This window comes from Epinephelus fuscoguttatus, linkage group LG4 (assembly GCF_011397635.1).
Source record: "Epinephelus fuscoguttatus linkage group LG4, E.fuscoguttatus.final_Chr_v1".
NCBI lineage: Eukaryota > Metazoa > Chordata > Actinopteri > Perciformes > Serranidae > Epinephelus > Epinephelus fuscoguttatus.
The window spans coordinates 27,982,061-28,111,788 of record NC_064755.1 but is presented as its reverse complement, the minus strand read 5'-3'; the positions used below and the strand labels follow the sequence as shown (position 1 = coordinate 28,111,788).

The 129,728-nt window shown below is 40.2% G+C and overlaps 6 protein-coding genes across 8 annotated transcripts; all 6 read left to right on the top strand.

Annotated features, from left to right (window-relative positions):
* Positions 1–983: 983 nt before the first annotated feature.
* Positions 984–30,470, top strand: LOC125887309 (mucin-2-like). The gene is made up of 45 exons (XM_049574009.1): positions 984–1,059; positions 1,202–1,457; positions 1,555–1,669; positions 2,026–2,116; positions 2,208–2,335; positions 2,423–2,639; positions 4,840–4,965; positions 5,054–5,168; positions 5,266–5,416; positions 5,529–5,642; positions 5,735–5,804; positions 5,914–6,051; positions 7,419–7,583; positions 7,764–7,858; positions 7,946–8,072; positions 8,182–8,437; positions 11,887–11,939; positions 12,045–12,148; positions 12,329–12,480; positions 12,599–12,737; positions 13,209–13,319; positions 13,472–13,645; positions 14,510–14,749; positions 14,860–15,016; positions 16,737–16,865; positions 20,481–21,716; positions 22,479–25,880; positions 25,983–26,146; positions 26,249–26,423; positions 26,527–26,774; positions 26,950–27,136; positions 27,229–27,439; positions 27,541–27,716; positions 27,891–27,960; positions 28,161–28,261; positions 28,344–28,375; positions 28,467–28,644; positions 28,743–28,847; positions 28,939–28,979; positions 29,079–29,201; positions 29,321–29,419; positions 29,534–29,662; positions 29,767–29,806; positions 29,886–30,009; positions 30,130–30,470. The coding sequence occupies exons 1-45, from the start codon at positions 984–986 to the stop codon at positions 30,338–30,340; spliced, it is 10,551 nt and encodes a 3,516-aa protein (XP_049429966.1). The 3' UTR covers positions 30,341–30,470.
* A 12,230-nt stretch (positions 30,471–42,700) lies between these two features.
* Positions 42,701–69,062, top strand: LOC125887308 (mucin-2-like). Its single transcript, XM_049574007.1, has 32 exons — positions 42,701–42,841; positions 42,925–43,039; positions 43,855–43,945; positions 44,024–44,136; positions 44,225–44,435; positions 44,531–44,656; positions 45,124–45,241; positions 45,331–45,469; positions 45,584–45,688; positions 46,701–46,770; positions 46,888–47,025; positions 47,110–47,274; positions 47,358–47,452; positions 47,566–47,692; positions 47,784–48,039; positions 49,243–49,253; positions 49,403–49,507; positions 49,619–49,719; positions 50,565–50,716; positions 50,811–50,949; positions 51,035–51,142; positions 51,241–51,420; positions 51,505–51,744; positions 51,862–52,018; positions 52,205–52,333; positions 52,550–52,697; positions 56,036–56,079; positions 56,204–56,395; positions 56,535–57,847; positions 64,475–65,721; positions 67,225–68,905; positions 69,021–69,062. Exons 1-32 carry the CDS (start codon positions 42,747–42,749, stop codon positions 69,060–69,062), a joined length of 7,953 nt encoding a protein of 2,650 aa, XP_049429964.1. The 5' UTR covers positions 42,701–42,746.
* On the top strand, positions 68,930–85,494 carry LOC125886851 (intestinal mucin-like protein). Its single transcript, XM_049573195.1, has 19 exons — positions 68,930–69,773; positions 70,665–70,903; positions 74,593–74,764; positions 74,910–75,154; positions 75,259–75,442; positions 75,603–75,798; positions 75,896–76,074; positions 76,180–76,249; positions 77,437–77,576; positions 77,664–77,695; positions 77,784–77,946; positions 81,222–81,326; positions 81,816–81,856; positions 82,050–82,172; positions 82,919–83,020; positions 83,402–83,530; positions 84,022–84,061; positions 84,281–84,407; positions 84,546–85,494. Exons 1-19 carry the CDS (start codon positions 69,752–69,754, stop codon positions 84,712–84,714), a joined length of 2,478 nt encoding a protein of 825 aa, XP_049429152.1. The 5' UTR covers positions 68,930–69,751; the 3' UTR covers positions 84,715–85,494.
* A 4,044-nt stretch (positions 85,495–89,538) lies between these two features.
* Positions 89,539–98,701, top strand: gtf2h1 (general transcription factor IIH, polypeptide 1). Its single transcript, XM_049573215.1, has 15 exons — positions 89,539–89,714; positions 90,175–90,343; positions 90,434–90,626; positions 93,086–93,251; positions 93,376–93,469; positions 94,742–94,891; positions 95,030–95,109; positions 95,235–95,368; positions 95,448–95,535; positions 95,621–95,709; positions 96,426–96,543; positions 97,308–97,398; positions 97,519–97,634; positions 97,775–97,867; positions 97,949–98,701. The coding sequence occupies exons 2-15, from the start codon at positions 90,190–90,192 to the stop codon at positions 98,033–98,035; spliced, it is 1,653 nt and encodes a 550-aa protein (XP_049429172.1). The 5' UTR covers positions 89,539–89,714; positions 90,175–90,189; the 3' UTR covers positions 98,036–98,701.
* Positions 98,702–98,871: 170 nt separating this feature from the next.
* On the top strand, positions 98,872–112,843 carry hps5 (HPS5 biogenesis of lysosomal organelles complex 2 subunit 2). Of its 3 annotated transcripts, none has more exons than XM_049573181.1 (23): positions 98,872–99,028; positions 101,276–101,405; positions 101,561–101,671; positions 101,798–101,862; positions 102,023–102,215; positions 102,360–102,490; positions 103,012–103,230; positions 103,310–103,381; positions 103,550–103,638; positions 103,838–104,016; positions 104,533–104,691; positions 105,017–105,176; positions 106,408–106,525; positions 106,935–107,075; positions 107,266–107,334; positions 108,027–108,604; positions 108,866–108,986; positions 109,077–109,226; positions 109,312–109,431; positions 109,658–109,771; positions 111,046–111,152; positions 111,781–112,072; positions 112,465–112,843. In XM_049573181.1, the coding sequence occupies exons 2-23, from the start codon at positions 101,298–101,300 to the stop codon at positions 112,523–112,525; spliced, it is 3,357 nt and encodes a 1,118-aa protein (XP_049429138.1). In that variant the 5' UTR covers positions 98,872–99,028; positions 101,276–101,297; the 3' UTR covers positions 112,526–112,843. The 3 variants fall into 3 exon arrangements, with proteins under 3 accessions (XP_049429138.1, XP_049429139.1, XP_049429136.1); XM_049573182.1 differs by lacking the exon at positions 98,872–99,028 and adding an exon at positions 99,063–99,168; XM_049573179.1 differs by lacking the exon at positions 98,872–99,028 and adding an exon at positions 99,275–99,885.
* Positions 112,844–114,749: 1,906 nt separating this feature from the next.
* epx (eosinophil peroxidase) lies at positions 114,750–128,576 on the top strand. Its single transcript, XM_049573196.1, has 17 exons — positions 114,750–116,281; positions 116,358–116,445; positions 117,641–117,731; positions 117,835–118,010; positions 118,605–118,737; positions 118,838–118,967; positions 119,053–119,259; positions 119,579–119,945; positions 120,017–120,177; positions 120,257–120,515; positions 120,589–120,759; positions 122,575–122,812; positions 122,884–123,095; positions 123,700–123,864; positions 124,765–124,848; positions 125,068–125,164; positions 127,915–128,576. The coding sequence occupies exons 1-17, from the start codon at positions 116,264–116,266 to the stop codon at positions 127,970–127,972; spliced, it is 2,655 nt and encodes an 884-aa protein (XP_049429153.1). The 5' UTR covers positions 114,750–116,263; the 3' UTR covers positions 127,973–128,576.
* Positions 128,577–129,728: the final 1,152 nt, after the last annotated feature.

Sequence of the window (129,728 nt, the reverse complement as noted above, 5' to 3'; positions counted from 1 at the left end):
TATACCAGGTAATATTTGTTTAACACATCAGTTGTTTTATGTACTCTGCAGCATGTGACAGGTCTGACAGCTCACAAATTTCATTGTAACACCTGCTTCAATGTTTTCTGAGGATCAAGTAGTCTGACTGACGAAGACTGTTGCTCCAAAACCAGTGTAGTAACATGAGATCTGCAAACATGTTAACACTGATAGTGTCTTTAAACTGAACTCACAGGGTCGTGTTTTTTTACTAAACCAATACTATAAAGAGCAGTCCTGCTTATTGATTTCAACCACTGCCTACAATGACAGACAGAAAGAGGGATATCTTTAGCTGTCTTAAGGTAAACTTCGTAGCTAAATCTGTGCAGATAAACACATTTTTATGAGCTCACAATATACAGCATGGCAATATTGTCAAACCGTACTATGAATGTGATTTAAAGGAAAGTGATTTCCCTGAAAATAACAAAATCCTTACTGGAAACACTGATTCCTTGTAATTTTGTGGCATTCATTTAACAATGAGGGACATTTAGATTTGGTTATGACACACCTGCCTATCAAGTGTAAAGCAGATGGCAGATAGGGTGACGCACACTCTGTTCAAAACAAGGAATACTTGCCTCACCCATGGGCCACTGTTATAGGATGACAGGAGGCCAGGGGCCAGTTGCAGCAGCACTACAGAGTTCAGGTGTATGCAGGGGCGTTTCTAGGATTTGACAACACCTGGGACTTAACCCTCTGGCATCTTATTTACATTCAAAGTACAAAAAAATTGATAAAGCCATAAGGAGGATGCAGGAATTATTATATTGGACTTGTCAAAGACGTCAGACATCCATTCAGCATATGTTTGCCACGTCACAGCATTAAATCTTTAGTTGCCACTCAAACAGGAGGCATGAGCAAAACACATTGTAATCTCAATATAAAGAGCTGTCAAGTGCAGTGTGGCCATTACCTGCTTTGGTAACAGCAAGCCCACAGCAGCAACCATGGGGTGGCGAAGGGTTTGGTTCTGTGTCCTTGCATTGTCTGTTGCCAGTGTCATCGATGTTCAAGCCAGACTGGGTAAGACTCAGGTTGTTCTGGATGATGTCTGGATTGATCATTCTTTTTATTTATATATACAAATGAAGCACTGTCTCTGATATCAGTCACTTGGAGCATTTAGTAACTCAAACTGTTTTCTACACTTTAAAATCGTATCTAGTACGCAACCATGTCAGCAGCATCTGCAGCACGTGGGGCAGAGAGCACTTCAAAACGTTTGACGGTGATGTTTACCAGTTCCCTGGTATGTGTGAGTACAACCTGGTCTCCGACTGCCACGAGTCCTACCAAGAGTTCTCTGTGCACCTGAAGAGAAAAGACAATGATGGAAACCCTACAGTCAGCCATGTGGCGGTCACCATCAATGAACTCCTCTTCTACCTCACCAAAGACATGGTCATTGTGAATGACAACCCGTAAGTAAAACATCATATAACACGTGAAAGCAGCTGTACTTCTATTATTTAATAATGTTTGTGCATTATAATGATACAATAATGTATTTTTCCCCAGTGTCAAACTGCCATACTACAGTGCAGGGGTACAAGTGGAAAGAAATGCTGTGTACTTTAAGCTCCAATCTAAAGTCGGCATCACCGTCATGTGGAACGGAGATGATGCAGTCATGGTATGAAACACTTGGCAGAAATCTATCTACGCAGCTCTTCTTAAAGTGACTTGCGTGAGGCACATACAGTACAGTTTAAGGAGGTTTTTGAATCTAAGATAGGAACACATATTTCTGTCTTTAATGTTGAACAGATGAACCTCCCAGAGATGCAGTCATGTTTATATATTTCTTGTTGTTAATGGAAGTACATTAGCTCAAACTATGATGGTATGAAACCACAATTATATATTCATGTCATTAATGAGGCAGTTACAGTTCATTGGTGTTTTGTTTGCTTTTAAACTTTTATTATGAATATATTTATTGAAATTGTGAAAAAACACTCGTCGTAACGTCTTGCTGTCTGATTGTAGGTGGAACTGGATACCGATTATGCAAATCGTACTTGTGGACTTTGTGGAGACTTCAATGGTGTTTCTGTCCAGAATGAGTTCATTCATAAGGGTATATGTGATTTTTCTGTTTATGTATTAGTGCAAGTCTACAGTCATCTGCTGTATCTTTGAATTCACACCACAATTACAATCAAATTCAGGTCGCAAAATCAGCTCAATTGAATTTGGCAACCAACACAAAGTCCATCGTCCAAACGATGATTGTGAGGACCCCTACGAAGAGGAGGAAGAATCACCAGAGGCTGCGCTGGACTCATGCAAGGAGTTTGTGAGTTTATTATCCACCTAGTGTCAGCAGAATATACACAGGTAGCATTTGCAACTGAGTAATCGTGTCTCTTTTTTTCACTTCTAGAAAACCACCTGTAGCAAGATGCTGCGTTCAGAGCCCTGGAACTCCTGCACCGGGCTGATTGACCCTGAACCTTACATCCAGGCCTGTGTGCAGGACATGTGTGGCTGCAGCAACCGTACAAATGACTTCTGTATCTGCAGCACGCTGTCTGAGTTCTCTCGGCAGTGTTCCCATGCAGGAGGGCAGCCTCCCAACTGGAGGACACCTCAGTTCTGTGGTAACGTTCTTTTTTGCTTCATAATCATCTTTTTGTTTTATAAAGTACAGGGTGGAGAGAATACTAAAGCAGTGGACTCATTAAAAGGACATAATTTCAATTGTTCTTTGAAGAAAAGACAAAAATAAAAGACATATAAAGTGGCATACAGAAAAGCCCAATATGTCTATTTTTCTGCCTGACTTAAATCGTAGTTAATATGATTTAAATTGTAACAAAAAATACATTAGTGTAGTTACATAACATAACTCTGCACGCAGAGCTCAGACCATTGCACAGGACCCCAGTCACCCCCTCTAAACACATTTCACACTGCTTCCTTCTGGACACCAGTACAGGACACTCCCCTGGAAAAAAAAAAATCAGATTCAACAACAGCTTCGTCCCCAAGGCCATCACAGAACTAAACAAAACTCTAAAACGGCAGTGACATGTGAATGTGTAAATGTGTCTGTGTTATACTGTATATGTTTGAGAATCCATGTGTGTGTGGCAAATGTATGTTGTATCTGTGGGGTATGTGTATATGTCAGGTTGGCACTCAAGATGTATGGAAGCGTGAAGAAAATTTTCCTAATAGGACAAAAAACTAATATAATCTAATCTAAGTGCAGGTAAAATAAACACAGGCCATAGCACAACAAGTAGAAAACTAGAATTACCGCCTCATGGTTATATGCCTCCGCCAACCAGTCAAGCTGCAGTCAACACCATGTCTGTCCAGACTCATATGTAGCCATGACACTAGACCAGTGATTACCAACTGGTGGGTCAAGGTCCAAAAGTGGGTCCATTCTGAATCAACAGCAAGAAAAGACTTAAAGAAAAGACTATTTTATTACAACCCAAAACTACATTTAAAAACTTAATCAGCAACATTTTCACAGAAACAGTGTCGCTGTTTTTCAGGATAATCCAAAGGACACGCTTTCAACAGTTTTTAGAAAGACTATTTCCAAAGTAAAAGGTAGTTCTAATGGAAACTGAAGCAGCATGTTCTGACACAAATTGTTAAAAGAAAAGTTTTAATGAAATTTTTAATGCAGGGAGCATGACTCACCTCCATTTTATATCAGGGATAGATCTCAAAATCTAACTAGATATCACTAAAGTGATACATTTTTTGTAATATGTGTCTTAACTGACCTTGTTGAGTGGTGGCCTGTGCCGCCTGTCGATGCTCATGTCTCCTCTGTAAATAGGAGAGGACACCTCTGAACGAGCACTGTTCATGTTGTAGGATCGCATCGGAGAGTAGCCACCATACACAGACAGGGAGCCGTGGGAGGGCGAGGGGGGGATGGAGTGGCTCGGTGCGGCGTGCTCCGACAGGTTGATCATGGTCTTGGGACTGGCCATATTGCTGTACAGCCCCTGCGGCCTGCGCCTTTGCTGCCACTCAAATAACTGCCACATGGTGTCGTCGCGCATGGAGCGGCGCTTGTCGACTGACGAGGGACCCAGGGCCTGGTCGTACAATGATGGTGATATGCTGCAGATGCTGTCCCGTTGCGCCATGCTATTCCTGGGCATGCTGCAGTAGCCGTCGCCATAATGAGGCATGTAAGGTACCCGATGGCTTGGCATGTTTCTTGGCAGCGTCTGGTACGATGTAATGCTGGGGAGAAAGAACAAAAAGAACGCAGAGACGCTTTCATTAGTGTTTCATGAAAGTGGAATAATCCTGCAGTAGCATTAATGACACTAGTATCACAGATACTCACGTAGTTTGTGTCCACCTCAACTACCCACTTTCATATCTGTATATTTTTATTAGAGCTTTGCGACCAGCCCTCAAAAGAGGTACAATAATTTAATTATTCCTCAACTACTGTGTAATTTAATTAATTTATCTCCCTAAAATGTGATATAGACTCTATGTGGCAGGATCAAGGTAGAATGGAGAAGTTGTGTTTTTCAATTAGACTTGTATTACTTTGCACTTTTTTAAATAACACCAAACAAAAACACCCAATTATAACTTGCTAGCAATGTCTGTTGTGAAAAAGCAAATTAGGGAAAGTTTCCTGTTTGCCTTTTATAAACTTTGTATAGCTGCAAAACACCTCTAGTAAATCCTTTACTGTTACACTTAAGGTAAAATATCATTTACGTTACTTCCACTCTTAATAAATTATTAAATAAATTACATAAACTCATGTCTGCCTCAGTAAACTTCAGTTTTACCCTGTGTTCACAGCTAAACAGTGCCCATTCAACATGGTTTATGAGGAGAGCGGTTTCCCTTGCATGAATACATGCTCACTTCTGGACACAAGCTCACTGTGTGAGGACCACAAAATGGATGGCTGCTTTTGTCCCACTGGTTAGTGCTGTTCACACATTGCACTTTTTATTTAGGATTCTTACAGATTTCATCTTCCTGGTCTGTGAATGATGTGTGTCTTTTTCAGGAACTGTGTTTGATGATATTTCCATGAGAGGGTGCATTGCTCAATCTGAATGTCAGTGCAAGCACAAGAAAATCTACAACGCCGGAGAGGTTTACCGACAGGACAGAGAGGAATGGTGTGTCAGATGTTTCATGAACGTAATATTTCATCTTGTCTCCTTAATCGTGTTTTTTTTTATTATTTGTTAACTTTATTTATTTGGCTTGTTTCAGTACATGTGTCAAGGGTAGATGGGATTGTAAGAACCTTCAACCCCCTGCTACATGTGCAGTTGAAGAGGGTTCACATGTCACTACCTTTGACGGGAAAACCTACAACTTCCATGGAGACTGTTACTACACCCTGGCCAAAGTGGAAAGCAAGGTGAATGAGACGTAGCTTTGCACAATTAAATGGCAGAAAATATATAATCAGCTGATGTAAAAAGAAATATTATTTGTTATTTATTTAACTGCTCTTACTCTGTTTATTTTAGGATAGTGCAAGTCCGAAGTTTACCATCCTGGCTCAGCTGGTGCCATGTGCAAATCAAGAGTTTGACACTTGTCTGAAGAGCATTAAAATCCTGCTGAACAATGACAGAAACAATGTGAGTTAACGTCTGTCAGTGAAGATGACTGTAGTCATTTATAACTTCACACTGATAGCGACACTCAGATGATTGATTCTGTTTTTATTCAGGTGTTAATGTTCACGTCTGACGGCACAGTGAAGCAGAACATGCAGACCATTGGTTTGCCATACCACTCAGGTGAGTCACACAATTAGAAACATGATGAAACACGTTACTCTCGTCTTTCATTCATGTAATGACATCAGCAAATGATCTGATCTTTTTTTGTATTTGTCTTTATCCAAAGGTGACATCAACATATTCCACGCTTCATCCTTTCACATCATGCTCCAGACTCGTTTCGGTCTGCAAATTCAGATCCAGCATGTTCCCATCATGCAAGTCTACATCAGCCTGGAACACAGCTACAAAGCAAAGACACGTGGTAAGTTATTGTCTTCCTAAGATATTTTTTTGGGCATTTTTTAGTTTTTAATGGATAGGAGAGACAAGTGTGAAGGGGGAGAGAGAGAGAGAGGGAGTGACATGCAGCAAAGGGCCACGGGCTGGAGTCGAACCCGGGCCGCTGTGGCAACAGCCTTGTACACGGGGCACCTGCTCTACCACTAAGCCACTGACGCTCCGGTAAGTTAATGTCTTAACATGAAGCATGTGGCATCAGTGAAATCTATGTCAGATACAGTACAGTTACATAACAAATAAATGAAACACTGACGATACTTGTTGGCCACGTAGTGCTGAACAGGTGGACACACATGTACATGATGATAGGAGCTGTACCAAATATCATTTTATTCATATTTAAAGCTTTTATTAAGGTTTTCAAATGAAGCTTTGAATGTTTGTCATCATATTTTATAACATCATCAACTGAAAAAAAAAAAAGTTCTCAAACAAAACCTTCAATTTGAATTAAGTGATTCATCTGATAAAGTAAGTTTGTCTTTTTTTAGTAAATCATATTTCTTTAATGAATAACTGTAATTCATGGGGCTTTTCCATCGCTTTCTGACGTGCTTTTCTTTTTTGCTGCAGTGAAAATTCTGTTTTTTAAAGTCTTAACACAACACCAGCAAATATTGATCAAAGCAGAAAATTTAATCAGTTAAAGATATGTTGTGAATTTTGGAAATGATTACATCTATTTTTCAATAAATTTTGACTTTACAATACTCTGGAGTTATTGTACATATTTAGATCACATGAGTTGAAAACAGTCCTATGCAGCCACTACTTACATCTAATTCTACAAATAATAAAACACTAATAATTAATATGTAGCTGAATCTGCAGAAATATGGGCGTTTAACAAAATGAATAGACATACAAAAAGAAGCTGTGCAGCATTAGAATGTTGATTTAAAATTTGAATGTCAACATTATCAGTATAGCTTCAAAGCTTTATTTGGTGCTGCCCAAATGATTATTTTTGATAATACTTTTTTTAATTGATATTTTTTATTTATTAAACTAGTCATTTCACAATAAGAAAAATTCAATAGCCTATCTGTAGCAGTTACCCCATCATCTTTGTGCAACCCCCCCCCCCCCCCAAAAAAAAATCATCATAAATAATATAAAAATATGAATAAATGTAATAGGTGGTGGATTTGGCTTCAAATATACATCATCTTCCTCTTCGTACATGAATAAAGCTGGGGAATCTCGTCTATAACACCACACTTAGTACCTTCAATTCAGCTTAGTACACCGTTTCAGCCTATTGTGTGTTATCTGTGTATAAGTGCTGATAACAAACTAATTTAATTCCAAAACATTTGGTTTCTTCAGGCTTATGTGGGAACTACAACATGGTCCTGTGTGATGAATTGAAAACTCCTCAGGGGATCGTGGAGGGAACAGCAGCAACTTTTATTAACTCCTGGAAGGCTAACCTCATGTGCCAAGACAGACCGGAACGACTTGAGGACCCCTGTTCTCTCAGTGTGGAAAATGGTAAAAAGCACTGGCCTATGATTTTACTGTTTATCTTTGTGTGTGTGTATTTCTTAGATTGATTCTTAGCTTGAAACACTTGTTGCTCATCTGTAAGTATGTTATGTTGTTGTATGTTGCTCAATTTGACAGTTAAACAGAACTGTAGACATTAAGAATAATAGATTATTGTTTCTCTAGAGTGGTACGCCAGACACTGGTGCGCCTTGCTGCTGAGTCGAGATGGCAACTTTGCGCAGTGCCATTCAGCGGTGAATCCTGAGCGGTACCACAAGGTACTACAAAACCCTCCTGTTTCTCTTTCATTGATTTACATTTTGATGGGACTGTAATTCTCTAAAAGTGTTTGCTGTGTCCTGCAGCGATGTCTGTATGCTAGCTGTAACTGTGAGAAGAGTGAGGATTGCCTGTGTGCCATCTTCTCCTCCTACGCTCGGGCTTGTGCATCAAAGGGAGTGTTCCTGACAGACTGGAGAGGGAATGTGTGCGGTAAGGTTTTCTCTCATTATGTTGTGATGATTGCTGGAGTTTGATGAACATCATCATCATCAAGTCATAACACTGTTGAGTAACCATCCTCACATTGTTCACAAAACAGATAAATACTCAAGGAGCTGCCCAGCATCTCAGATCTTCTCTTACCAGCATCAGAGATGCCAGCTGACTTGCAGATCACTGGGCACAATGCAGCAAAGTTGCACCTCTGACTTCTTGCCTGTGGATGGCTGCTCCTGCGCTGAGGGTCTCTACCTGAACGAAAAGGGTGACTGCGTCCCCAAGGCAAAATGTCCCTGCTACCATAATGAGGCCTACATCAAGTCTGGAAAGTCCATCAACATTAAAGACGAGCACTGGTGAGTCAGCTGTTTGCAATTTGGTGACATTGGACTTCTATCATCCTAGACTAAGGATTTAACATGATTGTAAGAAGTTCAGCATTTAAAGGTCCATTGTGTAGGATTTAGAGAGATATATTATTAGAAACTGATTATGATAAGTATATTTTCTTTAGTTTGTAATCACCTAAAAGTAAGAATCCTGTTTCTTGTTACCGTTACCGAGTGAGCTGTTTATATCTACATAGAGATCAGGTCCTCGTCCACGGAGATTGGCATGTTGCACTGCCATGTTTCTAAAGTGGTCCAGGATGAAAAACCAAACTCTGGCTCTTTGTGTTTTCGCATTGGCCACCATAGTTAGCAACCCCTCCCCAACAAGCAGCGTCAGGAAAAAGACTGATTTTTAATATGAAACTGCTTTATTCAGTGTTTTTAGTGGTTTAAATCACCCGGTCTATTTGTTTTGGAGAGGGGGAGACCTCTGTCGACAATTCGGCTGTATGTCTCAATTTTAAGTTATCAGTGAAAAAAAAAGGTTAAAGGGAAATTTCGGTTTATTTCAACTCGTCTGCTATCGTCCTAAATTTGTTTCAAGTAACTAGTGACATAGAAATAATAGTTAGCATGTTAGCCGTTAGCCTAGATACAGCCGTAGCGTCAGACCTGTTAAAACGTAATTGAACGGGCATCCTTTCAAGTGCAAAGTTAGTCTACTTAACAAGCTTTTTCTCCACAAAGACCGCCTCATATCGTTAGAATAAATGTCAGAGAACATATAGAAAACGACATGTAAACGTGTTGTCTTACCTTATCGGTGTGGTGGCATGTTTCTTGTTTACCATTTAGCTAAGGCTGCAACTGGTCCCATTCCTTGCAACAGAGGTATTCCTGTTCTGTGGGCATTGGGGCACAGCATTCACAGGTAACGTTACACCACCGATCTCCAGAGCTAAATCCTTCCAGCAGCCATTCCTCCTCTGTCGTGCTCTAACGTTACCCGTTGTGCCTCTCTCTCTCCTCCTCCATTCTTTAATTTCACGAAGCTCTTCAGCGCTGTCATTGTATTCTGGCTCAAATAAATAACGGCGGCCATCGCCTCTCGATGTGGAAAGCCTATATACTAACATTCCACATTTAGGTGGTCTTCAGAGTCAGAGTCGTCTTACCTTACGGTGTGTTTACCGTTTACCTCTGCTTTACAAAGCGCGGCCGAAATATCGCGACAACAAGCAGCGATCTCATACCGTGCCTGAAATCTCACAAGAAAAAGCCGCAGCAGCTGCAAGGCAGAACCGGACAGTAGCCTGAAAGGTTCATTCATTTATTTTATGAAAGATTTATAGAATAATGGCTGACTTTTTGCCAGACTTCGACTTTGTGGAGGAGGAATTTGATTTTGCAGAGTTTTATGGCCACCCTTATTTATTTGAGCCAGAATGCACTGACAAAGAGCTTCGTGAAATTGAAGAACGGAGGAGGAGAGAGAGAGAGAGGCACAACAGGTAGAGGACAACAGAGGAGGAATGGCTGCTGGAAGGCTTTAGCTTTGGAGATTGGTGGTGTACCTGTGAATGCTGTGCCCCAATGCCCACAGAACAGGAATACCTCTGTTGCAAGGAACGGGACCGGTTGCAGCCTTAGCTAAATGGTAAACAAGAAACATGGAACCACACCGGTAAGGTAAGACAACACGTTTACATGTCGTTTTCCATATGTTCTCTGACATTTATTCTAACGATATGAGGCGGTCTTTGTGGAGAAAAAGCTTGTTAAGTAGACTAACTTTGCACTTGAAAGGATGCCCGTTCAATTACGTTTTAACAGGTCTGACGCTACGGCTGTATCTAGGCTAACGGCTAACATGCTAACTATTATTTCTATGTCACTAGTGACTTGAAACAAATTTAGGACGATACGAGACAGGTTGAAATAAACCAAAATTTCCCTTTAAGCACACATTAGCAGGTGCTTAAACTGCTGTGCTCAGTGTTTTTACTAGTTTCAGTCACCTGGTTTGTTTGTTTTGGAGAGGAAGAGACCTCTGCGGATAGTTTGGCTCCTGGTAAAAACCTCCTGAACAATAAACACTGAAGGAATTCTAATTGGGAGAAGTTTCAGCTGGTTGCAATTTGCCATCCTCACCACTAGATGCCACTAAATCCCCCTAAATCTTACACACTGGACCTTTAAAGGGCCAGTGTGTAAGATTTGGTATGGTTTATTGTCAATCTGAATCTGAATCTGAATCTGAATATTCTACCCATTAATATGTTTATACAAGTGTATAATCGCTATAAAATAAAATTCGTTTGGTTTTCGTAGCCTTATAATTATGCTTTTATATATATATATATATATATATATATATATATATATAGCAAGGGCCTTGCTTTAGAGAGGTCACCATCTTGCGCCGCCACGTATGTACGGCAGACTGAGCGGACAATCCAGCCAGCCAGAGAACGCGTTTTGCATGTATAAATGAACCAACGAAGACAGTGGAAGGAAGGAAGAAGGAGGAGGAAACAGCAGAGAGTGTTAGTAGTTCGTCGATAGAGAGTAGTGAAAAGTTTTTTTTAGTTATAAAGTTTGCGAATGGACCACACTTACCACACAACAGGAGAGAATGAACCCGAACCGTCATCTGCGAGGAAAAGAAGACGCAACTTCACTCCTTGTGATGCACTCTCTGCGGCGCTTTTCCTCCTGATGATATATCTCCCCAACGATGGTAGCACCGAATCCCATTCTGTGCATTCAGCCTCTCTTCTCGCCCGCTCAGCATCAAACACATGGAGTTCCTCATCTGTATGCTCCGGCTCAAACAAGTATGGCTCTGGGTCTGTGCCCGCTGCAAGAAACTCTTCAAAATCACGTTCAAAGTCGTCCATTGCAGCTACTATAGTCCGGAGATATTGCTAGGCTAAATAAACAGCTGAGCTCTGTTTACGCTGTCAGTCAGTGTGCGGGCTGGAGATTGAGCAGAGAGGGGGGAGGGGGTGCCCACTCGGTATGGTAAACGAGTATGTGTGTATGAAGTGTGTCTGTTACGCCAGAAGAGTCAGAGTTTGGGGCGGAGTCTTTTACCCCCTGGAGTGTTACTGGAGTTTTTGGAGTGCTCAAATAAACGGGCCTTTTTCCCGAACGCTCCTCTGGTCTCCTGCTCGTGAGGGATTCATTACAATATCGTAACATGGTTTAGATTCCTAAATAAATATTCACCTTGTCACTAGATAGACCTACTCCTGAAAAACTCGTGCGCAAGGCTTTTTGTCCCTACGAGGCCACCGTCATTTACCCGACGGGAGGGGTGAGCGAGTGAGCCCTGCAATCTAGAATTTGACCACTGATGTCACTGTTTTCAACCCATTTTACACACTGGCCCTTTAAGATGTAGTTCAACTAAATTTTTAGTGTTCAAGTAATTTTGTGTTCCATCTAATGTCTTTGTTGTCTGTTTATAGTGTGTGTACTAATGGAATACTTCACTGCCATTCTTGGGGAACCCGCTCATCAAGTATGTTTTTGTTGTGTTTGTTTTACAACAGCACAAGCCCTTTATTGACATTGGCCTTGTTGATAGTTAATATGTATATTAAATAGGTTTCTACCTCTGTTGTAGTGTGCACTTCTCCAAAAGTGTTCTTCAACTGCTCTGCTGTGGCAGAAGGAGAGCTTGGACTACAGTGTGCTCGAACTTGTTTAAATCTGAACAGCGATGACTGTGTGAGTTCTCAGTCTTAAATAACTATATCTAATATCTATTTTCTGAATTTAATGATCGGCAGTATGACACACTGTGGATAGTAACACTAGTGTCCACATTGGTTTGTAGAGTGGTTTGAACGGAAACTTTTAACTGTATCACTAATGTCTCCTTGTTTTCTATCACTGTGATCTTCCCAGGACTCCACAGAGTGTGAATCTGGCTGTCGTTGTCCAAATGGCCTCCTTGATGATGGCAAAGGTTCCTGCGTGAAAGAAAATCAATGTCCATGTCAGCACAATGGGCATATTTATGCCTCTGGATCACAAATCTCTAAACAGTGCAACAAGTGGTATGATCGTGTTTTTAATCAGACCTATAATGTAGTATGAAAATTATCATATTTGCCTCTATGTTTTACTTGGTTGCGGTATTCAAAACACATTTGTATTCAACCATTTCTGATCTAGCACCTGCAACAGTGGAAGCTGGGGGTGCACTAGAAAAGACTGTCCAGGAACCTGCACTATGTATGGGAGTGGTCACTACAGAACATTTGATGAGCAGACATATGGGTTTCATGGAGAGTGTGCCTATGTTGCTGTTAAGGTAACAAAGCATGTTAAAATCATTCAAATGACAGGCTGTGTCCAAATCACTCCCTTCCTCTCTCACATTTCAGTCCAAGTCATGTGACTCAAGTCCACAGCTCTGCTGTGGAGTAAAATTTGGAGTAATTCCAGACAAAGCCAAAGAGTTATGCTTTAATGTATAATGCTCTAGAAGGTATCATCTCAGAATGTCACAGATATGCCATTTATGAAATTATGAAGTATTGCTAATTTTAACCATCCAAGCTGAAATATTTGGTATGTTTACCGACATTCCCTTTAAAATGACTGCTTGTCTTAATGATGCAGATAACTATATGGTCTCACTCTTCTGGGAATCAAAAACACATTTATTTCATGTTCTAGCTTTTCTTTAACAATCTTTAAGTATTGTGAAGTAGTAAAGGCCAAGCTGAAGGTAGATCTGATCAGAAAGCATGAAAAATGTTGAATGAATCTCTCTTTTTAGAACAATTGTGGCGATAAAACAGTACAGCAGCACTTTGGAGTTATCACAGAAAATGTACCATGTGGAACTACAGGCACCACATGCTCCAAAACTGTCCGAATCCAACTAGGGGTAAGACCTCATACCAGCACCTGATATGTATTTTGTGCCTAAAATATTCTATTCTATTCTAACTAAAAACATACTCAAGTAAATCATGTCACATGTGAAACTGCAGTTTTTACACTACAATAAAAGCAACAAAAATCTCCTTATCATTACAGCAAATGGAAATCAAACTTTCAAAGGGCACATATGAAGAACTGGGACCTAGCACTGGGATTCAGTACCGAATAAGGAAGGTTGGCATGTATTGGGTGATAGAATCTGGCATTGGTCTGGCAGTGACGTGGGATGGCAAAACTACTGTTCGCATCATCCTGGAACCAGAGCACAAAGTGAGTCACCATAATTGTTTTAATGAAGATGGCTGAAATATGTTATGGCAAGAGTTTGGGGTTAGGGTTTTGATATGAAGTAGGTTACCAATTATTTATTTATTTATTTTTTTAATCTGTAGTCTCACTGTCTTTGCAGATCATTTTCTTACAACACTTATAAAGCTTTAAGACAATAATGGTAATAATGTACAATATATCAAAGGTCCCATACAGTCTAAAGTCAGATTCCCATGTGTTTTTTAATATATAGCAAGTTAAGGTGACGTATAAATACTGTGAAAATATCCAAGTGTTAAATCCACAAAGAAATTCACACTGTCAATATTCAAAATCTGTGCCTTTAAAGGAGCCAACAGGACTTCTGTGAGGTTGTGATGTCACATATATATATAGACCATTTCAAACTTGATACATAACATTATCGATGGGTCCTTCTGTATTTCCTGTTGGAATGTTTTGCACTCTATGTGAATGACATCAGCTGACAGGAAATAAACACAGACCCAAGCCGCTGCCTAGAAATGTGATTCCAATGAAATGTTGTACAAGGATAGAAAGTGGCACTACAATAACAAGTCATTCCCTTGGCTGCAACGATAGTGCCAAGAGTGCAGGGCTGTGTTCAGCCCCGACAAAACGTAGCAAAATGTTATTTTTAACTGAAACGGTGGTGCGTTAAACACCCAGTTGTGTTACGTAAGCACACTGCCTTCTAATATGATGGGGTTTAACTCAGTTCCATTCAAAGGGACTTTATTGGCATGGGAAACAGACGTTTACATTGCCAAAGCAAGTGTGAAGTAAAAACAAAAAACAAAAATCTTAAGGAAAGTCACCAACTCTTTTTGTTTGACTGTACAGGGACAGGTGTGTGGCCTGTGTGGCAATTTTGACGGTGACGGACAGAACGACTTCACCACCCAGGGTCAGCTGGTTGTGAGCAATCCTTTAGAATTTGCAAACAGCTGGAAAGTGTCGCGTGACTGCCCAGATGTGGATATGAATGCTGACCCCTGTGGAGCAAGACCCAATCGCCATTACTGGGCAAAAACGATGTGCAACATTATAATGGGAGAAACGTTCCACCAGTGCCACTCTAAGGTAATGACCCATTTCTGATTTATCATTATTTAAAGTTTGATGGTTGAAAACATTCTAAACAAACAAAACAAAACATTTTAAAACTGTCATATATCTTGGTAACTCAACAGGTAGACCCCCGTCCATTTCATGACAACTGTGTGACAGACTCATGTGCCTGTGACTCTGGAGGAGACTGCGAGTGTTTCTGTTCTGCAGTCGCAGCTTATGCTCAAGCTTGTAATGAGGCTTCTGTCTGCGTTGCATGGAGAACTCCAGAAATCTGTCGTAAGTAAACAACAATTTTATCCTCAGGTTAAACTGAGTTTTTCCAGCCCTTTCTGGTGCTTAAAACTTGTTTTAGATTCCAACATTTTTATTACCTCAGCATTTAAAGATTGTTTGTACACGCTGTGTATTTTTATTATTTAACATGTGAATGGACACTAAATGTAATGTAATTTGATGCAATAATTTATGCACAGTACATGATCCCTTTAAGTGAGTGAGAACCTCCCAAGTTTACAAAACACTAAGCACAGTCCTCAGGCCTAAAGGAAATAGAACCCCAATTCCAAAAAACTTGGGACACTGTGTAAAATGTAAATAAAAATATGCAAATATTTTTCAACCTATATTCAATTTAAAAGAAGGCAAAGACAAGACATTTAATGCTCAATCTGATTAACGTTATTGTGGGGTTTTTTTGTATATATAAACTAACTCATTATGAGATTGATGACTGCAATATGTTCAGTAAGTGTTTGGGAACTAAGGACACTAATTGTTGAAGTTTTAAAAGTGAAATTCTTTCCCATTCTTACTTGATATATCACTTCAGTTGCTCAACAGTCCGGGATCTCTGTTGTTGTGTTTTGGGCTTCATAATGTGCCACACGTTCAATGAGAGAGTTCTGGACTGCAGGCAGGCCAGTCTGGTACCTGCACTCTTTTACTGCAAAGACACACTGTTGTCACACGAGCAGAATGTGGCTCGACATTGTCTTGCTGGAATAAGCAGGGACGTTCCTGAAAAAGACGGCTTCTTGGTGGCAGCATATGTTGCTCCAAATCCTGTATGTACCTTTCAGCAGTCATGGTGCCTTCACAGATGTGTAACTTAACACGGCCCCATACCATCTCAGATGCTGGCTTTTGAACTTTGCACTGGTCACAATCTGGATGGTCCTTTTCCTCTTTGTCTCAGTCTATCTCAGGTGAGCTCAGGCCCAGAGAAGTCGGCGGCATTTCTGTATGTTGTTGATATATGGCTTTAACTTTGCATGGTGGGGTCTGAACTTGGATTTGTTGATTCAGCAGCCAACTGTCTTTACAGACAATAGTTTTCCAAAGTGTTCCTGAGCCCATGTAGTAATATTCTTTATACAGTCATGTCAGTTTTTAATGGAGTGCAGTCTGAGGGGTCGAAAGTCATGGTCAGCTTTGCCCCTTACATAGAGAGATTTCTCCAGATTCTCTAAATCTTTTGATGACATTATGGATTGTAGATAGTGAAATCCCTTAATTCTTTGCAGTTATGCTTTGAGAGACGTAGTTTGTAGACTGTTGGACTATTTGCCCACCAAGTGGTTAACCTTGTTCCATGCTTGACTGCGTATCCTTTTGAGGATGTCCCTTTTATACCCAATAATAACACTATCACCTGTTAACTGTTGACCTGTTTACTTGCAAAATGAGTATTTCACATTTTCCCCAGTGTTGTTGCCCCTGTTCCAACTTTTTTGCAGGATGTTGTAGATATCAAATGAGTGTATATTTACAAAAAAACACTAAAGGTTATCAGTTTGAACATTAAATATCTAGTCTTTGTTCTATATTAAACTGAATATACATGGAAAAGAATTTGCAAAGCATTCTTATTGGAATTGTAGTTGTGTAATACAAGATTGTATCAGGTCAAGTTTAAGTTTGAGGTCTCTTTTGCTAAATGACACATCAACACTTCCTGTATTTAAAACATAATATACTTTGTGTCTTTTCTGTCTAGCTGTCTTCTGTGATTACTACAACGGCCCAGGTGAATGCAAGTGGCACTACCATCCTTGCCACAAACCTTGCTACAAGACCTGTTTAAATCCAAACGGCACTTGTACTGAACCTTTACCCAAACTGGAAGGTAAGAGGTTAACACACGCTCACTATTATTACTTGCACAAAGTATTTCAGTTTTTGCCCTTATTCTGAAAAGGACAACATTCCTACTAAGCTGTATATATAGCTAATAAAAATCAATATTGCACATGATGATTAATGAGCCCTTACATGTCATTTACCGATACGAAATATAGAACAATGGAATTCATGGAGCAGGTTGTCATCAGAGCATGTGAGCGGAGCTGAGCGGGGAGCGGAAGGGTTTTGTGTTGAGTGAGGAGCGGCTATTTTTTTTAAAAGGTGGAGCGGAGCCTTAACTCTCGCTCCAATTTCGCCCCGGTCGCTCATGCCCCACCCAGAATGCATCTTTGCACCTGCGCACACCCACACTATTTTCTTTCAAATCTATGGAGTTTACTGTGTACTTCAGAAAAGAGACTGAGAAGAGAAGCAGCGGTACCTTGGAGAGCGGTCCCTAACTACGGGGAGAGGCGAGAGGGCTTCCCCGGAGGTCGGCCGCTTAACCCGGTCCAACTCCTCCACACTTTGACTTATTTCCACCCTGCCGACAGCGGTACCGTGGAGAACGGTCCCTAACTGTGGGGAGAGGGCTTCCCCGGAGAATCTACCAAGCTCATGTTTTATTTGTGAATAGAAGATTACAGGTTAGGGTAGTACGACACAGTTTTAAATGTATAATGGAGTGGACCGGACCGGAGCGAAGAATGCGCAGAACCAAGCGGAGCGGATGAGTGGTGCAAAGTGACAGGTCTGCGAGCGAGGAGTGGAAATTTTCACCCAGTCCACTCCGCTCACATGTTCTGGTTGTCATTTTGCTTATTTGCATCGAAACAAGTTTAGTTAAGTTTTCTCAGTGGTGGCGGCCTTGTTGGACCGTATGAACACAGCCTCCCTCTTTCATTCCTTAAGTTACCTTCTTGTAAAGGTTGGTATTGCGATATTTGCACGTATCCAACAAACTGTTGATATCCAAGTCTTTCATAATGTTTAAAAGTAGGTGTGTTTCTCCTTCCAACCAGACATGATTGCTTTTCTATTTGGCATGCATTTCTACACCAGCCTTGCAAACTGTAACTAGTAGGTATGGCTACAGCTGGAGCAGCTACGTGAACCACCCACTAGCTACATGACTCACCCACCTTGCCTACACAATCAATTCTCTTTGCTTCAGGTCCAGAGGTGGAAGCCCTAATGGTGCTAAGTTAGCATTTAGCCAACTATGAATCTTTCACAGTGGCCACTCATGGTATTGCAACAAAAAAAAAAAAAATCATGTTCAGGCCAGGGCGGCACGGTGGTGTGGTGGTTAGCACTCTCGCCTCACAGCAAGAGGGTTGCCGGTTCGATCCCGGGCGTGGGTGCCCTTCTGTGCGGAGTTTGCATGTTCTCCCCGTGTCAGCGTGGGTTCTCTCCGGGCACTCCGGCTTCCTCCCACAGTCCAAAGACATGCAGATTGGGGACTAGGTTAATTGGAGACTCTAAATTGTCCGTAGGTGTGAATGTGAGCGTGAATGGTTGTTCTCTCCGGGCACTCCGGCTTCCTCCCACAGTCCAAAGACATGCAGATTGGGGACTAGGTTAATTGGAGACTCTAAATTGTCCGTAGGTGTGAATGTGAGCGTGAATGGTTGTTTGTCTCTATGTGTCAGCCCTGCGATAGTCTGGCGACCTGTCCAGGGTGTACCCTGCCTCTCGCCCGATGTAGCTGGGATAGGCTCCAGCCCCCCCGCGACCCTCAAGAGGATGAAGCGGTTAGAAGATGAATGAATGAATGAATGAATGTTCAGGCCAAAAAGCATTTTCCCCGTAGACCACCACTGTAAAAAAGACATCTCTAAAACTATTGACAGGACACCTCAAACTGCAAACAAGGTCAATCATGACTCTTTCTATAATGAATTTTTGATTCATGGAGGTCTTACATTTGTAAAAATTTCCTCAAGCCGAGAAAAGCATTTTAAAAATCTGTGACGTCATCACAAAGAAAAGTCTATGAGCCAAGTGGAAACTCGTGGGCCAGCAGGAGGAACACTACTGCGCACATTCAGTAGGCCACAATGGAAGCTAGAAACGTTTTCTTTTTTTTTTTTTGATGTATGTATCTAGACAAAAGAGAGGTAGTTAAGGTTAGGTTAGGGATAATCGTAAGGTTTGTATCTTGTTACTCGAAAAGTAAATCACGTCTTCATGTGCAATGGATTATAAAGTTAATCACTGGTACATTTGGCCTCATATTTGTTCACTACAACTTCATGTTTCAGAAGGGTTCAGATAACTGTCTTGTTGGTGGGTTGATCTTGTGCTAGCGGTGGGCGTGGTTTGTAGGGGCATGCCACACATGCTACAAATGTAATGTGTCTGCATCTATACATTGTCACAACTGTTGGCAAGTTGGTTTATGTCTTAACGTCTCCATGGCAACAAACAGAGCTGACTGTAAACAGGCAAGGGGCTGTGTGTTGCAAACTGTGGTAAAAACCCCAGCACAACATGATTTTGCCAAGTAGGACATGCTCCTGGATCAACAACCACATCATGCTCCTGGACCAACATTGCAATCAACCAGTCAAAGCCCTCTGACATCATCAGTGTACTGCTCTTGTGCTTGCTTCAAAATTCCTTTGTGCTTCTTTAGGGCTAAGCTAGTTTTCCAAATTGAAGTTAGTAAACAAAAGCCTCAGTAACATTGAACAAAAACCTTATAAGCTACTGCAGAGTTAGCAAGTTTGCTTGCTAACTAGGTTGGCCATGCTAACACTTGCCAGTAGGCTAGAATATTGTTCATTAACTTTAAGAGTAAGGATGATGTCATTTTGCAGTTGCATATTCCTGCAATTAACATATTTTCCCTTCTTTTCTCCCATGTTGATCCTGGATAGATTTGGTTAGCTTTATCCAGAACCACCATCATCATCAAGCTAATTCTGGACAATTTGTTTATCAGTCCTTTCAGCAAAATGCAGAGTTTTTTTGTGATTGTTGTGGGCAAAAATCCTTGATTATGCGGCACGTTTTCTTAAAAAATGCGATGGAATATGCGGGATATTTATGCAATTTTATGTGATGAAATTGCGGGAACTTGCAAAAATTGCAGGAACTTGAAAAATTGCGGGAACTTGCAAAAACTGCGGTTTGATGAAAAAGAGAAAAAAAGTGATTCCCCCAACACCCTGTTCTCACTAGGCTACTACCTTAATGTAAAGAGTCATTTCTAATTACTTCCTATGATAAGCAAGCATACTACATCACAGAAAACACAGGGAATATTTAAGTTCTCATCTTGTTTTATTTCAGACCATAACAAACACATGGCTCACACTTACAAAACATTGCTGAGCCAAACAAGTTCTGTAGCTTTACAAAAAGAATATGCTACCACTTAAAATGAAAAAATGAATAAATAAAATATATATTATGTCATGAAGGCTATGGAGAGAGATCCGTTTTTGCGCACCCGCTGGTTAAGCGCTTTTTGTCACGTTGTGCAAAACAATGCACTTAAAAGTCGAAAAATACTATGTAATAATAATCTCACTTGTCTCAAACAAAAAATGCTAAATTCAGAAAAAAAGAGGCCAAAAATACTGTATTATGTTTTCTGCTTTGATTTGTACAGGCTGTTACCCTGTATGCCCAGACGATAAGCCCATATTCGATGAGGAGACTGGGTTGTGTGTGGAGGTATGTCCAGGCTGCTTTTACAACGGCACTAGATACAAAGAAGGTGACATAATTTACAATGTGAACGACAACATGGGAAAGTGCTACTATGCAATATGCAAGAATTCAACAGTGAAATATGGAGATTACATTTGCACAACACCAATACCAACAACTACAACGACTACTACAACTGAAACACCAACTACAACTACTACAACCGAAACACCAACCACAACAACTACACCCTCTACTACAACTGAAACACCTACAACAACAACTACACCCACTACTACAACTGAAACACCAACCACAACAACCACACCTACTACTACAACTGAAACACCAACTACAACGTGTGTTCCAGTCAGGTGTGAGTGGTCAGAGTGGTATAACGTGCATGACCCACGAGAGGACGGCAATGACTGGGAAACATTTGAGAACATCAGGAATCATGGTTTTAACATATGCCAAGACCCCTGGCACACTGAGTGTAGAGCTGCAGATTATCCTGATAAACCCCTCCCTGACTTTGTGGATGAAACCGGACAAGTTGTACAGTGTAACAACACATTTGGTTTGACATGTAAAAAAGAGGACCAGTTACGACCTCCACGAAAGTGTTTCGACTATGAGATCAGAGTATGTTGTGAAGTACCGTGTGGAACCACAACAACCCCATCAACTACAACTCCCACTACTACAACTGAAACACCAACTACAACACCTACACCCACTACTACAACTGAAACACCAACCACAACAACTACACCCACTACTACAACTGAAACACCAACCACAACAACTACACCCACTACTACAACTGAAACACCAACCACAACAACGACACCCACCACTACAACTGAAACACCAACCACAACATCTTCACCCACTACTACAACTGAAACACCAACCACAACAACGACACCCACCACTACAACTGAAACACCAACCACAACAACTACACCCACTACTACAACTGAAACACCAACTACAACAACTACACCCACTACCACAACTGAAACACCAACTACAACTACTACTACAACCAAAACACCAACCACAACAACTACACCCACTACTACAACTGAAACACCAACTACAACAACTACACCCACTACCACAACTGAGACACCAACTACCACGACACCTACAACTGAAACACCAACCACAACAACTTCACCCACTACTGGCTGAAAGCACCAGCCACAGCTACAAGCGACTACTACAACTTAAACACCAACCACAACATCTTCACCCACTACTACAACTGAAACACCAACCACAACAACTACACCCACCACTACAACTGAAACACCAGCTACAACGACTACTACTGGCCGAGCACCAGCCACAACAAGCTGCACCCACTACTACAACCGAGCACCAGCTACAAGCACCTGCACCACTGCTACAACTGAAAGCACCAGCCACAACAGCTACACCCACCACTGCACAACAGAGACACCTACTGCGACTACTACAAGCTGAGCACCAGCCACAACAGCTACACCCCACTGCAGCTGACACCAGCTACAAGCACCTGCACCCTGCTACAGCCGAGCACCAGCTACAACACCTACACCCACTGCTACAGCTGAAAGCACCAGCCACAACAGCTACACCCACCACTACAACAGGACACCTACTACGACTACTGCAAGCTGAAAGCACCAACCACAACAACTTCACCCACTACTACAGCTGAGCACCAGCCACAACAGCTACACACTACTACCAGAGCACCAGCTACAACACCTGCACCCACTACTCAGCGAGCACCAGCTACAGCACCTGCACACTGCTACAGCTGGAAACACCAGCCACAACAACTACACCCACCACTACAACAGAGACACCTACTACAACGACTACTACAGCTGAAAGCACCAGCCACAACAGCTGCACCCACTACTGGCGAGCACCAGCTGACCTGCACCCACTGCTGGCTGAGCACCAACCACAACAACTACACCCACCACTACAACAGAGACACCTACTACAACTGAAACACCAACCACAACAACTACACCCACTACTACAACCAAAACACCAACTACAACACCTACACCCACTACTACAACTGAAACACCAACCACAACAACTACACCCACCACTACAACAGAGACACCAACTACAACGACTACTACAACTGAAACACCAACTACAACTACTACAACCGAAACACCAACCACAACAACTACACCCACGACTACAACTGAAACACCAACCACAACAACTACACCCACTACTACAACTGAAACACCAACCACAACAACTACACCTACTACTACAACTGAAACACCAACTACAACGTGTGTTCCAGTCAGGTGTGAGTGGTCAGAGTGGTATAACGTGCATGACCCACGAGAGGACGGCAATGACTGGGAAACATTTGAGAACATCAGGAATCATGGTTTTAACATATGCCAAGACCCCTGGCACACTGAGTGTAGAGCTGCAGATTATCCTGATAAACCCCTCCCTGACTTTGTGGATGAAACCGGACAAGTTGTACAGTGTAACAACACATTTGGTTTGACATGTAAAAAAGAGGACCAGTTACGACCTCCACGAAAGTGTTTCGACTATGAGATCAGAGTATGTTGTGAAGTACCGTGTGGAACCACAACAACCCCATCAACTACAACTCTCACTACTACAACCCCATCAACTACAACTCCCACTACTACAACTGAAACACCAACCACAACAACTACACCCACTACTACAACTGAAACACCAACCACAACAACTACACCCACTACTACAACTGAAACACCAACCACAACAACTACACCCACTACTACAACTGAAACACCAACTACAACTACTATTACAACCGAAACACCAACCACAACAACTACACCCACGACTACAACTGAAACACCAACCACAACAACTACTCCCACTACTACAACTGAAACACCAACTACAACTACTACTACAACCAAAACACCAACCACAACAACTACACCCACTACTACAACTGAAACACCAACTACAACAACTACACCCACTACCACAACTGAGACACCAACTACAACGACTACTACAACTGAAACACCAACCACAACAACTTCACCCACTACTACAACTGAAACACCAACCACAACAACTACACCCACCACTACAACAGAGACACCAACTACAACGACTACTACAACTGAAACACCAACCACAACAACTACACCCACTACTACAACCGAAACACCAACTACAACACCTACACCCACTACTACAACTGAAACACCAACCACAACAACTACACCCACCACTACAACAGAGACACCTACTACAACGACTACTACAACTGAAACACCAACCACAACAACTACACCCACTACTACAACCGAAACACCAACTACAACACCTACACCCACTACTACAACTGAAACACCAACCACAACAACTACACCCACCACTACAACAGAGACACCAACTACAACGACTACTACAACTGAAACACCAACTACAACTACTACTACAACTGAAACACCAGCTACAACAACTACACCCACCACTACAACTGAAACACCAACCACAACAACTACACCCACCACTACAACTGAGACACCAACTACAACGACTACTACAACTGAAACACCAACCACAACAACTACACCCACCACTACAACAGAGACACCAACTACAACGACTACTACAACTGAAACACCAACTACAACAACTACACCCACTACCACAACTGAAACGCCAACCACAACTACAACTGAGACACCAACTACAACTACACCCCCTACAACAACTGAAACACCAGCCACAACAACTACACCCACTACTACAACTGAGACACCAACTACAACGACTACTACAACCGAAACACCAACCACAACAACTTCACCCACTACTACAACTGAAACACCAACCACAACAACTACACCCACCACTACAACAGAGACACCAACTACAACGACTACTACAACTGAAACACCAACTACAACTACTACTACAACTGAAATACCAGCTACAACAACTACACCCACCACTACAACTGAAACACCAACCACAACAACTACACCCACCACTACAACTGAGACACCAACTACAATGACTACTACAACTGAAACACCAACTACAACTACTACAACCGAAACACCAACCACAACAACTACACCCACTACTACAACTGAAACACCAACCACAACAACTACACCCACTACCACAACTGAGACACCAACCACCACTGCTACAACTGAGACACCAACTACAACGACTACTACAACTGAAACACCAACTACAACACCTACACCCACTACTACAACTGAAACACCAACCACAACAACTACACCCACCACTACAACTGAGACACCAACCCTAACGACTACTACAACTGAAACACCAACTACAACTACTACTACAACCGAAACACCAACTACAACAACTTCACCCACTACTACAACTGAAACACCAACCACAACAACTGCACCCACCACTACAACAGAGACACCAACCACAACAACTACACCCACCACTACAACTGAGACACCAACTACAATGACTACTACAACTGAAACACCAACTACAACAACTACTACAACCGAAACACCAACCACAACAACTACACCCACTACTACAACTGAAACACCAACCACAACAACTACACCCACTACTACAACTGAGACACCAACTACAACGACTACTACAACTGAAACACCAGCTACAACAACTACACCCACCACTACAACTGAAACACCAACCACAACAACTACACCCACCACTACAACTGAGACAACAACTACAATGACTACTACAACTGAAACACCAACTACAACAACTACTACAACCGAAACACCAACCACAACAACTACACCCACTACTACAACTGAAACACCAACCACAACAACTACACCCACTACCACAACTGAGACACCAACCACCACTGCTACAACTGAGACGCCAACCACAACAACTGCACCCACTACTACAACTGAGAAACCAACTACAACTACACCCACTACCACAACTGAGACACCAACCACCACTGCTACAACTGAGACGCCAACCACAACAACTGCACCCACTACTACAACTGAAACACCAACTACAACTACAACTGAGCCACCAACTACAACAACACCCACTACTACAACTGAAACACCAACCACAACAACTACTACAACTGAAACACCAACCACAACTACTACACCCACTACTACAACTGAGACACCAACTACAACAACACCCACTACTACAACTGAAACACCAACCACAACAACTACACCCACTACTACTACAACTGAAAGGCCAACCACAACAACTACACCTACCACTACAACTGAAACCCCAACAACTACAGAATGCTTGTGTATATTTAACGGCGAGCATTATAAGCCAGGTAAGAAAAAAATACAATTATTTTGTCTTTGACAGTGACAAGCGATGGTTTTTTTAATGTTTTATCACTGTTTAATTAACTCGTCTTTTTCCTCATCTAAAGGGGATGTAATTTTCAACATGAAACACATTGGATCAGGTATATGTCTCACAATGACATGTTCTGATATTTGTGAGCTTCACAACAAGACTGCACCTTGCCCACCCACACCCCCACCCCCACCCCCACCCACACCCACACCCACCTGCCCCCCATGGGCTGTTGCAGTAAGTATCTTAATATATTTTGCACATTAAAATATATAATTCTGTTTATTCAAAATTCTTGAAAATGCTGATATTTTTCTCCTTTTTTCCTCTTTACATCAGCAAAATGAGACCTTCTTGTTGTGCAACTGCACTATGGCCAGGTGCATTGAGAACAATATAGTTGAAATAATTCCATATGAATGTCCACCTCTTCAAAACATCACTTGTACCAACGGAAATGAGCCAGTTCTTGTGTATGACAAGTGGGGCTGCTGCCAACATTACGCTTGTGATTGTAAGCCATTCTCTATTTAAAGGGATGTATGACATGTTTATTGACTAATATGCTTTTCTTTTAAATCATTCAAGATTTTGAACTTTTCCATGTTTCTCTTCAGGTGTGTGTGAAGGCTGGGGAGATCCTCATTACATCACATTTGATGGGCGCTACTACAGTTATCAAGGAAACTGTACTTATGTCTTGATGGAAGAGACTTCACCAAGATTTAACCTGGTCATTTATATTGACAATGTCTATTGTGATCCCACCGAAGATGTGTCGTGTCCACGATCAATAATTATATCATACGAATCTGAAGTAATCACACTTATAAATCATAACCTTCTTGGAGCAGTGGAGTTGGAGGTAAAACAATATATGGTCATATGCAAGTTTTATTGCATATTCATATTCAGAAACTCACCAGACTCACTTCCAGTAGATTACTGTCAATGTATATGGAGTAGCAATGGGGAATCCTTTTGTCATAGAATGTTATATTTGTTCACGTGATATACTGTATTCATGTTTTTCCCTGTAGGCACTGAAAAATGGAGAACGTCTGCAACTACCTTACTATTCAAATCACGGTGTTAAGATCTTGGACACTGGCATGAACTTGGTTTATGAGATTCTTCGCCTAAAAGTGGTCATCACATTTGGAATAACTGGCTTCAGGGTCTACCTTCCATATCAGCACTTTGGTGGTAACACACAGGGCCATTGTGGTAAGAGCATATCTCTCTACAGTGGCCAAATAGGTAAATCACTTGTCTGAGGTAAGACTGTAATATTAACTGCTTTGTGACTCTACTGTCAGGAACCTGCACTAATGACCAGAGGGATGACTGCAAGTTGCCTGGAGGCCAGCTGGTAGACAATTGTGCTGTGATGGCCGACTACTGGCCTGCAAATCACATTGACCAACCCAACTGCCACGCACCATCCGTAGTGCCCACCAGTGTACCTGAACCTCCACCAATCATAACTCCATGCAAGCCAGACTCCTTATGTCCCCTGCTTAGGAGCAGGTAGACACCATAAGTAGTCTACAAGTTTGATATATGGCAGTTAAAACACTTTAACTTTTCATAATTTGATTTTTATCTGTGTTTGTGTTTTACTTTCACAGTCTCTTTGCAGCGTGCCATCCTTATGTCTCTCCTGAGAATTTCTACCTAGGCTGTGTTTTTGATAGCTGCCATATGTCCAACCCAGCAGTGGAGTGCACAAGTTTGCAGACGTATGCTGCTGCCTGTGCTCAGGCTGGTGTTTGTCTGCACTGGAGGAACCACACCAAGCTGTGTGGTAAGCAGCCCCTTCTATACTTTTACTGTGAATACTGGTATCAGTGAAATCAGGAGACGCACTTTTTTTGCATCTAGCACACATTGAACAGGCTGCTGCATGTTTTATTAGAAACAGTATGGAGGCAGTACGTATTTTAAAATAAACTAATTGAGTTTTTTTCTTCACTAACAGCAAGTGACTGCCCATCAAACAAAGTTTACAAGCCATGTGGTCCTGCAGAACAGCCAACCTGTGAAGACAAGTAAGTTTAATAACAAGTGTGATTTTACAGTTCGTTTTCCCGAGACAAAGATCATAATGGATAGTGGCAATAGATATTCTTTGGAACAACATAGTAGCACTAAGTAGAGTAGAATACAGTGTATTATATTAAGTATGTTATAGAGATCTGAAAGACACAATGCAAACTATGTGTTCTTTCTTGATGATTTAATATTACAGTCCTAATGAACCAACCATGAACTACACTACTGAGGGCTGCTTCTGTCCGGATGGAATGAAGCTCTTCAACAAAGAGTCTGGCATATGTGTTGATAAGTGTGGTAAGTGTGGGATATATTTTCAAGCCGTGTCATGGAGTAATATGTATATCGTATCAGTCATGAAGTGCTCATATTCCAACAGGATGTCTTGATCCTGAGGGCATTCCTCGTGAGGTGAGTCTTCTGTTCATGTTCAGTTTAAATCACAACCTGTGTTGTTTACTTGCAAGAGACAGTAAGTCACAACTGTGGTTTATTCTTTCAGTTTGATGAGGAGTTTATGTACAAATGCCAAGACTGCATCTGTAAGGAGTCCACCAAGACTGTCACATGCAAGCCAAAGACGTGCCCAGCACCACCTATAATAAGCTGCACTGAACCTGGGTTTGTTCTTGTCAACCAAACTAATCCATCAGACCCCTGCTGTTCTGCCTTTGTTTGCCGTAAGACCTGTAGCATCAGTGCACATTTGTTCTCCAGAGTTTTTTTATATTGCTATACACTGATAATGATCTTTATTGCTCTTTGATCATCTCTACAGAATGTCACAGAGACACTTGCCCACCCATTGAAAAGAAGTGTGAAGTAGGATATGAGATGGAGGACAATGTTCCTGAAGGAAAATGCTGTCCAGAACACACATGTGGTGAGCTCATTAATTCATAGTTTGAATTTGTATAAAACAAATTATGGTATTGACACTTTTACATAATTCCCATTTTCTTACTCTTTTCTAGTGCCCAAAAGAGTGTGTGTCCACAAAGACATTGAATACAGGGTATGTAAAAAAGGAAATATATCATTCATGATTTCTGCTGTACAAGTTCTGAATAGTTAAAAAACACATGTATAAATATGTTTCCTCTTTAATTGCTAGCCTGGCTCTCCAGTTCCTGCGCCTCCATGTCAGGATTGTATCTGTACCAATGAGGTGGACCCCAATACTGGTCTATTTAAAAAACGTTGTGAGTTTCAGACATGCAAGAAAAACTGTGACCTGGTAAGAAAAATTACATCTATTATACTCATACACACAATACAACTTGATTTTCTCAGGATAAGTTTTATGTGGAAAGCGAACTTGTAAAACTTGACTTGTCAACTTATCGTTTCTTTCAGGGATATGAGTATCAGGAAACTGATTTCGATGAATGCTGTGGGAAATGTGTACAAACACACTGTGTTGCTAGTGTCAATGGTACTGATAAGCTCTTGAAGGTAAGTTGGATCATCTCTTTCAGCTGTGGTCCACATAATAATGCTTAATAGCTCAAAGTACATCACGATTTTAATATCTGCATGTTTGTGTATGTCGGTCTCGCTGTCCTCCAGCCGGGAGATACCTGGTCACCACCTGAGAATAAGTGTCTGCACTACACCTGCATTAAGGTCGGAAACACTTTAACAGCATTCAATTCGCACATCGTCTGCCCGCCATTCCATCAGAGCAACTGCCAGCCTGTAAGTATCATTTATGACTTCCAGCAAATGAATTTGGATTGTCTGTGTCTGTGAGAACACACGCTGAAACAGTTTGTGCTGATGTTGTGAATTTTCCTCCACAGGGCACCATTCAGACATCAGCTAATGGCTGTTGTAAAATCTGTGAGTATGCCATTAACTCTACTTTTGGGTAGAGGGTACTTAAATGAAAACAAGCTAATTGTGCATCTGTTTTTAAAAGGTGTGGAGAAGGAGAAGGGCTGCAAGCGAGTATCCATGAAATTACACATTAAGCAGGGGAGCTGTCAGTCTTACAATGAGGTGGATCTACCATATTGTGAAGGAACCTGCAACACTTTCACCATGTAAGGATGATATTAGTCACATTTCTCCAAATAGTCACAAACCCATGAGGATGAGGAGATGTAAAATTGTTTGGGTGTACTTTTGAATGTATTAATCACTCCTGCCTCTGCTTTCTTCAGGTACTCTGAAGCAGCGGCCGCTATGCAGCATTCTTGCTCCTGCTGTAGGGAGACACGCTCCAGCAATCGCACTGTCGACTTGCACTGCCTGAATGGAGATGTGGTTCCCTACACGTACATCCACGTGGAGGACTGTGGTTGCAGCCACTCAGACTGCACTAGACCTGCTGCAAGACCTGCTCGCAGGAGGCGAAGTTCCACACTGGTGTAATAAAAACATCTGTCATCACTTTAATGGATGAAGGATGTAAAAGTTTCTTCCTATATTGTCTTAACAATTATTACATCTCTTACAAAGCTTTGTATAGAGAATATTAACCTATTAAATCAATCAAATAAAAACATGCAACTCAGGTTATGTCTTATCTCTTTTATTTTCTTGTTTGTGACAATGCAACTCTTATTATTTGCTCATGGTTACACAAAAATAAGAATTAAGGTTATTTAAAAACACATTTATTATTGATTTCACACAGACCCAAAATATGAATTTTCACAATGAAAAGAAAGTATAGTATCATTTTGCATCAAATAAAACATGGCGAACTAAACTAAACAATGAAACTGAATACAGCAGGATCAAGCATCTTGGCTGCTTTTGTTGGAGTAGATAAAGTAAATAAATCTTGTGTATACATATTGTGGAATAAAGAACACATTGGATTGGACATTTGAGGGTTTACTCACAAGAAAGCCAAAGAATTGGTACATCATGACAATTTATAGTGTCTGACAAACAAGCGGTATCAGTTGACACACCTACAGCTTTCCAATACACATCAAGAAAGGTTTTTTCTTGTTATTACGATAACCAGTCCTGGGAATAACTGCTTCTCCTCACATAACCAAATTTGGTCAGAATCATGTCAGACCATCTCGCTGAAATCACGTAAGATCATCTACTCAATGTCTCCACAATAAGAGTTTATGTCAGGTCATCTACACTATAGTACTGAACTGAAAGTCCAGCCGCCACAGCCTGTGCGACAACATGAGACTGCTGCCCGAGGTGCTAAAATGGAGAGGGGTGGGTTATCTTCTTGCACCAATAATGCCAGCCCTCTGTCTCTGTGTGCATTAATATTGTATTGTTTATTAATATGGATATAGAGCTGTGAAGGAAGTGGCTTTTAATAGCAAAATGCTTCGGTGGAAATGAGCCCCGCTCTTTGAGGGAGCTCTCAGTAAATCACAGTAGTCATGAGAATTGTACTCATAAACACATACATAATCATAAAAATGTAGTTATATCAACATTATCCAAAAAATGAAGCACATAAGGACGAGGCTGTGGGGGCAGAGGGTGCTCAGGCAGCAAACAGTGTTGGTATGAACGTTCAGCAGTAACAGTGAGCAGTGTCAGGTGATTTTTTTAAAATTCCTCTCAAGTGTGTTTTATGTCGGAAAAATAATTTTTCCTCACTGATATACTTGCCCGTATGTATATATATATTGTTTAAACTTGTTCCAGATCTTCATTATATGATTTTTGCATTGAATGAAATGTTTGGACAACACCCAACTCTTCATGATTTTAATTGCTACTACACACCATCAAATGGAAATATTATATTCTTGTGCATCATTTTATACACATTTTCACCAAAATCATATATACATATTCACAGTCCTGTCATTATCCATTTCAAATAGTGGGGGGGTAATTTCACCCTCTCTGTAAGAACAGCGTTGAGTTCAGGGGTCAACACAAATGACCGGAAGTTCAATGAACGGTCGCTGCTATGGTCGTAGCCGTTGCTAATGGTAAGCTAAGTCTATGGCTGTGTCCGAAATCATTCCCTACTCACTAATCGTGCACTAAATAGTGTGTTCGCCATTTTGTAGTGCTGTCCGAATGTTTAGTGTAAATTAATATATATACTATATATTATATATATATATATAGTGGACTCATAGTATCCCACAATGCAGCGCGAAAAGTAGCGTACAACCAAACAGCAAGGGGATACCAAGGGGCGAAGCTCAATAGAACGCCCCATAGCAACAAATTCCCCCATGGTTTCGTCCTACCGCCGCCATTTTGGACTGGCAGCAGACCGCAGCATACCCACTTGCACACAAAAACACACAGACAAACTGAAGTATATCGCTATTAATAGACCTTTTTCACAGCAGACATTTTGACTAGTCATCGGAGGAAAAGCACAGGTGAAACTGATAGCATTAACAGTGGCTGAGTTCCAATTAGTGTCCCAGTAAGCTATTCCAGTGTGCCAGCATGCACAATGTCAAAGCCTGTCATGAGTGGAATGCAGCCATCATTAATGCCATTTAATACACCTGTGCTTTTCCTACAATGACGAGGCAAAATGTCTGCTGTGAAAAAGGTCTATTATGCTTACAATGCTACTCACCTCGTAATAGCTTGGTCACAGCTGCTTTTTCACATTTTTGTAAAGCAAAATATAGACTTTAAAAAAAACAAAACGAGGAAAAACGGCCGAGATGGCATCTCTACATATTACATCCACTTATGAGAAGATTAACTTAATTACTCCTTCAAATAATCATCATAAGCCAAACTACCAAAAAAATAAATAAATAATAATAAAAAAAATCAATATTTTAACTAGAAACACATTAATGGCGACGTCACATAGTCAAGAATAAAGATTTATTTACATTGTTGTACAGTAAGGGGACAGTAATAATAATAGGCTAAGCTATTTTAATCTGATATATTTTAATGCTAAAGCAGTAATCAGTTCTGATATAAATGGTCCAAGAGGCCATATATAGGCCTATATATATAGCATATTAAATTGATATTAAAACACTTTAAAACCTACACCTCTGTCGGGATCCTTCGGAAACGGTGGAAGGCCGGGTGCGGAGTGTTCCACTGATAGTTGTTGCAGTTAATTGCACTACATTGTTTTCTTTTACTTTTGAGAATGGGTCAAATTGCGTGACTGTCACACTCAAAGCGTGACGCTTGGCAGCGCTGAACTTTTTTCTCCTCTCTCCCTGACATCTTGCATGTTGTCTAGGTGCAACAGTCCAAGCTCAACTGTCCAAAATGGCGTTAGCGCCCCTAGTGGCTGTTGGCAAAAATTCAACGGAGCTTCGCCTCTTGTTTTTTTTTTTTTTAATCCTTTATTAATAGACTTAACTTGCATCACATTAAATGCAGTTATTGCAGAACATTGGATGTGTATTCATAACGCATTGTTGATTAACATGTTGCTAATCTGTAACATCCTTCAAAAAGACATTAATAACATGTAAAATGACATAACCAAAAGGAACATAAAATGGACCAAAAGGAACAGAAAATAACTAATATGCTAAGAACATAAGAAGGAAAAGAAAACATGTACCAACAATAAGGTGTACGAGGGAAAAACTATACCATATGCCGAACAGCTTCATCAGTTTTGTTACATATCACACATTTAGATTATTCAATACATAGGATTTTACCAATTATTTGAGAGGTCTTAAAAGCTTTCTTGTTTTTAGTTATTTTGGAGACAGAAGCAAAGAGATATTGTAATTCGACACGAAATAAATTTATGTTAGGTTTAGTCTGAGTGATTCTAGATTTATGAATGTGAAACTTGCCAGTAAGACAGATGGCTTTGAGAGCACAGTTAATAGGTTGTACGCCTGTATTACAGCTCAGAAACAAGACCATTTCTTCTGATATTGATGTCATTGTATTAAACGCTGAGAAAATCAGTAGAGCAGCATCAGTCCAAAATTCTTGAGAAAAGGAACAAGTGTAGAATAGATGAGAAATCAATTCGCTTTCAGCTTTACAGAAAGAGCAAAGTGGAGAGACATCTGCTTTAAATTTATGCAATAGTTCATTACAAGGATAATACCTATGTAAGATCTTCAGATGGACTTCTTTTATTTTGTTTGGTAAAAGGAACTTATGATGGTCTGTCCAAACTTTTTCTGCTGAGATATCAGGAAAAGTTATTTTCCATAATAGAATAGATTTGGGAAAGCAACTCTGAAATGAAGTAAGTGTCTTTCTGATATGCAGATTGCTACATATACCACCTGAAATATCTTTTCCACCAATTAAAAGCTTGGGGATTTCTGAATTCAAAGAACCATATATTACTGCATTTTTGATAAGGAACAGTAACTTAGGAGATATACTTTTAATAACATTGTTATAATCTTTTCGAGAGATATTAATACCTTTTTTCTGAACAAAGTCTTCATATGTGTAGGGGTTACCTCTATTGCTAAGTACATCTAATACAAAGATTATGTTCCTATCAAACCAGTCTTTCTTGAATATGGATTTGTTTCTGGAAAGTATATGCTGATTGTTCCAAAGTATGCATGAATGTGGAGAGAAATTATGTTTGAAGGCAATCAACCAAGCTTCAAGATCAGGGGATGATTTAGTTATTGAGATACCAAGATATTTAACTGATTTTTTAACCTCTATACCACTTATTGATGTCTTATCTGTATCATGTACTGCTAAAATTTTGCATTTACTCTGATTAATTGTAAGACCTGAGGCTTTAGAGAAATTCTTTAACGCCTCTAATATGACTGGGACTTGAATATCATTTTTTAAAAAGAGACAAGTGTCATCAGCTAACTGACTAATAATTAAATTATTCTCACCTATTTTTATGCCTTCAATATCAGTGCAGTGTACAGTGTATAAATTGAGAAGTTCAGCAGCGATTAAGAAAAGAAATGGGGATATTGGGCACCCCTGTCTAATGCCTCGTTTAATATCAAAACGTGGTGAAGTCCTATGAGGTAAAGAGACACTACTGTTAATGTTGTTATATAGAGTGTGAACTATTTTTCTGAAATTTCTCCCAAAGCCAAAATGGAGTAAAGCTTCATTTATGAATGGGTGTTCCACGGTATCGAAAGCTTTGTAAAAATCTAAGAAAAGTATAATTGCTTCATTGCTAATAAAATCAGAATAATCTACTATGTCTAGGATTAAACGGATGTTATTGCTAATGTGTCTGTCCTTCATAAACCCAGATTGAGAAGGAGAGATAATTTTGTCCAAACAGGGTTTTAGTCTTTTGGCATAGAGTGAAGCGAACAGTTTATAATCCAAGTTTAACAAAGAGACTGAGCGCCAATTATCTAAATATAAAGTGTCTTTGTTAGTCTTAGGGATAAGCGTAATGAGGCCTTGTTTCATTGATTCACTTAGCTCTCCACTCTCTATACAAAAAAAGTGAAAAAGCAAGGGGTAGATCTGACTGAGAAGCCGAGGACAGTATCAGCAGATAGCCTGTCACTCAAAACAGCCCTTATTTATGCGTAACTTTAAGCTTTAATAAAATGTAAACAGGTGAGTTATATAAAAATTCAGCCCTCATACAGTTGTCATGAAGGGGGAAATTAGCTAGAGACCTAAACCCTTTTTGTACCAGACTGTTTGAATTTTTATTTCTGCTGTCAAATGGGGAATTTTGACATGGGGGTCTATGGAGAATGATGTGCTCTTGGAGCCAGCCTCAACTGCAACACAGTATCTAATCCTAGTGACTACAGCATTATTTTTTAAATCACCTTTTTTTTTTAAACCAAGTGCTTTTGTTGCCCAAATCTAAGACAAAAATCTGTTTCAACAAAACTTGCATCTACCCATTGTGAACCACGTGAAACTCGTCTTCTTGTCGAAGGTGCAGTGTTGGAGTGAAACTTGATACCTGGGGGGCTGCAGGAGGGTCATGGGGCAGTGGACTGGACATACCACTTATCAATCAGGTAAAGGGGCGGTATGTTTTCTGAGACGTTTGCTCTCACACAAACTGTGCTTGGCCCGGCATAAAACACGGTCCGGATTGATTAAATTATTTTTGGAAATACCTAATTTTCTATTTTAGAAAACAGTATTTTAGAACAGTGGTAACAGTCTGGAAACATAAATATTTTTCCATACTTTATTTTTCATTTTCCATACTTTTTAATACCTGGAAATTGATCAAACTTATTTCCATACTTTTCCATACTTGCTTAGGAACCCTGTTGAAATGTTCTGATGTTGCATTTGTGTTTGGTTGGATTTATTGGGCATGCTGTAAAAGAAAAACAGAATAAAGATATTGCACACATTGAATAAAGCTGCTAAAATTTCAAAGCACTGTATACTAGCCTGCAAACATTTTTGTACTTTTAAGTTGTAAAGGCTTCTGACACAAGAAACAGTTTTGTAATCCAGATTGCTCCTCATGTCATCTACCAATGGACAATGGGTGAGACTCACCGAAGGCCCCCAATGCAATATTATTGTAGGATTGCTGCAGGGCTGACATTTTTCTGGAATGACAGTTGTGACTGTGTCGAAAAGCCCATGGGATTTTTCCTTTGGATTATTGCAGACAGTCAGCTCTGTGGCAAACAAAAGTACATGATAGTTACATTATGTTTATATTTAGCCACTTGTTAGCAACTGCCTGTCTTTTAGACACAGAGAAGCTTCAAAATTTATGATGTGCAGTGTTAACAACAGATCTCATTTCAGGCGTCAAACCAAAAAAACATTTAAAAAAAATCCATAAACTTTGAGATGAGGGAACTGGGACTGCAAAAATGCAAACTTATTACAGGGTTTAAGGGACTCATTCATTCATTCCAGCGCTCTACAGTTAGGTCAAGATACAACATTACTGTGATAACATATATTGCAATATACTGCAATTTCACCTTTTTTCAACTGCAAATAAAGAAAAAGCTTTGTCAACATTTGTTTTATCCAGTATCATAAAGTTTTTAGTCTGTTCATCTGAGTTCAATCATTTTTATTGCAGCAACATATATCTAGTGGATTTCTAGTTGACACGACCGAACAAAGGACCTGAACCCAAATAAACGACTTGAGAGGCAAAGTACAAAATCAAAGTTTATTTAACACAAAATGAAAATCACTTTCGAGAGAGGAAAAACCTACACTAAATCTAAGAACAAAAAATGATCTAGGAAATAAACGCTAGACTAAAAAACAAACATAAAATCACTCTACTGAGGCTGAACAATCACTATGAAAAAACAAACATAAAATCACTCTACTGAGGCTGAACAATCACTATGAAAAATCAAACAGAAAACAAACATGAACAAAGTATCAAAATAACAAGACCTGACAATGGTAATGGCAAAATGGCATGGATACAACGCTGGTTCTCTGACATGAAGGACAAGACGAACTGGCACAGGACAAAGGGAGACACAGACAAAATATACACACAGGGTAAGGGCACAGGTGGAAACAATCAGGGGCGAGGCAGACAATCAGACCAGCGGGAAAACACACAGGGGAAGGAGCAAGTTGCCTGAAACAAGAGGAGAGTTAACTTTCAAAATGAAACCGGAAATCACAAGACAACATAGACACAAGATAAACTGATTAAATTAACTTAACAACGTTTCTTGGTTATGACACCCATTCAAGTTAGCAGAGCGTTAAACCAGAAGTTAGCTGTTCAGCCAGCAGAAGTTAGCTGTTTTGGGCACTCTTGGCAGAGCTCAGCCTCTGTAAGTCTCTAGTGGGCCACACAGTGAAGAGGCAGTGCCGATAATCCCTGGATTATCTGAGTAATTTTATATATGGCAGTTGAACCATTTTGGAATGAATAGGGGCCCCACATGCAACGCTGTATCCAGTTCTGATATACCCATGCCGCCACAGCAGATAAGGAAAAACTACCCCCCCAAAAAAACCTTTAACAGAGAAGAAAATGGTAGAAATCCCAGGAAGAGCAGCTGAGGGGAATCTCTCTCACAGGACAGACAGATGTGCAGTAGATATTGAGTGTAAAAAGTAATTTGCTTGACATTATGTTTCCCACAACATATTTGCTGTTTCAAATCAACTGTATTTGTAGGAGGCAGGGCTGCACAAACACATATACATATCCATGAACACCCTCAGTTCACCTGAGATTATTATTAGTATTAGGGTTCAGCAAAATTTTGCTGTGTTGAGAACCATGTCAAAGCAAGCCCTTCTGTTTGTTGTGCGTCAAGGCGAGCGTTTCTGTTTGCAATGCGTCAGAGCCAGGCTTTTTGTGTGCATGACAGTATGCAAAGACAACTTTGTATGTGCTGTAACAACACGCGAAAACAGTGTCTACTTTGGCATGTTTTGTGGGAGGGTTTTGCTGACAAAACCAACGTGATATTAGTCCTGCCACCTCAAGCAGCTTATATTACTTGTAGCAAACAAGTTATAATCATTTGTACAATTGAAAGAACAAGCTTGCAAGAAATGTCCATTATTTTTTTTTTTTTACATATATTAAAATTGGTGAATTTGACTGAGTATATTTGAATTTGAATAGACAGCCAAATGTTTTGAGTCAACATCCATCTGAAAGCCTGGTGGCACAGTTTAGGATGATGTGCCGAATCCAAACTCTTTAGCATAAAATGCCAATAAGAATATTTTATCATTTCAGATTCAATTCAGATTTGTAACAAACCAATGGTCTGGTTTCGACTAGAGTTGTTAGGAATGGCTTGTAAACATTTAACTGACTATACTTAATCTACATAGTTACTGGCTGAATTAGTAACTCTGAGCAGTGACACACATTATTTTACTTCCTGGTTAAAAGTTTATAAAAAAGACTGCAAAAGCAACAGAAACAATCATAATCTTATAATTGTTGCAAAAGGATGGCTGTTGCACTATTAGCTTGTTTTTTGTACTGAGCTGAAGATAGACTGTCAGGATAAGCCCCAAATATCACAGCATTACAGTATATACAGTCATGTTTTTAGTTACTGATGTATGTACTTAAATTCATTTGAATTGTGATGCAGTTGCTTTGGTTAGGAAAAAAGTGAAAAAACTACATAGTGAATAGACTTAAAAAAAAGTGATTAATCATTTCACCCTCTGATTTACTGAATGTGCAATGCACTTGCATATTTTGCGTATTTGATTTGTATGTCTTCTTTAAAAAAGTAAATTCAAGTAAACACAAGAAGTTTGTGCTCTAGAGAAAGGATCAGCACTCAGTGAATAACCTCCTAAGCCCTATGATAAGCTATTATAGCAAGGCTTAACTATACAGATCAGTGAGCAGTGATAACTAACATGTCTTTGGGGTCATCGGGTGGGAACCTCCTTTCAACAGTGTTTCGTCTAGTTGGTCCCACAACACCTCCAGGAGGCTAGACAGTGACCTCTGGCGTCCCAGAGACACTCCCCTAATGCCAGGTCTCACTGCTCCCCGCACCAACCTAATAACCTCCTTTACCTTACTTACGCATGGCTTTCTCAGCCCAAACAGCACTGCCACCTTCAACCAAACCCAGCTCCAGGTAGAAACAATGCTGATACTACCTTTCCTAGCACATTCACCATAATATCAGGAATATATTTTGCACGCTGAAAGAACGAGTGTAACCTACTTGTGCTGTGTATGCATAAAGTGTTTGAGCCTGGATTGTCTGGCAGTTGGTCAACTGGCTCCATCCATGAGGAACAAGAGAAGATACAGTCAAAGCTCAGTGACTGCTACAAAATAATGTTGAAATAATAGAAGAGTTGATATTGGGAAGTTACACATTTTAAGAAGTTATAGATGCTGGCTCAGGCTCTGGCAGGTGTGTAGTTGATCATTTGGAACTTACTGCTGTATTAATAAGATGTTGAGGCTCACAGAATGTTTTGATGTCTGCCTTGTAAGCCTTGTTTGAAAGATGTGATTGACAGCTTGCCTAAGTCTTTTGCAGTGCAGTTCAGTTTTTACCACAGCTACGTACATATGAGAGTATTGACTTTTACCTTGCTTCCCCCTCGTGTACTATGTACTATCTGAGTCATATGTGTACCCAATGCTTTCATTTGCTTAAGCACCGCCGTGACAGTTGTAGATAGAATATATAGAACAATATATATAGACACTTTTAGAAAACATTTTTGAGAAGTTTATGTAGAGTGTGATACTATCTGCAATATTATATCTTACATTCTGTGCAAAGCCATGGTGTACAATACAGACAGCTGGGCATCAAAACTACATTAACAACATTTCAGCAGAATTGTAAATCTGACCATAAACGTTTTCACACTGTATGTTTCTCTGTTTCACTAGGTCAGGGAGCCAGGTTATCGCAGTGGTGGGTAACATGACATGACACAGATGGATATCGTTGTGGGCAGCAGGATTTCCCCTGTACCTGACCAGGTGTCTTCATGGTGTAAGTGAGAAGACTGCAGACAAATGCAGTAGCTGATAAAGGTAGGTAGGCCACACTAATGATGTCATACTTCTTCCTTTTTAGCTGTCGGTCACCTTATATTAAGGTGATTGTCCCCACTTCAAAACATTCTAACTATCCCTTTAAACTATTGAAATTTTTTGAAATGGGGTTGTATGAGGGTCTTATCCACAGTCAGTGTATCGCCTACTGTAGGTAATAGTGGAATAAAAAGATCCAAATGCTGTTCTCTCTCAACTCCTCCATTGTCTTGTTTGTGTCTATCCAACTGGTAGTGGTTAGGGTTAGGCTGTTTTTGTAAACAAAATAATGGTAATGATATTTGTTATTGATTAGTAATTGTTTTCCCAAGGTTGTTCCTTCACCTTTGATGGTTTCACAGTTGTACCACAGTTAGTCAACAGAGCAGTTTTCTTTTGTTAGACTGAAAAAGTACACTAAACAAAAATTTAACACTTTTGTTTTTGCTCCTATTTTTCACAGGTTGAAGTTCAAGAGCTAAGACTTTATATGCACTCAGTAGATATATTTCGCTCAAATTTTGGTTGCAAATTTGTTAAAATTCATGTTGCTGAGTAGCTCTCCTTTTCCAAGTTAATCCATTTACCTGCCAATAAATACCCCAAAATCCCACACACTGAATCTCTAAGAGGGCTACTGCATGCTGACCTTTCTTTGTGTTTTTTATGCTTTTATCAGTCCAGCACATGCCTAAACAGTTTGAGGATGTGCGTGACTTTTACGCCTTTTTAAAAGAAAGTAGGCCAACCTTTTAATTTCCTCTGATTCTGAATACAGTGTAGGTGAAATGAGAGAATATTTGTACAGCATTCATGTATATTTAAATTTTGTCAAAAACAATCTGCTAAGATCCACCTGCATGGTGCTAATGTTGTTACAACAGGATATTTACCCATGGTAACAGATATGCTGCTCTGTTAGGAAGAAATGGCACTCGTGCGTAGAGTGTCAGATACATGGCATTCCTGGAATTTAAGCCCATGTTGTGTAGAAAGATGCCTGTCATAAAAACACGCAGACATAGATAAAAGGAATTGATAAGTTTGAAGGCATATGATTCTGATGGATCAGACAATTTGGAGCCAGTTCTCAGATGGAACCGTTCTCAATTCACATCCCTAAATCTCATTGTAAATGAGATAAATATTTTGTGAAAGCACCAGTAGCACATCCTTCTATATCATCGTAATATCAATATTGAGGTATTTGGTCAAAAATATTGTGATATTAGATTTTCTCCATATCGCCCAGCCGTAATTGCTCTCGCACACCTCAGACATGTACGTACAGTATTTGCAGTACATGAGAATCTGGGCATGTTAGACTGTCATTTTGCATTTTAAAGGTCTATAAGTCTCTGTCAAATATTTGGTTAATATTTAAGCAAGTGAATTATGAATGTACTTAACAGATATGGAGGTACAACCCACAGCTTTAAATGCTATGGATCAGTGAGAAAGGTACACAAAAGAATACCATAAATGAAGCATACAGTGCATCGTATCACCAGCTGAATCTGTGTGACAACTGAATTTAAAAAATCGCTCTTACTTAGATGATGTATTAGTCTTTAATAAAGATCAACATCAAAATGGAGCTGTGGATAGTGAGAAATAGGATGTTGTGTGATACAGACCTCCCATGAAGATGAAATGTTGTCATAAGCCACCTCTTCATGGGTGTGATCTTAATAAAACCACAATGGTTGACACCCAGAAAGTCTCTTTTACCCCTCCTTAACTGCAAACATCCAATGAACTATATTACATGACATTGTTGGTACTGGACCAGTTTGCCCAGCCATCCCTGTCAGGACAGGGACAACTCGCGGATCATGAGAGCAGCCAAGATGCCACTTGAATGGGTTATACCATGGCTCACCCTCTACTTTGGATTATCTGCAGCCAGCACTGGTATGTACACTTAACGAAACACAAAGAGAGCTGCATATATTAAATTCAACCCTATTAAGCTGCGCTGTCTATCGAGTCCCATCCAAGGAAGAAAATTTTATATAATCAAACCTATGTAGTCTGCTTTTATCGGACATTATAGTGTTGCTTACTGTTGACGACATAATAGTGTGTCTTTGTTTTTTTCAGTCATGATTCCGACGATGACCCAAGTGCACATAATTAAAGGTATTTTTCTTTTTTAAGATGAAATATAACAAACAAGCCCATGTACAGTTTGAGCTACAATTTAATTATCTTTTTTTCCTCCACAAACTAGAAGTGAGACCTGCTCACAACGACCAGATCTGCAGTACATGGGGAAACTACCACTTTAAGACTTTCGATGGAGATTTCTTCCAGCTTCCCTCCGCTTGCAACTATATCCTTGCATCCCAGTGTAAGGCAAGCTTTGAAAGTTTCAACATCCAGTTCCAACGGCAGGAGATGGATGGGGTCCCCACCATTAAGAAGGTCACCATGAGACTGGAGGGAGCTGCTGTCGAATTAGACAAGACTTCCATCAAAGTCGATAATGAACTGTGAGTGTGTTTTGATGTTTTGGCTTTTGCTGGTTGCAAAGAAGGTTCTTGTCTTACTGTGATGACTTGGTTGCCCCCTCTAGTGTCACTATACCATTCAGCCAGGGTGGCATTTCCATTGCAAGAACCGTCTCCTACATTAAAATCGACGCAAAGCTCGGTGTGGTCGTCATGTGGAATGAAGATGACGCCCTCTGGGTATGTGTATTATTTATTATGTGCTGTTCTCATACAATGCACTTTGGCAAAATAATATCTGATATTGATTTTTTTGAACTTACTAACTCGCAGTTAAACACTGATCCACTTATGTACATTCAATTTTACTCAGGGTGACTGCAGGTCTTTAAAAATACTACTTAAATTAATGTCTTAAATTCAATTTTGAATGAATATCAGACCTTTTAAGTAATTAAATTGCCTTAAAACTGAAATTGTGAGGTCTTAGTTGGCACAAACATTTTATCTTATTTCATTTATCTATCTTTTAATTTATATTCATCAAAAGTTGAGTTGAGCTCTTATGTGTGAAAGTCCAAATTTCTGATGTTACAAACCTACCACTTGACCTTATACTGTCTTTTAACTTTATACTTGCACTTACTTGTTGGCAAAATAAGATCAACCCAACTCACTTACTGTTATACTAATAACCATATTCCTACATAAAATCTACCTCTGCATGGGACTACACAGCTATCTTTATATTTAGTTTATACTTGGTTGCAATGCTTGAACAAGAAAACAATGATTTGTCCAAAAATCAGTCTTAGATTTTGTTAAAAAATGACCTTGACAAGGTCTTAAAGAGCATTAAATTTAAGTGTCTGAAACCTGTCGACACCGTGTTACTGCTGTTGAGAGATTAGAGATTTGACCCAGGTGATATAAAGATTAATCCATGTGAAATCAAAAGGAAGCAACTTTGAAAAAATGCATAATATTAACTACAGTTAAGAGATTTCATCTTAATTTCTGCATTTATTTTAACCCAAGTTTTCACCTGTTTTTAGGTTGAGTTGGATGCAAAATTCAAGAATCAGACCTGTGGCCTGTGTGGTGACTACAATGGAGTCCAGGTTTATGATGAGTTCATCAGCACAGGTAAATAAAAGTAATACATTTTAAAATATTCTGCACAGAATCAGTCTTCACACTCCCTCAAGGCTCATTTTCCTCTAGGAACTGGGGAGTCTTTCACTATTGAATACTATGGGGAGGCCTCGCAAAATGATGGTCCCAATGAAGAGTGTGCAGCAATGTCCTCTTCAGCCACGCAGAGCTGTGCAAATCAAGTATGTGAAAATGGATTTGCTTCAAGTAAACCCATGTATAATGTTAGGTACAATTTGAATACTTACACTCGTATACTTTGACCCACAGACAGACCTCTGTGCAAACTTGCTGTCAGGACCAGCATTTCTCAGCTGTCAAAACCTGATTGATATTGACTCATTCACCAAAGCCTGTATGAAGGACCTGTGCCGCTCCAACAACAGCACTTCATGCTTGTGTGCAACCATGTCAGAGTACTCCCGTCAGTGTGCTCATGCAGGCGGACAACCACAGCAATGGAAGACCGCACAGCTGTGTTGTAAGAACAGCAACTGAACGTTTGAGTTTCAATATTTTTGCTGTATTCATATCAGAGTCACTGTTTTTAAATTGTGTCTTTTTTGCATTGAATAGCAACAACATGCCCTTTCAACATGGAGTATAAAGAATGTGGTAGTCCCTGTACTGACACCTGCAGCAACCCCCAGAGAAGCCAAGTGTGTGACGATCACTGCATGGATGGATGTTTCTGTCCATCTGGTAAGTTTCCTGATTGTAAAACCAGCACAGACAACTTTTTGAGTCTGGCAGATGTCAGAGTGTTTATTCTGTTCATACTCATATTCAGACTCTCAAATTACTTTGCTTGTGTTCTTGACTGTTGCCATTGGTGTGCAAAATTAGTTTTCTTGCTGTTGAATTGCCGCCAGTTTGTTTAAACAAACAAAAGCTAAAGTTATAGTTTTGACAGAAGGCTTGTGTTTTGATATTTAGTTGCCTCCAAATACTGAATTAATTACATCATGTTAATATAGTCAGTTATGGCATTTCTCACATTTGTCCTTGTGCCTCAACACTCTTCTTTGTACAGTTTAAATGCAACACTGGACATAGCTTTGGCTGCTATGGTGAAATGACAACAATATAGTTTTTGTTTTGTTAATTCATGTGCACAAATTAATGTGGTTTGAAGACCAGACTAATCACGTCACTATGTTTCTACTAAGGGACTGTCTTTGACGACATTTTACAAAATGGCTGTGTTGCTGTTGACAACTGCACCTGTTTACACAATGGCCAGCCCTACCAACCAGGGGAATCGTACACAAGGGCGTGTCAAAAATGGTAACTAATGTCTTCAGTGCAGTGTTCATGTCATGTGCATTTACTGTAAGGTGATCTGTCCAGCTTAACTGACTGTACTCTGTTGACAGCATGTGTACCCGGGGCCAGTGGCACTGTGAGGATATGGAATGTCCTGGTATCTGCTCCCTGCTAGGTGGTGCCCACATCTCCACCTATGATGATAAAATGTATACTTTCCATGGAGACTGCTCCTATGTTCTCACCAAGGTGAGGCTCTCAAACTAAAATCAATGAATCCTTTAATTCACAAACAAAATTACAATACATGTAAGTAAGCCAACAATTTGTAATTGAGTGCATTTTTATCTTTTTGACTTTTAGGAAATCAATGGGACGTTCAGTGTCCTAGGTGACCTGGCCAAATGTAAAAATTCAGATAAATCAACGTGCCTGGCCGCAGTCACCCTACTACTGCCTAAACACATGGTAATATTATGGTATATTATGGTTCTCTCATAAAGTGAAAATTTATTTGCAAGTTTTTCTCCTTTTCGTATCTGTTGTAAAGGTTTTGACCAGTGATAGTCAAATTGTGGCCTGCAGGCCACATACATCCCACCAAAGTTTCCCGTGCAGCTTGCAGAATATTAATGACTTCAGAAAATGTGACAAGGAAAAAAATGTGTACCGGTATTTAGGATATCTAGCGTTTGTTTCTTTCTATATAGAAGCAATCCCAAAAACAAATGCAATGGAAATACGTTGTGTTAAGGTGAATCTGAAACTAATTTCTGTCTTTTATAAATGGAATGTGGCTTGTGCTTTATCTTCGTGTAAGAGAACAAACCATAGATTGTATAATAAAAATAATAGATGTAGCCACTGTGAATTCAGCATTTTGGCCACTGGTATCTTGGATTTTTGAGCCAGAAGTAACCATATTTGGACAAGAGGATGGAGCTGTAGAGGTGTGAGGGATGGATCTGACTCACTTTTGGAGCCAGCCTCAAGTGGCCATTGGAGGAGTTGCAGTTTTTAGCAATTGTGCATTGGCTTAATGTTTTTGCCCCTGACGTTGCTGCTTGGTACAAGCTCATAGCTCTTAATATTTGGTTTAATTCTTTACAGTGTCTCTTTACACTGATATAGGCTAATATAAGAAAACTAATTTTGTAAGAAAGTGAAAATATTAAACAATGATAGGCTAATTAGACCTAAATATTTATTTATTTATTTTGAAAGTCCAGCCTCCACAGTGTCTGCTTAGAAAAGTTCTGGGCCTTGGACAAATGTAGTTGATCCCACAGATGTCTGCAGGCTGTTCGCATGATACTGTTTAAACAGATACCCCTGTATATGCTGATCCAAAATAAAACTGTAATAGCTAGGACATTCATTCTTTTTGCAGCAGAAAGGTAAGGTTACTGTCTTTCTATTGCAGACTTTAAGGGGTTAAACCTGACATTTTTAAGATATTGCTATTTTTCCCCCTCTGCAGATGATTGTAGTTGATTCCAGCGGACAGTTTTTGTATAACAAACTGATCACACAGCTGCCTTTTTTCATGGGTAAGTGTTTGGTTCTTTCTGGTGCTCATTCTCTGATGAAATCATAACTTATAATTGAGTTTGCTCAAATTCAAATTCTCTCTTTTTTAAATGTGACAATGTTTTTCCCCCCTGCAGATGACGTAACAGTCTTCAGGCCATCGACATTCTTTATTGTAATCCACACCAGTTATGGGCTTCATCTCGAGATTCAGCTTTCACCCATTATGCAGATCTACATCAAAGCCAGTGTTTCCAATAAGGGAAAACTCAGGGGTGTGTTTTACTTCTTTTAATTATGGTGTTGATTATCCACCCTTTGCAATTTGTATTCTGTTGAGTAACATTATCATTATCCAGGTCTTTGTGGAGATTTTAATGATGTGGAAGCTGACGACTTCAGAACCACTAATGGATTGATTGAGGGAACGGCTGGGACATTTGTCAACACATGGAAAGCCAGAGGAAGCTGCCGCGATGTGACAAACGCACTCGGCGACCCCTGCACTTTGAGTATAGACAGGGGTAGGTCACAGACATCACCCTCCATATTTTAATGTTGTTTTTATCAATATTTTAACAATGAAGATGTTGATTTATTTTTGTAGAGAAATATGCTAAACATTGGTGCAGCTTGCTGTCAGACCCAAATGGGATTTTTGCAAAGTGCCATTCTGAAATAAACCCAGAAGACTATCAAACTGTAAGCAGTCATTTTTTTGTATGCATTTTTTTTTGTATCTCTGTTATTCTACTTTTACTGTTTTAGTGCATATTTCAACAATTCAGTTAGCTTGCTGCTGCTTCTCTCCACAGGCTTGTATTTATGACACTTGCGCCTGCGAAAACAGTGTCAAGTGCATGTGTGCTGCTATATCTTCCTACGTCCATGCATGTGCAGCTGAAGGTGTCTTACTGAACGGATGGAGGAGCACTGAATGCCGTAAGTTCAACCCAAATTATCAAGTGTGTAATAATGAAATCTATATTTACAGTATTTCTAATATTTAAGTGAACTTGTTTCCTTTCAAAAGAGATATTCACAACTGGCTGCCCCCCTACTTTCGTGTATGGCTACCAAATGACAAGCTGTGGTCGCACCTGCAAATCTATCAGTCAATGGGACTCAACATGCGAGGTTGAGTTTACCCCGCTTGATGGCTGCGGCTGTGGTGAGGGAACTTACCTAAATGAGAAGGGAGACTGTGTGCCAGCCTCACATTGCCACTGTCATGTGGGAGACATGGTGGTACGCCCTGGGCAGGTCATCAGACACCTTGGGCAAACTTGGTGAGGATTTCAATATTTCTTGTAAAATTAAAACAGAATAATGTTTTTATGGTTATTTTTAGGTTACTTTAAGAGAAAGGTGAGAAGACAGAAAGTGGGGGAATGAAATGCATCAAAGGTGTGCGGCAGGAGGCGAACTAGGGATGTTGTGGTTTAGGCTTGGGCAGTATCTATTTTCTCATACCTTCATACTTTTCTGAAATTTCACTCGGGTATACAGTATATGATGGTATTATGTGTGGCACTGCACCCCCCACTGGCAACTTCCCTATGTTCCACAAGCTCTCCTGGCTTTTTCAGCCTAATAAATAAAGTAAATACACTCACAAAGCGTCAAGAAATGAATGTTCTGATACCTATTTTCCATATTAAGCAATTAAACAGAGAAACACAACCATACACCTCCTGAAATCAAGTTAACCTCTTTTACCAAAACAAGACTAGCTTAATTGCCTTGTTAATTCATAGTGAAACATGCTTCATTCAAACTCAACAGAAGCAAAATAAAATCCACCAAAACTGCCTTTCAATCACCAGTAAGGCTGGGCGATATGGACAAAAATTCGTATCTCGGTATTTACAGGCTGAATGGCGATACGCAATACATATTTCGGTATTTCCTTTGAAATGGGCTGCATGTTTTCAGTTGCAAGTCAAAGCCACATTTGAGATGTCACAAGCACTTTTATAAATACAGACTGTAATCAAAATAAAATGCAAATAGAAGGGTTTTCCCCTGTTTGAAAATAAACAACTGCTCAACATGCAAATGAAAAATTATATAAAATGAATAGCAGGGCTGTATGTTAACGTTTTTGGACACAAAACTATAACACGAGTATAAAAGTATCGAGTAGGCCTAAATCCATTGTGGTTTGGAACAATGACAAATCTTTGTGGGGGAGTTAAAAAGTCGTTTTCCATTGTCTTTCAATAAATCTAGTGCTGGAAAGTGATGTAAGTCTTATTTATTCAGGCTATTAATCTTGTTTATGCACATAGCATCAACAGACAGGCCGAGGGAGGGAAGGGGCGAAAGTCACTTTGCCCGTGCTATAATTGTCTTGTATATGAAGTTGTCGCTGCATTTTTAAAAACAGATCTGTCACCTGCATCCAGGCGCTGTCTCCGTGTCACAAAATAGACTACAACTACCAATAAGAATGTTGTCATGTTTGTCAGCTGAGTTGCCCGTTGCACCAGGCTGACCTCTGGTGGCGAATGATGTGCGCCACATACAAAACGATGCAGCCTCTGTATGAGGTTAATAGAAAAAGAGGAGTGTCTGTAGAGCTATAATTGTACTTCTTGTGGCAGTGCTTCTTAATTGTATAAATTAATCAATTTTGTTTTTATTTTCAAGAAATTGAGCAAAAACTAGCAACAATTAACCTCCCTTGTCTTTGTATGTGTTTCAGCTCCTGCCATAGTGGAAAATTAACATGCACAGGAGACCACATAAGTGAATGTAGGTACAAAGCACTCAACTCATCATAGTATTTCTTCTGTTGCAAAACACAGTATGAGCAACATGAAGCATACAGCAGTGTCCTTCATAACACCTTTTCATTGTCATCAGCATGCACAGAGCCAATGGTTTTCATCAACTGCTCAAACGCAAAACCAGGTGACAAGGGATCTGAGTGCCAAAAAAGCTGCCAGACACTGGGCACAGAATGTGTAAGTTTGAGCCACTGATTCATGACTGTTGTTAAATTCTGTAAACATGTATACTAAAGCAGCAGATGACATGTTAAAGGGATACTTTGCAGATTTTCAACCAGCTTTGTGTCATAAAAGTTTGTGCAGTGTGCAATAAACAATGGTAAACTTCCCTCCCCGCGTCAGCACCCAGATCTCCTAGCTCGAAATGCGTCACCCAGCAGGTATTTGCTGGCTCTAGGGCTCTTGCTCAAACTACAGATTGTCCCTCCACATTTTCATAGGCCTACCACCACAGACAAAAAGAGTACAGAAGCAGGTTGAGAGAGATGACCACACCTCTCTCTCTCAAACTCCAACCAACCATTGATCAAACTGTAAAACTAGGCAGCGCTTATCAAATATGAATATGAAGATTTTGTTACTGTATTGCCTATTTCTCACCTTTTCAGAAAAATATTTTAGCTGTAGCTTTGTTTAGCTATTTTGGCTGTAATATGTGAATTTGTTAACCGGAAGTGGGCTGTATGCTGTTTCCTGTATTGTAAAAATGAAGGCTGAAAAAAATTAGATCAAACAGCGAGCCATTAGCCGTCATATTATTCGTTGTGTCAAAACAAACAAGCTCACATTTTGTTACCCACCAGTGGAAGCATTTATTGGTGAAGTGTGGTGTAGTTAATTCTGGCTCGAGCAAAACCAAATGCCACAGCGCTTTTTTCTCTGTTTTCTCTGGTCATGTAGCACCAATTTCAAAAATATTTTGTCTCTTTGCTGCATAGACAGCCCAGCTTTATGAACAGACTATCTGTCCAGCAGTAAAAAAAAAAAAACTTAAAATACATTGTTGTTACACTGTATAGGTCAGTACACAGTGTATGCCAGGCTGTGTATGCCCTGCAGGCCTGCTGTCTGATGGTAAAGGAGGCTGTGTTACGGAGGAGAACTGTCCCTGCCCATTCAACGGAGAATCCTATAATTCTGGACAGACTGTCACTGTGGACTGCAATACCTGGTGAGCCGTTTAATTCCTTCCACGCTTGAGTAGAGCTGTGTCCGTAAATCAGCAGGTATATACCTTGACATTACTTTATCTGTTTAAATCATAGCACTTGCAAAAGCGGAAAATGGAATTGTACAGAAAATGAGTGTGATGGGACCTGTACCATATATGGAGAAGGGCATTACATCACCTTTGATAAAAAGAAATTCTCCTTTCACGGGGACTGTGGCTACGTCTTCACTCAGGTATTGCACGGATGTACATTTAGTCTTTGTTTGCTTGTGATTTGTCAGAGGTCAGTCTTGTAATAATGACATCAATATCTTGCAGGATTACTGTGGGGACGATATGAACGGCACCTTCAGGGTCCTGACCGAGAGCATCCCATGTGGAACAAGTGAAAGCATCTGCTCCACTGCTATCAAACTCTACTTAGGGGTACATAACACTATTATATGCATTTAAATGTCTTTTAAAAATGCTAAAAAAAAAATTGCTTAGCAGAATTAGATATGAGCATGTTTCGTTTCTTTCAGAACAATGAAATTGTTCTGTCAGAGGAACATGTCAGAGTTATCAAACAAAGCAAAGGGGAGGACATACCCTATCATATCCAGACAATGGGCATATATCTTGTCATTGAGGCAAAGAATGGACTTGTTCTCATTTGGAATAAGAAGACGACACTCATGATCAGACTCAAGCCCACATTCAAGGTGGGTGAGGAGATATATAGGCATTCAGATGAATGTTAATAACGTTGCCAATTTACAAATGAACTCACTCTCATTTTTTCTCAGGGAAAAGTCTGTGGTCTTTGTGGTAATTATGATGGGAATGTAAAAAATGATTTCACCACCAGAGACAAACAGATTGTGGTTGAAGCCCTTGAGTTTGGAAACAGCTGGAAAGACTCACCTACCTGCCCTAATGCAAACACACATAGAAATCCCTGCAGTCTATACTCACACAGACAGGCATGGGCATTAAAACACTGCAGCATTATCAACAGTAAAGTGTTTGCCAGTTGCCATTCAAAGGTAAGAATTGTGCCAAGCAACTGACTATCCAATCGCATTCTGTATGATAAGTTGGCAGAATATAAGTCAGCCTCAACTGACATTCACAGTGTTTTTTGTTTGTTTTTTTCCAAAAAGGTGGACCCAAGACATCATTATGATGCCTGTGTGAGAGACACATGTTCCTGCAACACAGGGGGAGATTGTGAATGTTTCTGCTCCTCTGTAGCAGCTTACGCAGCAGCTTGCAATGAAGCCGGAGCCTGTGTAAGATGGAGAACTCCCACAATCTGCCGTGAGTGTTTTATTTGTGTTTCTGTGAGGAAATAAACAAAAGTATGTTATCTGTCAGCATCCCTTTTGTCATTTAATTATAGAATTTGCAGATAAGCTTGACTTGCATTTTATCATGAAAAGTTTATGCATGAGTGAGTTATCTTTTCTTGTATCTTCTTATCATTGTTTTCTTTTCTTTCATTAGCCATATTCTGTGATTTTTACAACCCTGATGGAGAGTGTGAATGGCACTACGAGCCTTGTGGAAAACCATGCATGAAGACATGTAGGAATCCCTCAGGAGTATGCTACAATCACATTCCAGCATTAGAAGGTACTAATGACGTAAAAGAAATATTGTATAATTTTAAAGGTTATAATTAAAGAGTTGACCATGCATATGTTTCTTTGTAAAGCCCATTGGTTAAGCACAACTGACTTTTCATTTGCTTTCACTACTCTGAGATTTTCACATTGTTTTGGCTAGACTTCCAGTCCTCACCTATTCTGTGCTAGGTTTGCAATTTACGGTAACATTTAATTTTTTAAGGCTGCTATCCAAGCTGCCCGCCCGAAAAATCTTATTTGGAAGAAATTACCATGAAGTGTGTGTCAGAGAAAGAATGTGGCTGCTATCTCGAAGGAACGCATTATGAAGAAGGGGAGCGCATGCCTCGAAAGGAAAACTGTCAAATTTGGTGGGTCACATTCCTTCTTATTAATGCTGCAGTTGGTGCAAAAGTTAACGAAACCTTTATATACTTTTTACAATAGCTGGCATAATGAAATTATGTATACTAATAACTAACTACCTGACGTTTAAACCTTAAAGAAATAAACTATTCCCTTAAAGCATCCATCATACCGAAATTATTCCATAACCAACACTGGTTCTCAGCAAGATTACTCAGAAACTTCCACCCTATATTTGAAAAAGAGCTCTTTCCATATGTATAGTTAAAAGTCATTCATTTCATCCTGCTAGAAAATGATTTATTTTCCTTGATGTCAGCTCAAATCGACAAAAAAGACGCTGTTGCAAAATGGCTGTGGTATCAATATCACCCACCAGATAAACTAGATAACATGTTGCAACAAATATTATGATTCAGTAGTAATCTGGGCCCTATTTCAGAAAGCAGGATTGGTGAAAACTCTGAGTATGCCTGAGATGAGGGACACTCTGACTTTTCCGTTTCATGAAGCCAGTTCAGCGTAAAACTGAGTCCGTTACTATGGCAACATAGTTTGTGAAGCAAACCTGCTGGCTGACAGGTTTGTTTCATCTAAGCCTGAGACTGATCACTCGCTGAGTGTAGCAGGAAGGAGAAACATGACATTTCCTTTTGTGAATAAAATTGTGGACGTTGGGGCTCAATTTATTCAGGGGCTGTTGCCTAAGGAGGTGGTGATTAGACCCTGCTTGGACATCTTACCGTTCCTGGAGGAGTGTCTTTATGAAAGATAATGTTTCACCTCGCACTGTATCATTTATCTAACAATCTGTTCCACCCAGATGTATCAAACATCACACATCTGCATTATCATCGGAGCAAATTTTATGCATTGCCCAGCAGCAGTTTTCTTTATGAAATCAGAGACACTGAAACACATCAGCAAGGCAACAGTTTGTCAGGCCGTAAGAAAAATGACTCTGGCTCTGAAAAGACTTTTGCCCATTTTTGTTGTTTTCCTTGGGCATAAATCAAAAAGGATCATCAAAGGGGAATTCCACAGAACTGCAGGGTTGTAAGAAATTAATCTACGTGGATACATTGTGCAATGATTTATGAATACTTTTCATGCATTTAAAGATTCCGCGGTGTAATAGACTCATTTATGGGACTCACATCCCCATCATAGCTCCATCGTAGAATAAAGGAGATCACATGAATAGGACATCATTTCACAGCAATTCAGCAGTTCAGTTAACCTCAGCCTAATATTGCAAGAATGACATAAGTATAAGCAAAATTTTTACTAGTCTGTACAATATTTTGGTGTTTGATTTGGAGTTGCTGCCAAGTGTGTTTGGGCTCCATCAGATTATAGCTGAATAAGAGGATATAGCAAATAAATTATATTAAAATATGTGAACATTGTTAAGATATAAAAATATTTCTATATTTTCTGTATATTTGACATGCAATAACTCACCATGTTACATAACATCACTTCACATTATCTATTAACATGTTCTGAAGTCTTATCCCACCTCACGTTGTCCTCATTCGTGGTCATTAAATTCTCCGGGTCAGTTGGAATGAAATAAGTGGATCTGCTTTTATCTCCATTTTCTGCCACTGAAAATCATGTCATCTGCATTCCATTGATGATGGCTTTCGGTGCTCACTGTGAATGCACTTCCCTCAGGCTGAATATACTCAGAGTTGATTGAGATAATTCTGATCAGCTGTTCTGGAACCGAAAACTCAAGAGCTTCCCAGCTCAGGCTCAGTCAACTTGGAGATCTAGATTAGGCTCAGAGTATGAGCCTGCTCTCTGAAATAGGGCCTTGTTGATAGAGGATCACTTCAATATAAATAAATAATTTTCAAATAAAAATATCATATTTGTAAATGATGATAGTAATAGTAAGATTATGACCTTCCAAAAAGTATATGGTCCAGTTTGTACACCACTAGAATATAAAAAATTGTTGTATCAATATCTAATGTTTGGAAAAAGGATATAGCTAAAAAACCAAGACAGCAATTAGTATGCTGCCCGTAAACTAGAGACCAGTCATGGATGAATGGAGATAAAATTTATAGAAATATATATAAATATAACTTAGTTATATTTAGAACTAACATCATGATAATCCAATTAATACCTTAAATACGTGGGAAGACTCTATTAATAAAATAATTCCTTAAAAAAAATGTGTTTAATATTATCTATAACACTACCCAAGATGCGTCTATACATATAATACAACTACAGTTCTTATATAGTTTTTTACCCACTAAAAACATGATATCTATTTGGGGCCTAGAACAAACTTGTTTGTGTAGGTTTTGAATTGATGAGGAGGACTCAATCCTGCATCTAATGTGTTATTGTCCTGTTGTTGCCTCATTTTGGAATAAAGTCAAAAGGTGGATAGTGATTTACAATAATAAATATACAATCAAGTTACAAACAGTAATTTTAGGGGACTGACGTAGCAGCAAATCAGAGATCTGTAACACTGTTATCTTGTTTGACAAAGCTTATAACAGAAGATAACCACATCTTAATATTTAATAATTTAAAACTTATCTCAAATCAAAATGGATTCACAAAGAATACAGTATAGGTGGTAGACGCTTTGTCAATCATGGCTACATCACATCATTATTTTCATCCCCTTTATACACAGGGCTCGCCCCATCATGTTTGGGAGTGTTTGTTACAGTTTTGGAACCCTGTAGAGAGTTTGCCTCAGAGGAATCATACTGTTGTCTAGGACCTGCAGAGCTTCATGTAAGCTCCAGGCCCCCGGAAACCCTTAAATGAGCAGGCATAGTTAATGGTTAGATGGATAGATAATTAATTTTAGGATGAATTCATGCGTCTGGACATATTAATTGTAATGCTGTCTTCATGTGTTTTGTACATAATACTGCACAATTTTATCTATGTTAACAATACATACAGTAACCATATGCAATTAAATAATACTGAACGACCATAGTATGCTTACATTTTTTTAGGTATCTGAAATCAGTCTAATCCTGTTAGATTCTTCTGCTTCACATAGAGAAATAATTGATGACAATCTGGGAAAGCAAGTTGAAGAGTTGCTTAACCTTCACATTACAACATAAATGTGATCTTGGTAATTACCCACAAACAAATTAGGACTCTTAAAATGCCACTCTTTTTTTCTGGGAACATCACCATAAGATTAACTGTAAAAATCTCTATCACATCATGTTGGTCATCAGAGCATTCCATATGCCTGTATTGTAATTCAAATTGCCCCAACACCAGAATATTACCTTATATGTTCATACATTGTTTAATCTTTGCTTTTTCATTTATTTTTTAGTCACTGTTCATCAACAAAGCGTGAGTGCAGTGATAGCGTCAATGGTGAGCGTGGCTATGACCATTTCTGTGATTGATCATAACATACAGACTTATTAGAAAGGCAATACTATCAATATACCGAAACAGTAAAATTCATATAATTATTATATAATTATTTATTTTGCAGCTTGCGAGTGTTCATATCATGGACGTATATACAAATATGGAGATACAATCTATGACACAAATGATGGAAATGGAACCTGTATCACAGCTGTTTGTGGAGAAGGGGGAAATATTACCAGAATCATGGATCCGACTTGCACTCATACAACCACCTCGGCAACATCTACAACAATCTTTGTTTTTAGCACAAGTGGTAAATATGAGAGACCAAAAAAGTGCATTGGTGTAAAACATTTACAAACCCATTTTAATGATGTATTTTGACACTTTAAAGACAACTTCCTAGGTTCATCTTCTTTTTCTTTCTTTCTTTTTTTTTTTGATAATCACAGAACCACCCACCAGCACAGAAAAGCCCAGCACGACTGCTGCAACAACCACAGAAAAAGCCACCACCACCACAGCCACAGAAAAACCAACCACAGCAACCACAGTCACAGAAGAACCCACTACAACAACCACCAGCACAGAAAAACCCACCACAACAGCCACAGAAAAGCCCACCACCACAACCACAATCACAGAAAAACCCACCACAACCACAGAAAAGCCCAGTACTACTGCTGCAACAACCACAGAGAAACCCACCACAACAACCACAGAGAAACCCACCACCACAGTCACAGAAGGACCCACTACAATAACCACAGTGACAGAAAAATCTACAACAGCCACCAGCACAGAAAAACCCACCACAACAACCACAGAAAAGCCCACCACCACAACCACAATCACAGAAAAACCCACCACAACCACAGAAAAGCCCAGTACTACTGCTGCAACAACCACAGAAAAACCCACCACAACAACCACAGTAATTTCGAGTACTACTGCAACAACTACAGAAACACCTACCACTGACTGCTATGTTTGTAAGTGGTCAGGTTGGAATGACAATAATTACCCCAGCTTTACCCCAGGTGGTGGTGGAGAGTATGAAAGCATTAAAAATATTACTGAATTGGATGTGAGTGCTTGCAGTCAACCTCTGGAGATAGAATGTCGAGCAAGGCAGTACCCTGACACAGCCCTAAGTGATCTAGGTCAAAACGTAACATGCAGCCCAACAGATGGACTAATTTGTAATAATAATGAGCAACGCGTTCCTTTTATATGTCATAACTATGAAATACGAGTGAGATGTTGCATTAACAAGTGTGAGCCTACAACTACACCCACAGCGCCAGAAAAAACCACTACAACAACCACAGTCACAGAAGAACCCACCACAAGAACCACAATCACAGAAAAAACCACCACCACAGCCACAGAAAAGCCCACCACAACAACCATAATCACTGAAAAACCCACCACCACAACCACAATCACAGAAAAACCCACCACAACCACAGAAAAGCCCAGTACTACTGCTGCAACAACCACAGAAAAACCAACCACAGTAACTAAAAAACCCACCACAACAACCATAATCACTGAAAAACCCACCACAACAACCACAGAAAGGTCCACAGCAGCAACGACAGAGAAGACAACAACCACTGCAGTTGTCACAAATACACTAGCTACAACATCAAAATCAACAGGATCCGTAGTTCAGCCTACAACTACAGCTGCCACAGAGAAAACCACAACAGCTACAGAAAAACCCACCACCAAAGCTGCTACAACCACTGAAAAACCAACAGTAACAGAAAAGTCAACAACCACCGGCACAGAAAAACCCACCACAGCCACAGAAAAGCCCAGTACTACTGCTGCAACAACCACAGAGAAACCCACCACAACCACCACAATCAACTGCTGCAACAACCACAGAGAAACCCACCACAACAACCACAATCACAGAAAAACCTACCACAACAACCACAATAACTAAAAAACCCACCACAACAGCCACAGAAAAGCCCACCACAACCACAATCACAGAAAAACCCACCACAACCACACAAAAGCCCAGTACTACTGCTGCAACAACCACAGAGAAACCCACCACAACAACCACAATCACAGAAAAACCCACTACAACAACCACAATAACTAAAAAACCCACCACAACAGCCACAGAAAAGCCCACCACCACAACCACAATCACAGAAAAACCCACCACAACCACAGAAAAGCCCAGTACTACTGCTGCAACAACCACAGAGAAACCCACCACAACAACCACAGAAAAACCCACCACAACAACCACAGTAATTTCGAGTACTACTGCAACAACTACAGAAACACCTACCACTGACTGCTATGTTTGTAAGTGGTCAGGTTGGAATGACAATAATTACCCCAGCTTTACCCCAGGTGGTGGTGGAGAGTATGAAAGCATTAAAAATATTACTGAAATGGATGTGAGTGCTTGCAGTCAACCTCTGGAGATAGAATGTCGAGCAAGGCAGTACCCTAACACAGCCCTAAGTGATCTAGGTCAAACCGTAACATGCAGCCCAACAGATGGACTAATTTGTAATAATAATGACCAAAGCTTTCCTTCTATATGTCATAACTATGAAATACGAGTGAGATGTTGCATTAACAAGTGTGAGCCTACAACTACACCCACAGCGCCAGAAAAAACCACTACAACAACCACAGTCACAGAAGAACCCACCACAAGAACCACAATCACAGAAAAAACCACCACCACAGCCACAGAAAAGCCCACCACAACAACCATAATCACTGAAAAACCCACCACCACAACCACAATCACAGAAAAACCCACCACAACCACAGAAAAGCCCAGTACTACTGCTGCAACAACCACAGAAAAACCAACCACAGTAACTAAAAAACCCACCACAACAACCATAATCACTGAAAAACCCACCACAACAACCACAGAAAGGTCCACAACAGCAGCAACGACAGAGAAGACAACAACCACTGCAGTTGTCACAAATACACTAGCTACAACATCAAAATCAACAGGATCCGTAGTTCAGCCTACAACTACAGCTGCCACAGAGAAAACCACAACAGCTACAGAAAAGCCCAGCACCAAAGCTGCTACAACCACTGAAAAACCAACAGTAACAGAAAAGTCAACAACCACCGGCACAGAAAAACCCACCACAGCCACAGAAAAGCCCAGTACTACTGCTGCAACAACCACAGAGAAACCCACCACAACAACCACAATCACAGAAAAACCCACCACAACCACAGAAAAGCCCAGTACTACTGCTGCAACAACCACAGAGAAACCCACCACAACAACCACAATCACAGAAAAACCTACCACAACAACCACAATAACTAAAAAACCCACCACAACAGCCACAGAAAAGCCCACCACAACCACAATCACAGAAAAACCCACTACAACAACCACAATAACTAAAAAACCCACCACAACAGCCACAGAAAAGCCCACCACCACAACCACAATCACAGAAAAACCCACCACAACCACAGAAAAGCCCAGTACTACTGCTGCAACAACCACAGAGAAACCCACCACAACAACCACAGAAAAACCCACCACAACAACCACAGTAATTTCGAGTACTACTGCAACAACTACAGAAACACCTACCACTGACTGCTATGTTTGTAAGTGGTCAGGTTGGAATGACAATAATTACCCCAGCTTTACCCCAGGTGGTGGTGGAGAGTATGAAAGCATTAAAAATATTACTGAAATGGATGTGAGTGCTTGCAGTCAACCTCTGGAGATAGAATGTCGAGCAAGGCAGTACCCTAACACAGCCCTAAGTGATCTAGGTCAAACCGTAACATGCAGCCCAACAGATGGACTAATTTGTAATAATAATGACCAAAGCTTTCCTTCTATATGTCATAACTATGAAATACGAGTGAGATGTTGCATTAACAAGTGTGAGCCTACAACTACACCCACAGCGCCAGAAAAAACCACTACAACAACCACAGTCACAGAAGAACCCACCACAAGAACCACAATCACAGAAAAAACCACCACCACAGCCACAGAAAAACCCACCACAACAACCATAATCACTGAAAAACCCACCACCACAACCACAGAAAAGCCCAGTACTACTGCTGCAACAACCACAGAGAAACCCACCACAACAACCACAATCACAGAAAAACCTACCACAACAACCACAATAACTAAAAAACCCACCACAACAGCCACAGAAAAGCCCACCACCACAACCACAATCACAGAAAAACCCACCACAACCACAGAAAAGCCCAGTACTACTGCTGCAACAACCACAGAAAAACCCACCACAACTACCACAGAGAAACCCACCACCACAGTCACAGAAGGACCCACTACAATAACCACAGTGACAGAAAAATCTACAACAGCCACCAGCACAGAAAAACCCACCACAACAACCACAGAAAAGCCCACCACCACAACCACAATCACAGAAAAACCCACCACAACCACAGAAAAGCCCAGTACTACTGCTGCAACAACCACAGAAAAACCCACCACAACAACCACAGAAAAACCCACCACAACAACCACAGTAATTTCGAGTACTACTGCAACAACTACAGAAACACCTACCACTGACTGCTATGTTTGTAAGTGGTCAGGTTGGAATGACAATAATTACCCCAGCTTTACCCCAGGTGGTGGTGGAGAGTATGAAAGCATTAAAAATATTACTGAAATGGATGTGAGTGCTTGCAGTCAACCTCTGGAGATAGAATGTCGAGCAAGGCAGTACCCTAACACAGCCCTAAGTGATCTAGGTCAAACCGTAACATGCAGCCCAACAGATGGACTAATTTGTAATAATAATGACCAAAGCTTTCCTTCTATATGTCATAACTATGAAATACGAGTGAGATGTTGCATTAACAGGTGTGAGCCTACAACTACACCCACAACGCCAGAAAAAACCACTACAACAACCACAGTCACAGAAGAACCCACCACAAGAACCACAATCACAGAAAAAACCACCACAACAACCACAGAAAAGCCCACCACAACAACCATAATCACTGAAAAACCCACCACCACAACCACAATCACAGAAAAACCCACCACAACCACAGAAAAGCCCAGTACTACTGCTGCAACAACCACAGAAAAACCAACCACAGTAACTAAAAAACCCACCACAACAACCATAATCACTGAAAAACCCACCACAACAACCACAGAAAGGTCCACAACAGCAGCAACGACAGAGAAGACAACAACCACTGCAGTTGTCACAAATACACTAGCTACAACATCAAAATCAACAGGATCCGTAGTTCAGCCTACAACTACAGCTGCCACAGAGAAAACCACAACAGCTACAGAAAAGCCCAGCACCAAAGCTGCTACAACCACTGAAAAACCAACAGTGACAGAAAAGTCAACAACCACCGGCACAGAAAAACCCACCACAGCCACAGAAAAGCCCAGTACTACTGCTGCAACAACCACAGAGAAACCCACCACAACAACCACAATCACAGAAAAACCCACCACAACCACACAAAAGCCCAGTACTACTGCTGCAACAACCACAGAGAAACCCACCACAACAACCACAATTACAGAAAAACCCACCACAACAACCACAATAACTAAAAAACCCACCACAACAGCCACAGAAAAGCCCACCACCACAACCAGAATCACAGAAAAACCCACCACAACAACCACAGAGAAACCCACCACCACAGTCACAGAAGGACCCACTACAATAACCACAGTGACAGAAAAATCTACAACAGCCACCAGCACAGAAAAACCCACCACAACAGCCACAGAAAAGCCCACCACCACAAGCATAATCACAGAAAAACCCACCACAACCACAGAAAAGCCCAGTACTACTGCTGCAACAACCACAGAGAAACCCACCACAACAACCACAATTACAGAAAAACCCACCACAACAACCACAATAACTAAAAAACCCACCACAACAGCCACAGAAAAGCCCACCACCACAACCACAATCACAGAAAAACCCACCACAACCACAGAAAAGCCCAGTACTACTGCTGCAACAACCACAGAGAAACCCACCACAACAACCACAGAGAAACCCACCACCACAGTCACAGAAGGACCCACTACAATAACCACAGTGACAGAAAAATCTACAACAGCCACCAGCACAGAAAACCCACCACAACAGCCACAGAAAAGCCCACCACCACAATCACAGAAAAACCCACCACAACCACAGAAAAGCCCAGTACTACTGCTGCAACAACCACAGAAAAACCCACCACCACAGCCACAGAGAAACCAACCACAGCAACCACAATCACAGAAAAACCCACCACAACCACAGAAAAGCCCAGTACTACTGCTGCAACAACCACAGAGAAACCCACCACCACAGCCACAGAAAAACCCACCACAACAACCACAGAGAAACCAACCACAGCAACCACAATCACAGAAAAACCCACCACAACCACAGAAAAGCCCAGTACTACTGCTGCAACAACCACAGAGAAACCCACCACCACAGCCACAGAAAAACCCACCACAACAACCACAATAACTAAAAAACCCACCACAACAACCACCAGCACAGAAAAACCCACCACAACCACAGAAAAGCCCAGTACTACTGCTGCAACAACCACAGAGAAACCCACCACAACAACCACAATCACAGAAAAACCTACCACAACAACCACAATAACTAAAAAACCCACCACAACCACAGAAAAGCCCAGTACTACTGCTGCAACAACCACAGAGAAACCCACCACCACAGCCACAGAGAAACCCACCACAACAACCACCAGCACAGAAAAACCCACCACAACCACAGAAAAGCCCAGTACTACTGCTGCAACAACCACAGAGAAACCCACCACAACAACCACAATCACAGAAAAACCTACCACAACAACCACAATAACTAAAAAACCCACCACAACAGCCACAGAAAAGCCCACCACCCCAACCACAATCACAGAAAAACCCACCACAACCACACAAAAGCCCAGTACTACTGCTGCAACAACCACAGAGAAACCCACCACAACAGCCACAGTCACAGACAAAACCACTACAACAACCACAATAACTAAAAACCCACCACAGTCACTGAAAAGCCCACCACCACAACCACAATCACAGAGAAACCCACCACAACCACAGAAAAGCCCAGTACTACTGCTGCAACAACCACAGAGAAACCCACCACAACAACCACAATCACAGAAAAACCCACCACAACCACACAAAAGCCCAGTACTACTGCTGCGAGAAACCAACCAGAACAACAACAATTACAGAAAAAACCAACTCTACAACCACAATATCTAAAAAACCCACCACAACAGCCAAAGAAAAGACCACCACCACAACCAGAATCACAGAAAAACCCACCACAACAACCACAGGAAAAGACCCCCACCACAACAGAAACACAAGGACCCACTACAATAACCACAGTGACAGAAAAATCTACAACAGCCACCAGCACAGAAAAACCCACCACAACAGCCACAGAAAAGCCCACCACCACAAGCATAATCACAGAAAAACCCACCACAACCACAGAAAAGCCCAGTACTACTGCTGCAACAACCACAGAGAAACCCACCACAACAACCACAATTACAGAAAAACCCACCACAACAACCACAATAACTAAAAAACCCACCACAACAGCCACAGAAAAGCCCACCACCACAACCACAATCACAGAAAAACCACCACAACCACAGAAAAGCCCAGTACTACTGCTGCAACAACCACAGAGAAACCCACCACAACAACCACAGAGAAACCAACCACCACAGTCACAGAAGGACCCACTAACCACAGTGACAGAAAAATCTACAACAGCCACCAGCACAGAAAAACCCACCACAACAGCCACAGAAAAGCCCACCACCACAACCACAATCACAGAAAAACCCACCACAACCACAGAAAAGCCCAGTACTACTGCTGCAACAACCACAGAAAAACCCACCACCACAGCCACAGAGAAACCAACCACAGCAACCACAATCACAGAAAAACCCACCACAACCACAGAAAAGCCCAGTACTACTGCTGCAACAACCACAGAGAAACCCACCACCACAGTCCAGAAACCCACCACAACAACCACAGAGAAACCACCACAGCAAGCCACAATCACAGAAAAACCCACCACAACCACAGAAAAGGCCCAGTACTACTGCTGCAACAACCAGAGAAACCCACCACCACAGCCACAGAAAACCCACCACAACAAGCCACAGACTAAAACCCACCACACAACCACCAGCACAGAAAACCCACCACAACCACAGAAAGGCCCAGTACACAACCACAGAAAAGCCCAGTACTACTGCTGCAACAACCACAGAGAAACCCACCACCACAGCCACAGAGAAACCCACCACAACAACCACAATAACTAAAAAACCCACCACAACAACCACCAGCACAGAAAAACCCACCACAACCACAGAAAAGCCCAGTACTACTGCTGCAACAACCACAGAGAAACCCACCACAACAACCACAATCACAGAAAAACCTACCACAACAACCACAATAACTAAAAAACCCACCACAACAGCCACAGAAAAGCCCACCACCCCAACCACAATCACAGAAAAACCCACCACAACCACACAAAAGCCCAGTACTACTGCTGCAACAACCACAGAGAAACCCACCACAACAACCACAATCACAGAAAAACCCACTACAACAACCACAATAACTAAAAAACCCACCACAACAGCCACAGAAAAGCCCACCACCACAACCACAATCACAGAGAAACCCACCACAACCACAGAAAAGCCCAGTACTACTGCTGCAACAACCACAGAGAAACCCACCACAACAACCACAGAGAAACCCACCACAACAACCACAGAGAAACCCACCACCACAGTCACAGAAGGACCCACTACAATAACCACAGTGACAGAAAAATCTACAACAGCCACCAGCACAGAAAAACCCACCACAACAGCCACAGAAAAGCCCACCACCACAACCACAATCACAGAAAAACCCACCACAACCACAGAAAAGCCCAGTACTACTGCTGCAACAACCACAGAGAAACCCACCACAACAACCACAATAACTAAAAAACCCACCACAACAGCCACAGAAAAGCCCACCACCACAACCACAATCACAGAGAAACCCACCACAACCACAGAAAAGCCCAGTACTACTGCTGCAACAACCACAGAGAAACCCACCACCACAGTCACAGAAGGACCCACCACAATAACCACAGTGACAGAAAAATCTACAACAGCCACCAGCACAGAAAAACCCACCACAACAGCCACAGAAAAGCCCACCACCACAACCACAATCACAGAAAAACCCACCACAACCACAGAAAAGCCCAGTACTACTGCTGCAACAACCACAGAAAAACCCACCACCACAGCCACAGAGAAACCAACCACAGCAACCACAATCACAGAAAAACCCACCACAACCACAGAAAAGCCCAGTACTACTGCTGCAACAACCACAGAGAAACCCACCACAACAACCACAATTACAGAAAAACCCACCACAACAACCACAATAACTAAAAAACCCACCACAACAGCCACAGAAAAGCCCACCACCACAACCACACACCCATACAAACCCACCACAACCACAGAAAAGCCCAGTACTACTGCTGCAACAACCACAGAGAAACCCACCACAACAACCACAGAGAAACCCACCACCACAGTCACAGAAGGACCCACTACAATAACCACAGTGACAGAAAAATCTACAACAGCCACCAGCACAGACACACCCACCAACAGCCACAGAAAAGCCCACCACCACAACCACAATCACAGAAAAACCCACCACAACCACAGAAAAGCCCAGTACTACTGCTGCAACAACCACAGAAAAACCCACCACCACAGCCACAGAGAAACCAACCACAGCAACTACAATCACAGAAAAACCCACCACAACCACAGAAAAGCCCAGTACTACTGCTGCAACAACCACAGAGAAACCCACCACCACAGCCACAGAAAAACCCACCACAACAACCACAATAACTAAAAAACCCACCACAACAACCACCAGCACAGAAAAACCCACCACAACCACAGAAAAGCCCAGTACTACTGCTGCAACAACCACAGAGAAACCCACCACAACAACCACAGAGAAACCCACCACCACAGTCACAGAAGGACCCACTACAATAACCACAGTGACAGAAAAATCTACAACAGCCACCAGCACAGAAAAACCCACCACAACAGCCACAGAAAAGCCCACCACCACAACCACAATCACAGAAAAACCCACCACAACCACAGAAAAGCCCAGTACTACTGCTGCAACAACCACAGAAAAACCCACCACCACAGCCACAGAGAAACCAACCACAGCAACTACAATCACAGAAACCACAACCACAGAAAAGCCCAGTACTACTGCTGCAACAACCACAGAGAAACCCACCACCACAGCCACAGAAAAACCCACCACAACAACCACAATAACTAAAAAACCCACCACAACAACCACCAGCACAGAAAAACCCACCACAACCACAGAAAAGCCCAGTACTACTGCTGCAACAACCACAGAGAAACCCACCACAACAACCACAGAGAAACCCACCACCACAGTCACAGAAGGACCCACTACAATAACCACAGTGACAGAAAAATCTACAACAGCCACCAGCACAGAAAAACCCACCACAACAGCCACAGAAAAGCCCACCACCACAACCACAATCACAGAAAAACCCACCACAACCACAGAAAAGCCCAGTACTACTGCTGCAACAACCACAGAAAAACCCACCACCACAGCCACAGAAAAACCCACCACAACAACCACAATAACTAAAAAACCCACCACAGCAACTACAATCACAGAAAAACCCACCACAACCACAGAAAAGCCCAGTACTACTGCTGCAACAACCACAGAGAAACCCACCACCACAGCCACAGAAAAACCCACCACAACAACCACAATAACTAAAAAACCCACCACAACAACCACCAGCACAGAAAAACCCACCACAACCACAGAAAAGCCCAGCACTACTGCTGCAACAACCACAGAAAAACCAACCACAGTAACTAAAAAACCCACCACAACAACCATAATCACTGAAAAACCCACCACAACAACCACAGAAAGGTCCACAACAGCAGCAACGACAGAGAAGACAACAACCACTGCAGTTGTCACAAATACACTAGCTACAACATCAAAATCAACAGGATCCGTAGTTCAGCCTACAACACAGCTGCCACAGAGAAAACCACAACAGCTACAGAAAAGCCCAGCACCAAAGCTGCTACAACCACTGAAAAACCAACAGTGACAGAAAAGTCAACAACCACCGGCACAGAAAAACCCACCACAGCCACAGAAAAGCCCAGTACTACTGCTGCAACAACCACAGAGAAACCCACCACAACAACCACAATCACAGAAAAACCCACCACAACCACAGAAAAGCCCAGTACTACTGCTGCAACAACCACAGAGAAACCCACCACAACAACCACAATCACAGAAAAACCCACCACAACCACAGAAAAGCCCAGTACTACTGCTGCAACAACCACAGAGAAACCCACCACAACAACCACAATTACAGAAAAACCCACCACAACAACCACAATAACTAAAAAACCCACCACAACAGCCACAGAAAAGCCCACCACCACAACCACAATCACAGAAAAACCCACCACAACCACAGAAAAGCCCAGTACTACTGCTGCAACAACCACAGAGAAACCCACCACAACAACCACAGAGAAACCCACCACCACAGTCACAGAAGGACCCACTACAATAACCACAGTGACAGAAAAATCTACAACAGCCACCAGCACAGAAAAACCCACCACAACAGCCACAGAAAAGCCCACCACCACAACCACAATCACAGAAAAACCCCCCACTACCACAGAAAAGTCCAGTACTACTGCTGCAACAACCACAGAAAAACCCACCACCACAGCCACAGAGAAACCAACCACAGTAACTAAAAAACCCACCACAACAACCATAATCACTGAAAAACCCACCACAACAACCACAGAAAGGTCCACAACAGCAGCAACGACAGAGAAGACAACAACCACTGCAGTTGTCACAAATACACTAGCTACAACATCAAAATCAACAGGATCCGTAGTTCAGCCTACAACTACAGCTGCCACAGAGAAAACCACAACAGCTACAGAAAAGCCCAGCACCAAAGCTGCTACAACCACTGAAAAACCAACAGTGACAGAAAAGTCAACAACCACCGGCACAGAAAAACCCACCACAGCCACAGAAAAGCCCAGTACTACTGCTGCAACAACCACAGAGAAACCCACCACAACAACCACAATCACAGAAAAACCCACCACAACCACAGAAAAGCCCAGTACTACTGCTGCAACAACCACAGAGAAACCCACCACAACAACCACAATTACAGAAAAACCCACCACAACAACCACAATAACTAAAAAACCCACCACAGCAGCCACAGAAAAGCCCACCACCACAACCACAATCACAGAAAAACCCACCACAACAACCACAGAGAAACCCACCACCACAGTCACAGAAGGACCCACTACAATAACCACAGTGACAGAAAAATCTACAACAGCCACCAGCACAGAAAAACCCACCACAACAGCCACAGAAAAGCCCACCACCACAAGCATAATCACAGAAAAACCCACCACAACCACAGAAAAGCCCAGTACTACTGCTGCAACAACCACAGAGAAACCCACCACAACAACCACAATTACAGAAAAACCCACCACAACAACCACAATAACTTCAAAAACCACCACAACAGCCACAGACAAGCCCACCACAACAACCACAATCACAGAAAAACCCACCACAACCACAGAAAAGCCCAGTACTACTGCTGCAACAACCACAGAGAAACCCACCACCACAACCACAGAGAAACCCACCACCACAGTCACAGAAGGACCCACTACAATAACCACAGTGACAGAAAAATCTACAACAGCCACCAGCACAGAAAAACCCACCACAACAGCCACAGAAAAGCCCACCACCACAACCACAATCACAGAAAAACCCACCACAACCACAGAAAAGCCCAGTACTACTGCTGCAACAACCACAGAAAAACCCACCACCACAGCCACAGAGAAACCAACCACAGCAACCACAATCACAGAAAAACCCACCACAACCACAGAAAAGTCCAGTACTACTGCTGCAACAACCACAGAGAAACCCACCACCACAGCCACAGAAAAACCCACCACAACAACCACAGAGAAACCAACCACAGCAACCACAATCACAGAAAAACCCACCACAACCACAGAAAAGCCCAGTACTACTGCTGCAACAACCACAGAGAAACCCACCACCACAGCCACAGAAAAACCCACCACAACAACCACAATAACTAAAAAACCCACCACAACAACCACCAGCACAGAAAAACCCACCACAACCACAGAAAAGCCCAGTACTACTGCTGCAACAACCACAGAAAAACCAACCACAGTAACTAAAAAACCCACCACAACAACCATAATCACTGAAAAACCCACCACAACAACAACCACAGAGAAATCCACTGTTGAAACTACTGCTTCACCTTCAACTGTTCAGTCTTCAACACCAGGCAGAACAACTTCATGCCACTGCACGTACATGGATAGTGTTTTTCCTCCTGGTAAGCAATTGGCTATTGCCACCAATTCTTGTTAAGATATAATTATTAATGCTGTGGTCAGGATTACAACTGTCATTACAATGCAACCCAGCACATCTGATCACAAAAGGCTGCCTAATCTTTAAAGTGTTTGAGCACTGAGCACTGAGATCTTTTATCATTAGATCTGTTGTCATTATCCACATTGATAGTTTGTGCGCATTCCCTCTAGATTATGGTTAAAAAAAAAAACTAACCAAAATGTGGTCAAGTTGTTGTGCGTATCAGCAGTACATGCACCTCATTTTTCTGTTAATGGAATGTTTTTAACATCTGTCAATAGTAGCGACTCTTCCTGTTTGGTCGCCCTTCATGGCGCCTACACAGTGGAGGGATAAGTGGGCACAAATGCAAAGTTTGACAGTTGGATCTGTATTAATAACGGAACTATGTATGATATTGTAGAGTAAATTTAGATTTATGCCTTACATAGACTTTACATTTAACTGTCCATTTATAAAACATTAAATGGTAAAAAGAACTTTGTTTTTTTAAAGCGCCTTTATAGTCTTTTGACCACTTTTACGCTGCAGGCAGTCATACAGTGGTGGCCAAGGCTACCATACACAGTACCACCTGCATCAGTTAAACATTAACACTCAATCACACTCACTAGGAGCAAATTGAGGTTCAGTATCTTGCCTATGGATACTTCAACATGAATCAAACCATCAAACTCCAGATAAGTGATCAATCCGCTGTGTCTCCTGAGCCACGGCAGCCCCATTAATGTACTTAAATTTGTATTCACAAAAGTTGCATTGTAAAGCTAACTGTAGCCCTGATACACAATTTGTTTTCTCACATCTTCAGCCATTTTGATCTCACTGCCTTGGTTTCATTCTCATACAGGTAGCCTCATATATCATAAGTCTGATAGAGAAGGCTGGTGTTTCACTGCATATTGCAATTTGACATGCGGTGTTGAAATGTCTCATGGACCATGTGGCTCTACTACTCCACCAACCCCTACCACCATCACAACAAGTTCTAGTACTACAAAACAAATTACTTCAACAACTGCCCACACAATCCCAGTGTCCACCGGCAAGCCTTTAAAAGACTGTTCATATCTCAAGCCACCTAGAGAGGTATGTAAATTTATTTATTTATGTAAACAAGGAACAAATCATCTTGAAATATATATATATATATATATATATATATATATATACAGTGGTGTGAAAAAGTGTTTGCCCCCTTCCTGATTTCTTACTTTTTTGCATGTTTTCCGCACTTAAATGTTTCAGATCAAACAAATTTAAACATTAGTCAAAGATAACACAAGTAAACACAAAATGCAGTTTTTAAATGAAGGGTTTTATTAATGAGGAAGAAAAAAATCCAAAGCTACATGGCCCTGTGTGAAAAAGTGTTTGCCCCCTAAACCTAATAACTGGTTGGGCCACCCTTAGCAGCAATCAAGTGTTTGCGATAACTTGCAATGAGTCTTTTACAACGCTGTAGAGGAATTTTGGCCCACTCATCTTTGCAGAATTGCTGTAATTCAGCCACATTGGAGGGTTTTCGAGCATGAACCGCCTTTTTAAGGTCATGCCACAGCATCTCAATAGGATTCAGGTCAGGATTTTGACTAGGCCACTCCAAAGTCTTCATTTTGTTTTTCTTCAGCCATTCAGAGGTGGACTTGCTGGTGTGTTTTGGATCATTGTCCTGCTGTAGAACCCAAGTTCACTTCAGCTTGAGGTCACAAACAGATGGCCGGACATTCTCCTTCAGGATTTTTTGGTAGACAGCAGAATTCATGCTTCCATTTATCACAGCAAGTCTTCCAGGTCCTGAAGCAGCAAAACAGTCCCAGACCATCACACTGCCACCACCATATTTTACTGTTGGTATGATGTTCTTTTTCTGAAATGCGGGGTTACTTTTACGCCAGATGTAATGGGACACAGACCTTCCAAAAAGTTCAACTTTTGTCTCGTCAGTCCACAGAATATTTTCCCAAAAGTCTTGGGGATCATCAAGATGTTTTCTGGCAAAAATGAGATGAGCCTTAATGTTCTTTTTGCTTAGCAGTGGTTTTCGTCTTGGAACTCTGCCATGCAGGCCATTTTTGCCCAGTCTCTTTCTTATGGTGGAGTCATGAACACTGACCTTAACTGAGGCAAGTGATGCCTGCAGTTCTTTAGATGTTGTTGTGGGGTCTTTTGTCACCTCTTGGATGAGTCGTCGCTGCGCTCTTGGGGTAATTTTGGTCAGCCGGCCACTCCTGGGAAAGTTCACCACTGTTCCGTGTTTTCGCCATTTGTGGATAATGGCTCTCACTGTGGTTCGCACTGTGGTCCCAAAGCTTTAGAAATGGCTTTATAACCTTTTCCAGACTGATAGACTTCAATTACTTTTTTTCTCATTTGTTCCTGAATTTCTTTGGATCTCGGCATAATGTCTGTAGCTTTTGAGGATCTTTTGGTCTACTTCACTTTGTCAGGTAGGTCCTATTTAAGTGATTTCTAGATTGGGAACAGGTGTGGCTACAGAAATTGAACTCAGGTGTGATCAACCACAGTTATGTTTTAACAGGAGCTGGGGGGCAAACACTTTTTCACACAGGGCCATGTAGCTTTGGATTTTTTTCTTCCTCATTAATAAAACCCTTCATTTAAACTGCATTTTGTGTTTACTTGTGTTATCTTTGACTAATGTTTAAATTTGTTTGATGATCTGAAACATTTAAGTGTGGAAAACATACAAAAAAGTAAGAAATCAGGAAGGGGGCAAACACTTTTTCACATTGTAGATTCTCACTGAAGGCATCAAAACTATGAATGAACACATGTGGAGTTATGTACTTAACAAAAAAAGGTGAAATAACTGAAAACATGTTTTATATTCTAGTTTCTTCAAAATAGCCACCCTTTGCTCTGATTACTGCTTTGCACACTCTTGGCATTCTCTCCATGAGCTTCAAGAGGTAGTCACCTGAAATGGTTTTCCAACAGTCTTGAAGGAGTTCCCAGAGGTGTTTAGCACTTGTTGGCCCCTTTGCCTTCACTCTGCGGTCCAGCTCACCCCAAACCATCTCGATTGGGTTCAGGTCCGGTGACTGTGGAGGCCAGGTCATCTGCCGCAGCACTCCATCACTCTCCTTCTTGGTCAAATAGCCCTTACACAGCCTGGAGGTGTGTTTGGGGTCATTGTCCTGTTGAAAAATAAATGATCGTCCAACTAAACGCAAAGCGGATGGGATGGCATGTCGCTGCAGGATGCTGTGGTAGCCATGCTGGTTCAGTGTGCCTTCAATTTTGAATAAATCCCCAACAGTGTCACCAGCAAAACACCCCCACACCATCACACCTCCTCCTCCATGCTTCACAGTGGGAACCAGGCATGTGGAATCCATCCGTTCACCTTTTCTGCGTCTCACAAAGACACGGCGGTTGGAACCAAAGATCTCAAATTTGGACTCATCAGACCAAAGCACAGATTTCCACTGGTCTAATGTCCATTCCTTGTGTTTCTTGGCCCAAACAAATCTCTTCTGCTTGTTGCCTCTCCTTAGCAGTGGTTTCCTAGCAGCTATTTGACCATGAAGGCCTGAGTCGCGCAGTCTCCTCTTAACAGTTGTTCTAGAGATGGGTCTGCTGCTAGAACTCTGTGTGGCATTCATCTGGTCTCTGATCTGAGCTGCTGTTAACTTGTGATTTCTGAGGCTGGTGACTCGGATGAACTTATCCTCAGAAGCAGAGGTGACTCTTGGTCTTCCTTTCCTGGGTCGGTCCTCATGTGTGCCAGTTTTGTTGTAGCGCTTGATGGTTTTTGCGACTCCACTTGGGGACACATTTAAAGTTTTTGCAATTTTCTGGACTGACTGACCTTCATTTCTTAAAGTAATGATGGCCACTCGTTTTTCTTTAGTTAGCTGATATATATATATATATATATATATATATATATATATATATATATATATATATATATTTTTATTTTTTTTTTTAAATCTGTCATTATGTACTGGCTCCAAAATTCAAAACTACATAAGTTTTTTCTTATACGGCTGGAGCCTATCCCAGCTGACATTGGGTGAGAGGCAGGGTACACCCTGGACAGGTCGCCAGACTATCACAGAGCTGACACATAGAGACAGACAACCATGTATGCTCACATTCACACCTACGGGCAAATTAAAGTCACCTAACCTTGACTGTGGGAAAAAGCCAGAGAACCCAGAGAAAATCCATGCTGACATGAGGCGAACATGCAAATAACTCCACACAGAAGGGCCCCTGCTAGACGGTGGGTTTGAACCCAGAATCCTCATGCTTTGAGGCAACAGTGCAAACCACTAACCTTGTTTAATTCAGTTTTATTTTTTCTTTTAAGGGTCCCCAGTAGCCTAATCAAACGGAGGCTATTCTTCCTGGAGTCTTTCACACATCACATTAACAGACAACATAAAAACACATTCAAACACACCATAAGACCAACTCACAATGTACAAATTAACAAAACAAGGTATTATTATATTAACAAAGTAAACAGCTTCATGAATAAAATAGTTTAAATTATGTCACATTGCTGAGTGCCTCGTATGTAGCTAAAGGACATCTGCAAATAAATCCAGCATAATTATTAAAGAATTTCAAGCCATTATTGCTATTGATAATAACACCTGTGCGTGTCGCTTATTTCATAACCATTGATCTATGTAAAATAATCTTGTTTTGTGAATTATATAAATGTGTGCTGTGTGCAACCAAAATGCAATACTTAATTTACTGATATTAGATTACTAACAGTACTACCTTGTCCTTTACAGCACGGTGATACCTGGAAGTCAAGCAACTGCACCACATCAACATGTGAGAATGGAAAAGTAGTAACAGAACATGTGCCATGTAAAGAATCGACCATGCCCGTATGTGAAAATAGGCAACAACCAGTCAGGGTTTACGATGAAGGAGGCTGCTGTTTCCACTATGAATGCAGATGTAAGTTTAAATTTAAGCCTTTTAAAATTTAAAATGCCAAATTCAAATTCACATCTTTAAACTGCTACACTACAAAACAAACCTGCAATATATACAGCTGTTCTTTGATTTGACACTCGATAAAATCTCAAAATAACATTTGCAGGTATTTGCGGCGGCTGGGGAGATCCTCATTATTTGACATTTGATGGCCAGTATTACAGCTTCCAGAAAAACTGCACATATGTCCTGGTCAAAGAGATCATTCCTCGGCACAATTTTAAGATTCTTATCAACAACGAAAACTGTGATGCCTCTGGAACTGTGACCTGTGCTAAATCCTTGATCGTGTATTACAAAAACCATGAAGTTATTCTTACACAGGATAGAATATTCGGGACCGTGAACATGGTGAATTTTGCCTTAACAAAGTTTCTTTACTAATTATTTTACTTGAATATACAGTGATGATGATGAAAAAATGTTTCACCTAACTAATGTTGCAATCTTTTCAGGTGTTTATTAACGGCACACAGGTAATTCCAACCTACACCAATGATGACTTCATCATAACAAGTTCAGGAATTGAGCTGCGTTTGAGAATCCCGGAAATTGAAGCAGTTGTGCAGTTCAAAGGGCTTTTATTCTCTGTGGAATTGCCGTTTTCCCTTTTCCACAACAACACAGAGGGACAGTGTGGTAAGCAGTTAGAATCGACTGGTTGGACAGAAAATGATGGGCTGTGTGATGTTCACAGATGAAAACACAAATTAGTGCTAGATTTAATATTAAAGTGTCAATGGATGTACCTTATGTGGTAACACATGGGTTGTAATCTGTTAATATTTACTTTCACAAGGTACCTGTGACAATAAGAGAAAAAATGACTGCAGATTACCAAACGGCCAGATAGATCCCTCATGCTCTCATATGGGACAGTGGCAAGTACCAGATAAGGATAAGCCATATTGTGAAAAACCACCTTCTCCAACACCGATACCTACACCTACACCCCGACCCTGCAAAGCTGCTAACTGTGAAATTTTGATGAGCGAGTAAGAATTTACGGAAAAAATGTTATCACAATATATCAGTTTATATTGGAGTATCACTCTGATTAACATCCTACTTTCTTTTTATTTGTACACTAAGTGTGTTTAAGGAATGCCACAAAAAAGTCCATCCACAACCGTTTTATGAAGCCTGCAGATTTGATGTTTGCCACATGGAAAATTCCACCTTCGGTTGTTCCAGTATGGAGGCATACGCCTTGCAGTGTGCTGAATCATCTGTCTGCATAACCTGGAGGAATGCTACAAACGGAGAGTGCGGTAGGAGGGTTTAGTTGTAGTAGAAAGCTAACATTGTTATTTTGAGATGTTCCGATTATCTTTTTTCATTATAGCGATTTTTAAATCCATTTTCTCTTGTTGTAGAATATAAATGTCCAGAAAATACAGTCTACAAGGCTTGTCAGCAAAATATTGAACGAACTTGCAGCGCAAGGTAATTGTTCAGTTCTGTTACAAATATCATGAATCAAATGTTTTGAGCAGTTTATAATTTAACAAGACTCGTGACTCTTTCACACATTGTTTGGTCCTGACTCTTGGACTTTTCACTTTAATGCCAAACAAAATTAGAGCTTTGACACCCTCCCTGAACCATGGTTAGAGCCAAGCAGCTGAACTTTGATCCCACAAAAAGAGGTGGTCTTGATCAGCATCAGCAATTGGTTTGTTTTTGGTGTGAAAATATTTTTGGATGGTTCAGACTACAGGAAGTTTTAGCAGAGTACTATTAAGTTGCATGTTTAAGTTTTAAGACTGGTGTAGTGTGTGTGTGTGTGTGTGTGTGTGTGTGTGTGTGTGTGTGTGTGTGTGTGTGTGTGTGTGGTTTAGCAACAGAGAGAGTGACGACGGCTACGCTCATCATACATAGGTGTTAGCGATCAGAGTAGAGGAGAAATTAGCAGTAAAGTTGTCAAGTTGTGGTAAATGTATGGCGTAGGTTTCAGTTTGTTCACAAACTACACAACATAATAAAATGAGCCACTGTGGCATATGGAGAGGAGTAGACAACTTTATAAAGAGTCAGCTGAAAAATATCTCATGAAAACTCAGACACGTTTTAGTTATTTTCCGAGAGGATAAGAGAGAGGATACAAGACGACAGGAGAGCCCGTCTACAAACCAATCAATGTCAAGTATATGGGAACACAGCTTATGTAGGTGATGAAGCTTGGACATAGGTATGTCATGTGTAGTTATTAAGTGTGCATACATAATTGCAATGTGAAACCAAAACTAACCAGTTAAAATGTATAAAAATGGAACAAAAATGTAAAACTGGTTCGGAATTTCAGGTGTGAAAAAGCCCCCAGAGTCATGAAAGTTTGTACCAAATGGCACTGTAAACCACCAAATAGTTTTGAGACAATCCACTTAAAACAGCAAATATCAACTGTTTTGTGGATTCATCCTCTGAGGACCATGAATACCTGTACAAATTTCATGGCAATCAAACAAATAGTTGTTGAAATGTTTCAGTCTGGACCAACAGTGCTATTTCTAGAGCCATGCTGCTACTGGGCAAACCCCCCCTCAAAACAATCGATACTTTGTGTTTTCACTGCATTATACATTAATAATTCTCTCTGAAATAATTTCATCATCAATTGTCTCCATATTTAGATACAATGAGTTGTACGCACAACAATGCCTAGAAAAAAATGGCGACCAAAACGAAGCTTGCAATGGCCTCACGGAGGGATGTTACTGCCCAGAGGGGATGATTCTTTTCAGTCCAAAGTCTGATCATTGCGTCTCCACCTGTAAGAGCTTTTTCTGATGTAAAGAAATATCTTATTCTTTGTGAATGACTTAATGTTCAAACAAACTAATTGTTTTTATTGTTTTAGGTTGCACCGGACCTGATGGACAACCTAAACAGGTAAATACTACAATATATAACTAGTTAACATTATTCACAAAGAATTTGTTGCTGTTACGACACAAACTTTGTTCCATCTCTCAAACAGCCTGGTGAGACTTGGCGGAGTGGCTGTCAGCAGTGTACTTGTGATGAGGACACTGTTCTGTGTAAGCCTGTCACATGCCCCACTCAAAAACCAGTAACCTGTACTGAGGAGGGTGAGGTGCTGGTGAATCGCACAGTGGACTGCTGTGAGAGAATGACCTGTGGTGAGTGATTCCAAGTGCCACATCTGCTGACAAAATGTGTTACACTCTAATCTTTAAAAAAACAACAACGATGATTTAAATACCAGTTTTCCTCAGCTTTTGAAAAAAGTTGGATAATATCTTCCTTCCTTGTTTGTGTAATATCAAAATTAAGAGAAAATATACTCAGATGCCGCCAGTTTAGTAGGTCCTCCTTGCTTAAATGCCCAACATTCCTAAAAGAAATGCTAAAAAACTGAGCTAACACTTTATTTGGATGGTCCATCAACAGATAGCTTATAGAGTGTATTTGTAACATTTACAGCTCATTAGTTGAGATTCAGCAGTTTAAACGTTCAACTTTATTTTGTAGATCAGGGTTCATAGATTTGCAGAAAGGTTTTGAAACTAGCAAAACAGTTTTCCAGGCCTGGAAAGAACAGAATGTTTTGAAATGTTTTCAATGTTGTCTGTTTTTTTAAAAATATGTTCATAAAAATTCTAAAACATTTTTAACATTTCACAAAATACATAATACTCTATAATCTACTGCCGCACTGTTTGACTTTTGAAACGTCATTAGTACCACATGATTCACATAGACCAGACCAGCGTTGTCATCTGGTGTTCCATTTGGTGGAAAGACTCAAGCTATCACATGAGGAGAAAAACAAGAAAATACCAAAAAGCTGTAGCCAGTTAAACAAGGCTTTCACACTGAGATTTAAGACTATGCGAATATTCACTGAGTGTGATAAATCACTAAATGATGCTGGTGACAGCTACTACTGACGGACAGCTAACGTTAGCCTGAGTGGGAGGCTGCAGCAGTACAGTCATTCAGTATAGCAGCATCAAACTGTCGTCTCCAACTGAATCTCAGCCAATAGATCAAAAAGTTGGCTTTTAAGAGGTTGATTATTTACAGACAACACACAGCCCAACAATACCTGGTGATTCAGTCCATTTATATTTTTGGATTGAATCACAGGTATTGTGATCCAGATATCTTTACATGAAATATCCACCCTCTGTTTTGGGTCAGTGATCCACTGAGATGGGGGAGGACTGGAGGGACATGACTGTGATTAGCATTATTTTATTAAGAAGTGTCCGTAAAAAGAACTTGTTTAACAAGTAATAAATACATAACAACTTGTCATGATTACAATCCCAATACACATCAAATTGCATTGACATCGACAGCATGTTTGGTTTTCTGTAGGTATGTACTGAACATTCAGTAACCGAATATACTCAGCCGAATATTGCAAAAAAAAAAAAAACACATTCGGTATTCGGTGGAATAAGTGAAAAGCAAGGCCGAATAATAGTGGCATGTTTGATGACGCAGTCAAACAGCGTGCGGTGACAGAGTAAAATGTCGGCAGTGTGGCGATATTTCAAAGTGTTGGAGAGTGATAGAAGAAAAGTGGTTTGCAAAGAATGCAATACTGAACTATCTAGAGTAGTGTTGCAGGGTATACTGGTACCAACGGTAGACCGCGGTACTAAAACACCACCGTACATATGATAGCCTACCATAATGTTGGAGTACCGTAGTACTACGGTACCTCAGGTACCACTACTGTGAGATAAGTTAAAAGTCCAGTCGCAAGAGGCTGAGTGTCCATGCGCCGTCCAATAACGGTGCGCACTGGCCACCTGGCACTCGCTATGCCGCTGCGGCCATAGTGCTCCGTGGCACAAGATAACGGCTTACCGGCGACGGAGAAGGCTCCAGGTCTAATAATTTCCTCTTCTTGGTGTCATGGCTGCCTAAAAGTACCTGAATAGCCATGCCGTAGCAGCACACAGGTATGTGTCGTGTCAGAGGAGAAACGAGCCGTTCACATATCTCTCTTTGTGGCAGGTAACGGCCCACAAACCTCACCGCACTTCAGGGACTGTTCTTTATTTATCAGAGGAGGAGGGTGGCTGGTTGATTTTTATTTTATTTATTTTGACCCCATGTTAATCACTTATTGATGCTGTTTTTGAAGTATAAATAAGTCAATAAGTAATTTACTCCATTGAAATATCATTTTTGTATTAGGCCTATAGAAGAGTGATTTATCTTTTTATAAATGACAAAAGCCACATCTGCCTATTTTTTGCTGTGGTATCGTGATACTACTCAGAACCGTGATACTTTCACTGGTATCATACCGTGGGTCCCAATTTTGGTACCGTGACAACACTAATCTGGAGGGGGTTCATCTGCAAAAACTAATGAAAAACTATACAACGGTATTCTGTATATGGTATTTGGCCAAGTGTTTAATTTTATTCGGCTTCGGCCACAAATTTTCATTTTGGTGCATCCCTAGTTTCCTGTCCCCCAAAAATTGGCATGGTCTTGACATCTTGCAACGTGATCATATGTGCGGGTCTGGTCTACTGGAAATTGGCACATGCAGCTGCAGAGGTGGAAATGGCTTACAAGCATGTAAAGTTAGCAAGCGCTAGTAGTTGGCTTTTCCGTAAATGCCTACAAAGTGCATTTTTAATAATCTATGGCTGTATTACTATATAAGCCTTCCCATTTTTGCCTAGATAAAGTCATTGAAATAAATGAAAATATTATAGAAAAGTCTGGAAAAGTTTTGTAAATTTATTGGTAAAAATGTGTGGGAACCTTGGTCGATGTTTAATATATTATCTATAGAATATATGTGGCGATTCATTAATGTACCTTCGTATTCTCAGAGTAATTTAGTTGAACTTGACTCAACCTATGCAGCTTTGGTTGAGTAATGGTTCAAGTTGAACAAAATTTTTATGAGAATATATAGGTATGTTTGATTGGCACATGTACTCTATAGCTAAAAATGTTTAACATCTGCAGGCAAAGTATAACAGTTGCATCTCAACTAAAAAGCTGTTGAAATGTTACAAATACTCTATAAACCATCTGTAGACGCACCATTCAAATAAAGTGTTTCCTTAATGGGTGTTTCTGTCATTCAGCCTACTGAGAGTGATATAAACAGTCTATATCTGAAATTACTCGATAAGAAAGCACTTTGAATATGTGAGTAATTCAGTTAAAAATAGTGTTTATTCAGTTACTTAATAATTATTGTAAGTTATGTAACAATTAATCTGCTATTTTTCAGGAAAACCTCTCATAATTTAAGTTATTTTGGGACAGCAGTCTGTATTATAAAACGTACATCAGGATGGAAGCAGTTTCATTTCATCATTTCAAAATGTTTGTTACTGTTCTGGTTATCTTGGTGTAATTTTCTGTTCTACTCACAAACCCTTCAAATGTCTTACCTTACAACCAACAGAATGTGATAGGAGCCGCTGTTTGTTGCCACAACAGAAGTGCAAACCAGGATTTCAGTTGGAGATCCACATCTCAAATGACACTTGCTGTCCATCTTCCCGGTGTGGTAAGCTGTGGATATAAGTTTCAGTTCCATTTACTGTTAGTTTGTGAAAGACTTAAAGGTCCAGTGTGGAGGATTTAGCGTAATATATTAGCAGAAATTGAGTATTATGTAAAAAGTATGCTTTAATTAATGTTTTTACTGGTTTAAATTGCTGGGTCTGTTAATTTTGGGGAGGAAGACACCTTCGCGGAAAATTCAACGCCCTCCTGAAAGTCTGGATCAGGACTAGGGTGAGCACACATAAGCAAGCACTAGGCTAGCAGCCTGTCTGGGACGAGCTGAACAGCGTCAGAGAAACACTGATTCGTAACATGAAACCACTTTATTCAATGTTTTTTTTCCCCAGTTTTAATCAGAGACCTGTTTCAGCTGGTTGCAATCTGTAATCCTCACCACTAGATGCCACTAAATCCATCTAAATCTTACACACTGCTCCTTTAAAACAAAACTCAGCCTTCAAGGTAATCTTTATTAACATTTTTTTTCTAGTACCCAAGGGTGTCTGTGTCTTCAATGATACTGAATACAAGGTAAGGAATAATACACTGTATGTATTTTTAAGATATATACCTGATTGTTCAAGTGCTACTAAAACTCTGTTGTCTTTAAATTTAGTACACTATAAATTAAGTATAATCTAAATAGTATTTAAGTTCATTATAGCTCACCATTCTTCTGCATTTACATTTGTTTTGCTGACCTTTATATATTATACATTTGCAGCCCGGTATGAACTTCTCCAAAAGCCCATGTGAAACATGCTACTGTACTGAAAATGAGGATCCCAGCAGCAAGTTGAACGACCAACAATGTTTTGTGAAGCAGTGTGTAGAATATTGCACAGAGGTATGTTTGCATGTCTTTTAAAAGCATTGCAGTTTTGATGATTTCAAGCCAGTCAAGGTATATATTTTACACAAAAACTTTTAACGTGACAGTGCATGCAAAATCTAGGGTCACTCACTCAAATGCTTCACTTTCAGAATTTTAGTGTGTGAATTTATTATTGATGATAGGTTTGAAGATGTCAGTGTTGGGAATGCAGTCAGGTGATGACTCATGATACCATTGCTTAAAAAGTTAAGTAGTATCGAGTCATGCAAAAGTTTTCGTTTTACTTATTCAGGGTTTCAGACATTTGTGTCTGAGATTTCTGCAGCCAACCAAAAACAATGAAGGTGAATGTAAATTGTGTTTGTGGTGTTTCTATTGAAGAAATTGTCCACTGTTGATGGTCTAAACTGTAGATGATCCAGAGTAGCAGGGACATAAGTTGTCAATGATAATGATGTTACTCTTAAATCTTTTCAACAAAAGACGTTAGTGTTTTGAGCTTCACAAACTAAAACTGCATTCACCCGAGTTTGGGTGGCTGCAGAAATCTCAGGGATGGATATCTCAAACCTTTGCACATCCAAATGGCTAGAAACCACTTTGGGATAAGTAGGAGAAAGGGTTTTTTTGTACTTTAGATGACACTGTCCTTATGAGAGAAAGCAATATGTAAATTCTACTAATTATGTATATATATATATATATTTAATTAATTTAGGTTGCAGGACCATATTGATATGTGCTTTTCTTTTCAACAGGGCTATGTGTATGAAAACATACCTGAACACTGTTGTGGAAAATGTAAACAGACGAGCTGTGTCATGCAGCACCCAAGCTTCCCTTCTCCGATAGTTATTAAAGTAAGTACAGCGTAATGGAAACACATGGGAGTGTGAAGCAACATCCTATTCTGTGAACGAGTACCAGGATTATGTGAGGTCAAGGTTAAGGGTGATGAAATGTAGGGTAGAAGCATCAAAGCTTGATAAATGAACAAATACCAATGCTGTTCCCACCTCACACCCAAATGTGACCAGCCAACCTTTCAGTAAAGGTGGCAGTGATGGGTGCTGTAAGAATCACCTGTTATAAACCTTAGGGTTGAGTGGTAGACAACGTCCAGTGATTTTAGTGTAGAGGCAGCCGCTTTTCTGAATATAACATCCTCATAATCCAAAACAGACAAATTGAATAGTCTGTTTTGTTCATGTTCACTAATCGACCTCTTCTATACCTGACAGCCTTCTGAGTCTTGGTCACCACCAGATGATAACTGTACCAACTATGAATGCCTCAAGGTGAAGGATGACTTCATAACCAAGGAAAGACAAGAAATATGTCCTCCATTTGACCCAAAGAACTGCGTTCCTGTGAGTGTGATCTCATAATTTCTCTTTCCTGGTAGCTAGCGTTTTTGTTAATAACTGAACTGATGCTGGCTTATTTTACAGTGCACTTTTTATCCAATCTGTACGATATGAGGTCAGTTCTACTGTTTCTGCCAATGCATTGTACAGCATGCACATAACATGCCTCATATTAGGCTTTTGATACAGGCCTTGTCTACACATATACAGACATTTGTGAAAACATACATTACACTATTTATACACACAAACAGTGTTTTAGATCATTAAAACTGAGATTTTTTTTAAGCACACCTTTCCAATTTTTATTTTTTATTTTTTTGCCTTTCCTCTTTTAACCACCCTCACATGGCTCCTTTACACACACACAGGAACCCAACACAGACTGCTCTGCACTGCAAAAGTACCAGTAATATAAGTGACTCAAGTGTAACTCGATATCCATTACTGTCGTCTCTCTGCATATTTTACAATCCATATTGTCTTTATCACAGGGAACTGAACAAACGGACAAGAATGGTTGTTGCAAAACTTGTAAGTATGAGTCCTTAAAATGTATTCAGATTACACAATTTCACTGTCATCCTCTGTTACTCTTAACTTGCCTGCTGTTGAGAAATGTAGGGATGCAGCTAAAATCTATTATTTTGATTAATTACATCTGGTTGATCAAAACCTATATTGCTGCATAAAAACAGAGCCAAAACTTGTACTGTTGGAGCAAGATGAAAAAGTTATTCCTGTCATTCACAGGTACTTCTATCAAAGCCCCCTGTGAATTGACCAGGAACACCACCTACCTGCAGGCAAATAACTGCAGGTCAGCTGAGAAGGTGGAAATCACAGCCTGTGCAGGATCCTGCGGAGCATCCTCATCAATGTGAGATTTGTGACAAACCAATTTCTCAATCATGCCAAAACCACCTGTTCAGTTTTCATGTGAAGTCATAAGATCATTGTTAATGTTGAACAACAGGCGACTGACACCGATCCTGTCCGAAACTGTCTCTTCTCACAGGTACTCTGCGGAGTCCAACCGTATGATGCATTCATGCTCCTGCTGTCGAGAGATGGCCACTAGTAAGAGGGAAGTGGAGTTGACCTGCAGTGACGGCAGCAAGATAAAGCACTCCTACGTTTCAGTTGACAAGTGTGGTTGCCAAATCACTGAATGTGTGAACGAGTAAACATTTTGCTTGACAACACTGAACTTAATTAAAGGGAAAATCTAACTAATATACTTTTATTAACTCTAACAATTCCTCTCCAAAAACTATTAGAGTCAAGACTCGATATGTAAAGAAGACACACACCTCTCTGTTTCCAGCAGTCCCCAAAAAGGGCAAATAAGTTAAACCTTTTAAACAGCAGACATGTTGTGGTCTGAAATTTCTACACCTCTGGAAACTGTCTACTTGTGCTCTTAAACTTGTCATCACTTTCTCATTTATTGTCAGGGCAGCAGGTCCACATAGTGCCCTGTGATGACAGCACATATTAGTGTCCTGGTGTCTCTTTTAGCTTTTGAAGAGGATGTTCCTTTATACAAACTGTACGATGGGGTGTTTTCAGTCTTAGAGGGGGTTTCTCTTCAGTTTCTGCAAATGACTTGACAGATAGGACACAGTGGCCTCAAATATAACAACACATCAGAGTCATTTTTTCAGTCTCTTGGGCAAAGGATTACGTTTGTGGGGGAATGGAAAGATTAATAACATGGATTTAAATTTTAAATGAGTGTTGGTCATTATTTCTAACAGCACCATCCACACAGATGATCTCACAACTACTCAAACTTCTGCAGATCTGTCATTAAAACTCTCAAGTTTACTGACAATCGTATGTCCTTGTTCTCGTTTTTATTTCTCAGCTGTTTTTTATGTGGCTTTGTCTTGAGGTATTTGCATGATGCACTGTCAGTAGCAAGGAGAATCTCTGTTTCAAATAAAAAATATATTGCACAATCATTCATAGTTTTATATATATTATTTCATCTATTATTTAATACGCATTACTTTTGATTATTTGATATGTAGACATTTACAGTTGGCACCTACAAACACATACATTGAGTCCACTTTCAATAATGAATCAACTCAAATATTTTTTTTTGCGATTGAGACTTTACCCCAATAAACAGAAGATAAAGTAAAACTCTGTATTTACAAATGTCTCTCGTCTTAGACACAGATACACAATTGAAACCTGAAGAGCATCAGTTGTTGCTAACGCATTGTTTTGTTTTGGTTGGATTAACAAGGTTCTGTTTTACCCTCTAAGGCAGCAGTTGGGTTCGGATTAATCTGAATAAGTTCATTTTTATTTAGGAATACACATCTTGTGAGTCTAATATAAACTACAATAAAGACACAGCAAAGCCTAGATTTTGAGACAGGGTCCCTCCACAGGACAAGGCCGGAAGATCAGGTAACGAATGATCAGTGATAGAAAGTAAGTTAACTATGTAAATTTACTCAAGTACCGTGCTTAAATACAGTTTAAAGGTGTTTGTACTTTTTCCATTTTCTTTTTTCCCCACTTTATTTATTGATTTTCCATTTTTGCAAACAAACATACATAAACATAAAACACCCCCATCCCCCCACCCTCGATAACACAAGATCCTTTGTACATAAAATGATATTCTTCATAATAGTAATAATAACAATAATAATAATAGTATATGTGCATATACGTACCTACATGCTCACATGCAGTACATTTCCATGAACTTCAATATGCACACACACATACATACATATGTTCCTAAATCAATGTTTAAATCACAAGTATATAGTTCGGCCATTCTCCTTTTCTCTTTCCCTACTTCACAACAATAGTACTCCAGCTGTGCAACAAATTATTGACCATCTTGGGATTGTGATGGTAGTGGCATCAGTCCTTGTCCAACTCCAGGCATTTGCACATTTAGATCGTTCATAAAGATTAAGAAAGAAGACTCCACATACAATGTAACAGGGTACCCACTTCTTCAGTACATTTGATGCAACAGTCGGGAATATTGGGATTAAAATGGTGTAGTATGACAGGTGTGATATAGGTCCTGAGCAACCACTTATACTGTAACAGTTTGCATCTTGTATTGAGTTTGGGCCAGAAGACAAGTCTCCTCCCAATCCTCTACAGAGATGTCTATCTGAAGATCATTTTTCCATGCAGATAAATATGAAAGAGAGTTTTCTTTAGATCCTGCTAACAATATCCCATAATACATTGACATCTGACCTCTGTCATGCAAGTGATTTACCGTGAGCTGTTCAATGGTAGACAGTGAGGGTTCCGAAGTGGTTTTAATTTGGGAATATATGAAGCTCCTTAACTGCATGTATTTAAAGTGGTGCTTCCCAGGTATGCCAAATTTATCTCCCAGTTGTTTGAATGACATTAGAGTACCTTCATTGTACAGATCTTTTATTTTGCACAATCCTCTCTCCATCCACTGTTTGAATCCCATGTCGCGCCTTCCTGGACTAAAGTTTTCATTTCCCCAAATAGGTGCGAAACAAGAAAGTTTAGGAGTGTAATTTAAAAAGCTGTGGGCTTCATGCCAGACTATAAGAGTGTTTTTAAGGAATGGATTTTGTGTGCACTTTCTAAGTATTTTAGGTTGCGACAAGTAAAGGTACATGCACAGTGGAAGATCTATCGCAGTATTTTCTATTGTTACCCAAGCTGGAACCTCTTTATTAAGAAAGTAGTACATGGCTGTTCGGAGTGCTTCTTCCATTTTCTACTTTATTCTTCTATGCCGTTATAGTTCAGAGGCAAATATTGTGCTTTTTACTCTACTACATTTTTTTAATAACTTTAGTTACTGGTTACTTTACAGAAGTGGATTAATATTCTGCCCTTTTTACCATCTTTTCTTAAAAAAAAGCTATAAAATCAACAGGTCTTTGTCTTCTCTGGGCAGCACTTGGCATTGAGCACTTTCATTGGCTGTTAAACACGACAGGAAACAGTAATGTCACCGCTTAAATTAGAGAACAATTTACTCTCTGTCGCAGCTACACATATAAATAAAACTGAACCGAACAGAAATAATATTATTATTGTTGTTGTTGTTGTTATTATTATTATTATTATTATTATTATGTATTATTATAGATTAAGGTATGATGATTTTATTGATTCCTAGGAGAAATTCACAAACAGATAAAGTATAAAGTAGTTCAACTTTGCCAGCTTCAGTATTAAAGAGATGTACACTTTCAATGCATTAATAATTATAATACAGCCCTATAATGTACATTATTCTGGAATAGGCCATTTTGCATAATGACTACTTTTACCTTAGCAAAAGTAGCGAAAGTTATTATAAAATATGGTCCATTTTAGAAAAATGTATAAAAACTGTTGTATTGTAATTATTAATGCATTAATGTGTAGGCTACATCACTTTGTTGTTGAAGCTATCAAGTTAAACTATTTTATACTTTTATCTGCTTGTAAATTTCCCCTGGGGATCAATACAATCTTATTTTATCTGAATATATAATAATGCATCATAATTTTTTGTAATATTTTGGATTATTAATCTGTATCTGCCACGTGGTATAGTAACAAGTAGCTAAAATTATCTAATAAATGTGAAGTAAAAAGTACATTATTTGCCTATGAAATTTTTTTTCCACTTAAATCTTTATCAAAACAGGTTTTGTGACTTTGACATGTCCATTATAACAGCATCATAAAATACTGAAATAAAAAACTGCTTGGGTAAATTCACATTTTTACAGCCTTAAGGATTAGTGTATCTATTGATTATCATTCCAGTCCAGTGTCGTCTCTTTGTGTCTTGTATAGAGTTCATTTTTCCCATTTTCACCCTAGTTGTGCTTCTTGTAGTCTCAGTATGTGTGTCAGTTTCTCTATTAAAAATATTTCTTCCACAATTGTTAGGTACTGTTCCTTTGTTGGTGGTGTTTCTTTACCCCAGTTCCTAGTGATAGCTTTCTTGCTTGCTACTAGCAATATTTTGATCAATATTGTTGATCAACTAATTCGAAAAGATCTAAATTTAGGAACACTTATCCATCAATGAATTTAAGGGTATCATAAAGAATGTGGTGACAGAGACATGTGCCTGTTTTACTTGAGAGGCCACTGTGTTTGAACAGGTGTTTTATTGTGGATTTTTTGTATTACACTGTATTTGTTGCATTGCAAATATGTTCTGATTGGCTGCTACCTTGGCCAGGTTTCTTTTAAAAGATATTCAAGCTCAATCTCAGTGGGACCTCCTGGTTAAATAAAGGTTAAATAAAAAATAAATAAATAAAAAATCACCAGCAATAACATTTTCTTCAGACAATTTGCAAAGATAAAGCACCAAACAACTGTTAGGAACCTCACATCCTAGTATGTGCTTAAGCTCTTCTCACACCATTTCCCAAAGTACAGTTATTTTCTCACATTTCCAAAAAACATGAGAGTGGTTTACATCAAAAGATCCAGGTGGAAAGAGTTGGGGTTTTTTGTTTTGTTTTTTACTATTATTATATTGATTTATTTCCTTGTTAATTTAATTTAATTTAATTTAATTTAAATTTTATTTATATGTGTATTTATTTATTATCTCATTTTCCTTCTACAGAGTGTTGTCCTCGTCATGTCATTCACTTTTTTTGTGCCTGCATCACCTAATAAAATAAAAATAAAAAATAAAAGATCCGCACTCCCGCCAACATTTCTGGCAACTATGGCGATGCTTACTTTTCAGTTTTGGTGCATTTAAGAAAATTTGCCTCTGAATTTTAGTTTAGTGTAAATACGAAGAGGCATAAAATGGAAAAATTCAAAACTGTACGTCTGTAAACTGTATTAATTGTATCGCTGGTCATAATTAACATTTTTTAATAGATCTGATAATCAATATGGTTAAACTGTTCAATAAATAGCTGGATCTTGCTATATAAGATATAAGAGTTCAGCGGGCTCTGGCGGAACTGAATCTTTGTCGCGTTATCCAGCCGGAACGTTTTCAGTGCAACACACCGCCTGGCAGTCATGTCAGCGCTGAAGTCAGGACGCTCAGTGTTAGAGTAGTCAAAATTCAGTTTAAAATAAGTCGCTCAGTTATTTTTTTATATGCTAGAATACATCAGTTTGAGACTATGTGCTGAAGGAAAGCGAGGTATCCGTCGCAGTATCGATTTATTTTGAGGTAAAGTAAGTTTATTGCCGACTTCTCCCTCAGGCTTTTTCTCTTCTTGATTGTTAACGTTAGCTAACGTAACGCTGGTTAGCTGAGTTAATGTGATAAAACCGTGAACACAGCGGTGGCTAACTCGTGTGTACATCGCCATACCTAGCAGAGGTTAAACGCCTCGTAGGGAGCATGGCAGTCATTTAGGATGTAGTGAAATCCAGTGAAATAGTTCGTGCTTGTGTTTCATACAAAGTGCTCAAGTCCTGCTGACGTTACTCGCTTCATTCTCGCTAACTTACCGTTAATGGTGCTAACGTTAATTCTGAATGGTCAAGTAGCGACACCGACAAGGGGACTCTGTTATGGCGTTGAATATATTTTTATTAGATAATGCCGTGTTAATAATTTATAATAATTTTAGAATAATACTCCTGTGCAGGACATGATTATTAATGACACTTACATGCTTTTCCAGTTTTCTATTAGAGTCATGGCATCACTGTCAGAGGAGGTGCTGCTGGTGGTGAAGAAGGTTCGCCAGAGGAAGCAGGATGGCACTCTCTATCTGATGGCTGAACGTATAGCCTGGGGTCCAGAGGGCAAAGACCGCTTCACAGTCAGCCACCTATATGCAGATATTCGCTGTGAGTACTTGCTGCCATCCATTTACTAAGTGCTGAGATATGATGTGTTGGTGGTGCTCTCAAGCTGTGTTTTAATTGTCTTCTGTACAGGTCAGAAGATCAGTCCAGATGGTAAAGCCAAAATTCAGCTCCAGCTGGTGCTTCACACCGGCGAGAGTACCACATTCCACTTTTCCAACGAGAGCAGTGCGCTCAAAGACAGAGATGCTGCCAAGGAGCTGCTGCAGCAGCTGCTGCCCAAGTTCAAGAAGAAAGCCAACAAGGAACTGGAGGAGAAGAACAGGTGAGATGCAGTTGCAACACAAGATAGTCCTTTAAGTTTTGTAATAGTCTCTGTTATGGTAATTGTCATCAGGTCACATTAATGAGAAATAAACCAACAATGAAATTATCCTTCCAATGAGTTTTTTGTGTCTTCAGGTCCTTAAAAAGTCTTAAGTTTTCTTAATATTAGGCCTTAGATTGTCTTAAATTGTCTTAAATTCAGATTCAGTGGGTCTTAAATATTTCCTGTCACACTGACGTGAACATTTCTCGAATCTGACAGACCCAATGACTGTTTACAATCATTGGACAGGCCAAAGAATTGCAATGATAAATAGCACTTATGACAGCGATGAGATTTTATTTTCTATTTATATGTTAAACACATTAAAAGGTCTTAAACGTCTTAAATTTAACTTGGTTACATCTGTAGACACCCTGGTCTTCTACCCTGGAACTCTACGAGAGATCCGCTCTCAGAGTAACAATTTTTTTGTTTAGTGTTTGTTTCATTTTTCTTTGTTTTCTTTATTTTAGCCCCCTCTCTATCTTCCGTCTTTCCTCGCTAATATCTCTTTTTTGGCTTCCTTTTGTTAGTAAGTCCCTCAAGTTAGTATTGTCTCTCTCTCTCTCTCTCTCTCTCTCTCTCTCACACACACACACACACACACACACACACACACACACACACACAAAATCTAAGCTAAACATCTATTGTTTCACTTTGTTAGAGTCTTGTTCCCCCACTTGTCTTGTGCTGTTTGTTTTCATGTCAGTCACTTGTCTTGCACTATCACTATTTGTTGATCACTTGTTTTGTCTTACATGTCTCCATGTCACTCACAACCAAAGAGCTCCATTGTGTCTAAAAACACACCAGTTAGTCACACTGTTGTGCTGTGTGACATGTGCTTTTATTAGATTATTTTTTTGGGCTTTTTGCCTACAATTGATAGGACAGTATTAAGTGTGAGAGGGGATGACACGTGTCAAAGGGCTGCAGGATGTAATTGAACCCATGGCTCCTGCAGCAAGGACATTGCCTTTTTACGGATGCCTCCTTTACCCACTGAGCTACTGGGTGCCCCACATGTACTTTATTTTGACTCAATTTTACACACACTGTTCTGGTGTTTGTAAAACTCAAGAGGGCAACAAATCTGTCCGCAACAAACACACATTTAACTTCTGTTTGAGTAAGGTAGAATTTTAAAGAAAAAAATACAGTGGCTAGTTGTTTTCTTGGTGAAAGTAAGTATTTGCAACCAATTTTTAAAGTTTTATATGCTTCTTATTAGGGGTGTTGTGATATATATACCGATATTTATGATGACCGTGATATTTAAAATGAAGTATTTACATCATGTTAACAATACACAGATGATCATAGCATGTAAATAATCCAGCACCTTCTAAAATCAGCTCCGTTTCTTTCAGTTCATATTTTGTCTCCCTCCTCAGTTGACATGTGGTTGTCTTTTCACTTTCCATTAAGTGTAATTGTGGAAGTTTATCATGTTCAATGTCAAGTAAAACTTGAGTATAGGAGTTCACTGTTGACTTTGGGGACAGTATTTGTGACTAAATGATCTCAACTCAAAATCCATTTACTTGAAACTGTATTTTAGAGGTGATGATTAAACTTTTTAAGGGTTGCAGTCTGTGTTATATCGAGAGGTGTTTCTAATATTTACTCCAGCCTTATTGATTTAAATGTGATCGACAAAATACAGTTGAATCAACGCTGAATGTTATAAGCTTCATTGGTCAGGATTTATTGCAGGACGTTGTGTTAGACTGTATTCGTTTCAGCTAGGTGTACCTAATAAAATGACAGCTGAATGTGTATTGATATGATATTGATTTAATTACATTGGATTAGAAACTGTCTAGGATTAAGTTTTTTGTGACATCATGGTCATGAGCTCGGGGTAGTGACAGAAATAATGAGTTTGCAGATACAAGCGGCCGAAATAAGTTTCCTCCACAGGGTGGCTGGGCTTAAAGATAGGGTCAGGAGCTCAGATATGAGGAGGGAATTTGGAGTAGAGCAGCTGCTCCTTCACGTCTAAAGGGGTCAGTTGAGGTGGGTAGAGGTGCCAGTTAGAGGTGTTCTGTGCATGTCCTACTGGTAGGAGGCCCTGAGGGCTTCAGAACACACTGGAGGGATTACATATCTCATCTGGCCTGGGAACGCCTTGGGGTCCCACAGGAGGAGCTGGAAAGTGTCGCTGGGGAGAGGGACGCTTGGGCTGCCTTGCTTAGCCTGCTGCCCCCACGACCTGTCCCTGGATAAGCGGATGAAAATGGAAAATGGATTATGATTTAGTTTATATGAAGTCTTTTCCTGGTCTTAAAGGATGTGTTACAGTAAATCGATACTTAATAGAAAATAAACAGCAAATGTCTTCTTCTTAAAATAACTTATGAGGTTTTTGGCTGATCCATTCTTTCTTTCTCTTTTATTTTCTCCTGTAGGATGCTTCAAGAAGATCCAGTGCTTTTCCAGTTGTATAAGGATCTCGTGGTGAGTCAGGTGATCAGTGCAGATGAATTTTGGGCCAACCGGTTAGGGGACATAAACAACGCGGACCCCGCTTTATCCAACAACAAACAGGAAGTCGGTATATCTGGAGCATTTCTGGTGAGTACATTATGTCTTTCATAATAAGACTGAATATTTCAAAACCTAATCTTAATTGTCATAAATGATTCAAGCATTGACAACTTGGCACATAGTTAACAGCTGTCATCTTTGTGCACTGCAGGCAGACATTAGACCTCAGACAGATGGCTGCAATGGCTTGAGATATAATCTGACAACGGACATTATTGAATCCATCTTCAGAACATACCCTGCAGGTAAACGATTACATCTCGACTTTGAAGTTAACTAATCGTTTGCAACAGTAATTATTGACCCGGAAAGGCTGCTACAAGCTCACATTGTCATTTAGCACACTGTCAGCTGTAGAGGAAGAACTGCTTTCTAAAGTCAGCTTATATATCTGTAAATGGACAGCCTAGTGCAGGGGTAGGCAACCACATGTGGCTCTTTAGCTCCTCTTCAGCGGCACCCTGTAGCTTTGACCAAAATTTAGATTGTATGGAAAGGAATCAAGGTTACAAGGTTTAATTTTCATTCATCATTGTTGTTGCCCTAAAGTGATTCTTTAGCCCAGTACAGACCAAAGATTTGCAACAAGACAAAACTGTTTTAGAACGTTGCAGGGAAAAGTTGCAGCTGTGTGAACTGGCCGCCTGAGCTCGACTCAAGCTGGCTGATGGTGTCACCTGCAACTCCGCAAGTCAAATTGCCAGCAACTGATTTTAGGACAGACAGCTTGTCACCTGTTTTTACAGCCAGTCGGCTTGTAGTGAAGTCCACTGGTCAAGTCAAAATGAATGCAGACGGCGTGTTTGCTTACTGCGACAGGATCTCTCTTTCTGTCCTCCCGGTGTGCCGATGTCAGACGCTGGGTTGCTGCTACTGCTGGCTGAATGTCCCTGTTTGCCCTCGCACACACACGTTCTCATTGACTAACTAATTGGCACTGCTTATTATATTATTGTGACGCATTTATTATGAATACAGTCCATCTGATGCTCTTTTTTTTTGTTTTTTAGCTGTTTCATCACTACTACAAATGCATCTGTAGCCAGTATCTCACTATCACTATCCTCATTCATATTTAAGAAGCTATAAACTATATTCAGCCACAGAATAAGGCTGAAAAGCTGGAAAACTGAGTGGAAGTACAGAGAGTTGTTGCATAGAGATGATAGACCATCTCATCTAGTTGCATTGGTTTTTAGAACGTTGCAGAACGGTGCATTGCAAGTAGTTGTATGTTTCAGCTTGTTTCATCACGAATTTTGACCTATTAGTTACATTGATAAGCTAATTTAGACTTAATAATGCTGTGTTACCTTTATTATAAGGCTTAAATATATTTTGCAGCTTCAGACAGATTTAATTAATTTTTTTGGACCACAAATGGCTCTCCTGGTAGTAAAGGTTGCTGACCCCTGGTGTGGTGCATTCCTGTTCACCTCAATAACGGATATTAAATCCTGGACACTGCAACTACATTGGACTAAATATATTTATACTGTCTTACGTTGTACTTGCAGTGAAGCAGAAGTACAGTGAAAACGTGCCTCATAACCTGACGGAGAAGGAGTTCTGGACCCGCTTTTTCCAGTCCCATTATTTTCACAGAGACCGCATCAACACAGGGACACAGGATATCTTCTCAGAGTGTGCCAAACAGGATGAAAAGGGTAGGAGTTCCAAAAATGTTTTCAGGTGCAAATATCTGATATGAATGCAAGGATTTTCTACAGATGTCAGTATATATATTTCAACATTTGATTCAAGCCTCACATCTGTTTTCATGTTTTTAAATCTGGCTCCTGCAGGGTTAAAGTCTCTGGTGGTTCAAGGAGTGAAGAATCCTTTGGTGGACCTCCTGTCGTTAGAGGATAAAACATTAGATGAGGTGAGATTTTAACGGTTAGTCAATCACAGCCACATCATTCTGTTATTAAAAAATATTTTACTTGTATAGCTTCCTTTTTCCTCTTCCTCCTGCGACCTCAAGACTTGGTATTTCCTGTGACACAGGGTTACGGAGTTAGCACAACGCTGCCCTCAACTTCCAACTCGAACAGGACAGTGAAGGAGAGCAGCAACTCTGCCATCATAAAGCGGTTCAACCACCACAGTGCCATGGTGCTGGCAGCAGGCTCACGCAAGGGGTAATGAAATGACTTGTGACAAAAACTGTCACTCGCTCAGTCTCTTCATTTCTTCGCTAACAGTATCCTATATTTAAAGGGAGACTTCAGCTGACCAAGCAAGTGAGACGAGCAGCACAGATGGAAACTCAAGGGATTCTGACTTCTTCCAACCTCCTGTAAAGAAGGTATGATGGCTCTGCCACCCCAGTTTTCCCAAAATATGGTTTTTACTCTGTTACAGTCACTTTTTCTGTTTGAAAACTTCCTCAGGTTAAATTACAAGAAGCCATAGAATATGAAGATCTGCAAAGGGAAAACAGACCAAAAACAGTTGCGTTAAACCTCAAGAAGTCTGACAGGTACAGTTTGTCCACATTTTATTTTTAGTTCTTTATTCTTTGTTTCATACTGGGTAGCATAGTATTGCTAACTCCAAATGGCAGTGATTCATGAAACACTTTTTGTAGTTTAATATTTTCATCTAACACCTATCAGCATCATACAGGAACAGGCAGGTGACCTTTTAAAACTGCTTATTTTGTTTGTCAAACTGTCACAAAACTCAGTATTTATTATTCAATTTCTAATATATGAAACAAAGTATGTAGATTTTTCTGCATTTCAGATTCTGTAACAACCAAAAATGTTGTATTCTTTCCGCAACCAGACAGACTAAACAGTCAATTGATTAGTCATGTCAGCCTAAGCAAAGTCTCTGTCACTAAAAGGAATTTGAGGTTTCAGTAGCCAGAAATCGACTGTGCAGAATTAAGGAAGAGGCTCACTTCCTCTAGACTGAGTGCTCACTGTGAGCTGTTTCAAAATAGATTTGGTATCCCATTTTATAGGTCAGATTTATTGCTTTCACTGTGTCAGAGTTCCTGCCGCGAGCCATGACAGCACAATGTCACTAGTATATAAAGTGAATGTATGAAACCTCAGGTAGATTTGGGTCAGGATGCAGTTTTGCAGCCATGGCTTTATACTTTAAACTGATAAAACATGCATTATATTCTCGGCTGGATCAGTGGTGACATGTTCTAATACAGTGCTTCTCATTCCCTTTTTTTGTAAGGTATGCCCACGGCCCTGTGCCACTTCAGTCCCAACAGTATACGACAAGCCAGGATATCATCAACTCTGTCAACTACATCCGTCATGAGATGGTCAATTACAAACCCAACCTCACTCAGGTTAGATCCTTCACACTATGGTTCTTTTTACACAGAGATCACGCCAAAGGGTGGCTACACAGTCCCGTCTTTATACCTCCTTTGCATTCTTATACAGAACCAAACAACGGCAGCGCCATTCTGCTCCATATTGATGGATAGAGATAGATATATACTTCATTAATCCTGAGGGAATTAAGGTACCCGGTAGCTTTTTACACAACACGACATATACAAAGACAAATATGGATAGAAAAAGAATTAAAAAAATAAAAATTCACAGCAGTGAAATGATCCCAGGACTAATACCGAGAGCTGTTACTACAGTAGATATGATGCTTATGATTGTAGTGCAGATTTCAGGTGGTTGACAGTGCCGGTATTGCAATGGGAGGTGATTGAATTAAATGTAAGAGTGGTGCAGAAGTAATGGATGCTTTGTTATGGATGATGTGCACATGCAGATTTTTTTTGTGGTGCTTAAAAGTAATAATGCTGGAAAATACAAAATACAAAGTTTGTCATGTCATAATTGCCTGAGATAAATCTAAATACTGTTTCAGGGTGTCTACAGGTCCCTGAAACATCTTAAATTGTCTTAAATTCAGATTTGATGGGTCCAGGGCTAAAAACGTCTTTTGAGGTCCACCTGTACACCTGGTTGTGTTCAAATATTTATAAGTGACAATAAGAAATAATCATGAGTTTAGCTTTCCTGAAAAGTCAGAAATTGTAAGTATGAATGGTGCCTTCAGAGTATTAAACATAGTAGTATTTTTTTGCAGGTTTTGTCCAGCACAACAGCTACTTCTGCCATTGCAGCACTTTCTCCAGGTGGTGTCCTCATGCAGGCAGCAACGCAGCAAGCCATAAATCGTAAGTGTGTTGCACCATTACTAAATAACATGAATATTACTTATATTACTACCATGAAAGTTGGTGATCATTGGGTGCCTGGTATGTGTTTTCTTATCAATCTTTGTTTATTTTTTTCAGAGATGGTACCTACTGAGGTTCAAGGAGAGTTGAAGCATCTTTATGCAGCTGCTGGAGAGTTGTTGAGACACTTCTGGTCCTGTTTCCCTGTAAACACACCATTTTTGGAGGAGAAGGTGACTAATAATAACTGTATTAATTGAGGGTCATATTATTGTCACAGAGTAAGTTATTCTTGTCTTTACGCCCATGACTTCAGTCTCCACTTTTAATACTTGTTTAATCATCTTCTCATTATCTAATATTTTTTATGTAGGTGATGAAAATGAAGTCAAACCTCGAGAGATTTCAGATGACTAAGGTTCGTCCTTTCCAGGAGAAGATTCAGCGTCAGTACTTAAGCACTAATGTAAGTCTCTAAGCTATTAATAATAACACAATGTCTCACACCAGATGACACTTGTATTAAATGTCTTTGACGTCCCCACAGCTCACAGGGCATTTGGAGGAGATGTTTCAGACAGCCTACAGCAAGTTCCACATCTGGCAGACCCGTCGCATGATGAGGAAAACCTGAGGTCTGATGCTTTGTCAAAGAGAGGACAAGGAAGACGTTACAGTATATGGACAAATGACCCGAGAAGGTTCTCCAGACTGCTGTGAAGAGACCACAGATCACAGCCTGATGGGACGAGATTCACAGGGGCTTAACGAGCATATAGATGGACGCTGCTATACCCCCAACTGTTCAACAGAGACTAACTGCATCTCAGTCACAAATAACTGTAATTAGTTTCTTTCTCTTTTGTTTGTATTTTCTCAATGGTTGAGAGATCGGTGCCGGTAATGGTTAAACGGGACTTTTAAAATAGTGTAATATGACCAAATTTGAAATGAAAAATCAGAAAGGCACTCAGGACAACAGGCTGGTGTGTGAAATGAAAGCAGAGGACTGTCGATGTGTGTATCATCGGTGCACAGGGCACAGAAAGAGAGCTTGGACATACGAGGAGCCCTTCTGAGCACTGGGTCGATTTGTGGAACAAAGTTCCCAAAAATCTAAAGCAAAAGTGAATATTAGCAATACTGTAAAGACATGTCACACTCGAGTGCATTAGTGTGTGTGTGGCTCAAATCACACTGTCACTGGTTTGTAATGTCTTGCACCTTCTGTCTGCACTGAAGACAAAAATGTCACTAAATTAAAGTGAGCTTTTGTTCATGCCACTGTCTGTTGAAACTGCAGGATTTCATTCAGTCCAGGAATTCATTTTGCAAGAGAGGTTGTTCTAATGCTGTGATACTTTATAAACTAAAAGAGAGCTGTTGTTTGTAACTTTTGTAAATGCATAGCGGTGGTGCTTTGGAGAAAATGGGCATAGTTTTGTTGTGACACAGCATCCAGGCAGGAAGTGCCCTCATATCAGCTGAGTGAAACCGTGACAGGTCCGGCAGGCTGCAGTCAGAATGGAGTGACATTGATCGCTGATTTTCTACAAACCCAGTGATGTATCAGCGGTTGGGTGTGGATGTGTAGGCAGTAACGCTGGAGTGCCACCCGGACTGTTTGGTGAGTTTTGGTTTCAAGTGACAAAACGACATGTGAATGGCAACATCAGTCTGAGCTAGCTAGCATGCTAACTTGTCACAAATATAGTGCCACTGAGACGATTTCACGCCCTGAACAGAGTCTTCATGTTGTTGCCGAAGGTATTAAACCATCTCACATATTTAACACAGTCATGGCATGTTAATATTTGATTTTTAAGGCTGTCGGCGCTCCGTTTGTGTCGATAGAAACGTTAGCATCAGTGTCAGCAGACGGGTCTCGTGATGCAGGCTTCCGTAATCGGCCGATTGAATCGCCCCTTTTTAGTTGTTTGCTGCCAGCAACTTAATCAATAATGGGCTAATTCGATTGTTTTTTTATTTTATTAACGTTAACTGTAACCAAAAAGAGCCAGCCATTTAACGTTATTTTAGTGACTTAGTAGCAGGAACTGACATAAGCCGTAACGACTGAGCTACTCGACATTTTTACGTTTGTTAACGGTTAACGATTACTTTCATTAGAACATCTGTGCTAACATTACACTAGTGTCCAGTTTAGCTAGCGTTAGCATTTACATTTAGCATAGTACATTTACCCACGTATGTGCTCTTGTAGGATACACGTTTAAGTTACCTGTATTGCCTTTAGGTGTTTCCATAACTACAGTCCTGAGGGACATACTACACTTCACTCCATTAACTTACATGTAACGTACCTGACAGCTCTAGTGACTTTACTGCTACAAGATTTTAGCTAACAAAAATCACACACACTAAGATTTTAAAATGTGATGCATTGTTATGGTTTAACCTTCCCAGAAGTTTACAAGGCTACCTATATAAGACTTGCCTGCAATGCTTACCTGTGATGTTCAAGTAAGTAAAACATGATTTGTCCAAAAATCTGTCCTAAATTTGGCTAAAACGGGCCTTGAACAGGTCTTAATAAACATAGAATTTAACTGTCATACCTGTAGACACCCTGTGACCAGCTTACACAATAAAATGATGTTTACATTTTCACTTTAAATATAATATGAAATTGTGTGACACTCACATAAGTTATTTTTCTGAATACTTTTGATACTTAAAAAGTGAATATTTTTTCCAGGTAGTTAGTGGGGTGGTTGAAGTCTAGGTAGATGGGTAAGAGGAAGTAGAGTGTTTTTTATCTCATTGGTGGGTATGCTGTAAACAACCAGAAAAAGATGTGAGTATACCTGTGTATACTCTCCACGACACCACTGACTTTTTCAATGCAGGACTTCCTCTTCATACAAGTTCAACTATTTTTTACAGTGTATTATTTGTTCAATTCAGCAAGGGATCTGAGTACTTCCTCTACCTGTGACCACAAGGCACAAGGCTGATGTCCAAATAGAAATCAGTGATAATCAGTAACAAGCATACATGCTGTCCTTTAGAGGAAAAAACCTGTTCAAAGCTGGTTACGATAATGTATAAAAAAGTAAACGGTGTTGGGCTAAGGCGCAAGGTTAGCCTTGGCGGCCTCAGTGCCTCTGAGGTTCAACAGGTCAGTTGTTATGTGATTAAGTGCAAATTTGTTTTGTCAGATTGCAACATTTAAGCACGGCCATTTGCGAAGATGGGGCTTTATGAGTGGCTCTGGATTATCTGGAGTAGATTTGGTACATTTATGCCACAGGTCTCTTTAGCAGGTCAACTCAGCTATGCTCAGATCTGTGCACGTCCTCTCCCCCTGATACAATTCTGTTACAGTTGAGTGCTAACAAATACAGAGACAGAGATCAGAGTTTACTGTTACTTCTCACCTCCTTTTGAGATACCAGTGTCAACTGCTTTAATGCTTAGGAGCAAATTATGTTCTGTGATTTTGTTTTAAAACATTTTTGTTGCATACACTGTAATGTTTTTTCCAACAGTATCTGACTTTTCTAATGATCTGCAGCTTCAGTCTTGCTTCTGCTTCCTCATAAATTCAGTTGAAACCACAACAAGTAAATAAAAGCCAAACTGCACTGTGTTAAGCAGCTGCATTTTGAGCTGAATGATCCCCTCTGGTCCTGTCTAAACAGTCTTTCTGGCAATATTAACTTTCAGCTCCAGACTAGATATGATTTTTTTTTTTTTTTTTTACCAAGGTGGAGACAGTGTAAATTGGAGTCATGACTGGACAATTTGAGAGGATAAGTCCACTACTGAAAGTCATATGATGCCATGCAGCTGAGGGCCCTGGTATGCAGGAAGCAGAGTGGTGACTCTTGACTGTCTTGTTGTCTTTCAGTTGTAGAGGATCACCAGTGAAGATGCCTCTGGTGCCAGTAGTGCCAGAGAACCACAGTCATGTCCTGGGAGAGTTTGACTGCCTCGATCCACTCCTGTCCGCTCTCCGTTTAGACTCTGGCAGGCTCAAGGTATGCTTCACCATCGCATGTCTAAGTTAGCCTTATAATAAAATCACACATAGATCATTTATAGTAGCTTATATAATGTCTTTGAAATACTACAAACAATCTAACAATGTATTAGCATGAACAGATGAGTAAACTCTGTGTCCTCCGTGTTACAGTGTACATGTTTGGCAGTGTCAAGGAAGTGGCTTGCGTTGGGAACATCAGCAGGAGGGTTGCACCTGATCCAGAAGGAGGGCTGGAAACAAAGGCTCATCCTCACTCACAAGGTAATCTGTGACTGCCTATTCTGCAGAAATACAGAGTTGACTGTTGTTCTGCTGTTAGCTGATACAGCTGCATATAATAAGGAACACAGTGTTTCTACTCCTAACCCATCGTGCACTCTTTTTCAGGAGGGTGCTATCACTCAGGTGGCGTGTTGCCCTCATGATGAAGACTTTATCGCTGTTGCAACAAGGTTAGAGTCTCTCCATGAAGTTTCAAAATGTTCATCTACCCCCAAACAAAATTCACCCCTTGTTATCCGGTGCCACCTTCCCGGTCTTCTCTCCATTTCCACATGCCTCTGTGTTTGGTTGCATTGCCTGTATTGTTCACAGTGTTTGTCTCTGCTGCAGTCAGGGTCTGGTGGTGGTGTGGGAGCTGCAGTTGGAGCGACGTGGTCGTCCAGAGAGAGTCAGTGTGTCCTGGGAGCACAGAGGTCAGGCCATCACTGCACTCTGCTGGGACACCAGCACGCTCAGAGTTTTCGTCGGGGACACAGGAGGCAAGGTGTCCTTTCTCCGTGCTGGATCATCCAAGCTAGGCAAGGTAGTGACTGCTTATTCACAGTGACCAATTTTTATTTCTTCAGTAGTAATGTATATGCATGTATATATGCATTTTTTTTTTAAAAAAAAAAAAAACATATTCAAGTAACTGATGGTTTATTTGATATTGTTTCTTTGTGTCTAGGGGTCAGCATTCGTTATCTTCCCTGTTCAGACTGTTACCACTGTGGACTCCAGAGTGGTTCAGCTCGGGTACCAAGATGGCCGCCTGCTGGTGTCTTCCCTGTGCCGTTGCTACCTCTGTGACACAGAGAGGTAAGTACCAGCATGGAAAACTCTCTGAGAAACTCTCATAGGGCCCATGTTAATGTCCCATTATTGGTAAATATTGTACTTTAAGGGAAACTTTGCAGATTTTCAACCAGCTTTGTATCATAAAAATTTGGGTAGCATGTGTAAATGAACTGTATTAAACTTCCCTCCATCTTGCCAGAGCCCAGATCTCCCTGCTTATGTGCCAGTGAAAAGTTTTGCTTTTTTTAATTTGAAAAACTGATCTTTGCATTTGTCAGTACTGAAGTAATTTATGTTTTCTTGTAGAAAGCAAGTAATTTCTCTGGTCGTGCAAAATGTTTCTCTGTATCATTTGTCCTCATGACCCTGGCATTTTTATTTATTTTAATTATTCTCTTTAGAATAAAAATGCAGCTGAATGAATAAAATACTAAATAAATTGGGCCCTCTGTAAAAATGTTTTTTATGCTGATCATTTTGATCATACTGCTAAAAATGATCCCTGGACGTCTCTCAGTAGTGGTGTGTTTTTCTACCTTCAGGGAGAAGTTCTGGCGTGTCGGGAATAAGGAGCGCGACGGGGAGTATGGCGCTTGTTTCTTCCCTCAGAACAGGGGATTATTAGTTGGTCAGCCCCCTCTGCTGTACTCTGCCCGGCCGGGGTCTCGAATATGGGAGGCCAGTTTTAATGGCGAGGTTTTGAGCACCCATCAGTTCAAACAGTCACTGGCCTGTCCTCCTCTACCTCTCATCACTTACAGGTACTGATTGTCTCTGCTTTAAAAGTGGACTTCTTAAAAAGGTCAAACTCCCAATATGTCTTCCGTTTGTTACCTGCAGAGAGGAGCCTCATTACAACCCACTGCAGAAGAGCCCACAGTCAATCGCCTTCCCTAAACTGCTGTTTTTTGGGTAATATTAGATATAATGTAAATACTATCTGAGTTGTTAGGCTTGTCAGTCACTATTTTTAATCATATGTGCATTATTGATTAGGAGGCACTAGACAGTATGAGTCAGAAAACATCCCATCATTGTTAGCCTGTCACTTGACTAACTGTACACTTTATTCATGTGTAGAGACCAAAACTTGCTGACCTGGACTGACTCAGCCATTTATATCTTCACACCTCAGAACGGACAAGTGCTTCTGTGGACTGAAGTCAAAGGTGTGTTTGTGTTGCTTCCTCCCTAAAAACCACCACCAATCCTTTGGAGTATGAGCAAACATTTTTTTCATAGACACACACAAGCTGAAAGTGTGTTGATACAGAACCAAGGATCATATTATTTAATCATTTTAACATTGATCATTTAGACCTTTTAACTTACTGTAAATGAACCCAAACCCATTTTCTGGTTTTGCAGACTTGGCTGATATCGCAGTCTACCGCAACGAGCTCTTCTGTCTCCATGGCAGCGGACGTCTGTCCCACCTGTCCCTGTTGTCTGCTGAGCGCTGTGTTGAGCGTTTGCTGCGTAGGGAGTCCTGGCTTCTAGCTGCTGTGGTGTGCTGTATGTTCCAGCACACAATCACCACCAGCAGGGTAAGATGGCCGCCACTGCCATGCTAACTGGCCCAATCCCTGTGTAAAGTGCAACCCAGATTCCAGTCTTGTCTAGGCTGTTTATATGAATTCTGACTTCCTGTACAGCACAGAACACACATGTTAACCTGAGGTGTTTCACCTTGAATGTTGTAAATATAAAAAGAACCAAAAATGTTAAGATGGTGGATATTAGTTCTTCCTAACAGCATTATACCACTTATTAAAATAAGTGGTTCCCAACTGGTGGATCGGTCCAACATTATCTTATTTTGTAGACACATTTTTGATAAAACGATCAGGCTCACCATACTGAAAAACACATTGTATTTCATTTGACATCTAAAATAAAATTCAGCTCGTGTTTCACCAGTTAAAGGCTTTTAATGTGGAGCTGTAGCAGTAGGAAATGCCCGGTTAGCATTTGAAGTTACTTAATACAGCTTTTTTTCACTTTCAACACTTGTATTGAGCTTTTAATAAATAGCAAAAGCCTTGCTTATCATCCCGGCTCAGGCCAGGAAATCGATTCCCATCGACCGCTTGGAACATCTCAAGTCCCAGCTGAGCTCCAGCACGCACCTGGAGCTGAGTGGCCAGCTGGAGGAAGTCATCACTAAACTAGAGCCTCTGGACTCCGCCTCTAGCAGCCGTAGGAGTAGCATCTCTTCACATGTAAGTTCAAGTAACATTTCTTTGTTTAAACAGTTTGCCAGGTCGTGATCAAACATTAGTATCTGTAGGAGTTGATTTTCATTTAGTTTCTATGGGACGTGTTGAATCCTGTTGCTATGGATACCATTTAACGAAGGACAAGTGTCTCTGTGGCACTGAATTGGTTGTTAGGTGAGGATTAGCTGGTGTCAGCAAGCAAATACATCACGCTTTGATCACTGTCCATTCAATACATACATTCTATGAGCCTATTGTAACTGAAGCATAAAGCTTCTGTAAATTTGCCACTAATAAATGTACTGATTTCGGATATATCATTATCCAGGAGAGCTTCAACGTCCTGGACTGTGGAATCTATCGTGTGATTAGTCGCAGAGGGAGTCAGTCAGACGAGGAGACGAGCTCCCTCATGAATCAGTCCGCATCAGAGGAGGAGCGCCTCAAAGATTTCACTTTTGTGCAGGAGGATGATCAGGCGGAGCAAGGTAAGAGACCGTCAGTTGCCAAATGTACAAACACTGCTGTTCTAAAATATACAAAATTATTATTCAAGGGAAGTCTTATTTTAATTTCATGAATAAACAGATAGTTTCAAATAGGTAATATAATGTTTCTTTTAATCTGCTCTAGAGCTGCAATGATTATCGATTAGTTGTGAACTATTGAATTAATTGCCAAGTAATTTGATAATCAGTTAATTGGTTTGAGTAATATTTTAAAAAAAGGTCAAAACCCCAGCCTCTTAACGCCGCCATGACAATAAACTGAAAATCTTTGGGTCATGGACAAAACAAAAAGTTTGAGAACGCCATCTTGGGAGGGCAGAATTTTCAGGGATATTATATTTTGTACACTAAACAGCTTAGCAATTAATTGAGAGTATATCAACAAATTAATTGACAATGAAAATAATTGTAAAAATAATTGCAGCCCTAATCTCACACATGAACAAATAAAACAAAAAGTTGTCTGCACTGATGCTAAAATAACCACAGCAAACAAGAAACTTACTCACACACACTTTCAACTGTTTCTGTCTTCACTCCTTTTTTCTCTCTCAGGAACAAACTCTTTTTCTGCCTCTTCTGAGTTCAGCGTGAAGAGAGAGTGAAGTTATTTTCAGTTTTATATCAACAGCTTTAGTAAAGTACCTCAATTTAAACAAACAACAACAAAAAAAAAAAAAAACATGGAGGAAAAGTACCAAATTAGATATTTGTAATTTGGAGCATCTCCAGCTGCTGAAAGATTTATCAATATAAGCCTGACAATGATTTTACTCTTTGACGCTGACTCTTATCTCTGTTGTCATAATAATCATATATGTAGCAGTTTCTGTCTTTAATGTTTGCCACTTAAATTAATGTGTTTGATTTGAAAAATACATACAATCTTTAATCAGTCGTGTTGCTGTGTATCACTGGATTTGCTGCGAGATCTGACTGATCTGTCTGACAGCTGACATGCTTTATGAATACAGTCTTCACTTTGCCTCACTGTTAATATCAAGTTTCTTGTCTGTTCCATTGTATCAACATATATCACCATTTTTGGTTCTGTTTTAATTTGCATTGTGCAGCATTTAATTTTCTCTATAGTGGTGTCCGGCACCTTTGCTCCATCTGCTTGCATCATGTCCTCTGCCTTTCATCATTCCCCTCCAGTACTCCATCCATCTGTGTTTGTCCTCTGGCTCTTGCTCCCATCTTTATTCAGATCCACAGAGCAGTGAGCGTATGGAGGCTGAGCGATCTGAACAAGGCCTGCAGTTCCACCTCCCCGTCTCATTCCGCCCAAAACCCCCTCGCATCGCACTGCAGGCCGTCAAAGACAGGTGAACGTCAGAAATATAGAACAGACATGCCAACAGCTTTAAATATATAAATGTGACACACCTGCCATGTAGGCATGAAGTTATCATGTGAAGCTTTGAGTTATATTCAACATTTTCTTTTTTCTGAGGATTGAAACTCCTGTGGTAACTATAATTATTCAAGTGCAGCTGTGCTTTTTGACAGTTTACTTCCCCTTTCCACTGAAGACCCACATGTACTTTTTTTAATTCACATTGTTCATCTGTGTAGGCGCATGTGGCAGGTTTCATTTCCAAACATCACACCCAGTCATTTGAAATTGTCTGCTGTTTGTGATCCTGTTTGCCTTTCTTGTGGTTAGATTGTAAATATCTAATATAATCTTACTGGTGAAAGATTGTTTTATTATTTGATTTTTCTTTTTCACAGTGTTTCTAGTTTTGTTAAGAAGACAACGGAGAAGATCAACACCCTCCAGAACTCTGAGCTCTGGCAACGGCCTGAATTCAGAGAGGGCGGACAGGCTGAAATGTCAGCCACAGCTCCATACTCAGAGGAAATGGACAGTGAGTAAGTACAGACCTGTAAAAGCAGACTAAAACCACTTTCTACTGAGAAAAGATATGTGTTGTACAGAAATTAGTTCACTTTAATTTTTTCTTTTCATTGTCTTTAAGCAAATTTTCAGCTAATGACTTGTTTTAAATAGACTAATAAAAGTAAATCAGATAAAAACAGTGAATTGCATTTGTTGTCACAGAGTTTATGATGAAATGCCGAGCACAGAGGCCGACATGCGGGAACTTCGATCAGCGACAGAGCGAGCTATGTAAGTGTCGTTTTGTTAGAATCCTGACTGCAAGTTGTTTTTGGAAATAAACACAGGGTATGAACTTAACAACTATATATTTCCTTATAGAGAAAGTATTAGTAAAAGTATTGCTAATTTTCTCTTTTATCCTTTATTATAATTTTTTACTTTAAATTGTTTTTTATCTTATTAATTTTGTAGTAATTAAATGAATTTGAATAATTAATTAGATTTTCTTGTATCACCATCTGTATTTTATTTCAGTTTGTTATCTTATTTTTTATTTTTATTATTTTTTTATATTACATATTTGTATATTTTTTTAGCATTTTTAGATTTAATTTTGTATTTTTATCATTATTAATTTATTTTAATGTTTATTATTTTTTATATTTACATATTTATGTATTTTTTATTTTCATTATTTTCTATATTTTTTTGTTTGTTTTAATCAAGTCATGTTTATTAATTTTTATTATTCCTATTACCCTATCTCTACATATAGAGTTATTTACCTATGTATATTTATAAACATAGGTTGTTGGGGAAATGGGCATTGAGACTTAGACACTTTACTGCTGATTTGTGTATGCCCTAAAAATTTTAATAAACAATACTGCAGGGGAAAAATCCTGGCTGTACATTTTCACAGCCTTTTAGTAGAAACTAAAAACTAACTAAAAGTTATATTTACATTTTCCCAACATCAGCTCCCAGATCCAAGATCCTTTGGTTCTACTGGATCCAGTCTGCCTGGAAGAAACTCTGCTGGAGTGGCTGCCAGTGCTGGAGCGAGTACTGGGACCTGAAGAGCAGGAGTCGACTGCTGCGGACGATTCAAACATTGATGGACCAGGGGAGGAGAGATGGGATTATCTACAGTCCTGCTCAGAGCAACACGATGAGTCTTCCCTTCCATCAGAAGAACCAGCAAAGAGCATCACAGAGGACAAGAAAGAAGAGTCTCCTGAGCTCGAAGAAAAAGAGGACCAGTGTGACTCCGCTGAGAAAGACTCTGAAGTGTCAAATGGGAGTCCTCTCTATCCTGTTCGAGTGATGTCTCCCAAACCTGTACCGCCGGATCTCCTGGCTAATCTCACCCAGCTGGCGACTCTGTACACAGAACTGAGCTGCTTTAGAAACCAGGAGAATGAACAAGCACTGGGGTGCACAACTTTCCTGCGCCGCTACTTCTTTCTGCTGGACCAAGAGCGTGTGAGGAGAATGTGTCTGCTGTGTCATCAGGAGCGGCCGGAGGTGCAGAGCTCCTTCACTGAGGCCATGCTAGGTCAGAAGCTTCTCCTCAGATCTCTGGTTTAATCTCTTTTTCCTGTATTTCATTTTCAGATTTCAAATTTTACAATTGCACAAAGGAAAAAACAAATAGACAAAAAAAGGTAGGACAAAATGGACAGATTTTCCTCAGTTTGGTTCTGAGGTAGTGACATGTTCAGACAACAAACTGTATTAATTTGTAGCTACAGTTTATTATCCACCTCTGTAATCCAGTCTCTCATGTCAGACCTCACCTTTCTGTTGTTCTCTGTAGACCTCACTCAGTCCAGTAAGGTGGTGGAGGTTATTCAAAGAGGTGATTTGCTTCGATCACTTCGCAGTCTGAGAGAGCTGCAGCCCTGGACTGCACCTCCTCTCCTCGCTCATTTACACAGGTCAGCACACGCATTTCTCTCTGATTAGTGCATGCTTATATCACAGTTGTGACGGAACTTGTAAACTAAGTTCACTATGTTATTATCTAGGCTGTATGAGAAGCACGGGGAGGTGGCTGTACGCTCGTTTACGCAGTTCTATCCTACGATCACTCCTGCTGATGTAATGACCATGGCTCAGCAAAGCCACTTCCTGGCATACCTGGATAATCTCGTCCAGTCACGAACTGAAGAGGACAGGTAAATCTAAAGTGTCACTTTTTTGTCAAAAAAGACTTTGAAATCTCCCCATCGATGAATTATACATTCATTTCTGCCTCTCCAGGTTGTCATTTTTGCAGTCCCTTCTTGAACCAGAGTCACTGAGACAGGATTGGTTGGAGCTAGCACTTACCCATGATGCCCCTCAGCACTGTGATACCCTGACCCCTGACAGACGGCCCAGGTCTGGTCGAGCTAGTGTGTGGAAAATGCAAAATAAGATCCTTTTATTATTAATGTTTAACTTTGACTTAAAGGCCCTGTGCCTTTTCACTTGGAACACTATTCCTAAATGGATGTAAACTATGCTACCATCATGGGTCCATTTCACTTCTGGATTCTGTCTAATAATAAAGTGAAAGTAAAGTATATGAATAAATGAAAGTGAATTCATGTGACTTCTGTTGCAGGTGGCGTTCTCATTGTTTCAGTTGGGGTTATGGACGCCTCCTGTCTCTCCTAATTCGTCTTCCTGCAGACCTGTCCTCCAAGCAGAAGATGGCAGAGGCTTGCCGCAGTCACGGGTAATTTTCTTTGACACAGCAGTATTTTTTTTTTTTTTTTAATTAATGTTTTGGTCAGACAATTACAAAGAAATAACTGTTACATTATTATAGTTACATGAATAACCATACAGTGTGTCCTTGTTCATCTTTTCATATCCAGCAACTGCGCTAGGAATGGGCCCCATACTTCATTAAATAGATCTTCCCTCCCAGCCACCCTATAGGTGACCCGCTCATAGCTTGCCATTGAGCTTAGTACCTCTATCCATTCCTTAAAAGTGGACAAGGTGGGAGATTTCCAGTGGCGTAAAGTTATCCTACACCCTGTTATCATAGCTAAACGACACCATGATTTTAGGCGTTTTGACATTTGAACATTATTTGGTAGTAATCCCAAAAGACACAATGTGGGGTTTTTGATCAACAGTATACCAAACATCTTATTCAAGAACAAAATTATTTCATTCCACATGTCATTAGTTTTGTCACAATCGTATAACATATGCACCAGAGTTCCCACCTTTCTATTACATCTCCAACATATGTCACTGTTTCTGAGTTTCAATCTTGCTAATTTGGAAGGAGTCCAGTAGGATCTATTTAATATCTTATAACAAATGAGTTGTGACTGTGTTTCACGTGAGTAACAGTACCATGATGCACAGAGTTTCTTCCAATCAATTTCTGGAATCTCCCGATCTAGGTCCCTATCCCAACATACTTTCAGACCATTCAGTTTTGGCACTTGTGTACTTGTAATAAATTCATAGAATTTTGATGCTCCTCTGTTTTTATCTCCTATCTTAGGTGAAATTTCCTGAATTCCAGTTGTACCATGCTGGATATGTTCTTTATTTGAGAGAATGCAATGTCTGATTTGTAGAAATCTCCAAAAATCTGATACACAAATTATATTTATTTTTAATTTCATCAAAGGATCTGAATCCAACATCTCCCATCACATCCTCAAGAATGTGAATACCAGACCTAATCCATTCATCCCAAAAGAAACTCTTCTTATCTATTAACAGTTTCTTGTTATACCATATGGAGGATCTGCTTGATAAATATGGATCGGCTTTCGTTATTTGATGTGCTATTCTCCAAGACTCTCTGGAAGAAGCCAGTACCGGGTCTTGGAGGGGAACCGGCCTGCCTGTTTGTGAAAGGAAGGCCTCCACAGAAAAAGGATACACTAGTTGCTCTTCTATGACACAGCAGTATTTATTTTCTGTTCATATTTGTGAGCTTACACTGTCATGTGTAACCTTCTGCATAATGTGTGTGCGCAGGTACTGGACCGGCTACATCTACCTCTGCTGTGAGCTGCAGCGTCGCACAGAAGCGTTCTCCACCATCTGTCAGCTAGACGACATCAGTCTGCTGGAGGAAGCTGATGGTAAAACTTTTCCTTTCACACTTTCAGACAGAAACAGAATTATAATATCTGATAGGCTGAGAGGAGAGTTTGTAACAGTGATGTGTGAGACACATACCATACTGAGAACCATGTTTCGGCTGCATGAAAATCCAGTGTACTTACGCATGATATATTGGTAGTGCAGCATGTAACTAACCATTGGAACGTCATCTCAACACAAGTTATACACTCAACAGGAAAAACAGACCGAGTCACAGGCTTTAAACGCCATGTGGGTGTGAACCCTTACAGAGTCGTTGAGGTCACGTGAGCTCTGAGTTTCTGAGTTGTTAAGGTCACATGTGAGTTGAGTATGTAAATCATATTGTACTCATAAACTATGTATTATTTATTTCATCCACCTGCAACCCATCAGCTCGTCCCTATGTGTGTAACAAGTGTGTTGTGAACTTCACTATATTTGCACATCTCGATATTTCAATAGCAGAAAAATACTGCACTATTGACTTTAGGCACGCAGAACCTCAAAATAAATCTTTTTTTTTTTCTTTGAGTTATGTAGATAACCAGTTTGGCTTTCAGAATTTCATTAGAAAAAAATCCCCTTCATGTCTAATATCTGTACGGTCTTTCTGTTATTCTCCAGGTGTTGAGCCTCAGTCACTGGAAGAGTGGAAGCTTTTGATCCAGTTATCTCAGCAGTGCAGCAGCGCAGCAGACTCAGAGCAGGTCACAGGTGTGAATGGGAGCAGCTGGTCCAACGGCTCGGCAGACTGCGGTGAAAAGATCAGCCCAGAGAGCCTGACCCTGATGCTGGCTCGGACAGCCGGGCCTGACCGCGCCATGGCCGTCCTGGAGGAGTGTGGAGTGCAGCCGGTCCTTTCGCCGCACTCCAAACTGGTCTGTGAGCTGCTGAGAGTCGCTGAGAAGAGGCAGAGGTGGGTCAGGGTGCAAATTTACAAACTTTAATAAGCACACAAGTGTGGGAAGGAGTTCCTGCGCTGTTAGCATACTGTTAGGAAAATATGTTTTTAGTTGTAGACAACAATAAAAATCAACCAAACCTCTGCAAGGCCTACGTGTAGCTCCTCTGTTTATCATCTGATGGCTTGAAACTTTTGGGGAAAGCAGAATAAAATGTTTGAGGTTTCGTCGTAGTTATGAGCATGTGACAGTAATCTTAGTTATATGAAAATTACTTTTTATTAAGTAGACATTAAACTAAACTATGTGAATGGAGTCTGAAATGACAGCTCATTAACTGCTTTTCATCATCTTAAAAATGAGGTACTGTTGGTGTTACAGTAGTTTCTTTGGTTTCCTGTTTCAGAGCCATGATCCAGACGATGCTAGAGCGCTGCGATCGGTTCCTGTGGTCTCAGCACGCCTAACTAAAGACCACCCACAGATTGTCTACGCCAAACAACATAACTAACACTGTATGTAAATGTCCCCACTAACTGCTGCTGAAGCTGCAACTTAATTTATGCACTGTAATATTTGTCAGCTGTCCAGGTGCTTATCTTCCCAGTGAAAACAGTATTATGTTTCTAACTTTTTTGTCACATCTTTTTTTTAATTATTAAGGTTAAATGTTTTTTGCATGTACAGGTAAACAAATCTTTATGAACAAAAATGACCTGTTAATATTTACAGTGTTCTAACCAGGTGATATCATGTGAATAAAAGCTGTCTGTATTTTATTTTAATTTTTTGTTAGTTTAAGAAAAAGGATTCTGTCAATATCGTGGTTAATGTGTATTTTTCCCTATGTATGCACGTCAATAGCATGAGGAAAAGTTAATATAAATAGTAAAAGACATCTAATCCTTTGCACACCAAAGGCAAAAAGTTGTCAGTCTACTTTTCTTTACTTTAAAGGTGCAGGTCACCCAAAAATCTAAAATATACAGTACAGGCCAAAAGTTTGGACACACCTTCTCATTCAATGCGTTTTCTTTATTTTCATGACTATTTACATTGTAGATTCTCACTGAAGGCATCAAAACTATGAATGAACACATGTGGAGTTATGTACTTAACAAACAAAGGTGAAATAACTGAAAACATGTTTTATATTCTAGTTTCTTCAAAATAGCCACCCTTTGCTCTGATTACTGCTTTGCACACTCTTGGCATTCTCTCCATGAGCTTCAAGAGGTAGTCACCTGAAATGGTTTTCCAACAGTCTTGAAGGAGTTCCCAGAGGTGTTTAGCACTTGTTGGCCCCTTTGCCTTCACTCTGCGGTCCAGCTCACCTCAAACCATCTCGATTGGGTTCAGGTCCGGTGACTGTGGAGGCCAGGTCATCTGCCGCAGCACTCCATCACTCTCCTTCTTGGTCAAATAGCCCTTACACAGCCTGGAGGTGTGTTTGGGGTCATTGTCCTGTTGAAAAATAAATGATCGTCCAACTAAACGCAAACCGGATGGGATGGCATGTCGCTGCAGGATGCTGTGGTAGCCATGCTGGTTCAGTGTGCCTTCAATTTTGAATAAATCCCCAACAGTGTCACCAGCAAAACCCCCCCACACCATCACACCTCCTCCTCCATGCTTCACAGTGGGAACCAGGCATGTGGAATCCATCCGTTCACCTTTTCTGCGTCTCACAAAGACACGGCGGTTGGAACCAAAGATCTCAAATTTGGACTCATCAGACCAAAGCACAGATTTCCACTGGTCTAATGTCCATTCCTTGTGTTTCTTGGCCCAAACAAATCTCTTCTGCTTGTTGCCTCTCCTTAGCAGTGGTTTCCTAGCAGCTATTTGACCATGAAGGCCTGATTCGCACAGTCTCCTCTTAACAGTTGTTCTAGAGATGGGTCTGCTGCTAGAACTGTGTGTGGCATTCATCTGGTCTCTGATCTGAGCTGCTGTTAACTTACGATTTCTGAGGCTGGTGACTGGATGAACTTATCCTCAGAAGCAGAGGTGACTCTTGGTCTTCCTTTCCTGGGTCGGTCCTCATGTGTGCCAGTTTTGTTGTAGCGCTTGATGGTTTTTGCGACTCCACTTGGGGACACATTTAAAGTTTTTGCAATTTTCCGGACTGACTGACCTTCATTTCTTAAAGTAATGATGGCCACTCGTTTTTCTTTAGTTAGCTGATTGGTTCTTGCCATAATATGAATTTTAACAGTTGTCCAATAGGGCTGTCTGTGTATTAACCTGACTTCTGCACAACACAACTGATGGTCCCAACCCCATTGATAAAGCAAGAAATTCCACTAATTAACCCTGATAAGGCACACCTGTGAAGTGGAAACCATTTCAGGTGACTACCTCTTGAAGCTCATGGAGAGAATGCCAAGAGTGTGCAAAGCAGTAATCAGAGCAAAGGGTGGCTATTTTGAAGAAACTAGAATATAAAACATGTTTTCAGTTATTTCACCTTTTTTGTTAAGTACATAACTCCACATGTGTTCATTCATAGTTTTGATGCCTTCAGTGAGAATCTACAATGTAAATAGTCATGAAAATAAAGAAAACGCATTGAATGAGAAGGTGTGTCCAAACTTTTGGCCTGTACTGTATATCTTTCCTCTTACCTGTAGTCTTATATATCTATATAGATTGTTATGGTGTGAGTTTCTAAGTGTTGGAGATATCAGCCGTAGAGATGTCGGCCTTCTCTCCAGTATAATTGAACTAGATGGTTCTCAGACAAGATTGACAAATAGAACTACAAACAAGAGTAAACATATGTATTTTTGATGTCTGGGCGAACTGTCCCTTTAAATGATAATTTTATCCCACATATTTCTAGTATCCAGATGTGTATATAGTATTGGTTTATTTGTTTGAAAGAGTAAAATCAGAACAAACCACCTGAAAGAGTCCACAAAGAACCAGGGATCATTATGGATATATGGGAAAAGCAGGTGAACTGGCCCTTTATCTACCTGCATGTCAAGTATTTGCTTGTATTTTCTTACATTTTTGGGAACAAAAGATTTCTACAGTTCCCATCTTGAATGTCACACACAGTAAATGATGGGTAATATGGGTCAGCAGAGATAATATTAATAACATGGTAATGAAATGGGTGTGATGACTCATTTGATGGTATCACACACCTGGAGCATCAAAGGGAAGACGCGGGCAGCCTGGTGCTTCACATTTAAGCTCTGGAGGCTCTTACCGGACACAACCACGCTTTATGACTCACATCCTCTACAGTGGTTTAAGTGAGACCTTTCTTTCTGATCCTTAATGTATTCTTATATTCATCCTCATCCCTGGTTCTTCAATCATTTCCCAGAATCCTCATCCTACAGCTCGCCCACCTGTCTGCGTCACTGGCACAGGAACCATCAGATTGAAGGTTTCGGCATGTGGCAAAGACACAGACACACAGAAATGTACTGAATGTGTCATTGCGAAATTCCATTTGGCTGCTTAAAGGGATAGTTTGGATTGTCTGAAGTGTCTTACGGCAAAGTAAAGCAGTAAAAATATTCTAAAAATAGCATTCACTTGACCTGATATTGATTATTTAGGTGACTAAAGTAGGTTTTGCAGCTGCCCTCGTCCACAGCAGTACCTTGCTTAGCGTCCATGGCGGTATTCCTGCCTGCTTCTCCAAACTGGGGATGTCAACCATCATCTACTGTATGTAATACACTGACTATGCATGAGTACCTCATATAACCCTACTTCAAAATACCAAACTATCCCTTAAGTAATAATTGATTGTGTCTTTTTCTGTTTTAAAGTTGCTTCATTTGTTCAGTTGACCGTGTCCACTGCTACAAAGATATATTCTCTAGAGGGACGTGAAGATTTAATTTAATTGAAGTGATCCAAATGTGACAGAAGGTTTTCATCATGAGGACAGAAGTAAATTTGATTTGAAACGTTATTAGGTAGAGGCAGTGAGTCCAGTGTTTGATGTTGCGTTCCTGTCACCAGGAGGACAGATAAGGGGATTCTGCACATACCTGTTGGCCCTGCTGCCAGTGTATAAATGGCAACCTCGATGCTCAAAGCTGAACACACACACACACACAGGTTGGCTCTCAAGATGAGTCACGGTCAGCGTAGTAGTAAGTCACTATGTGCGAGATTAGTTTTCTGAAACTGAAGTGACTCCATTCTGCACGGACTGAACAGTTCTAACAATCTAGATGGACGCAGCACTCATGGTGAGCTCTGTTTTTTTACTTTCTTAATTAGTAGCACATTTCTTGGGATATTCAGTGAGATGTGTTCTGGTTTCAGGTGTCCGTCTCTCTGCTTGGACTGGCTCTTGCGCTGCTCTCCTTCCCTGAGCACGCTTCACTGAACAGAGTATTTGACAACACCTCAGGTAGGATTTCTGGTTGATTATTACTGATGAGACCAGATACCAGTGGTGAAATGAGACCAAGCGCATTTACTCATGTACTGTATTCATGTACACATTTGAGGTACTTAAACTTGAGTTCTTCTTTTTCATGCCACTTTGGCACTTGGCACTCCGCTCCATTTCAGAGGGAAATATTGAACTTAAACTCTGCTACATTTGACCGATAGCTTTAGTTCTTTCAAAAACTAAGACTTTAAGACTAAACATATAAAGAGTTTACAGAATATGTTTTCTTGTAAGTTAAACTACCCAACTCTTTATATCGCTTAAGCTGAAATGATTAGTTGATTATTGAATCAGTCGTTGAATCAAAAAATGAATTGGCAACTATTTACATGGTTAGTTGTTTTTTAATCAAAAACATTAATGGTTCCAGCCAGTGGTGGATCTTCCTGTAGAAAAAAAACAACTACTTTTTTGATTCAGGCATATTTTTCTGCATTGAGTACTTGAACTTTTAATATTTTTTAAGTCAGTGTTGTAGTCAAGACAACCTTAACTAAGACTAAGAGTCATGACCAAGACCAGAGTGTATCGCGATCAAGTCAAGACCAGAGTGAGTCCCACACTGCATGACAATGAAATGTAGTACATTTGAACTAGGCACTCCTCAAATTGAGCTGAAGGATCCACATTTCAGTAAAAAAACAAACAAAAATAAGATTCCTCCTCACTCACCTAGTTTATTGCCATATACTGTTTATACATGTGTTATGTATCAGTGTGTATCTTGATAATATAATCAAAAGACATTGCAGAGGTGAATTTTGTGTGTATGCTAAAGTCAACTCAACCGTCTTTAACACTCCATTTATTTGCACAGGCGCTTTTTTACCAGTCTTGATATAAAATCCTGAGTCCTCTTTGTCCGAGACCACGACAAGGCCGAATAAGAATGTGTCCGATTCCGAAACAAGACTAAGACCTTCAAAAAGTGGTTTTGAGACCAATCTTGATCTGGAGCACGTTCTGCTGATTGTACTTTAACACTTTAACTTAAGTAGTACTTTCAATGCAGGATTTTTAATTGTCACAGAGTATTTTTACCATGTAGTATCAGTACTTTTACTTGAGTAAAGGACCAGAATACATCATCCACCACTGCAAGGTACTGAGGAGCTCTAACTGTGTCTGTTGTCCTTTGCTGTTATGTCAGGAACTGTGTATCCAGGATCAGTATTTGTGAAGGAGGCTCTTCAGCGGGCGATTGAGCTGACTGACGCTGCTTACGCCCGCACAAGTGAAAGGTACAAATGAAATATTTCAGACCCACTACAAACTACTATAATCATTTTACCTCTTTACGGCATTGTGTGTTGGCACTAAAAACAAACCTATTAATGTTTCCAGGGTGAAGAAGTCTCTGTCTGAAGGCGCTCTGAGACCCAGTGATCTGCTGGCTCAGTTTAAACAGACTGAAGCCAGAACCAGGACTCAGATCCGGGCTGCAGAACTGTTGGACAATACCGTGGAGCTGATCAGAGAGATGGTCTACACTCACACTATGGTGCAGCCCGACCCTCAGGGTACTGAGCAGCAGCCTGACACAACACTTGAAGATGTTAATGCACCTGTATGACAACTAGTACTGATCATACCCACCAGGCACTCCTCACATTGGCTGTCAATATAGTTTTGTCCCAGAATTTATCCTCATAAACTGCACCAAACATGTTCCCAGATCCACTGAGGAAAACAAGAAGTGATCCTATGTACATCATGGAGTCACTTTTCCCTCAGTATTCAGCCAGAAGAGCCATGCAAAAGTAATCTCTTTAACTAGATGCTAGTTCTTCTAATTTGTTCCTCTGTCACCCCAGTGTGTGCTTCCTTGCATTCATGTGGTGTCAGAGTAAGGAGTAAAATTAGTTCCCAACTGGGATAATTCACATGAGCGCCCCCTCAAGTTGGAATGACTCAGAAAGTCAGCAAAAAATGTTGGTACATGAGAAGTAAATGTTCTGTTGATGGTAATAGATGTTTTATTAATTCACATAGTGCATGTCAAATGATCTGATCAACCACTCTAAACAAGTTAAAGTCAGCTCTTTATATATCTCTAAATACTGAAGTTATTATTTGTATGACTTGGGTGTTGTGTTTACTGTGTGTTCCCAAAGAGCTGCTGAGTGAAGGAGACATGGAGAATCTGCTGCAGGTGACTGGCTGCTCCGCTGAGCTGCAGAGTCCCAGCTGTGACACTGACTGTCTGTCTGAGCGCTACAGATCCATCACAGGAGAGTGCAACAACAGGTTAGTGCTTACAAAAAAAATAAACACATAGTTACAGAGCAGAGCTGTCTGGAATAGATTTCTGATCGCTGTGTGTCTGTTGTGTTCCTGTCTTGTTCAGACAGAATCCCAGATGGGGGGCTGCAAACATCCCGTACTCCCGCTGGCTGCCTGCAGAGTACGAGGATGTGTGGGGGATGCCCAGAGGCTGGGACCCAGAGCACACCTACCATAACGCCTCTCTGCCTCCAGTAAGAGTCCCGCAGAAGCGCTCAGTCGTCCTCTGTCCCGTCATCAGCTGTCACTCCAGCACTCCTGAATTTGTTTGTTGTCCAGGTGCGGCTGGTGTCCCAGGAAGTGCTGTTCACTCACAATGACAACATCTCTCTGGACTCCACCCTGTCCCACCTGATGGTGGAATGGGGTCAGTGGATAGACCACGACGTGGTGCTGACGCCTCAGAGCCCCAGTACAGCCGCCTTCAGGACAGGAGCCGACTGTACACGCACCTGCAGCCGGGACACGCCCTGCTTCCCCATACAGGTGCATGTCACTACCAGCTGCTTCTCAGGATACTTGTTTTTTGGCTTGATGATCACACATCTTTAAAGGTTCAGTGTGCAGTTCTAGAGAAAGATAGTTGATGTTTAGTCTCACTTACAATGTTGTAAATTACATAATGAATTTCTAATACAACAAGATATCTATACCTGTTTTTTCCCCCTCATCATCGACTATAAACAGTTTAAAAATATAACCTCATACACACACGTCGGCAGTTTGAGCTTTTTTGCATGTAATGCTCCCCTCTCTCCACCATTTCCTCTTCAATGTCATGTCAATGTTTAACCTCTATCTTTAGATCCCTCTGTCAGATCCTCGCAATGGCGTCCAGACTTGTATGCCTTTCTTCCGCTCCGCTCCCAGCTGTGTTGCTGGAGTCCCATCACATCACCACCGAGAGCAGCTCAACGCCATCACCTCCTTCGTAGATGCCAGCATGGTGTACGGCAGCTCCGCCAGTCTGGCCTCGGCTCTGAGAAACCACTCCTCCCAGCTGGGATCAATGGCCCTCAACTCCCAGCACTCAGACCAGGAGCTGGCCTTTATGCCCTTCCTGCCACGCCTGCAGGCTCACCTTGACCCCTGCGGCCCCCGAAACTCCACCACCTCAGGGGCATCGCACAGATCCAGGCGCCAGGACAACACCACATCCTGCTTTCAGGCTGGTGAGTGAGCAAACATAGTGAGCTGTCTGCAGGATTCAGTGGAGCTGTTGTTTATGATTTATGTTTCTCAGGTGATTCCAGAGCGAATGAACACCTGGGAATGATTGCGCTGCACACGCTCTTTCTGAGAGAGCACAACCGGCTGGTCAAAGAGCTGCACCTGCTCAACTCTCACTGGAGCCCTGATACACTCTATCAGGAGGCCCGCAAGATCATGGGAGCCATTCATCAGGTATATCAAGCCGCTTCCATCCGTTCACCCCTATCCTGAGCATCCCTAGCACTCTGACCTGCATCTTTTGTCCTTCCAGATCCTGACATGGGACCACTATCTGCCGCGGGTCCTTGGTGAGACCGCTATGTCTCGTCTGATGCCTCCCTATGAGGGTTATGATCCCGAGGTGGATCCCAGCATTGCTAACGTTTTTGCAGCTGCTGCTTTTCGTTTTGCCCACGTTACCGTGCAGCCAGTAGTGACCAGGCTGGGGCCAGGATACACCACGAACGCCCAGCATCCCCCGCTGCCTCTGCATCATTCACTGTTTGCCTCTTGGAGGGTTGTGCAGGAAGGTAAGACTACAGTGCTGTCATACATTCAGCTCAAATTACATGAAATGCAATAATCTTTTTTTTGTCCTGTCAGGAGGCATCGACCCTGTGCTGCGCGGTCTGCTGCTGTCTCCGGCCAAGCTGCAGACTCCAGGTCAGATGATGGTGGAGGAGCTGACAGAGAGGCTGTTCCAGGCTCAGGGTGGGATGCCTCTGGACCTCGGGGCCCTTAATCTGCAGAGGGGTCGCGATCACGGCCTGCCTGGTAACAGCTTTCTTACTGTATCACAAATTGTGTTTTAAACAGACCAATGCATCATCTACCTGTGTGTTAACTCTGAAGTACTGCTGTTCAGATTACCTTTAAATAAGACTAGCACTAAATTGAGGCACTTAACAGAAATGACTGTTGAGCAGGTCTGTTGAAACTGGACAAAGTCAGGCAGTATGCAAACTGAATAATTCTTTATTTATTTCAGAGTGTGCTTTTGATGCATTGTCCCACCATGCAGTGCACACAGGATATGAAGGAGCTTCTCACAGCTACAAAATTTTAAAATAAGGTGGGGTAGGTGAGAGAGCAACAGAAAAATGTAGGGAAACACGATAGCCTTTAATCTTTTAAGACTCATTTCACTTTTACTTTGGAAAGTTTTGATTGGCAGTTAGATTTTCTCTAAATGGTGTGGTAGGTATATATTTGGACTAACTGCAGGCATACTTATAAATTCATTTAGTGCATTCTGTTTACAATTACTGTAAACAGATGCTGAGAATGACTGTACTTGCAATTATTTTTTAATGCTGTTATCTCAAGATTACAAGTCCAATGGCTGATTTCTTGAGATAATGAGATAATTTATCAGAAAACAACTTTTGTGTTTTGTTTTTTTTGGTGTCATTTAAGTTTTCGTTGATGTTTTTCTATTTTAATAACATCAACACAAACAGCGCAGACTAAACAAAAACACATCTCTGCAGTGTTCGTAACATTGATGATTCAAAAGTCAATCAGCACAACACCAGTCCTGACCTATTCTACACATCAAGCCTGGAAACAAACATGTAAACAAAAAGGTCCAGATGACACAGCCAAAGCAAAATCAGTCAAACTTTATTTATATAGTACTTTTCATATAAAAAGAATGCAACACAAAGTGCTTCACACAATAAAAACAAAAACAATACTGATTCAGGAACAGGCACACCTAGCCACTCTATTGTGTTCTCTCCAGAAAGGTAGAACTAGAGGACTGGCCAACATTACATGGATGGATGTGCCTGCTGGCCTTTTACATCTCTGGCATGGATTATTTTCTAGTGAACCCATTTTATGAAGCTGGTCAGATGTAAAATAATATCAAGGAAGTATCTTATAATGTATAAAATTGCCTCAAGCTTCTCTTGTAAACCAGCCTGCACAGGAGATTATCCATGACTTTTGTTTTCTGAAGATTGCAGAATTACCTCACTTGAACGCATCATAATTATTCCAAGTCACAGGAAAACAAAAGATGTTTTCCATGATAAATTATTTAAGAAATCGGTCATTTATTTTCTTGAGAGTCAACTTAAATAAACCCATTATTAAGACAAAACAAGCTTTGTTATATTTTAAATAATATCTTAAATCATTAAGTTCTGATCTGTCATGATGGTATTAAAAAATAATTGCAAGCATCAATGCTCTGTTCTGTTTAATTAGTATAAATGAGACATAGTAAGTCAACATGCACAACACCAGGCCGCTGCAACTTGAACATCAAACAAATGCAGCTGTCGTTCAGGGTGTTTGTTACATCGGTGTTTTTAAATGTCTGTTGTGAAAAAAGTGCGCTAATTAATTTACCAGCTCCAGATGTAGGAATGTGTGTTACGTAACTGGCACTCCAGAGGCCCAGGAGTCTGCTAGTAGTTTTTTGAGTAAACATGACTTGTCGGTTGAGACAAAAGTTGATAGCAGTCAACAATAGAAATAGTCTTTAAATATACATATGTGCTGAAGAAGAATGTCTAGTCGTTGCTCCAAAGGTTAATGACCCCGTATTTAACGCTCTCTCCTCACTTCCTGTCCCATCAGGATACGGCTCGTGGAGAAGGTCCTGCAGCCTCTCTGTTCCCAACACTACATCAGAACTGGCTGAAATCCTGAGCAACTTCACTCTGGCTCACAAGTTCCAGCTCTTGTATGGGACGCCGCACAACATCGATGTGTGGGTGGGAGCAATCGCTGAGCCCGCCCTACCTGGAGGCAGAGTCGGACCGCTGCTGTCCTGCCTGCTGGCGAGACAGTTCAGAGCACTGAGAGACGGGGACAGGTGAGACTAAATCCTCTGGTGTTAGATTATGAGACAAGAAGAAGAAATCTAAATGTCTTTTGTCCCTGAAGGTTTTGGTGGGAGAGGGAAGGAGTGTTCACCAGCACCCAGAGGAGAAACCTCCGCACTGTCTCTCTGTCCCGCATCATTTGTGACAACAGCCGCATCACTCATGTCCCTGCTGACCCGTTCACACACACAGAGAGGCCAGACGACATGCTGGCCTGTTCGCACCCACTCATCTCTCACCTCGACCTCCGCCCGTGGAAAGAACCAGACACAGGTGAGGAAGTAGAAAAGAAAACAGTCAGTACGTTTACATGCACAGTGAAGTCAAGCTACGTTTATAGCTCAACTAGGCCATTTAATTGGACTACTGTCCTTGTCCCAGTATACAAGCACAGGAGGGTAACTGATTCATTGACTGAAGTATGTCCAACTCTGCTACAACAGGTGGAAGTACGCCCCCTCTCAGCTTGTTAGTATTGGACCTTTTTCCAGTTGACCTATTCCATCACACAGACCAAACAGTCAACACTGGTTTGGATGTGGATTTCGCCTTGTTGTTACTGCCCTCTTCCTGTTTTGCATTTCATGCTTTCAACTTCTGGCTCAAATCCTGGGGTGGACACTGTAAAGCATGCACCAAGCGCCTCTGCCAGTTTGGGTCCAATTGACTGTATACATGCAGAAGTAATTCGACTCCCAATGGCATTATCTAGCCTGACTTTGAGAAGTTCAATTTAGTACGATTTCAGTCAGACTAACATGTTTACATGCATTTTGAAAGTCCAGTTTTAGACGGACTGACCTGATAAATGTCATGTAAACGCACTGAAGGTGATATCTCATGTGTTTTGTTTGGACCTGCCCACCCTCTCTTCCAGATCCCAGCTGTGGTGCAATACCCAGGATTCAGTCTGGCTACTCCCTGCTCTGTGACTCTGTGATTCTATATCAGTGTCACTCTGGCTTCAAGCTACTGGGATCTTCGTCTGTCAGCTGTGATCCAAACAGCCAGCAGTGGAGCCCCACACCCCCCACATGTCAAGGTACAAAGCCTGAAATAGGGACTGGTGACGTGGCTGGAACAGATAAAAATATATGTCTAAACACCAGTGCATCACAACATTGTTTATGTTTACAAATCACATTCAAAGGGTAAGTTTGGTATTTTTCTTATGTTTTGTGTCTAAGTGACCAAAGAGAATTTTTGAAAATGGTATCTAACAACAGTATGGAAAGGATCCCTATAGAGACAGACCTTTTTGTTTAACCCTTAATTCACGCAGTTAGATGTGAAAATATGTGGCTCTACACACACACACACACACACACACTAAAATGACTGTTTATGTAAATGGAGTCTGGTGAGTTTGGCTACAGCAATTTGGGGGCTGCCGGCTACAGTGCTCTCATTCAATACTGGACCAGTTTCAACAATTGTTGTTCCCATTCGTCATTTAGACACAAAAACATGGAAAAATACGGTCCAGGGTGGAAAATATCAAACCTACCCTTTAACAAAATCTTGTAATGATGTTTAGATTCAGATGTGAACCAAAACTCTTTAGTTATTTCTAGATCTTTGAAACTGTAATAACCAAAACATGTCATGGAACTGTAAATGTTCAAATTACGATTAGCATATTAATGAATTCTTGTCCACTCTAGCTTGAAACTTGAGATATAAAGTTCATTCTTGACTATGGAAACAGTAGTCATCAAGTGCAGCTTCAGTCTCAACTAGCCTATATTTGTCAACTGTTCCCAAAATGTTACCTTTTTCAGCTTGTAAATAAGTTTGTTTCGAAAACACCTGTCTATCATGATACTAAGATATCTTTATATCATGATGTAATTTCAGTGAAAAAAGAATAATTGTGAATAACCTGCCATAAGATAAAAAAGCATGTGTCACTGATAGTAGTGTTTTTGCCTGATTGTTGTAGATATCAATGAATGTGAAGAACAAACTTCTCTCTGTCCACAAAACCTGGAGTGTCTCAACATACCAGGTTCCTTTATTTGCTCAGGTTGGTTCAGATCATTTGATGATTCATGGTGTACCATTCTTTCAGGCACATTTTATTTGTATTTGGTGCCAAATGCTTTCACTGTGAGTTTGTGACTTTTGTTTTAAAATTTAGATGAATCTGTTCTTACATTGCTGAGACATTTAATTATGAACAACATAAAATCATCTCTTATTTCTGAATCTGAATGTTCCTTTGTGTTTGTGTGTATTTATCCAGAACCCCACTCGCTGTCCATCGTCTCCATAGTCACTGCAGTGATAGTAGTGATTGGTGGTGTGGCTGCGCTGCTCATGATCATGTTCTGTTATCGAAGGTAGGTAACTGAAGGTAGAAATCTATTTTATAAACACAATACGGGTCCAGATTTAGATATTTTATACAAATACTACAGAACTGTAGGTGGCTCAGATCCAGTCTTAAATAAATTCTTTTTTGCATACTGTACTGTGACATTTATTTTTTTTTTGACATACTATACAATGACTTTTTTGGCATACTATACTATGACTTTTTTTTTGGCATACTTTCCTATGACATTTTTTGGGCATACTATACTATGACAGTTTTTTGGGCATACTATACTATGACTTTTTTTTGGGCATACTATACTATGACATTTTTTTGGCATACTTTCCTATGACATTTTTTGGCATACTTTCCTATGACATTTTATTTTGGCATACTTTCCTATGACATTTTTTGGCATACTTTCCTATGACATTTTTTGGGCATACTATACTATGACTTTTTTTGGCATACTTTCCTATGACATTTTTTGGCATACTATACTATGACTTTTTGTTTTGGCATACTGTACTGTGACTTTTTTTTGGCATACTATACTATGACTCTTTTTGGCATACTATACTATGACGTTTTTTTTTGCATACTTTCCTATGACATTTTTTTGGCGTACTATACTATGACTTTTTTTTTGGCATACCATACTGTGATTTTTTTTGGCATACTATACTATGACTTTTTTTGGGCATACTATATTATGACTTTTTTGGCATACTTTCCTATGACATTTTTTGGCATACTTTCCTATGACATTTTTTTTGGCATACTTTCCTATGACATTTTTTGGCATACTTTCCTATGACATTTTTTGGCATACTTTCCTATGACATTTTTTTTGCATACTATACAATGTCTTTTTTGGCATACTGTACTATGACTTTTTTTTGGCACACTATACTGTGATTTTTTTTGGCATACTATATTATGACTGTTTTTGGCATACTATACTATGACTTTTTTTGGCATACTATACTATGACTTTTTTTGGCATACTTTCCTATGACATTTTTTTGGCGTACTATACTATGACATTTTTTGGCATACTATATTATGACTTTTTTGGCATACTTTCCTATGACATTTTTTTGGCATATTATACTATGACTTTTTTTGGCATACTATACTATGACTATTTTTGACATACTATACTATGACTTTTTTTTGGCATACTATACTTTGACTATTTTTGACATACTATACTGTGACATTTTTTGGCATACTATATTATGACTATTTTTTACATACTATACTATGACTATTTTTTACATACTATACTGTGACTTCTTTGGCATACTATACTTTGACTTTTTTTGGCATACTTTCCTATGACATTTTTTTTGGCACACTATACTATGACTTTTTGGCATACTTTCCTATGACATTTTTGTACTATACTATGACATTTTTTGGCATACTATACTGTGACTTCTTTGGCATACTGTCCTATGACATTTTTTGGCATACTATATTATGACTATTTTTTACATACTATACTATGACATTTTTTTTGGCATACTATACTATGACTATTTTTTACATACTATACTATGACTATTTTTTACATACTATACTGTGACTTCTTTGGCATACTATACTTTGACTTTTTTTGGCATACTTTCCTATGACATTTTTTTTGGCACACTATACTATGACTTTTTTTTGGCATACTTTCCTATGACATTTTTTTGGTGTACTATACTATGACATTTTTTGGCATACTATACTGTGACTTCTTTGGCATACTGTCCTATGACATTTTTTGGCATACTATATTATGACTATTTTTTACATACTATACTATGACATTTTTTTTGGCATACTATACTATGACTATTTTTTACATACTATACTGTGACTTCTTTGGCATACTATACTTTGACTTTTTTTGGCATACTGTCCTATGACATTTTTTGGCATACTGTCCTATGACATTTTTTGGCATACTATATTATGACTATTTTTACATACTATACTGTGACTTTTTTTTGGCATACTATACTATTCATTTTTTTGGCATACTGTCCTATGACATTTTTTGGCATACTATATTATGACTATTTTTTTACATACTATACTATTCCTTTTTTTGGCATACTATACTATGACTATTTTTTACATACTATACTGTGACTTCTTTGGCATACTATACTTTGACTTTTTTTGGCATACTGTCCTATGACATTTTTTTTGGCATACTGTCCTATGACATTTTTTTTGGCATACTGTCCTATGACATTTTTTGGCATACTATATTATGACTATTTTTTACATACTATACTATGACTTTTTTTTGACATACTATACTATGATACTGTTGGCATACTACACTACCATTTTACAGCTACAGTCACTAAAATATGTTTCTGAAAACATCTGAGGTGAGAAATAGGCAGTGTAGTAACAGAATCTTAGTTCATATTTGATCAGTGCAGCCTAGTTTGACCACAGTTCATGAGCAGTGATTGACATGATTGACAGCTGCATTTGAGACTCCTCGGCTCTGATTGGTTGTTGCTGACCATACCACAGTCTGATTCTATCGAATGTCATTAAAGGCAGTAGGAAGGACAAAGTTATTTTTTGGAAAAGTTACCAGCTGTAGCTTTAAGGAGCCTGATGTCATTATCTATCACTGCTGAAGTCACATATTAAGTAAATTGAAATAAATGTTCTAGAAATTGTTCATTTGCCCCTGAAACATTATAAAACATAACAGTAGTTTTAAAGTGGCATGTGAATAACTAAATGTCTCTTTTGCAGATATTTTCCCAAGAAAGAAGAGTTGGTCAATGCTGGATGTTGCCAGGCAAAAAGTTAAAAAAAGACTTTGAATGTTCTTGTGTTTCTCGACAGTATGTATAATTATTTTAGGTTGCAAATGTATTTATGTGTGGAATTTTTGCCTGTAATAGTAGAATATTTTGTTTTGTTAATTGATAATAGTCATATAACACCATTACATTAATAGTATTCCTGTTGTAACGACAGAGTTTGTACCTATAAAACATGATTGGACCTGCTCATATGATCTCGTTTTGTCCTCTGACTACACACTGTGTCACTGACTAGTCTCAGTCATTCACTACAAGTCAAACTGTTTATTAAAGTAGTAATCTGTATGATGAGGCCATGAACACCAAACAACAAGTTAACAAAAGTCCTTTAAATCCGGAAACTCAAATCTTACTGGAATGTCTGTTCCAAAAACAGATTTTCATACCATAAAGCCCCTCTGAGCGGGATATCGTCTCAGTATCCCAGTGCCTGATTCCTGCTCACAAACCTGTTGGGTAACTGTGTCCCAGAGAGGGTAAACAGGCAGCTCCTGGCAACGACCTTAATCTAAAGCCAAATCAGCGTTGTGCCCTGAGAGAAATAGGTCTCTGTGTCATCTGGTTGTGTTAAAATAAATAAAAGTGATGAGTCATTGTCCCCAAACTTCAGTCTAATCTTCACAAAAGAACACAAAAAGCCGACATCAAAGTCAAATCGGCTGATCCACTTACCTGCTATCAGGTTGTGTTCAGACAAAGCCTATAAATCACACACAGTACAAAGGTGGTGCAGTGAGGCTACAATGCCTTGTCTTTAATGGAGTGTTTTAATGATCAGTACACTGAGGGTAGGAACCTCAAAGGCCTACAGAAGGCTAGGAAGCAGTTATTGCACTTTCTGACACAACAGTCTTCATTTTTACCTTCAACAGACTGTTCTCTGTAAAAATTGTCCATTCATAATAATAAATCTATATTATGAGGTACAACCAATATACATTGTATAATATGGCTATGTACTGCATTCATGCAAAGTCATTTATGGCTTTAACTGTACGTACATACTCTTCACTGCAGACGTGCAAAACTACAGTTGTGCATATTGTAATCACTTGGATTAAAGCTTGTTCGTCTTCTGACTATACTGTAAAACTGTCACTATTTTGAGCATGGAAGTGTCATAACTAAGTCATTAACAATATTTCTGATATGAAGTAGAGGTCAGGCTTACATGAAGCTTTTGCAACAGGCTGCAGCTGTTTCATTTGTGTGTTTATACAAGGCATCTAGAACAGGAAGTGCAAGAGTGCATCAACAAAATTAAGGCCATGCTGAGACAAAAAGTCTGTGGTGTTTGAACCAAAAACTGAAAGTAACAAAGAATAATTTACCTGCAAATTGACCAGTTGTATATCAGTTACTTGCCACGTGTTACCTTGAATTTGTGAAGACAACAAAATTCTTAGTCGGGGACAGCCCTAGCTTCGGAAGTACTGAGCATACAACTGGAGGAATGAGGCTTGGACTATACTGCACAGACTGTGTGAGAGTTTGTTAACAGATGTTTTTATATAGTTTGTTGGTGTTAAACACAGTCCCTGTTTGATTCAATTTATAAAGACTATTCACTTTTTTGGATTCTTCATTCACCACAGCGTCATGTCAGAAAAACGGTTTTCTTCATAAATTTCAAGGTTACACATGGTAAGTGAGCATTATGTAAAAATAATGAATATTGTCACTCTCACAGTAGAACTATAACATTACATAATTTATATAAGTATGTAATACTCGAGGTAA

Excerpts from the sequence above, each read along its gene's own strand:
- LOC125887309 (XM_049574009.1), top strand. The coding sequence starts at position 984 with ATGGGGTGGCGAAGGGTTTGGTTCTGTGTCCTTGCATTGTCTGTTGCC. Across the intron at positions 5,169-5,265 it reads CGACAGGACAGAGAGGAATG|TACATGTGTCAAGGGTAGAT; the intron begins GTGTGTCAGATG and ends GGCTTGTTTCAG. Across the intron at positions 27,961-28,160 it reads CAGCCAACCTGTGAAGACAA|TCCTAATGAACCAACCATGA; the intron begins GTAAGTTTAATA and ends TTAATATTACAG.
- LOC125887308 (XM_049574007.1), top strand. The coding sequence starts at position 42,747 with ATGGATGGGGTCCCCACCATTAAGAAGGTCACCATGAGACTGGAGGGA. Across the intron at positions 43,040-43,854 it reads ATGAAGATGACGCCCTCTGG|GTTGAGTTGGATGCAAAATT; the intron begins GTATGTGTATTA and ends ACCTGTTTTTAG. Across the intron at positions 49,720-50,564 it reads AGACACTGGGCACAGAATGT|GTCAGTACACAGTGTATGCC; the intron begins GTAAGTTTGAGC and ends TACACTGTATAG.
- LOC125886851 (XM_049573195.1), top strand. The coding sequence starts at position 69,752 with ATGGATAGTGTTTTTCCTCCTG. Across the intron at positions 75,799-75,895 it reads TGTGAAATTTTGATGAGCGA|TGTGTTTAAGGAATGCCACA; the intron begins GTAAGAATTTAC and ends TTGTACACTAAG. Across the intron at positions 76,075-76,179 it reads TGCTACAAACGGAGAGTGCG|AATATAAATGTCCAGAAAAT; the intron begins GTAGGAGGGTTT and ends CTCTTGTTGTAG.
- gtf2h1 (XM_049573215.1), top strand. The coding sequence starts at position 90,190 with ATGGCATCACTGTCAGAGGAGGTGCTGCTGGTGGTGAAGAAGGTTCGC. Across the intron at positions 93,252-93,375 it reads GTATATCTGGAGCATTTCTG|GCAGACATTAGACCTCAGAC; the intron begins GTGAGTACATTA and ends TGTGCACTGCAG. Across the intron at positions 94,892-95,029 it reads TGCCAAACAGGATGAAAAGG|GGTTAAAGTCTCTGGTGGTT; the intron begins GTAGGAGTTCCA and ends TGGCTCCTGCAG.
- hps5 (XM_049573179.1), top strand. Across the intron at positions 102,491-103,011 it reads TACCTCTGTGACACAGAGAG|GGAGAAGTTCTGGCGTGTCG; the intron begins GTAAGTACCAGC and ends TTCTACCTTCAG. Across the intron at positions 103,382-103,549 it reads CCTAAACTGCTGTTTTTTGG|AGACCAAAACTTGCTGACCT; the intron begins GTAATATTAGAT and ends ATTCATGTGTAG.
- epx (XM_049573196.1), top strand. Across the intron at positions 122,813-122,883 it reads GCACTGAGAGACGGGGACAG|GTTTTGGTGGGAGAGGGAAG; the intron begins GTGAGACTAAAT and ends TTGTCCCTGAAG. Across the intron at positions 124,849-125,067 it reads AGGTTCCTTTATTTGCTCAG|AACCCCACTCGCTGTCCATC; the intron begins GTTGGTTCAGAT and ends GTATTTATCCAG.